Here is a 103,874-nt window from a genome sequence, read left to right on the forward strand (position 1 = left end):
AATGCTCCTTCCTTTCCTCTCAACCCTTCCTTCACTCTTACCCATTTCTGTGGCTGAGGAAGGAGGGAATGGATCTCTCTTTACATTCTGCATTATTTCACTGCATGTTCTAGCAAAATATGCTAATGCCTTTCACAGTTGTCAACCCACAACAGTAATTTACTGCTTTGTATTTGCATCTGTAACATAAAAATGTACAACGCTGCATTAAGCTCTGTCATATTAGTCTCATTCTTTACATATATATTAGAAATGTAGTATTAAAATTCATGAGAATAATTAAATTATTTCAAATACCATGCATTGGTCGTTTTTGGTTTTATTATTTATAAAAAAGCTGGGAAAGTATATGATGTTTGCAAATGATCACAAGTTGGCATCCTGAAGCACACCAGTATATCTGGATTCCCCTTTGTTATAATTGATTTCATAGAGGACAAAGAATTAGCCCTCCTGTCACATAAAAGAGGTCCAGTACAATTAATACTACCACACTGGACTCATTAAAGCCCATAAAGCACTTTATTGTAGAACATTAAGATATGGGAAGTTCTTCTGTTTCACAGTAATGTGCGTTAATGAAATCTGAACTTAGCAGTACATGTGACCGACTTAATTCAAGACAAGCGATGCAGAGGGAACACATTTCTGCAGGTTGTGATTGGCTAATTGTTTTCCAGTGCAATTTTATGATACTTTCACTTAATGTTTTTTGTCTTTTACATGTACTTATTTTATAATTATTATGATTATTATTACTCTTATTATTATTGTTGTGGTTGTTGTTCTTATTATTGCTAAGTATTGCTCTTAAGTCAGAAACAAATCAAATTCAAAAGTAAATCATGCAAATCACTCCAATGCAGGGGTTGTTTATTCTAGCCATCTTCCCAGAAATATTTCATTAAGTCATTATTCGTTTCTTCAGAGCCGTGGTAACTAATTTCTCATTGCTATTACTGTCTATTCAGGAAGGATGTTTAATTAACCGAGTTTCTTAATTGGACGTGAAACAATGAGCTTGCAAAAAGCCTGGATTTATGTCACTGATCGCTGATTTGTGTTTGCAAGGAAAGCCAAAATATGCCATTGGTAGTTATAGCTGGGTCTGAACAGACAATGGTCTGATTTTTTTTAATATGGAGAGAAAAAAATAAGAGTGAGAAATAGAGCAAAAACCATGTATTCAAAATAAACTGAACACACTTAACATTATATATTTGTTTCGATATATATACATGTGAAGTATGGATTGTTCCTTGAGGTGCATTAAAGACTGCTCCCAATACACATTCTGTTTCTGAAGCAAGTATTTTTAAAATAATGTTTATAGAAATCTATGGCTTATTAAAGATGACCTATCGTTTGAATGTTACAGTGTCTCAATGCCATATCTATAGATGTTATTGAATCAGACGAATGAGTCAGTTCCTGAAATGCTATAAGCTAGGATGGAAAGACAGATGGACAGACAGACAGACTGACACTGGTTCTGTAGCGGTATATACATACCCCCCTTCTCGACACTAGCTGACTTCTACAGGTTAGGTTAATAATGTTCCGCACTATTTACAGTCCCCCTGGCAACTTTTTTATTTTTATTTCTCTTTTAAGACGAGAGCAGGAAATTAATTAGCTTCCTTGTCGAGCAGTAATGGAAGAGGAATTTATGTGACACCTGAAAGTGCAAGGTGTACAGGATAGTTTAAGTATCCAAGCCGCCAGAGCAGTCATTTCAACTGCCTTACATTAAATTAGCTGACAGTCCATCGACTGGCTGCAGTCAAATAAGCTATCAAGTATACCATAAAATGAAAAATTTCACTGGAGTGAGACCAGGAAGTGAAGTGAACGGTTACGCTGAAAGAGAAGACAATCTCTGTTCCACCATCGATTTGAATGTGAATGCCAATATTAGCTCCACAGTGAGTGAGCATCTCTGCAGCACAGCTTCAAAAACACACCTGCAGTTGTGAGTACCGTTTTATAGCATGCTACAGTATAATAGTTTCTTTTTTTAATGATATCAATACGCTGACAAAGGAAATTATTAAAGTGTTTAAATATACTATTTTTTGTTATTCTCTTCTGATGTATTTTAACTTGCAGTCTTCAATAATCACCTTGCAGGACTTGTATTTATCTTAGTGGACTGAGTATTCTTCGAGGCAGAAGGGGGGGAGGAGAAGAAGTAATAATCCTGTTTCTCCACAGCAGAATTAAAAGGGTTTGTTTGTTAGAGGCATGATGTAGTGGTTCAGTACTAGTTATAAATTGCATGTAGCTTCTGTCAGCCGGTGTATCCAGCCTGTTCTAGTAACAATGAATGTAGCTATATTAAATTGCATCGAGCTGGGAGTCCCATTGGAGAACATGGGTTTAAAATAACTGCTCCTCCAGAAAACACAGTTCTGCAAAAAACAAAAAACAAAAGAAACAACAGCAACCATGCGGCCATCATGTCAGTCCACCAGACCTGGCCTGGCCTGTGTTGGAGAGCTCTCTCTCATATCCACAGGAGAGGAGTGTATGTGTTTCCTCTCTGGACAAGACAAGGTCTAAAGGGAGGCGGGCTGACAGAGAAACCTGTTAAATGAGGAGGGCTTCAAAGACCAGCAAAGAAAGTGAAATCCCCAAAGCTTTGCCATTTTAAATCTCAGCCCAAGCAACAAAGAGAAGCTCTTCAATCACCACACACACGCACACACACACACACACACGTCCCCAGGGGGCGGGATCTCGTGATTTGGATGGTGATCTGTAAAACAACACCCACACCTCCCGTCAAGGTGGGAGCGGGTGCAGTGGCCCTCCTCAGCTCCACCCTGCTCTCACTCAAGAGAGGCTCTGGGCCCGCGCCGCCATATGCCGCATTATCGTCAACACCTGATCTGCACAAGGGCAAAATGGGAGACTGAAGTGTCTCGTTGGAAGATAATCTCATTATCCCCCCCCCACCCGCCTTTGATCTTGTTGATAAATCATGCAAAATCTGAAGCGCTTGCGTCTGACAGCCTGGGCATGAAAAGCATCTTGAAGGGCCTGAATGGCGCTGGAGGATGGCGGAGGGCTGTGATGGGGACCCCTCCGTACTTGTGGCTGTCAAAGGTGCTGTCTTGAAAGAAGCGGTCAAACAGGAGCTTCCTGAAGTGGGCTTTTCATCAGCAGCACGGCTAATTGGGCGTTTTCAAATTAGGCTTTCCTTGCGCTGCAGATCCTCCTCCACAACATTATCCGACGTTGGTCCTTTTTTTCTTCGGTTCAAAGAGAAATATTTATTAACGATTCCTCTGAAGCAGTTTTACAAATGCAAAATAAAGCAGTGTCACATGACACCTTTCTCTGACTTTTCTTTTCTCCAAGAAAACCAGAACTACGTTACAATCAATTTTTCATATATAGTGTGACCCAAAAAAGAAAAGGAACAGGAAAAATAACAAACACATCTGTCAGAGAGCCATGAGCTGTGATGTAAAGACTGCATAACATCCTATTCATATGAATTCACCTCATCATCTATATGAACTGACTGCTATAGTTAATTAATATCCAATATTAAACTGATAAATAGCAGGAGATTTATTTTAAACACTATCTATCTATATACATATCTTGGGCCTTCAGTAGAAAGTACTAATTTAAGCAATAATAGTAAACAATATATGTTTGTGATAATACACATAAACTTCATTTTTTAATTTGTGTTCATTATTAAGTTATATATAAATGCATAAAGTGTACAAGTGGCAGAAGATGGGTTTATAATTCATTTTGAGTATTTGTAGGTGAAAGAGTAGAAAAATGCTATGAATGTGTGCAGAAGACAAATAAAAAATATAGTTTCTCCCACTTCTACTCAGTTTTGGAACAACTTCTGGCTTTCCTTGGAGAGAATATTGGGGGAATATTGCAGCAGAGAAAGGAAAGCAGGTTTGAAAGTCATCCTGCTGGTTTTTTGGGCTGGGGAGAGCTTGCAGCCAGATTCATTACATTTCAGGAGCCTTGCAGCGGCTTATCTTTCAGTCATTAAGGTTTATGCTCTTATTATAGCGTGGTGAACAGTTCTGGATCAATAGTCGCCCTAGGTTAACCATATTCACAAGCCATCAAATGCTGCTGATAAATACGCCAAATAATCACAAACCTTCCTAAAAAACAGCCTGAAACCATACGAGGACACACCTAAATCCCCCAAGAAAAAGAATTATAAATTGAGTACAGTTGCATTTTAATACAAATTATATTCAGACTCCTTTTCCTTCTGGTTCCTTGTGTTCAATGGCAGGCTGGCGGTCGGTGCAACAGAATGGTTGGCCTTAGTTTTCCAAATCCTTAGCATACTCTGTGAAGAGCAGACCCTCTAATTTTCATCTTGGCAAAGGCACTTAGCATTTCAGTAAATGTGCTTTGAACACTAACTTGTCAACCCAGTGCTACTGCTTAATGCTGCAGACTTTTTCTCTTGTTGTTTGTCTGATCTTTCTTTGTAAATAGGTGCTTCACTGCGGCTAATCTCCGTTTGATAAAAGGCACTACTCTGACTGTCCGTGCGCTCTCCGTGTGAAAAGCACGGTCCCATGCAAATCAGTCAGAATGGGAACAAAACACATTGACAGGTTTCAAATAAAGCCCTGGGTTAAGTTCTTAAAGTGCTGTACTGTATTGACCTTGTAGAATCGCATCTCTATTTCTTTTCTATGGAAAGACCTGTGAATGCCACTGTTCTCTCTGAACTTTTTTGAAAATTTGAATAAGTTTTCAATAAAGCGATTCAAATCATTGTGGGAGATGCATAATGGCTGAACTAAGGAAATTTCTAATTACAGGTACTGATGTCTTATTCAACCTGAACTTTATATTCTGTGAGCAATGTGTGTTCCATACAAGACCTTTGCAAATAGTTATCTGCCCCTTCATAAAACATACCCTTTATAACACATTAAAATACCCTTTTATGCATCTATTGATCTGTGGTGCAATGCCATTTTCTTGACTTTATTTGCTTTATTGATACTTTATTACGGAAAAAATGGTTATGGACCACAATTCAATAGAGTTTACCCCCAAAATAATAACTTTCCTTAATATTTCTTTTCGGTGGTGTTTTCGTGAATATGCAGCACGCTCCTGTGGTTGACTTTTTGCCAGGTTGCGTGTCTGTATCACCTTGAACATCCCAAGTCACTGGCAGTGAGGATGAAGTTATTCAGGTCTGAAGAGAGCCGCTGGCCTGTCAGACAGCCCTGGATTCGGGGTCTCGGGGGAGTTCAGAGTGACAGGGCTGCTCGAGGAGACATCAGCCAGTGTGCTTTGTCAATAAATCTTCTTACTGGTCACTCACTCTTAGCCCAAGTTGTAAAGCAATTCCTTTCCCAAAGCCTACAGTCCTGTCTTCATAGTTGTCTTCCTGTGCTATTGATTTTTATTTTTATTTTTTTATTTTTCTGTATCAGAGCACGTGTCCACCTTTTTTTTTTTCCTCCCAGCAAGGTCAAACCCTCAGCTGTATATAATAATTCTGAACTCCACAAATGTAGATGTAATTTAATCGGACAGGGTAATATAATCTATGAAGAGTGTACTTGATCTCGTTAGAAGGTATATTCTGGAAGAGGTCCAGCCCTGATGGAAAAACGACGTGGATGTTAAGCCCAAGACGGCAGACTCACTCTTCCTGCCTGAAACACCAGTAAACAAGTTTATTTTTCATTCTCCCCTCAATCCCCCCTCCAATAAAGAATTGGTTATTTTAGCATCAGAAGATCTAATAGCGGCTTCCATGTGTTTCTACCCAAACTGAGAGACATTTCAGTTCACCTGAGAGGCGCCCCTCTCCCCCGCCCTCCGTCACAGCGCTGCCCAGGTGAGCGTTGGGGTCCTGGTCTGATTTGCACAATCTGGCAAGCATTAACACAAAGGATCTAGCTACTGTCCCAGACACAAGGTTTTTTCTTTTTTAGACAACAGATTCAACAGTGACAGGAGAGAATAAACTCATCTGGAGACCTGAATAACAGCACCAACTAAAGACGCCCTTTACCCTTGTAATGTAACATGTTTGGATATGGTAAAGTGTAAAAAGAAAAAACGTGCTGTCAAGTGATGAAGAGCTGAATAAGGATGTCGAGAGACGGGCCGTTATTTCACAGAAGAACAGGTCCACTTAAAGACACCCGATTCAAAAGCCCCTTCAAGCTCATTGATACTATCATTGATCAGCACATTTGTTATATGAAATCCTACTAAGTATATCACATAAAACTAAGGTTTAATTTACATGCATATTTATGTTTTTAAATTTTTTCAGAAATGTTGGCACTACTGGGGACTTTACTGGATGAAGACTCCAGACAAAGGGATCAGCTGTAATGAGCGACATGTCCCCATCTAAAGTGCTCTCAAGTGTCGAGCACGGGGACGCCAAGTACTACAGCTTGCTTCTCTGCGCTTGTAGGAATTAAAATGAGTTATTTTTTTTTAATGAATGAATTACTAACCAAAAAAAAATTAAATCTGTGCAAACGTTTTGCTGGTGCTGGCTGTCAAGCCCAGAGAAAGGAGGCGTCTCTCTCTCTTGACTGTCTGTTTTCACAATGCACTCGTCTCCTGACGGTTCCCGCCGTGTTGCTGGTCATTTAGAGATCTTCTGTGTTATTGTAATGAATTTCCTCCGACTTCAAGGTTAGGTCAGCCGTGTTTGTTAAAATCTGTCAAGAGGATTTGTCCCCAGGTTCAATGAGAATGTGAAAGTCTCTCTCTCAACAAACTGGGAGGTGATGAGAACTAATAATAATAATAATAATAATAACAATAATAATAATAATAATAATAATAATAATAATAATAATAATAATAATACTGTAATAATAGTAGTAAGTGAAAAAGAGAATTGGCAAATGCGGTTATTGCATCGGCTCCACGAATTAACAAAGAATCTCTGTTGGATGTTTCCCTGCTGTACAGTATTTGCAGTGCCCACGTGCCAAACATTACCGAGCATTGTGGGATTGTGGAGGACACTCGCCAAACTTAGATTGGTATTATGCAATCCACACTTCCTAATAACAGCACTGCCCGATACGATCTAATTTAGGACCAGACCGTAGCTTACTCTGTGAGGTCGTCTCGAGTCCAGTTTTGAAGTGTGGAATTAAATTCCATGTGGTGTAGATGCAACCATATTTACCACATTTAGGTCAATTACAAGCCAGCTAATATGGTTTAAATGCATAGTGTACACAGGGCCTTAGGTCACAGGAGCAGCAGGTGTGTTTTCATTCCCACCTTCAATGTGAAAAAAATAGCACTCCCAACGGGTATATACTCACTTGTGCTCCAGAAACATAGTGCACACACCACCTAATAATAATAATAATATATATACATATGACACGGCTTGTTTTGGCACTCCTCTTCACAAATGGGCAAAATTGAATACAAGATGTAATATTGATTCATAATCCAAAATAACGAAGTATGCATTACGGCCGGAGCTTTGGTGTACAATCATGATATATTCCTTCATCAAAACAGCTCCCATTTTTCTTCATTTCCCCCCAGAAACGGGACAGTTTCTCTCAACTGCAGGAAATCTGAGCAATCGATCCCGGCCCCCCGCCCCCCACCACCACAATGGAAAGGGGGACACTATGTTTCTCTTAATCAGCCTTCCTGCTGCTGATCAGAACCTGTTATTAATGTGCCCCCAGCTTAATCTGTTAGCATTCGGGTTTGTAGACTCTAAATGAATTACCTCTGTTCTTGTTCAGCTATCAGGGCTGACCTTCAGTACGGCGGCGCGTATGGATCCTCACACTATAACACAAAACACACCGGCCTCTGAAGGGTGCAATCAAGGGTCCAGGGTGCCAAATCTATCACGAAAACAAACTGCCATTTCCAGCGAAACAGACACCTGTATACATCACAGCCCCCGCCTTCTGGAATTTGAAATTTACAACCCTTTTTGGGAGCCGGCATATTTTTTTTCCTCCCCCTACCTTTCTTTCCTTTTTCTCTTCCCTATTTTTTTTTCCCTTTCAGAAAGGACACGTAGTCTCTTGTACGTAATACTTTTGATAAACTTGCCCCGACAACAAGGATGATTAATGATAGTTAAAAGAATTGAATCAAGGTTAAGAAAGACAGGGCCAAAAAAAAGGCAGGCGGCCGGGGTTGCTCGGTAAATAACATCTTTACAGAAATATATGATGGGCCCTCCTTTTTGCCGTGCCAAGTAATTACTCGCACAGGCCTCCTGTAATAATTCCTATTACAACCAAAACGGAAAAGTCAGTAACTCACAGCATTGGGACAAGGTGAAGGCAAGGCCAGGGAAGCATGGATCAATATTTCATTTACTTGCTGAGGTTTAGCTTCCATCCCTGTATCAAATTCTTCACAGCAAGCCGCGAAAGAAATAAGGTTTGTTGAAAAACACTACACAAGGCCCCCTAATTTCCTTAGGGTGCTCATAAGGGTATGGAGAGCACGGGAGCTTTTCAGAAACAATATGCACTCAAGGTCATTCATTACACTCTACTGTCAAAAAAACATAGTGCCATTAGTGTGAAATCGGCAAATGTACATCAATCAAGTGGCACACAACAAAATATGTTTTTCCGTGTTGCTAACATTAGTGTGAAGTATAAACGGAATGATTTCCACACACAAAACAACAAAAAAACATTCAGACTGCGCCCTCGAACGGGTGGATCCTTTCTCACTGGCACAAGGGTGGCGTAAAGATCCCACTCGCCAAATTGTTGTCTCTTAACGAAGGACAAGGCTGTTCCTGGCACTAATTGGAAGAATTAGATGAAACCAGTGCATCTTGTTTCATATCATTACTTGCAAGAACAGAGTCGCGTGTTTTTTTGGCTGCTCTTTCTCGAGCTGTGTCACAACACATTTCATTGAATTAATTTATATTATCAGAAGGAATAGGTCTGGCATTAGTAAATATCAACTGCCTACCATTTAAAAGGCTAAGCCCTGTTTTTGAATAAATATTAAATGAACCTAGAAGTCTTGTGTGGGCAGCATACTAATGTCACTGGGACCCAGGTATGCAAACGAGCTTCACTTTCGCATGACTGCAAAGGTTGTTTTCTTCGAGGAGTGATTTAATAATGAAACCACAAAACCACAGCCTTGATACAAAAATGTACTTACAATGTGTTTGACTCCATTTGTAATTTAGAGTTCTTACCACTGAAATATACTGGATAGGTTTGCTTTAAATGGTTACACTAAAATATTGAAAGTTGTGTCTTTTTGTGGTTTTAATATTAGTCTATTTGCCACACACAGCTTTTATATTGCTATTAGTGTGATTAATTTATCTGATGAGCATTGCTCTCAGTTAAGATGCTATTCTCTTAACAATATTGAAGTATACACTCACCTAAAGGATTATTAGGAACACCATACTAATACTGTGTTTGACCCCCTTTCGCCTTCAGAACTGCCTTAATTCTACGTGGCATTGATTCAACAAGGTGCTGAAAGCATTCTTTAGAAATGTTGGCCCATATTGATAGGATAGCATCTTGCAGTTGATGGAGATTTGTGGGATGCACATCCAGGGCACGAAGCTCCCGTTCCACCACATCCCAAAGATGCTCTATTGGGTTGAGATCTGGTGACTGTGGGGGCCAGTTTAGTACAGTGAACTCATTGTCATGTTCAAGAAACCAATTTGAAATGATTCGACCTTTGTGACATGGTGCATTATCCTGCTGGAAGTAGCCATCAGAGGATGGGTACATGGTGGTCATAAAGGGATGGACATGGTCAGAAACAATGCTCAGGTAGGCCGTGGCATTTAAACGATGCCCAATTGGCACTAAGGGGCCTAAAGTGTGCCAAGAAAACATCCCCCACACCATTACACCACCACCACCAGCCTGCACAGTGGTAACAAGGCATGATGGATCCATGTTCTCATTCTGTTTACGCCAAATTCTGACTCTACCATCTGAATGTCTGAACAGAAATCGAGACTCATCAGACCAGGCAACATTTTTCCAGTCTTCATCTGTCCAATTGTGGTGAGCTTGTGCAAATTGTAGCCTCTTTTTCCTATTTGTAGTGGAGATGAGTGGTACCCGGTGGGGTCTTCTGCTGTTGTAGCCCATCCGCCTCAAGGTTGTACGTGTTGTGGCTTCACAAATGCTTTGCTGCATACCTCGGTTGTAACGAGTGGTTATTTCAGTCAAAGTTGCTCTTCTATCAGCTTGAATCAGTCGGCCCATTCTCCTCTGACCTCTAGCATCAACAAGGCATTTTCGCCCACAGGACTGCCGCATACTGGATGTTTTTCCCTTTTCACACCATTCTTTGTAAACCCTAGAAATGGTTGTGCGTGAAAATCCCAGTAACTGAGCAGATTGTGAAATACTCAGACCGGCCCGTCTGGCACCAACAACCATGCCACGCTCAAAATTGCTTAAATCACCTTTCTTTCCCATTCAGACATTCAGTTTGGAGTTCAGGAGATTGTCTTGACCAGGACCACACCCCTAAATGCATTGAAGCAACTGCCATGTGATTGGTTGGTTAGATAATTGCATTAATGAGAAATTGAACAGGTGTTCCTAATAATCCTTTAGGTGAGTGTATATATATATATAAACTCAGCTTTTTTTTCTTGTTTCTTTAAAATGAATACATCACTTCATAAGCCAGTGCAGAACTTTATTACTGTGCTTTGAATCCACAAAAACTGAGGAAGGAGAAGAATGGCATGTATAGATTAATCCCAACATACATATTTTAGCCACTTGTGATTTATTTCTCCCAAATTGTTCTTCAATGAATGTAGAGTTCTGTTTTAGAAGAGCCCCAAATAACTTGTTAGTGTAAATAGTTTAGTTTTATCTGTGATTCAGGATGCCAGGTGAAACATCACGGTTTTATTTCAGTGTAGAGTGTCTTTTGAATACATCTGTGATTGCGCTTCTTCCAGAGAATATCCGAGCGAGGCTGAGTGTACAGGGGGTCTTGTGTGTCATGCAGCAGATTTTCTTTGATTTATGCATTTGTGATTGTGTGTCTGATTCACTTTTGAATTGGAGATGTAAAAGGTGACAACAAGGATCTCTAAAGACAAGCACTCATTAATCTTGGTATGTGGCAACGACATTCTCTTTAAACAGAGCAATTTGGAAACATATTCAACCCACACTAACGCTTCAGAACACAAACCACTGGAAGCACTGAAAAATAGGGATTACCAAAAACAAATCATGTGGTGGATCTGTGTTTCAGTGTTTGTTTTTACATTTTGAAACAATGCAATTACAGTGACTTTTCTAGATGATTATTCTGGAACAAATGTGACTGATGAACTCTAGTTTTCCACAGAGAAAGGCTGTGGCAGTACAGAAGGGGCCAGCGTGACTCAGTGTACATAATGATTAACAGGAAATGTTTTCCCCACTTCCCCATTAATGAATCAGGTACGACACCGGAAATAAAAGCAGTAATCATAATTATATGTTGTATGTCTGGTCAGATCTACATTTAAGCCTAAACCACATCAAAACTTTTCATAGCAGATGACAAACATGAACCCCATTGTATTTTAATTAAGTAGTCAAAAGTAGTTTCTGACAATAAATTAAAAGGCTTTATTACCCGACAGTAGCAATCCACAAGACATCTGTATTTTACCCATAAAGTTGCCACCTGAGCTGTACACAACACGATGGAGGTATTCTGCTGCTGAATATCATTGCAAATACACCCCTTTTCACGCGGACTTTGTGAAAAATGAATTGCACATTTCACCAAACACTGAAGTGTTAAAGAAGTGTTGAAAGAAGGGTTTACATTACAGAACAACATCAATCTCTGACAGAAGGCAGGTTAAATAATTGAGGATGCTAACGTTCAAGCACAGGGCATTTTCGTTCATGAATGTGCTGCTTGCAAACAACCTTGCATTATTATTAATTAATTATTATTATTATAGTATCTTTGTAATATATATGTTACCTTGATGTTAAGAATTCAGTGTTTTGTATTAATTGTTCTGTAAATCTGCACTTTTTTTAACTCTTTAGTTGACAGTTACAGGTTCCTACTAATAAATTAAAACATCTTAATTTACATTTACACATTATAACAAGTAATTTTGAATAAATTGTATTAGTAATAAAGGGATAGAAATAGAAAGCCTAATTGAAACAATTTAAGGAAACTTGAGATTATTAATCAATAAGTGGTTTAATTAAGCAGACTACAGGGCCACCTTGTGCCAGGAGGAATTAAGTGCAGCCTGAGAAAGCAGGTCATGTAAAAAGCAGGGCCCTAATGATACAATTGTCTTAGCCAATGATAATAATAATGAACTGTAGTGTCATTTCAGAATGAAACCTTACCTTTTAACAAATTGCCTTATTTGTAATTTGTTTAGCAGCAGAAGTGTATATTTATAGTTCAGGGTTATAAAAGTGAATAGTAACATGACATTTGCACTTTTTTTAAAATAATGATATTTTGACAAATCATATTTTAAAAGGTTCAGATTGTGTTATTTGAAATGATAGGTGATTAGCAGTTTAGTCCATGGCAATTTTAATTTATAAGCATTTAATGTCTTTGATTGCCTAGAGATAACGTAAGAAAAGTGGCCTGTACTCGTACACTAGCATCCTGGCCTGTGACCCAGCCAGGCAGCCCCTGTCCCCAGGCATATTAATAACACAGTTAACTGCTTTCAGTCATTAACTATTCATTTACTGAAGATGAGTGTTTTATTATGCAGTGTAGCCATGTCCTTCTAAAACAAAGGTAGGAAGAGAGCAAGCCTAGAGATAACCGATTGTTTTTACGGAAAATGTAGAACAAAATCTGGAAAGACAAAATGCAACTCTAGGCTACATTCAAATTAGTTTCCTGTTAAACTGCTGCCTCCTGGCTAATTTAATCTATCCTGGAATAAAGCATTACTGGAATTATCAATCACTGACTTTGATTTATTTTATAGGAATTAACATGTCATTATGCACCCAGTTTGGCACTATTAAAACGGGAATCAGGTTCCTATAGCTTAAATTATAAACACAGTAAAATGGTGTGTGGTGCACTGTGGAATAAACAAAGTAAAGTGTAGCGATGTACTGTGGTAGCTACACAGTAACGCGTGGTGTTGTCTACTTCAAATTCACAACATCAGATTTAACCATGATCAGTGTTGACATCACACTGCAACGATACAAAATGAATGATCGCAAATGTGTTTATTTTAAAGTATAGTAGCAATTCTGAAGTCTTGCTAAGGGGCCTAGACCATTTAGGAGTTTGGGGTTTGAGTCCGGAAACCCCAGGATGTAACAATGTAATTATATAACAGTGATATGATATACATGATTGGGATATAGAGGAAGGGAGACATGAAAAGGATAGGATAATGACCTATGTCTTTGCCGATGTGTGTCTTAAATAAAATGCTCTTGAAAAGCCATGATTCTTTGATTGTAGTATTTAATTATACAAATTAATAAATCCAACAAAATTTAATCTTACTTCAGTACATTTTCATAACATTAGGCTTCAACCAAGAGGTATTTTATAATCCATTAAATGTCTACAGATGCATTCTTGAGTGGAAGAAATGGGACATGTTTCCTTGTGTTTGAAGCAAGAGGCACTTCTGCACTTGGTATGTTGTTTTAACATTTGGTCTCCAATGGTTTTTGTAACAAATCAATATGGAACTTTTTTGCATGCACAGAGCCAACTTTAACAATTGGTTTTGGTGCCTGGCAGTGTACTAAGGTCAGATTAGTTGGAAACGTTCTGAGAGAAATCAAATCCCAGGCACCTGTACTGGCCGAGACTGGGGATGAATTTAATACATAACAAATTTCTTCCCGCTCCACAGGGAATTTGTTTTGTGTTTAATTGCACGTTATTGATTTTGTAGTAGTGTTGTGTGTGAGTGGCGCTTTTTATTTCTAACATAGTGTTGTGCTGGTGTTAGCATTGACATGAACCCTATTTTCTACAAGAAGCACAATTTGTGTGAATTACTGTTAAAGGGAAAAGTTCTGTTCTCAGTTGCGTGACCTTTTCTACTTTTTTGAGTCTGTTCTTGTTTTCTTTTCTTGTTCTTAGTGAATGGGGTTATTCCATTTGGAAAGGGGTTTAAGAAAGAACACATGAACTAAATGCATTGAAAGTACAATATAACATTTTCATTCAAAGTTAAGATTCTCTTAATTGCACAAATGTAATATAATATGTGACTGCACTGTATGCTAAAAAAGGGCTGATTTTGCTTTTCCTCTCGGAGATTTGGTTGTTAATGCCTTAATTTGTTTTTAAGTCATCGCCATTAAGAGTTTACACATTTAATAACATATTTCCTTTATGTAGTGCAATACTGTTATGCCTCAATTTAGGAAGAGAGAAAGAAAGAGAAAAAGCAAACAAAGAAACAAGAAAAGAAGAATTAATAGAAATTGTAGTTCTTATTATTGACATTTTACTTCCAACTCAAATGGTACTGCATGTCAATTCACCTTTAAATTGGACATGGGGAAAAATTATGTGTTTGTGTTGAAATTTCACGGCACCGTGTCTGTTAGGGAAATGGCACCGTGATTCTGTCACAATATGCCCTTTTTCACAACCCTTACTGTGTAATCTGTTGAGAAAATAATATCTTATGTTTAAGCCATACGTCTGTACTCCCACAGGTTCACAGAACAAAATACATGTATTTTGAGTTAAAAAGCAAACAATTGCAAGTGAAGTACTTGAGAAGAAAAGCCGTCTTGACATTTCCCATAATTAAGGATACAATGTGTTCCATTAGTATTTGAATGGTAATTATATACAATGATGGATGGTGCGCAAAGTGTCTCTCGTTGGCATGTTGGAGTGTGTTGTGGTTGCTAGTCTCAGGCAGTGAGACATTTGCATAGCAGTCCATGATAGGCACGTGGAAACTGCTTATGGAAACTCAATACTTGATGATCTCGCCAGCATTTGCATAAAATATTTCAGAAACGCTCTGCGAATCTGGGTTTCCAATATTTGCTGCATGGTTTGCAAAATATTGAGCTGTGTTTAAACTCTAATCTTGCATATTCTCTCAACCATTTGTATTTCTTTCTGCCATTTGAATAAAGCAGAGACCTTGTAACCTTCCTATTCATAAGTAGTTACTTTTACAGAATAAAAGAGGTGATTCATGTGAAGAATTCTGTAGATTCATGTTTTGTTTGTTCGTTTGTTTGTTATAATTGGAAGGACATTTTCCTATCATTCAGTTTGGATTGCCAACCCTGCATGAAAAACAGATTCATCAGTAGGAGACTGCAGGGAGAAACCCAGGAAGGGACTAATTCAGAAGAGTAATATGAATGCCCATTGGATATTGATCTAGATTTATCCTTATATTAGCTTAGCAGCCTCATACCATAGTGTATGAAGCATATCCTGTGCTTGTCCACTCTGGGAATTTTATTGGCATTAGACTAGGGTTAGGGTTCAGGTGGGACAAGCAAACTTTGTCTCCCTTTGGGATCAGGGCTTTATTCTGGGTTATCCAAGACAGATCAGTTTTGGATTGAGCATGGCTTTACATTTTATTGTTGGCAATCTAAACCTTTATCCCTGCTCAACCTCCTCACCACCTGCCAAATCCACCCCTTAAGACAAGTGTATTGCTGGGACTGGTTTAGGATTTGAACAAGATTAAAGAATGGTCCATCAGTTTCATTGTGCACTGCAGTAAAGTTTTGGTTCAGATAAGTCTGGGTGAAGGGTTACATTTCACAGTAAATTTTGACTTCCACTAGAGTGAGGATTGTTTTTTAGTTTTTTTTACTGACATAGCTAAGATGGGTTTTGTTGCATATTTGGCGTAGAATCCTGTTTTGGTGTCAGCCATGTTCAAGGTTCTAGATACTGTTAGGACTAATGTACAGGTAATAGCAATCCCGATATGCCGAAAAGGAAGTTTGGCATGTTGAACAAACATGGGTGTCTCCACAGAATCCAGACTGTCTTCCTGTCATTGAAGCATCATGCCCAGTACGGCAAAATCACAGAATCCAAAAACTAAAAAACTAAAAAATCAATGCTAAACCAAATTACCCTGCTTGTTTATTGATTGTGAAAAAAGAGTGAATCTGAGGCATGCAGCTGCAACCCTCCGTAATTATTGGAAGATACTGATTCTGTTTCAGAGAATTTAGTGCTGCAATCAGGAGTCCCTCATGTTAGCAAAAAGAGATTCTGGCTAGCTTTTTAAAACCCGCTACACCAGCAAACACACAGACATTCCTCCACACGCTAATCAGTCATGGGCGTGCGGGACATTTGCATACTAACTGCCTAAAGAAGAAGCAATCTAATTTCATCTTGAATGTAATTTCATCATGAATTTTCCACCATTTGGACTTTTTTGTTCTCATCAAGAAAGTAATGGCAGACACAAGCCCGTTTCATTTTGAATGCCTTCCACCATGAAAGTGAATGAATCTTCTTTGCCTTCTTCTTCACTGCCTATTCTCCGTCTCCTCCTAATAGATCATCCCTGTCGTCCAAGGCGAGTTCTGAACACGGCTCACTCCGCACACTCTTCTTGTGGGAAACATACAGGGCAGGATGTGGGAAGTGTATGTGTAGCACTCGGTTTAGGATGTGCGATTCAAGAATTAGCCCGAGACACCCGATCGTCCAGGTTTTATAGTGTGAGCAAACCAGTCATTGTGGCGTATTAGTAATTGAGAGATCAGCTGGAAAGGAAACCAAGAGACCCCCCAGGACTAGAGTTGAAAAAATGTGTTTTTAAGACAATGGGAGAATGAAGAAACTTGGTTTTGTAAGGTTTTTCCCTGTGGTTTTTCAAACATATCCCAAATTCCATGGACACAGGTGTTTTAATGTGTGTCAGTTAAGTTTGAGTTGGTGTCCCTTTGACTAATGGAGACTGATTTGTCTTAGCCTTAACTCACTGAGGTATTTTTGAATGACGGCACTAAGATTTCCTTGGACACTCTGTTAATTATTGAGTGGGTCAAAGGTGACGAACACTTATTTTTTAGAAGGTTAAAGGTTAAAACCATGGGGTCAGAAAGGTTAAGAAAGTGGCATAGCCAAAACACTTGTGACATATTTTATTATTAACTAAGTAGCAGTGATTAGTGGAGAAAGTATTTAAAATCACTGCCCTTACCTATAGTAGGAGAAACCAACTGACCTGTATGAAATTTGCAATTTTATGGCACTAATAATAAATGACATATGAGTAAGTTTATTATCTTTTTGTTTATGTTGTTGGTTTTATTTTTCCATAGTTTACTTCTGTTTTGCTTGTGAGCAGATTGTGTCCCAGAAATAACTACCACATGAGACATTTTTAGTCCTTAAGATTTAGTTAATTCACATGGAATGTTTAATGTGGAACCTGTTGATTTCAGAGCAGTATGGATTATTTCCAACCTCCAGATGATAAGGTCTCTTTGAAATTCACAACACAGATCACTGGCAGCAGATAAATCATAATTGCCTAAAGCGTCCAAAATGGGCAATTTCCTTTCATTTTTTTTAAACTTCCTGTTTAAACTCACGATTATGTTCACAGGAATCAATGCTTGTTCTTAATCTTTTCTGTAGTTTCTTTTTTAAATATCTCTGTAATCTTTGAGAAATTGTCCATACAAAATCCGGTTGTAGCAGCAAACAATAACGTATTATTACAAGTAAGAGAAAAATCTCACACAAGATATGTATCAGAAAGACATTTTAAAGGTGGATCATAGAAATGTTTTTATTATTGTACTGTTACTGCTGTCAGTGTTAAAAGCCTGTAATATTCGCCTTCATAGGACATTATAATTTTGAATAAGATTTGTCTTTGTCACAAACAAATTAATAAAGACAGTACATTGTGTTCAATCTGTACATGCATAATGCTGTTGGCCTCTCCCTCTGAGACTTTGTGTATTACACAGATGTTTTATATAACTAGGGCACAGTCCTCTTAAGATAAAGTTAGCTGTTATCAGACTAATTTCAGAGATGACCTCAGCAAATACACCGTCCCCAGGATGATGGAGGCGAGTACAATGAGACTGTGTCAGCCGGCCCCTAAGTACCATGTCTTTTCAAACTGCAGATTTCAGCTCAATGCGGAGGATCAGTACACAGGGGGGAATCTCCCTTAACTAATTGCCTCGGCTCCTAATTTTAGTCAATGCTGCTCCAGTAGGAGGGCTCCAGGCAGGCTGCTGAAGTTGGCATTTCCCTACAGGGGTTAGTAAAGCACATTGGTGACTACTGTGAAAATGAGCAGACTCACATTTTTAAAATGAGTGTTTATTGATTTATCTCCCCTGGCTTATGGATTTATTCATTTCATTATTATTTCTTAGGTCAGCCGAAGGTCACAGAGTCCAGACAGTCCAGGCTACTGCAGTAGATGTTGTATGAAACTGGAAAAAAAGATACAGACAAAATAAATATGAATTTCATTATTTATTATTTTATTTAAAAAAATATCAGATTACTGACTGAGACTCCTTTAGACATGTGGTCTTTGTTTGGTTTGGGGGGTAACGTTCATCACAATTATCCATTATGGAAAAAAGCTTTCTTCCGAATTTGTTATAATTCGGGGACCTGGAAAATCCTTCATTAATGAAAAAAAATGGAGACGAGGAAACTGTTGTTTGAAATGTTGTTTGGCAAAGCATTAGAAGACTGATTCACTTACAGCGAGAACGTAAAACCGCATAAATGTATATTTTTTTAAAACAAGCTTATGTGGCTGAAAACTGCAGTCAAGGAACAATGTCCAGAAAATGGCCCCACTGTATCCTGGAACTTGTCTGATTTCTTCAGAGGCAACACGAAATACGTCCAGTAAGAAAAGCACCCCAGTGGTAATGTCAGTTTAGGACAAACACATTGTGGTGTAGTCACCTTGTGCTGCATAGTAGAAGAGATGATCTAGACAAAAGGTCTATTTCAATTAGACATCACCGTTCAATCTTATTAACACAGCTATATGACTTCCCAAGGAGGCAAAAACACGAGCATGCAGGGGACACTTACACACTGTAAAAACAGCCCATCCTTGAAAGCTGCAAAGTGTGTGTCACTTTCCTGGGTTTGGTTACCATGGCAGACAAGCCACAAGCCTCTCATTAATGGCACGAGTGTCTGTTCCTAAGAAACACCTTCCCTGAGCTCGAGATGAGGAGGAAGATTTCACACGCGGAGACGCCTTGCCAGCAGTGTTGGATCTGGTGCTGGCCCGATGGGCAGGATAAACCCCCAATCAGATGGGCTCGGGGAATGCAGGTGGTTGCGTCTCGGCTCGGCTCAGCATGTGTTTTGCGGGTGACTAATTTATAGTCCGTATCAGCATGGCTGCTTCTCACTGGTCTTCCGCTAACAACGTGTGTTTCACAGTAACGTCAGTCTTCTGACAGCTGTAGATCTTGAGTCGAGTCCAAGAGAAGCATCGAATGATGGGCTGTGGACGACTACGAGCCTTTGTCTCACCACTGACTTCAGGCCTGACAGCCCTCTCGGGGTGGAGAAGTGCAGTATTGGGAGGCAGAGTGGTTTTGTCTGTGATTAAAGCCTTTAGCCGAAATGAGGGTGTGTAGCAAAATATGCTCTTTATCACTGCAAAAGGAGAACTAAGTGGGGCCCACTGCATCTCTTCTCTGATATTTAATGAGATCATGAATTGTGTAAGAAGAAAAAAAGCCAATGGTTTATGTATCATCTTCTCACAATTTGGACTTACAGACACAGCTTACATTCAAACAGATTGAGTAAAAAAATGTATATATAAATATATAGATATAGATATGCATATATATATATATATATATAGAGAGAGAGAGAGAGAGAGAGAGAGTATATGTCTTCTATATAATAGTATATATTGTATCGTGTGCTGCAGGCTGAGAAGAAAGAGCAATGACACAACACTGCCTGCTTCAGCCCTTGATATCGTGTCTCACTGAACTCTGCCACAAGCCGTCCTTGTTTTCTACGAGCCAGAAGCCCCTGATCATCTGCATTCAGTGCCCGAGTCGCGGCCCTGGAACTGATAATTGCCTCTGACAGGATTTAATTACCTTCTGCAGGACCTTTTCTCTGTTTGATTGGAGACCACCCCCTCCCTCTGATCAAACCAGACACTAATAACAGGCTGAGGAGCAGCAGCCAATCAGCAGTCAGGCCTGATCAGTGACCTTGCTGAGTAGAAGCTGATTGGTGGTGTCAGAACTGTCAATTGTGTCAGTGAACCCTCTGACAAGGGAGAGAGAGAGTGGGCCTGCAAACAGAGAAAGTGGGGAAGAGAAAAAGGAGGGTGTATCGAGAGAGGAAGCCCGGTCTGACCTGCACTGAAGACAAACAGGAGTAACCTCTAAAATGACTGCAGCCTCTGTCAGGAGAAACAACGTATGCACTTGCATGTTGATTGGACTGATGTTTTAGTTAATTTCTAAATGCGTATTACAACAAGAAATGCACTGCATTATTCTGAAATAATGTATTTATCCACAAAATAGAGGCTCATATTGTTCTTCAGTTTTCCACTGGAGCAAATGCATCTCTGAGAACCAGGCTCACCATCCCATAGAACTGGGACGTGATTGTTATACATCTGTTGTGTCTACTTCCTTTGCCCTTCATATCCGTTCAAATTCCACTAATTTATCCCCGCTTTCTAATTCAATCACTGTTGTAGTCTGAGGTCCACTGCTGTTTGCTTGAGGAGAGACCCAGACAACTTGGAAGGTTGAAGCCCCTTGGCTATTCTGTAAAAAGCCAAGACTCTTTCTGTTGTATCTGTGTCGCCCTGCCACCCTGGAAGCAGGATGGAGGCCTGTCAGTTTAGCATGCCATCTAGCCTCTCGGCCAGCCCTGTCCGAGCATCCTGCTGCTGTTGTGATTTGGTGTGAGCACAGCTGCGTTCCTCAAGCAGGCCATGCTTTGTTGAGCAGCGCATCGACTGCTCTTTCAGCAAATTTAACTTGAAAAAGATATGAGACATGACTTCTTGGCACTATTGCAGGTCTCATCTGAAAACTCTGCCGGTTTGAAAAAAGAGGATGAACCTGGAGAGATAGCAGAAGATGATTTTAACTTAATGTAATCCTTTTGAAGGGGTTGAGGGTTTGGTTGGCCTTCATTTAAAGGAGAAACATTCAACATAAACACTGCAATACAAATGGTTCAGATTTCTCAGGTCATTATTGAATTCTACATTTGCTTATTTACATATACAGCACTAGATATGTACAATACACACACATTGCTTACTATTCTTCTCATGTGTGACAGCCATGACTGCTATTTTGGAGAATATTTTTTCTAATACAAGACAAAACAGCGTAGTGTGAGAGGATGATTCTGGGAACCAGTTGGGCTTGTGAGAAAATGTCAGCAATTAGAGTCACGTTGTCAGAGACCGATCAACGCTGTTTTCTTTCAATTAAAGTTCCTTCTCAGAATTAAACTGAAGACATCTGACTCATAGCACCAATGATCTATGAATTTTAAATTGAAGGAACAGAGAGAGAAAAACAAAGTTAATTCAAAACTGGAATTAGCCATTTATTAATTTTGGTTATTTTAGAAAATGCACTTTTGTCATCGAGTGTATGTCTTGAATTGCCTACAGTATGGGACTTATGACTTATCCAGACTGATATTTCCAATATTAAGCTATTGGTCCATGTGTACATTAAGCTAATGTACACTTGTATTAAGTGGAATTGAATTGATTTGCTTTATTTCTTCTATATTTGATCATTCTTATTTTGCACTACAGTAAATTTCAGTTTCACAGGCACAGCCGGGCGTTCAGGATGTGATGTCTGGGAGAGTGATTTTATCATCAAAGAAAGTGGAAAAAAAAGAGTTACTTGTTCCACCTCAGAGACAACTTTAACTCACAGGAGTTGAATTTGAACGCCCTCTCAGATAAATTCGCAATTGCTTCCAGCGTGATGTAATCATGTCAAATAACGTTAATTCCACATTGGTTCAGGTTGCCTGGCCATGTGTTTGCATCCTGATATGATTGCTTTAATCCCGTAATAGTCAAAAGGCAGTCACACCTCAATGACATTGTTTTAATTACCTGTTCAAACTCAACAACTAACAGAATCAGTCCCTTAGATTTGTTTGCACAATTTCACGTGAATTTTCAGAATTTATTCAGAGCTGAGTCTTTTGATATTTTTTTTTATATGTGTGTCTAAACATGAATGCCACTTAATGGTCGAGCATCATAGTGTCTTTACGCTTAAAGACTAATGTCAGACAGCAATCTTCAGTTCAAGAGGCTCAGGAAAGGTAAATACCCAGGACACTCAGATGCAATTCTTGTTTACTGGTTGATGCACTCAAATATTAAGATCCATGAGTATGAATTGCATTATTACATATGCTCTCCTTCCTTAGCACTGACAGATTTAAGGGCAATAGTTAGTTTCTCTGTGTGTGATTGATTAGGAACAGCCAGCCATGCCAGGTCAATTTAACTCCGTAGCCAAGCGCACCTCTGTATTCAGTGAGAGTCACACGATTGTGAGGTCATCTGATTGAGTCCAGGCAGGGTGACACTTAACATACTACTGATATTGAACAGGGTAGTATAATCACTGCTCGTGATGTAGTCATAGGCCAGGAAGGAAAAATGTCCTCGGTCAAGTGATCACATTGTATTTCAACTTCTTGACCTGGGGGTCTGGTGAGGTCAGACGGTGCACAGATGAGTTTTCCTTAAAGGAGGAAAAGCTCAGAGAAAAGCATGTAGAAAGCTTGCATAAAATACAGCACTGTTGCTACTGCAATGGCCCCAATGCACCTTTCACACAGTAATGAAATTGTCCATGACAGAAGACGTTACAATTGTGAGACATGCTGACACCTTTTACAGTATCAAAGTACTGTATCAAAATATTAATCAACAGCAAACACTTGGAATTAAATTGGGGTGTATTTAACTGTATTTTTAGGAGGCACACTTTTGGAGCTGTGGATTTCACAGGAGGTAAGTCACACTTGTACCTGCCGACCTGAGCCCAGAGCAGACACAGAAATATGTGTTGAGGGTCTCCTTCTCACATCCCAAAGCTGTAGACATGAGGAAGGTGAACGAGACATTTAAACTTCCCGTGAAAGCTTTTGCTATAAAAACCGCGAGGCTTAAAGCACAAGTGGGAATAAATTACAGGACACGGGGAGTGTAAAAGCAGGTAATTTTCCTTCGTGATTTTAACAGGATTTGCTCCTGAATGGGAAAAATATCCAAAGGTACATCCTCCTGACCTGCTTTGTACAACACTGCACTCAAATCAAAGAAACTTCAAACTCTTTTCTTTTTTTCTTTTTTCTTTGAAGGGACAAATTGCAAGGAAGCCGTGTTTTGCGTTTGAGTTTGGTTACTACGCCAGCGCTTCCAGAAACTGTACATTTTCATTTTTGTGTGTGTCTTCCCTTTGGGCTGCACCTTGCCCTTGAAACTTTCCCAGGGGAACCGAGGGAAGCCTGGGAGATGTTTCTAAGACGCACATCTGTCACTTCATAATTTAGCAAATTCCACCAGCATGCTTCTGTACTTGTCAATAAGCTGACTGCAAAGACTGAAGTCTCATTGTGCGTGGCAATTCACAAAGGAAACATTTTCACTTCATTAAAAACAAAATCTAGATATAGTATCAAATAAACGTGTTCATTGTTTAAGCGTTAATATGTTGTATATGCCAAGCACATAATAATAATACTACAACTAATAATAGTTAAACAGGATAAGCTCTAGTTATCAATGCCAGTGAGAAAGAATGTCTTGCTGCTGTGCATTTAACATTATTTTATTTGCTTCAGACAGCCCTTTCACAGTGCAGGTCAATAGTATTATATGGGCAAGAAAAGTCAGGCATTTGAAGCGCAGGGAGATGTGTTCTGGAAGCCAAGCGAACTCTCAGAAATATTAAATCCTTTGTGCTGTGTTGTGAACTCGGAGACATTTGCCTTGGCATTTAACACGCTATTATCTGGCAGCCCCCTGTCCGTATGATGAAGCCTAAGGGATGACAGATCTTTTCCATCTCTCAGGGTAAAATATGCCAATTTTCTTAGATGGATAAAAATATCTTAGCAACCAGGATGTGCCAGGTGTGGGGTTAATCCTCTGAGTGCACTGGAATAGGGCGCAGTCTGAGCCACACAACACAAGCGAAGAGCTCAGATGTTGTTTCCAAACACAGAGAATCGTATCGCTTCTCTTTTGTCCAAAAAGTTTGTTTTTGTAACATTTTACACTACCACAAACCTACAGAGTGCAGAGAGGTGTATCATTTAACTATTATGATTGAATTATTTGGTAACGTCACAGTATTAAGGCTTAGCGTGGGTGTTTTGTTTTTTTCTTGTCCTGCTTGTGTTTGTGTCTTTATGTTTAGTTTTTTTTTCCTTTAATGGTAGAGAGCTGTAACTGAAAGAAAGCAAACAAGAGGAAAAAATAGAGTGTCTGAATTAGGGGGGTCTGATTATGAGAGGACGAGTCACAGATGCATTTAATGAAAATGATCAATGCATTATATATGATGTTAGATGATGCACTGATGTGTATAAACTGTTAGGATGGCACCATCTTTTATTTATGCGGGAAGATGACAGGGGATGTTTCTGACCCTTGGTGACATCATACACTTTCTCTCTGCCTCATTCACAGATGACCTTGTGGTGGTTTTATGGTGGGGGTGGGGTATGGCGGGGGCAACTTTATTCTGTGTTGGTCATCGCATTGTGTGTCGGTGAAGTAGAGTCCTGCTTCTGTCATCCTACTGCTTTACACCCACCAGCTTTTGCTTCCGTTGCTATTCATCTGAGAGTTCATCTGTATTATTTAAAGGAAATGTAGAGTGTGGGTTTGGGGGCTCACGCTGTAAAAGATTTGGCGCTTTATGTTTGAATTGTATTTCTCCACTTGCATTGCTGTTATGTCTTATATACCATCAGTGGAGGGACATTGCCTGGCTTGGCAGCTCTGTTGCACTGAACACCAGGCTACTTTATATCCAATGTTTTTTGTGTGCTGTAGGTTCTCTGTGTCTCTCCCTTTTGTCCCTTTAAGGCTACACATGGTCAATTCATGTTTACCTGCTGCGTTCTTGCTGTATCTGTATCTTGGTTTAAAGACAGCCAGGCCTGTCTGTGAAAGAAAATGTAACATATATCATCTGAGTGTACAGAATCCCATACCAGTCAAGAGCTTTAAAATGTATAAACACCACACAGTGCCATAAAGTTAAACAGTTGCCTAATATTCCTCCGCAGGTTGGGCCGTGCTCTTCTGATTTTATATTACCAGTAATTTTCATGACCTTTCTTTTTGTGCTCATTAAAAAACATGACTTTCCCATTGAATTAAATAATCAAATAAGTACATTATTACTTTTTTAAATAACCCTGTACCCTCCATAGTCCATTCTGTCTCATTATCATACTTATGACCTCTAAATTAATCTGTCCTTTTTATTTGTATTTTTTTCTAAAGCTCATGGGCTGTCAATCAAATAAGTAGACACAGTCCCTCGCTGTCTAGCTGCAGGAGTGCTTATGGTCGCGTTGTGAGGCCACTCCTGAAACTCTTCAATAGTGGGCGGCAGGACATAAAAACAAAGCCTCTCATTTCAGTGACAATGTGATGCAAAGGGAAGACCAACATGAGAAACATTTCTGTGGAAAAAGCCAATAGGAATGACAAAGACAGCTGTCGTTCTTTTGAAAAACATCTGGAGGCCTTAGGAACATAAGAACATAAGAAAGTGTCAAGTCGAGAGGAGGCCATTCGCCCCATCGTGCTCGTTTGGTGTCCATTAATAACTGAGTGATCCAAGGTGCCTATCCAGTCTGATTTTAAATGTTCCCAAATTTTCAGCTTCACAGCTCGCTGGGGAGTTTGTTCAGATTGTGACAACTCTCTGTAGAGAGATATAGAGGCAATACAATTGTAGTTAAAGAGAGAGGTTGGTCTCTGTGGTCTCTCCTGATGTGCCATTCTAGTTAATCTCAGAGTTGTTCTATAGGAATGAAGTGGCCGTAAGATACTCCTAGAAGTTAAATTAAGGGTAAATCAGAGAATTTGCTAGATGGCTTGAAATAAATATTTTTGTCCTGTAACGTATGCATATCTGTTAATAACACAGTAACAATAACACTTTACAATAGCTGGGCACCAATTCTTAGTGGAAATGTTTGAATCCCACAGGAATAACAAAGTCTTCATGTACTTTCACAAAGTTCTTACCCAAACCTCGACCCTAACCCACCCTGACCCTAACCTTGTTATACATGTGATTTCCAGCAGAACTCAGATGAAGTGCATAAGGTGTTCATGTTTTATTCCTTTGGTATTCATACATCAATTCATTAAGAATTGGTGGCCATTACTGAAAAATGTGACCAACAAACTTCCACCAGATGGGAAACAAATGATCAAAGAAATCGCAGCCCAAATGATGTGGCGTCTCCTGGCAGAATTTGCTCTTGAACGCAAGGCTTGTAGCGAGCTTTTAACACTGGAGAATTAGTAAGCTTTAGTGTTTGCAAATGCTTTTATTCTTGAGGCACATGAATATTTTCTAATTGAGTAGTCAAACTTATGCTGCTGTAATCAGATGTATTGGCTTGATTGTTAAAAGTATGGGAACTACATTCCAGGAGCACTGTGGGAAACAGGCCAGAGCAAATCATCATAGACAGACACAATCAAATATATAAATATAGAATACATTGACTTGAAACTTGACAATAAAGACTAAAAATGGACCAAATGGAACTAATTGATCAAATTGATACTAATTGATAAAAAACTAACTACAGCTTTTAATTTGGTCTTTTCATTTTTTGATTTTATAAATATGTGATTTGTGATGATATTACAAATTCAAATTATGATTAACAAAACATACAAGATTGCATATCTGAAAGGAGCTAAATCCACAGAATTTGAGTGTTTTTGGAAGGTATACAACACAGCCTAAGTACTTAAAACTATATTCTACAAAGTGGTCTTCTGAAAAGGTGCTTTTCACTGGGGAAAGGTGCCTAATTTAGTCACATCCCGCCTGTTTTCAGTTGACTGGAATCAGTAGAATAATACCAGCACTGCCCTGCCATCTCAGGCTATAGATCTATTGACTGCAGACAGCGATTGAAATGATGAAAGAAGGAGGACCATACCATGTGTCATCCTCTCCAGCCAGGAGCTAACTGAGTGACGTTTAAGAGTGACAAGGTAAGAGGAGACATCCCACCAATGACACAGTCCAACCACAACTCAGGTATTGTTACTGTTTGAAAAACGAGCAATCATCCTTGGGACATCCATCAGCTTGACTTTCAGACTCTGAGTGCTGAAGACACACATGCTCGCTTGACAGGTCACTGGATCCTCAAACCTTGCATGAAAGCAAGCATGTGATTGACTTTGGCATGTATTACAAAGGTACTCAGCTCCACAGCACGTATTAATATATGACCACGGCTGCAAACAAATTGGTAGTGTTAGTCAGAGGAAATAATGGCTCCATTTTTCTCAGCGTACATTCTTTACAACCCATAAATAGGGCCTAACCTAAAGCTACAGCTCGGGAGAAAATATAGCTGACTAAAAGGTTAAAAAACAAACAAAAAAAAAAACTTCTGGTTAAACCTATTTTGTTTGTGTTAATAATTTTAGTGGCGTGCCTGGGAAAATGCATGTAAACAACATCTAATGTAATGATGTTAGATTATTATAAAATATTATAAAATATGAAATATGAATCTGTGATATACATAAATAGCTGAGCTTGTACAGCACAATAAATCCCAATGTAAAATTAGCCAACCGTGCTCAGGTAATGTGGGGACGCATTACTCCAGTTCATCAGCTGTTCTGTATTTTTGTTTAAAGGTGAAAATGACTCTTGGTGCCCTTGTTACTTAAAGTCAAGTCCTGGTTAATGCTTCTATGTAGATGTTTATAAATGGCAGCTGTAGTATCCCATTAAAACCAGAGCCCCTGTGAGATCATGTGTTTATGAATACCAGACACTGCGACAACATTGTCAGAATATAACCGTTCAAGTAAACTGGTCTTCATGTCTCTTGTTCTGTACGGAGAGAGGCAACCTCTTTTTGTATGCCTTTAATATATTTTTTAATGGACACGATTTTTTAATTCAAGATGATGTGTAGGGGATGTTCAAATGTCTTTACTGTATTGCTTTGTCGAAAACTAATTTTGTGCATATTAATATTACATATTAATTTATGTATTTATATTTTCTACGCAGTTCTAGATACATCAACATTGGAAGACATTTCAAACTGCCAGTCAGGGTGGATGTGTGACATTGTTTAGAAACTCCCTGTAATAAAGAAAGGAAAACAGAAGTTTTTTTTTCTCTTTGTTGATATTGTCCATGTTTCCCTCTGCCCATGGAGCAATAAAATCCCTTTGTTGTGCACCACAGTATAAATCATTTACAGGCTTTGCATAAATTTGTGTTATCTGCTTCTGGGGCCTGGAGTGCCAATCTGATTAGTCAAAATCCAGGGAAGCGTTGGCCTAAAAAACAACGCGAGATCCAAAATTAGAGAGATACTGTCTGGCTGGGCCATACATCTTTAATTTCTGTTTTGACTCGTTTGCTAAAAGACTGTAAATCATTGATATTATGCTCTGCCGTATGAAAGCCCAGTGACAGGAAATAAAACACTGACTGGGTTTTGCTGTATTGTTTTAAGGTTTAGCATAATGAAAAGTCCATTTATTTGCAGCCTATGGGAAAACAAATGTGTTTTCAGTATCATTTGAAGGAAAGTGACTACATTTAAATATGGGAGACATGATGTTACACTGAACTGTTTAGTTACAATGAGGCCTTGCAAATGTTTGTTTGTATTTTCTTATTTTTTACCACACTGAGCTGTTAGATTAAAATTTTATACTGAACCTCTGCATTGGTAATTTATGTGGTTCTTTCATTATTATTATTTATAGTTAAAAAGGTGCAAACTGGTCATGAAATATGCTTTAGCTCTTCTGACATAAATTCAAAATTTGAGTGTGTGAATTTCCTCTTATTATATATTATTTGTAACATGCAAATGTATTTAATCAATGACTGCAGCATTGTTCAGGTTGTTTATACCAATTTTATTTCTGTGAATTCACATATATTTATGTTATAAAAGCTAGATGTTTATGAATGACAAAAACATAAAAACTGAATCACTGAATTATACATTTCTACTGTGCTTTTTTCCTCTATTTGTAAAGAAAAGATCGTTTCCTATCTTAGAAAGCACAAAATATGGATTGTGACAAATAGAATAGAGAATATAAAGAAATACATTGATATATGAAAGAACAAACCAAATGCATGGATTCATCTTACCTGGTTTAGCACATTATTTTAGGCAATCATTGCATTTAAAAATCATTCCCAGTTAACCCAAGTTAAATTAGTCCCGATTTAAAGACCTGCGCGCTGCAGTGTTGACACCAGCGCCCCACGGCAGACCCGGCGCACAGGGCAGCTCAGGGGGGAACGGGCTTTACTTGACAAGTAATCATGGCAGGGCCACAGGGGTGGACAAGGCCTGCCAGATTTTGTCAACCTGCATGGACGACTTCCAGGAAGGTGCTGCAAATTAAAACATCCATTTGGGGACCAAGCCAGGGCAGCTCTTCCCACATCAGACAGGTTGTAACTCGTAAGACAGCGGTTGGCCTCCCCTGCCTCTTACAGTGAAGCACTTTCAAACATCTCAGCAGGACAATGAAAAATGAAGTTCACCCCGGCAATATTCCAGAAATGTTCGAGCCCTGGCCATCTCTGGCTTGCTCTCAGTCGATCCTCGGTCTAGCCATAATTGTATCTTCCTTTTATATTCCACTGTTTTCTTTCTTGCTCTCTGAATTCCCTGCTCTCTGACCCCCCTGACCCGCTAACTCACTGTGCTGATGCATTTATATGATTATTTCATATTCCTTCAGTACTCTACTTCCTGACCCTGCTAACACTTCTACTCACAGTGCATTTATTCATTTTTCTGATGAAGTCTGCATTCCCACAACTCCGATTCAGACATTTGAAAGCTGCTTTTTTTCTCTCCTCCCATCAATTTGTGATTTACTGAGATACAAATAAATAACATTAAAACTAAATGCATTATAATGAATGCCGCTTCTTGCACTTATCGAAACACAAAGACAATATTCCTGAACTGTTTCTGAAGAATCGCAGATCGGCAAAATATAAAAACTTTGCTGTCTCAATCAAGCAATGATAGTTTAGAAAAATCTAAACTGTGAATCTTTGACTGTGATACTACTAGACCATCACATATAAGACTGTGATTTTCCAATCTGCAGTGGAACTCACCAAAAATTACTAATCAGATTCCATCTGGATCATAAATATTTTAATTTCAAGATACAGGGTCATTTCCTATGAGCTGTAAGCGGTAGAAACTAAAAATAATTTTAAATCCAGAAAGAGAGAAAGAAAAAAGATTAAAAGGAGACCGAGTTTTAACGGCTATAGGAGTGTTTGAAAGTCTGAAACTAGATTGCCTCTCTGCGTGAGGTGGAATATCATGAAACATCAAGAAGCATTTGAGTGAGACTCGCTTTGTACTAGGTTACCACTTCTCCGTGTTAATAATGCTTTTACTATTGCTGAATTACCCAGTTTAAAGAGAGCATCCCTTTACCAAGGCCAGGGAGGTGGGGGAATCAATGGTTTTCCAGCAGCCGGAAGCAATAACATGGCACTGGCTGAGGTGTTCGGGGATTCTCTATTATCTAATGGAGCAAGGCCATGCTGTACTGCCAGTTTCTACATATACCACTTCTTTGCCATTAATATAAAATTCCGGTTTTCCCAGAACACACGTACCCTGGAGCATTCCCAGAAGACCTGCTTTAAAGTATCTTATTGTGAACTGCACTTTGTACATAGCAGAGAGTTAAACAGTCCCATATGGTGGGGATTCGACTTCATATAATAGCTCCAATGTACTATTTGACATTGGATAAACTGAAACTCAAGATTATAAATTGTTTATTAAAAACCGTGGTGCATAATTTCACAGGAACCTCTTTTTTTTGGTTTTGTTTTAAGAACATGAAAGGTATGTGAAGAATGGTCTAGATTGTGGGGCTCACTTTTTAATTGGCCACCATTCACACCGCTCTCTTTGGTCCGAGTGTGTTCAACAGCTGTACATTTTTTGGTTAAATAGAAAATAAAAGGCCATCTAAATATAAATAATATGATTTACAATCTTTCAGGCAGAACCACCCAACACTGCCCAGCTCTGATCCTCTTTCATTATCCATTCTAACAATGGCCTTATTATTTTAAATCATTGGGTTAAGAAGCTTATCTAATAAGACTGCAGTAAGATGTAACTGGGATATAGTTTGTTTCCTTCCCCAGCTGCCCATATCTTCACCATAATGATGTTTAGATCTAATCGCTAAATGAGTCTACAGACTTACTGTGGTTGACAAGCTGAAGAAAGACTTATCATCTGACCATCCTAAACGGTGAGAACAAATGCGAAGTCATATTTGATCGTGTATATATTATTTTATATTATTAATAACACCACCCTTTAAAACAAAACATATTTATCTGTTTTGTTGTGCATTCCTTGCATTAATAAAACCTAAATAAACTGCCCCACAGTAACTGGGATTAAATACAATTATGATTCAGGAATTTCACTGCTGTTCCTTGTTTATTTTGCACTTGAAGCATCTCTATAGTTAAGCAACATTTTAGAAAAACCTGACAAAATATTTTATGTGAACACAATGCTTGGAAACCCATCCAGGTATTGGTTTTCTAGTTGTACTGTGTGTAAGAAGTGCATACTTTGCACTGTGGGAGACTGTAGTTTGTAGTTTGCTATATATCACATTTAATTTATTGTACTGTGACATCTCTGTTGTTTTCAAATCCTACTCTTCTGTTCTCTTGATGTATATTTTACATGGATTATTACAGCAATATGAATGAGGCTTCACATTCATTGTAGAGTCAATCACATATTGGCAAAACACTAGCATTTACTTATATATTTCTATGACCTTCTGCTTTATTTATTTCTTTCATATTTTTTAAGTAGGTGTTTACCTTTCTTTTTTCTCATAGTAAGGAAAACAGAAATATAGTATATTTTCGCACTGAGTAACATTTACATTTTCTCTCTATTGTATCAGTGTGATCAAGAATGAAAGTGGGAAAAAAATGATAGCAAAACCTTTTCCCGTTCGACATCTGTAACCTTTATGTGTAATATCTTTTTTTTTTTTTTTTTTAAGCCAGAAGAACAAATGCTGGTCAAATGTTTAAATGTAGCATCTCTGAATGAAATTTCAACTCAGCCCACATTAACGCCCAGCGGCTAGATGATGAAATTGTATTTTAAAGATAAGGGAGAGTCAAATGGAAATCACTCCACACTGTTATAGTAGGGAAATGCAATGATGGGCCACAAAATTGAAGCATGTCAGTAAAATTTGAGAATTCACCCAGACTGCAAAGGCAATGGATGCAAATGTATTAGTTTCCATTAAATGGGATGTGCCCCGTTAGAGCTACACACAAAACACCAGCTGAATCAAAAATTGGAAAGTGTTGCTAATAAAAATTATACCTTGCCATTTTGAAATTCTGAAGGAAAAAAAGATATATATATGGTAAATACGAGAACCCACAGTTTTAATTCTGCAATGACGCTGGGTTGATAATATGATGTTTGGAATGTCAGTTCTCTCTTTTAATCTCCCGTCTTCTTAGGAGAAAACGTGACTCTTCCCATTCTTGGCATGGCGTGTTACTGTAACCCCCTCCCCCCCGACCCAGCGCACTGTTTTCATAATTTAAAATGAACTATATTTGACTGTATCAGATCTCATTCAAATAACGAGACCCTGAGTCAAATAATTAAAACCGAATAGAACGAAGCGCTCCATTATTGCTGAGGCCCGTGGTTCTGAGGACTTGTGACAAGCAGTGCTACAGCCGTGTAAGATGTGACCCAAACGATGGCGACTCTGACAATGTGCTGCTCATGGAGTTCTGGCCGACCGTGCCCTCATATCTTGGTGTGCATGTGCAGAATACTGGGCCAGCTGTAATCCAATTCCACAGTCAGTGTGAATTCAGTGAGAGATTTTCTTTTCATTACTACTTCCCAGTTTCCGCTTGCATCCTCTCTCTACAGACACAGACGGAGTTGGGACTTCGGTCCTCTGTATTAAGACAGTCCACGCTCTCCTTCTCTGCTGCTCCCTGACCCCTGTGGCAGGTGCACTCACGCACTGTTACATTTCTATATTTTGAATGCTGCACAGTGTCTCAGTTTCAGTGCTGTTCAGCCCGAGAGGCAGAGTGCCCCCCTCCTCACACAGATGTATTTCTATGATCTTAAACACTCTGTATCCATTACTCCTCCTCCTCCGAGATCCCCCGGCCCACTGGCAGATCCACTCAAGGGCCATTATATCGCAGCATTTTTAATTCTTTATATCCTTGGTGTGTTTTGCTCCCTGACCCCAGCCCAACTGAAATCCGTGGTTTCTCCCTTTGCATGATTTCCCCCCCTTACAGTCCACACTGTATATATGCATTGCTGCTCTGACCTCTGATAGACTCTGACGCTTTTTTCATGCAGTTTTTCTGCCTTTATAAAAATGCTTTTCTTCTTCTTCCAAAACTGTATCTATCTATCTATCTATCTATCTATCTATCTATCTATCTATCTATCTATCTATCTATCTATCTATCTATCTATCTATCTATCTATCTATCTATCTATCAATCACTATATATGGCTATGGTTGGTTTTGGAGTCATATATATATATATATAATTAATTTGTTTACAATTAAATTAATAAGTGTTACTCAGTTACAATTAAGGTCCTGATGTTTACATCAAGATAACTTAATCCAAGTTGCACATCTTTTCAGACAGTACTTGTAATTTAGCCATTTACTCTCCTATAAGATAGCACTTTACAATGTTTTATCATACTACTTGCCTTGCATTACTAGCACTCATATTGCTATTTTGATGTCCCCTATGCTCCCTTTCCCTTGGCCCTTGACTGTGACCTCACATATTGTCTGCACTCATCAGCTTTTACATCCAGGATGTAAGACCCCATATATTGTATACACTTGTGTAAACTGGAATTTGTGAAATGTATTATGCTTTGAATTGCACTGTATTATATGAATTGGAATTTGTAATGTTTTATGCCTTGAACTGCTCTGTATTTTTGCACTTTGTATTGCACTTATATTTTGTAAGTCACCCTGGATAAGGACGTCTGCCAAGAAATAAATAAATAAATAATAATAATAATTGCCAATAGTCAATAGATTAATAGTTATTAGTTAATAGTTATTTAAATATGTAAACACGTTTTTAAATTTGTGCTTAGGAAAACATTATCGAATATTAATATAGTAGAATTTAAACATCCACGTGGAAGCACATATTATGCCTTGCTTGCTGTGTGTGTGTGTGTGTTCAGTGTGTTCTCAGTGTGCGTGTGTTCAGTGTGTGTGTGTGTTCAGTGTGTGTGTGTGTGTGTGTGTTCAGTGTGTTCAGTGTGTGTGTGTTCAGTGTGTTCAGTGTGTGTGTGTTCAGTGTGCGTGTGTGTGTGTGTGTGTGTTCAGTGTGTGTGCGTGTGTTCAGTGTGTGTGTGTGTTCAGTGTGTGTGTGTGTGTGTGTGTTCAGTGTGTTCAGTGTGTGTGTGTTCAGTGTGTTCAGTGTGTGTGTGTTCAGTGTGCGTGTGTGTGTGTGCGTGTGTTCAGTGTGCGTGTGTGTGTGTGTGTATGTGCGGGTGTGTGTGTGTGTATGTGTGTGTGTGTGTGTGTTCAGTGTGTTCAGTGTGTGTGTGTTCAGTGTGTTCAGTGTGTGTGTGTTCAGTGTGCGTGTGTGTGTGTGTGTGTGTGTGTTCAGTGTGTGTGTGTGTGTGTGCGTGTGTTCAGTGTGCGTGTGTGTGTGTGTGTATGTGCGGGTGTGTGTGTGTGTATGTGTGTGTGTGTGTGTGTGTGTGTGTGCTCTGCTCCCTGACCCCAGTGGCAGTCCCCTCTCACTGCACTGCTCTCTCAGGCTCTCCTCCTCTCCCAGATCGAGGCTCTCTCTCTCTCCCTCTCTCGCTCGCGCTGCTCTGTCTGTCTCAGTGCGCGAGAGCCGGCCGGGGTCCCGCAGGTCGAAGGTTCTGCCCCGCACCGCCGCCCCGCACCGCCCCGCACCGCCCCGCACCGCTCTCCATGGGCCGGCGCCTCTAACAGCGCAGAGGGCGACCCCGGGACACCGCACAGCCACAGGAAAGGTATGCACCCCGATTAGCGAGAAAATCGCAGGGAGAGAAAGAGCAGGAGCACAAAGCCGCGGGTTAGAGGTGCCTCGTCATTTACACGCAGAGATCAGCGGCTGCAGCGCGTCCCGCCGCCGGGCGCCGTTTCAGACGCGACGCATAGTTGTGTGTCAGGGTCGTCGTTTTGAGCATCGAGATACAGTTCATGGAATGAATGATCTTTGGGAAGAATGCGTGCTCCCTTGTTCCTTGCGATGTCAAGGGTTTGATTTTCTCTCTTTTCTTCCCTTCCTGGGTTCAAAGATGTCTATATTTTTTCTGTTTACTTAAAACTTACTATTTTGGGTTCATCCAATTGCTCAAGCAAGGATCATACAGGCCAGCGTGCATTATATAACAGCACAACGTAAGATCTGAAGCTAAACTGCACTTCACATGCAACTGCAAGGCTTTAATTGCAGGATGTGTTGGGAGTACAGTAGTAGATCTGTCTGCTGCACAGGGTTTAGTCTCGGTTTATTTTTTTAATGAAGTGCTGCCAAAGTGAAGTGAAACAAAGTAACGATCGCCAGTTGTATTGTATCACGATTGTTCTCAATTGAAGTATGTGAGCAATTCGTTACATTTTGGAAGGCTGTGACATTGTTATCTTTGAGGCCTAAGTTGTTTTAAATACAGAGGGAGGGATTTGGATGAAACTGACAAAGCTGGAGTAAAATGTAATTGGCAGAGAGCTAGATCGCTTGTAATCGAGCTTAATTTTAATATTTTTTCATGTGGAAATATACACAGTCAACCTCGTGTTGCAGACCTCTGTCAATTGCAATGTACAGACTATAGAGACACTGAAATGTGTGTGTGTGTGTATATATATATCCTCAGCTGAACCCGTGCAGTGCCAGGCATGCTTTTGATTTTATATTAACGATCGTGCTGGAGTAGTATGGGTTGGAAATGAATGACGTTGGACAGGGGATCTTGTACAAAAGCCAGCAGAGTGCGATGTCAAACCCATTGGCTACTGACTATAATCAATCAGTGGGGATAGGCAGGAGGGGAAGGACGCCAGAGGCGGGCAGAGCTCAGAAGCAGCCCGGCTGAGGGAGCTTGTCGGACGGCATGAGAGAGCTGGCGTCCCCGGCAGCTGCAGAGGTGGACTAGGGTCAGTTCCTGAAGTGTGAGCGCGGTCGCCTTTGCAGGAAATTTAAACGCCAATTATGCTCTTGGCTTTCAGATTTTATTTTGCTCGAAAGCGGTTACATACACCTGTTTATTTACAAAATATTGAGCAATGCATTCAATTGGAAATAAATTACAAAGTGAGACTGTACGCGTAGGGAAACTAGTGTTCATTTAAGCTGTTTTTATGCAATGCAGGAAGTCAACTATACTACTGCATTAGCATAACTGAAAACTACATTATAGTAAAAAAAGAATGGTTGAGCTGCAGATTGGATTTTTAAATTGTTTCATTTTGGCATAATGACAAACGTAATTGCAATTGTTTCGCGATTTTATTTTAACAGCAGAACACGGTGTTTTTTCCTCTAATACCGCATTGATTAGCGTGTGTTTCTCGTGTTTGTTTTTAATATGAAGCTGCCCGGGACAGGCATGGCAGCTTGAGGGGAACTTTCATTTGTATGGATTTTGGTTTGTGATTGGGGGTAAGATAATACAGAAATAGTTATTATTTATGTACAGTTTATATACAGTACCATATACAGTATTTGGCCATCTGGCAGTTCCCTCAGTCTAATGTTCTGCAGTGTTTTTACTGTCTGTTTGCCTCTTACTAATATGATTGGCATAAATGTTAACTTATTAAAAATACTGTGCCTACTGTTATATATATTATTTGACTCGACGTTTTAAATTGGACTTTAACAGTTCTTTGATAATTTAGTTAGTTGCCTGCCCTTCAAAGGCACTGTGAAATTATTATTCTTAACTGATGTTTGATACCGGCTATGGATAGTGTCTGTCATAATTTTAAAATGTAAAACCGATATTACAGTCATTGCATGTCTATTTTATAGAACACTAAGGATTAACCAGAAATATTGTGAATTAAGTCTAATTTGACCTCAAACCTTGAATATCAATGCTAATTGCCATTTGAACTATGACAGATAAGCAAAAATAGCCTACTTTCTTACATTTAAAACATTGTTTTACTGTTCTATATAGTAACATTATTTATTTTATTCTTTTCTTTTCTTCTTTTTTTTTGGTCAGATAAATGAATAAACTGTAGGAGGTTTGCCTGTTTTGTCCCAGTTCAAGCTTTAAATGTTGAAAGTTTATTTTTTCTCCTTTTTTTTCTGGACCAAACCTAGCAGAAATTGATAAAAGCATTCTTGCCATCCAGTAGACAGTAGATCAGTAGTTCACAGCCGTGGTCCTGGGGACCCACTGTCCTGCTGGGTTTTGTTCCAACTGCACTCTCAATTAATTAATTGAAATCTGAATTTAACTTTAAAAAATAAAAGTTGAAGAATATGGGGGCCTTATATACTATCTCCAATAGCTTAAAATTATTAATAAGCTCTGATTAGGCCAATTATTAAGTTAACTTAAGGAATTTGTGAACCACTGATATAGATGCTACTATATACTAGTGTTCTGTGAATCTGAAGCTAATTAATCTATAGGGTTACACTGTTGAGTGAAACAGTAGTGGAAATGTTTTTGTGTGATTAAAATGAGCTATACTTGTATTCAATTAATTCATAATGTCCTACTTTCATAACATTTACCTTTTTGCTAAATTAGGAAATGTGCACAGATCTTTTTGTCATAGTTCAAGTTTTATTTGCTGCTTTCCAAGAACTTCACACAGATTTTAGAGTCATCTGAAATATTTACACAAACCAGTTGATCTTTTGAAAAATGTTTTGTTTTGTTTGTTTATGGATGCAATTGTTTTTTCATGCTTTGTATTATTATCATGTTAATGAATACCTGCTTTGGTTCTCCGGCAGGTCACGCCCCCAGCGGAAGCGGGATTTTTGGTTCTGAATCAGGCTGGTGAACGATGCCTGCTGCAGTGGTTTGTCCTGGATCCTGGTGACTTGTGTGTGTGCAAAGGACGGAAGGATGGCTCATGGAATCCCATCCCAGGGCAAGGTTACCATCTCTGTGGATGAGTACAGCTCTAACCCGACCCAGGCGTTCACACACTACAACATCAACCAGAGCCGATTCCAGCCTCCACACGTGCATATGTAAGTAACAGTTACACTTCCAAGAACCGGTCATATTGATGTTTTACAAAGTGAATGTGTTTTGTGTAGAGTTCGATTTATCATAATTGTGTCTATCGACAAACTTGGGAACAGTGTGTATCTCGACAAATAGTCGTACCTGTGATTTCAGTTTTTTGCTTCTATAAGAGGAATGTGGAACTCTATTTTTCTTGTTACATACGTTGTTAATCAATACATGATTAATACAACCACTTCGATGTTTGTCTGCTTGCAGCAAACCAAGATGAAAAATTCAGACCACCTGCATTCACTAGTCCAGTTTGCCCTTTCGCATATAGCGTCCCGTGGAGTCCTGGTGTGACAACCCTTTTTCAGGTGTTTGTGTTGTTGCTGTTGTTACTGTCTGTCAGTCCCCCGATTACTGTGTATTGCTGTAATAGGTTAAATGAGTTACTGTAATTGAATTTGTTGTTCCTGCACTTTTTTTTTTTTTTTTTTTGCAAATAATTGGCATGTCTGAAAAAGCCACTCGTGCCCATTGTTCCTCCAGCTGAGGTTTTACACTTTTAAGTATAATTAACAGCCGTTTCAGTGTTCTAGTTGCTGTTCATTGGTTTACTGTGTAATCAAACTGCCTGACCCTGCTTTGAATTAAGAGGGGTGGTTAAATAAATTGTGGAAATTGAAACTGGAAAAGCCTGAAGATATAAATTCAGGATTTTGATTACCCTGGGAAAGGAGCTATTCATTTATATTGAATAATAATAATCAGAAGAAGAAGAATATATTATTATTCATTACCTCATCAAACCTTAGTAATGATTTCCTTTTTCCTTTACCATTCTTTTGCCATTCTTCATTTGATGTTTCTAAAATGTTCTTTGTTTGTTGCCAACACTATATTCCAACCTAGTGGATGATATTGTGAGAAACAGTTTTTATTAAAAGTACTGTTGACCCAGGCAAGAGAGAGGAAGGGAGGTGCACTGTTGTATAATAAATGTTGTATAATTTCTAAAAAAGACGCCGCCAACATGTCATTTTCTTGTTACTATAGAACTGCTAGAAACCTGAAACAACCAGCAGGCATTTGTTAGTGCATGACAACAAGTCACTTAAGTAAATCTTATCTCTGTGATCTGAGCAGCACCACTGAATACTTCAATTTAACAAATGTTCCACAAAACCAGTTAGACTTGCATGTATGTTGTCAAATTGCGCTTGTTACAAAATAAAGGTGACCGGAGCGCCACAGCAACACATGCATGTGATGTGATCCTAGCAACACGCACTTCATTCGTTCTGAGGCATGTGACGGGTCACTGCAGTAGCTAAGGAAGACGTCCAGAGAGCATGGCAGATGTACTGACTATAGGGGGATATACAGCTGCTGTCTGTGCTTACTTTTTAACACCAGCTTTTGCGATCTGTCTTTATCTAACTTCAGCTGGGCTCTTCAATATTATCTAGTTTATTAGTAATTTCATTTTTTTCCCCCTCATTTTAATTTGCATGACCCCCTCAAAAAGGCAGTTGAACTTCTATATAAATAACACAGCTCATTTAGCCCGTGAAGACCCCTGTATAGTCTTACCTTTAAAACATTACTACCTGCTTGGGAATGTGAAGGTTGTTTAAACTTGTGAGATAACATCAGGCCCATCTGACGTTGATTCTCCACTTACTGTAGTTCGATGTGGGCTTCTACCTTGAAATAGGGTCAGTCTTTATTTGAAAGGGCCCTTTTGAAACTTCATACTTAATTTGTTTCTCCTTAGCCCTGTTCAGCTTTCATGTAGTCTGCTCTGAGGGGGAGTATTATGACTAATGTGGTTGGGGGAACATAATCAAGTCTTTTGTCATTATTGTGAGGACATAACTTCAATAGTAATGGAGGACCAGTGCGATGTGTCCACCCAGGCTGCAGAAGATTCTTTTGACAGAGAATTAGGAAGAATGTTTATAAATTTAGCTAATTATTGACTTTCAACAGTTTCTGTTAGTTCATGAGTTAAAGCAGCTTAAGAAAATATAAATGAACACATTTGATAACCAGTTTGCATTCCAGTTTAGAAATTTGCCAATTGAGCATTTTGTACAGCTTTGCTTTCAGTATGTGTTACGTAATGTTTTGTATCTATAAGCTGGAATCACATGGTCATGTAATGGTTACAACTTAAAAGACGGGATTCATTACAGTAAATCTAAAGCAATTTACCACACTAGTGTTTTAGAACACATTGATTAAGTTAATGGCAAACTGTGGAGTTTAGGAACCCTTTTAAAAAATGTAGTTTTTTTGTTTTGATACTTACATGGCATAAATAACTGAAAATATGGTTCAGCTTCAAGTACAAAATGTCATCACCGTGTATTTAACTGTAAAGGAATATGCATAAATATGTAAATGATCTCTCAAGCCACTGCGTTACAGCCATGCATTAGGCCGCTCTCGAGCCGAGCTCCTCCTGACCGCAGCCCTGCTGGCTGACTGTCTAACATGATTTAGAGTAAATAACCATGGGACTGTCTCCAGTCCTGCTCCCTCAAATCGTAGCCCAGAAGTTCCAAGCCTCATGGTGAAACGAGCTCCTTTATCAAACATGCCTTTTTGTTCTGACCAATAAAAGGCAGTAATCTTGAGTACTTGACACATTTTGAGTGCTGTGTTATATTTAATTAGTGTCAAACAATTGTACTGTAATGTGGTATTGATAAAGTATCATTCACATTAACATTATAGCCTCTGATTTAGTGTAATTCACTGTGAGGAATTAATTTGACCGTTGAAGTGACTGGGGGTTGACCGTGGCTTCTGCCATATCTAGTGTATGTACCTATACATGCATCCCTTTAACTCTCAGCTCTACCCTGAAAATAGTCAGTGTGTCCAGACTACAGGAGCAGAGCATATCCTGAATGGGATTTAATAGGACAGAGAAGCAACCTGTGACATGAGTCTGAGTGGCAGAAAACAGATATAGTTTCTAAAAGCACTCTCCTGCCAACTCTGAGGAAATACATTAATTGTAAGAAAATTAACCACATATTGTCAAAGCGAGCATCTTATTATGTGGAGACTGTTCTGGGCACATATTAAATTATATTATACAGATGATTACTCCAAATGCCAATATAGGAACTTCTAGTTGAATCCCCTGAGCTTCAAATGATGATTAAAATCCTAATTTCATTCAAGTTTAGCAAAATATTTTGTAAATGCACTCTAACCTGAAACTCATTTTAAGCTAAATATTCATGAAAACCATTCATATATATATCATGAAATGCAATGCATCATTCTGAAGTGCCCACAATTACCAGTTTTAATAATACTTCCAAATTACTGAACACTTAAATTACATGCAGGGCTCCAGGCAATTTTTTGTTTAGCTGTTTTGGAGAACAAATTCACAACCATTTTTTGATTAAACTCTGAAATGTGTACTAAAGTTCATTTTACAGTTCTAATTTTATAAAAAATGTATTATTCATATAGCAATAAAGGATACATATTGCAAAACATATTTAATCTTTGACAACATGTCCGTGTACAAGAAGTGTATTGTTCTGTTTATTTAGTATTCAAGGAAAGGAGCAAATTCCTTATATATTTTCTTTTTCTGTAATTTTTTTCCGTTTCACCTTGAAATTGAAGATACTTTAATTATTTCCTTTCCTTGATCGAATTTTGAATTCTGACTGGCTGCATGTTTTAGAAACAGGGTGAAAAACACTTAAATTGTTTTTGTATTTTCCCATTTTGCTTTTTTTTTTAATGTATTGTTTTTTGTAAGTTTTATTGCTGCTGTTTTTTGTCAGGATTAGATTGTGAATGGGACTTGGCACACTACATTTCAGCAACTCGTGTTTAAATAGTTTTATTATCAGAACTTTACCGAAAAGTATAATTGCTGCTTATGATACTAATTTGTTCAAAACGTAGGAGAAATATATAGTGAAGCTCTTAATCAGAGTTGCCCCAGTGGTATTCATATGCATAATGCATCTCTTATGTTTTATTTATATATGAATATGTAATTTAATTAAACATGATATGGTATAAATTGGATAGGAATTATACTGAACTTTTTAAGAACAACCTGCTTTGTTAAAAGGGGTTTTGCATGTTATTTACATAATTTAAACATATCATGCCATGAACCATAGCTTGTCATCAATACTACAGAGCGTATTGATGACGCAGAGAGACAATCTGACAATTCGGTGAGTGTTTGGCTTTCGTTTTGCGTTGGTGCTCTTATCTGAGAAAAGATGTGCAGGGTCTGCTTAATTAGTCATCAGGTTGTAAATTAGATTTCAGTTAAATGAAGGGGGTAAAGCGGCCGCAAAAAAAATCCTCTTTACTCCACAGTATTTCAAGAGGCCTTGACTTGAACCACGAAACATTGTGAAGTATTTTATTTAAATCTTCTTTTAGAGGACAGACAGTTTGCTTGATGAAGCTAAGCGTCCGTCCCCACCGAGGACATGGAGCAGCGCTGGACTGAGACACAGGAGGACATCAGACACATTGTGTTGGAGATATAATCTCAAGTGCCTGTGCGATCACAGAGAAATTACAAGTTTATACGCAGCGTGGAGTGAAATCCACGTACAGGAACAATGGCTGCTTACAGTTAATATCAGTGCATTAAACACTGATTTCACAGACCGGTGCAGCGCTGACTAGTTACAATAAACTGAAGGATAATAATGTATTAATATTGTATGACAGCTGGCCGGGGTTCAGGCTGTGTGTGTGAATGTGCGCAGGACAATCCAGACACAGTCAGTGTGAAGGGACACGATTCAGTTAACGTGTCCATTTGCAAGATAAATTAATGAATAAATAAATACAGCAGATCTGGGTTTCCCTCTAAAACATTAAGACTGGTTTAATAAATGCGTCCAAAAACGCCATGACTGAGACGCGCACTTTGGTTCAATTATAACTGCTATATTGTATCTGGATGATTAATGTGAAACTTGCCTGGTTAAGGATCTGATAAGTACATTATAAATAATACGGCAAAAAGTGTCGTTTGCAGTTACAAATCTGTAGTAAGAGTAATAAGTGAAGGGAGTCAAGATGTGGGTTTAAAATACATATATACCATCACAAATGATGACGATAATAATATCAGTACATATTTGCTATTTATTTTATTGTTGCACATGGAACCGTATTCTTATGGGAACATGCTTGTCTGAATATAATGTTGTCTCTACACGTTCAGCTCTTCCTAACATCTCTGAACAGAAACGTGTATTTATTACGCTGTTTACAATCATGTAAAGCACATATAATAAAACACACACAAAGTTCTGTCCACTCAGGCTGTGTCGCTCGTAGTGTCTCTGTCTCTGTTTTAACACGAACACAATCCAAACCCACAGTGATGCTGCTCATCAGAGACGGATCTCAGCGGCTGGTTTTGCAGTAAAAGCTCCGGGACTCCGGCGCGATGCGGCGCTTAAACCAGAGGAACCAAGGCATTAAACGTGTGAAAGGCAGAACCCTTGGTTAATTTCCACATCCCCTGTATTAGGCTGGGGTTAAGAAAGCATTGATATGCCCCACATCTAACTTGTTTTATTTGTTGCTGCCTAAAAGGAGAGGAGAGGAGACTACACAAAGACCAAACTATTGCCTCGATGCACCATGTGCTATTGCTCGTCTTGCTATCCATGGTAGTGGCAAAGCGTTCCTCCAATTATCCATGCATACCTCCTCCTTGGCATGATCCTACAATAAGGCAGTGTTGTTTGTAAAGGTTTCGGACTAAAGGCTTGCTGTCTGGATAAGCACTATGTACTATGTGTCTCTGTGCGCACTGACGTAGCCAGTCACTACACACGACGACAGCGTTTGACTTTCGCTTTACAGTGCGTTATGATGTGCTGTGTCCCCCTTCCCTCACAGAAATGCACATTGAATAGGCTCAGTATTCAGACAGGAAGGAAGATCAGAAATAGCGACACAATGATGGATTTTAAATCTTCACACCAATGCTTGACTGGTGTAAGTAATTATTTCCCCAAAATTATTATTTTCTTTTTTTTTTAGCAATACAGTATGTTTTTAACGTTCTGCCACCTCAAACAATGAAAGCATGGATCTTCATCTGTGTCGTTAAATTTTGTGCAATGAAGTATGTTTTTCCCTTTGCAGACAGTAGTTTTTGTTTACTGACACAAACCAAGTTCCCATCAATATGATTTCTTGGATTGGATTCTTAAATCCCACACCTGCCTTTGTGTGAATCGGTTTCAGTACTGGTGTCGGGACATTTGAAAAGCATAGTTGCTGTCCTCATTGCTTTAGGTACAGTGAGTTTTCAGATCTCTTGGTCACAATACTTAACCTGCCTGTTCAATCTAGGTATCAGTTACTATGTAACTGCAAAATGTTCCTTTTCAAATGGAAAGCACCTTCTATGCCCGTTCACACTGGTCTTACCAAAGTGTAGTAAGGTCTGACGGAGTAAATGTTTAGATGTAAACCATTTTTTGTAGGCAGTAATTGTAATATCTATGAAGTAATACATAATGAGGGGGCACTGACGTTAATAAAATCTACTGGAGGGATTTTCTATCATTCTCTGCAATTGTATTTTCTAAGGATCTTCAACTTCTTTATCCTCATCCTGTTGAACAGAGACACAGTGCTATACTTCAAGGATATCATGTCATTCTAGACCGTGACTCATTCCTTGGAATATGAGCAGAAAGCAGCCACCAGCGTAACTGTGTTTAATTTGTAATTATAGACCTACACGTGAGTGTTCAGAACTTTTCTCCGCTTAGTTTGTGTTGATATTGTTTATTGAATTAACAGTGACGACTGAAAACTAGAAGTTAAGATGGATGTGTCCTCATTTCCTTAGGAAATTCTATCACTTCATGCAGAAGAGGGAAAAAAAGCTAATTTAGTTTGATTTTTTCCCTCTGAGCCAAAAAAATTAAGAAAATGTAAATATTTGTTACCTGCGATCGTTATCATTTTAATTTTCCTCTAACTTGGAGCAGAGAGCTCGGAGCTGGCTGGCTCACAAATGTGGCTTTGAGCAGAGTTGATAAGGAGAAAAGTCAATTTCCAGCAGCAGATTTCTACAATGAAGATGCTATCCCCATCAAAGTGTTTGCTCAGGGGCTTGGTTATAAAGTTTTTCATTTCCTAAAACACATTTCTTTAAAATATTAATAGTCTTAGTGGTTTAAATTGCTAGATTTCTTGTTAAATGGAATCTCAGCTGGTTATGGTTCCAGGGTAGACTACAAATATGAAATGTGTGTGGGGATGAAAAAAGGAAAAGATTAATCTTCAAATTACCTAAAGTATTGGTACAAGTTAAATTAAATGTAAGCTCTTTCCAGTTATTTTTCAGGGTGTTGACAACTGTATTTGTAGCAGGAACTCTTTCCACCCTATTCTGGTATTGCAGGAGTGGTGTTGTGTCTTTCATACTGTAGAGCGGTTTCTAGTGCAGAGAGAAATGTTGTTCTCCTGTTCCAATGTATCCTTCTATATATGTGTGTGTGTATATATATATATAAAGGAAAAGCTAATGCCTTGTTTTGAAACGCTCTGCCCATTTTTAAATTGCTTTCAGTAAATTGTAAGTATGTATAATTTAATATAAACTTGCCATTCCACAGGGAATCCACAAACCCTTCTAATCAAGTGTGGTTCAGAATTGCACATAAACATTCAGCAAAAAAAAAAAAAAAAACAACAACATGCAAGTCATGATCAGTGTACTTAGGAGGAAAGAAATCCGTTGTTGTGAAAATGGTCAGCGACGGGCCCATGCACACTGCTGTGTATTATGCAGTGCTGCAGACTCCGATGGCTCTGGCCCATTGTCTGTTGGCTTGTGCCTTTTTTGTTTCACAGGTCTGTGGGCTCCACACACCATAACCCCTTTGTAAGCCTTGCTTTTCTAGTAGTACAATCTGTTCTTTTCTCTAAAGCCTGAATTCCCAGAAACAAAAGGCCCTGTTTTTCTTATTCTTCTTGGTCAATGTAGTCGTTGTGTTGAGGGATGCTGATACCAATATACTTGAGAACATCCTCATTAAGTTCCTTCTGCTTTCCAAAATGTTTTTTTCATTCTGTTTTGTTTCATTTTGTTTTTACCTCTTTCTGTCCCATTCAGTGTAGAGAACGTATCATGCTGTTCCCATCAGCTTGATGTGAGTCTCATCGCCTTTTACAATGAAGTGTATTTCCTGTTAGAGGCTTTTTTGTAAATGTACTTTCATTACATTTACATTTTGGTATTTTAATCTACCAGGTGACCCTAACATTGTGCCTCAGAATACCTTAACTAAATTGCTATAAACCACCATTTAAAAATGACTGGTATACATTCATGTGGGATAACCAATCAGATGTTCATAAACTTTGAATAAGACTGGGTGGCTCAGTAGATTAGCAATTCTACAACCACCCTTTAACCCCTGGGTCATTAGTTCAATTGTAACCTGCATTGCTATTGACTTAAAATCTTTAAGATGTCATGACTTTGCTGGGGTGGATGGGGAGGGAGGGTAAGCCTAATTATTTCTGCTGGTTGTCAGTGGTTAGGTGCTCATTTAACAAAGAAAAAGCCCTGATTGACACTTCGGCTGTGTCACTCACACAAGCCAGCAATTCAGGGGAGAATAGAGATACCATCTTAGACAATAACCCCAACAGAGCTCAGAGGCAGTATTTCATCGTCAGTTCTGACTAAATGTGTAATTCTGCCTGTATGCAAAGACGTGAAACCAAGCAAACAGAAAAAAGGGAAGATAATAATAATAATAATAATAATAATAATAATAATAATAATAATAATAACAAAAAAAAAATCATAACGTGTGTAATTTAGAATGAACCCAGGGCTGGGAGTGTTTGAATTCCTGCAATATCAGGATGCTTACATTAAGGATGAGCAGAGGATGCATATGAATTAATGTCTTGGGTTTAAATAGGTTGCTTGGCATTGTAGGTATTCTGAATGCTTTTAAACCTTTCTTACTTACCACAGCCACTCACATTGATTGTGCATTTATTCAATTTAAATCAAGAAAACAACGAGCAACATGAAGGACAGACTTCAGCCTTTGGTTAAACCACAAGACCTCGGCTAATCTGCAGTTCATAGTAGTCTCTGCCTATTTTTTTTTTGTTTTTTTTTTTTGACCGCATTGTATTGCAATGGTGGGCTTTTATTTTAATGAATCACAAGTGATTGACCATGCCATAAAGAAAGCTAGTTCTTGATCTTCAAAGAGCAGTTATTGGCTTTGCAAAGCTGCATAAATAAAGCATTGGTTTAGAGGTCTTATCCATCTCATTCAGTAAAATAGATTCCCTGCGAGGAAAATTCAAATGGTATTTTTGTTTGTCAGTCAGAAGAAGCTAATGTTTCATTCACGATGCGGAGGGGGGAAAATCACTCTTGTGTTATTGCCTCTTTCATTATTGTGTTCCTTATTTATCGATTTCAAAGTCTATGTACACCACATGAATATATGGCCCTGAAGAAACAAACTCATGAAAGAGCATTTGTTGTACTTTTTTAGTGTCTGTCTGTATATATATATAATCTCTCTCTATTTATATACATATATAATATATAGTGTGTGTATCAATGTTTTCTTATTTTTTTCAATGCACATAACAAATTAAGTTTAACTCTCATATCCATTTTGTATCTGCACTGTTCTTTTCTATTTAAAGTACTGTCCACCTAATTACAATCTGCTCATGATAACAATATAACTGCCTCACTTTCTCACTTTGTATGTTTTCTGTAAAGTGTTTTCAGTTTCAAATCCTTACTGGTTATTTTACACTCCTTTCTACCAGAATATTAATGGACCTGGCCGGAGCATCCTCTGATGACGTCAAACTATTTTCCCTTGCAGTGCCCTTCATTGAATGCATGAAATAAAATAACAAAATGCTTATGAACACAGAGAAAGTAATAATATATTCATAACAATTCTGATGCAGTTCATGCAAAGGTACTCCAAACAAAACTATGGTAAAATGTAAGAACCACCCAGGATGCTTATTGGCATTTATACAGGTTCAAATACTGAGCATGCATTCCTAAATGATTCGGAAATGCTCCCAATGAGTGGAACTGTGGCCGAGAAGCTCGAAGGCCTGCTGAGGTGCAGAAAACCTCTTGATTCAATTGGCTCCAGCCATAATAATGAGGAGCAGAGATGCACATCCGGTTGCTGGTACTAATTTTGTGTTATGAAGCTGTGGAATGGCAGGTTATAATTGACATCAGTTACTATATTTTTCTTACAGTTAAATAATAGGATTACCCTCCCTCCGCCCCACACACACCCTTTCTACGTTACAAGCATGCTGACAGATGTCTTATCTACAAGAGAACCTCAAATCTGTCCTGTCTGCTTAGAAGGGGGCAACATATTTCATAATGTGTGTATGAGATGTGTGCCCAGCAAGTCCCATGCAAACTCTGCAATTATAACTCCTCAACAAAAGCCTTTTAAATATCGTCTAAAGGCCAACGCCCTGACTGACAGTTCTTGAGTTGCAGAGGACAAAATCTGCTCTGTATTTATTTACGAACTGTAATCCTTACGGATTCAGCCTCTGTATATTGGCAATTTATTTATTACACCAAGTCGATAATAAATATTTTCTGACATATGTTTTCCTTTTTTTTTCTCCCCCTAGCCTTCTGCATTTAAAGATAAATATTTTTCCAGAACTGTAATTTACTGTGCAGGTGGAGATCCCAGATACACTGCCAGTTTCAGTTTCTTGATTTAAACAAGTTTTACATTATTTCCAAGTCTATATTTAATGGGGCACACTACACATCACTGCTAAAGAGATAGAAATCAATCTGTATATTAAAATTATATATATATAGATGTGTGTGTGTGTGAGAGAGAGAGAGAAATTGTAATTGCTTGCATCCAGAGGCGATTAGTTTTTTCATCTCATGATTGAAGTAGTTGAGATATTTCAAGTATAGAAATTGTTTCAGTAATTGTTTGATTATCAATTTCGGTGATAATGTAAACATGATTATTTGTCTCAGATGAAATGCAAAACCTGCAATGTCAGATGTAGAAGTTTCAGTACGGTGCATATTGTTGACTTAATTTAAACTTTTTTTTGTAATTCTTTTAGAAGGTTCTTTGTAGGTAACCTTTACAAACACAAGTAAAAGGACACCCTGCACTTTCACTTCATGTGACTGTTCCACTCAAATGGATCGAAATAAAAGCTTGTGTTTTAAAATACACTCTTGCAAAATGTCACAAAAGAAAAAATAGATACTCAATATATAATATTTTTTAAAATGTATTGTTTTTTATTATTTTGTTCCTTTTCCACTGTTAACCAATTCTTTTAGGTCTTAATGCATGGCACAGTACTGCTGGCATTAAAATGTAAGATTATTTGTGAGACATTCAGTTGCAGAACTGCTGTTTGCAGGTCTGTCCCCACCATGAAATCCAGGGTACAGTGCTCTGTGTGTTGTGAATGTCTCACATGTCATTCATCTGTTTCGGGCCTTTCAACAATTCTTTGTGTTGATGTAGTAAAACTGAAAATGTTTGTGTGTGTATGCAAATTAAATGATGAATGTCCTGTTTCACACATCAGCTGGCGGGTTCATTCAGTCTCTTCAAATAAGAGACGTGTTTTGTTTCCCTTTTGGACTTAAATAAGCAATGTGTAACACCAGAGGAGAACAAAGAGGTTTCCTTAGAAGAAAAACACTTACTGTGCTGCTCAAGCTGTATATTTTGGTATAACTATAATGCAAAATCGTTCTAAGAAAATTATATCTTCACAATAGAATTGAAAATAAATTGCACTTTATATGGGGAATGGGCATTTTGAGGAGCTCAATTGGACTTTTTCAAGTTCATCTGATTTATTATTTTTACAGCAATGATGAAATCACTTGTTATGCACACATTCAAAAGTATTTTTTTTTTAAAGATTGGTTCTCATTCAATATAAGGTTTTGGAGTTGTACTTCCTTTGTATTTCATTAACATTTAGCCACTGTCAACAGCGACAGAAGGATCATTAAGATTGAGAGATTTGAAGATGATCTGCAGTACAATAACTTTAATTCTCCGGGGACCCAGGGGATGAAAGTCAATATGTGTGTTTACCAAGTATTACGTTTGGGATTAAAACACCTCATTTGTGTTCATGTTCATTACCTTCTCCTGAAAACACACTGCCTAATCCATGACAGATTAAATCCAGGTCTCGCAGTTTAAAACACTGCTTACCTTTCACCTCAGAGCGCACGGCACACGCAGGAACTGCTCTGAAATTGCTCTGTTGGCTCACACATGTCGCTGTGTCTCAGTAGACGCAGCCCTGCAGTGAGCTGTGCGGTAACCCCAACTGTTGTGTTTTCCATTTTGTGTACAACAGGGTGGACCCGATCCCATATGACACTCCGAAACCTGCCGGCCACACGCGCTTCGTCTGCGTCTCGGACACACACTCCCGAACAGATGGTATCCAGATGCCTTATGGGGACGTCCTCGTTCACACAGGCGATTTCACTGAGCTGGGACTGCCCTCCGAGGTTAAGAAGTTTAACGACTGGTTAGGTAAAGAGTCTATTTTTTTTTTCTCTCGTGCTTTTCTCTGACCCCAATTAACCACTGTTACTATCTGAAAGCCATTCAGTGCTTCCTAATTAAATTAAGGGCCTTAGTTACTGTTGCCCTCTGATAAAGAAGGCTGTGACAGTTTTTTCTTTTCCTTTTTTTTCTTCAATTAATTTAAAGAAGAGCGAGGAAACGGTAGCTTTTGGGTTTTAAAAAGTGGAAGACTTTTAAAAATATTTATTGTAATTCATTATTAATGAGTGTTTCTTCCAGCTGGACTTTTCTCTTTTGTGGTCTTTCTCTCCGCTGTATTCCCTGCTGTATTTACAACAGAGGAATACCTGTCTACAGTTAATCTGGTGTAAGATTAAATGCACTTAATAAAGGTAAAATTTTAATGATCAATTAATGTCTAATTTAGGCCAAGACCCAATGAAAATTTAATCCTGCCTGCTAATCGCAATATAAAACCACAGTGATTGATGATGGGCATGTAAGAGCTAGAAAAACAAAAAGCCACCATCAAGCAATTGGCAAAAAAAATATGTATTTGCTTGAGCCCTTAGTTCTTTTCTACAGAACGCTATGCATTAGCTTTATAAACCACATAGGAATTATTTATCAAGTTTGCTTTTTGGAGATTCTAGTATGAATACTTATAAATTGTTTGTTTTTATTTGTGCCTCACTTAAAAAGTAAAAGATACGTTTAGAACAAACAGGCGAATGAAGTCAAATACAAAAATGTTCAGTTCTCTATTCGGATTTCCAGGGTCATACTCAATTTCCTGCACGGACATAAAGACACGAATTGGCCAGATGGATTTAACTACATGCAGTTTTGTTGGAGGCAAATAAAGTTTATGAACGGCTCTGTTTTGCTGTGCTTCATGCGTTTGTTTTTATATTTCTTATCTAAACTTCCTACTATACTAAGTCTAGAATAATCCTATTCTGTGGGATATGTCAAAGTGGTCATCCTTTTAGTCGCTACTGTAAATGAATTTAAACAGTGAAGCTAATTATATTGTGTACTTCCATGTTTCCTGTAATCTGAGTTTCTACAAATGGAAGAGATGACCAATAGATGTATTTCAGTGTATATTCTTAAAATGTATTACTTATTATCCACGTATAACATCACAATAAAAAATAAGAAAATATACTATTCAATATTCTGCAAAAAACATTGATGCTGAAAGGCGACACATCTTAGTGACAGGCAGTGTGAAATGTATGTTTCCACGCTCATTAGCTGTGTGTGTTCTTATGTTTCAAACCCAAATGATAAGAATGGACCGGTTTTTCAGTGTTTCGCTCAGGAAATACCAGTCTTTTCCCCGGTCACATAAACGGACCTTTTTCCCCTCCCTTAAATCTGTTTACGTTTAAGTGAAGCTGATGTCTCAAATGATTCCGCAGTCTTGATCGACATCAGTGGATCCTGAACGCCTGACATTAAAATCTAGCGGAGGGGCCTTGATTTACATTAATCCTGGGCACGCACCCCATGGCAAGAATAACTACTTGTGGGCAGTCTTTGTGCTTCTCATTTGGGAGTGTAACAGGCATTTACAAGGCAGTTGTCACGAAGATGGACAGTCTTGGTTATAATGGGTTTTGTGAAGATTACAGTGTCATTCCAGGCAACATCTCACTAATTTAGCCCTTTAGAATAAATTGATTAGTGAGCAGCAGCAGCAGTCATTAATATCCAAAACTATACTGTGTTTTTTGTGTAAGTTTAAGATGTAGGGAAGCAGTATTTTTACACTTCCCCCACCCAAAAGAAGAGGAATTATGTAAAGAAAAAGGAATTAGCAGCCACATATGAGTTTGTGCTTATTATACACTCACCTAAAGGATTATTAGGAACACCTGTTCAATTTCTCATTAATGTTATTATCTAACCAACCAATCACATGGCAGTTGCTTCAATGCATTTAGGGGTGTGGTCCTGGTCAAGACAATCTCCTGAACTCCAAACTGAATGTCTGAATGGGAAAGAAAGGTAATTTAAGCAATTTTGAGCGTGGCATGGTTGTTGGTGCCAGACGGGCCGGTCTGAGTATTTCACAATCTGCTCAGTTACTGGGATTTTCACGCACAACCATTTCTAGGGTTTACAAAGAATGGTGTGAAAAGGGAAAAACATCCAGTATGCGGCAGTCCTGTGGGAGAAAATGCCTTGTTGATGCTAGAGGTCAGAGGAGAATGGGCCGACTGATTCAAGCTGATAGAAGAGCAACTTTGACTGAAATAACCACTCGTTACAACCGAGGTATGCAGCAAAGCATTTGTGAAGCCACAACACGTACAACCTTGAGGCGGATGGGCTACAACAGCAGAAGACCCCACCGGGTACCACTCATCTCCACTACAAATAGGAAAAAGAGGCTACAATTTGCACAAGCTCACCAAAATTGGACAGTTGAAGACTGGAAAAATGTTGCCTAGTCTGATGAGTCTCGATTTCTGTTGAGACATTCAGATGGTAGAGTCAGAATTTGGCGTAAATCATGCCTTGTTACCACTGTGCAGGCTGGTGGTGGTGGTGTAATGGTGTGGGGGATGTTTTCTTGGCACACTTTAGGCCCCTTAGTGCCAATTGGGCATCGTTTAAATGCCACGGCCTACCTGAGCATTGTTTCTGACCATGTCCATCCCTTTTTGACCGCCATGTACCCATCCTCTGATGGCTACTTCCAGCAGGATAATGCACCATGTCAGAAAGGTCGAATCATTTCAAATTGGTTTCTTGAACATGACAATGAGTTCACTGTACTAAACTGGCCCCCACAGTCACCAGATCTCAACCCCATAGAGCATCTTTGGGATGTGGTGGAACGGAAGCTTCGTGCCCTGGATGTGCATCCCACAAATCTCCATCAACTGCAAGATGCTATCCTATCAATATGGGCCAACATTTCTAAAGAATGCTTTCAGCACCTTGTTGAATCAATGCCACGTAGAATGAAGGCAGTTCTGAAGGCGAAAGGGGGTCAAACACAGTATTAGTATGGTGTTCCTAATAATCCTTTAGGTGAGTGTAATTGTCTCTGTATGTGCCTGCATATATTTCCTTTACAAATAGTCTACATGAGGTTCTATTAATGTGAGGAGGATCTGAGGCACCGACAACACAAGAAAACATGACAACGGCAGTCAGGAGTCGGAGCCTGTGGCCTTAGGGCACATTGAGTAGGGATTAGTGTGGTGGTACCTGGCAGGACAACAGAGGAATACATTGGCACTAAGGCTTGCATTATTCCTGACCTTCAGAACACTTTGTTTTCCTCCGGCCGATCTGTCAGCCACTGAACATCTGTACTGTCACGTGAAAACAATATAAACGTATATAGGAAGGACAGTGATCACGTATGAGGCACGGATCTCAAGCTGGACAACAACAACTGTCAATTTAGAGGCTGAAACGGCATTTCTCCGAGGCCAGTGTGACACCTTGAATCTCTTGCAAGAGCTCCGGCTGTTTAGGATTACTGTTCTGTGCGTGAGGTAAATTACATGAAAGTGACTCTCTGCCGTGTTCTCGAATGGAGCTACACGGGAACCCATGCAATCCCAGGCTCTCTAGAGTGTTATGTTAGTCCCTGGGAGTTTGAAGGGGGAGTGTATTGTCTGGTGAATCCCCATATGATTGAAACCTCAGTGGCTGCTTAGTACACATCTGCGTCGGGCAACACAGAAAGGACAAATATTTTAAAATGAAATGCCGTTTGCCTTCCACGCTCACGATGGCAGTGGATAGTCTGAGCTGCACTTCAACTCTGGGGGTTGTCGATTTTAGTGCAACTTTGGCGACTTCTGTGGAAAACCAAATTTAAATTAATAATTGTTTGTGAATAATCATTCGGGATGCTGGAATGTCAGACCTCCCCACTTGTCAAGCCGCCTGACGGCACAGGAGGACGACTAAAGTGTTTAGGTTTTGCTTTTCATTTTTAATAACTGATAGACATCAGAGTGACAGAAGACTATCGCATTCAGGTTGTGCTGTTTTAAAATATGACATGCTCCCATGCCAGTTTTCCCTGCTTTTCTAATAAAATTAAAATTAAAAGGTTACATTTCAAGGGTATACTTTCACTGCTTTGGACCCCCTCAGAGTATAGCGATCACAACTGAGAGCGTGGTCTGTCGGCGTGCGTCTCGCGCAGGTCCTGAGACCACAGTGAAAGGCAGCAGAGCGCACAGTCTGACCGTGAAGGAGAGATTAACAGTATGATGACACCACTGGCCAGATTCACTTTAAATCTGTGAGTGTATTGTTTTTATCATCACAGGGGGCTTCAAGTTCTCTGAATACAGAATAGATCAGTAAGAAGTGGAGCTCCATTTGCCTAGTTTGTTTGTTTGTCTGATGGTTGTTTTTTTGTTTTTTCCCTCGTTTTGTTTCCCAAAACCCACACCTTTTGTGACCAGTGTTTTATTAAAGAATACAATAATTTAATACAGGCAGTCCTCGCACTTACAGCATTTTACATGCCATTAAGATCAGCATTCAAAACGAAGAGTAAAATCAGATTTTTCCCATAGAAACAATGTTGTAACAGGAGGTTACATTCCTACCTCACATTTTATAGAAATAAACTACATATTTAATAAGTATGTACCTTCTTGTATGATACAGCTATAAAGAGAAAGCATATGTAAACCCATACATGATTTTCCTGAAGGATGTCTTCACTTTGTCCACTATACTCACTTGCTGTAATTATCCCCCCGACCCGGTGTGGTTGGCTGCTTATGGTATACAGGGGCCTGATAATTGCTTTGTAGTGTTTTATTCATAGAATGGTATTCAATTCACATTTTCGTACTTTATTTATATAATTTATTTTTTACTTTGAATCTTCCTTTATGTGGCTGGCGGCAGAAAACAGATACAATTATTAATTAAAGAAACGATTACCGAAGACATAGTATAAATGTCACCCACAACTTGCTGAAAAATGCAGCACTTTAAACAAACTCAAGAAATCCCTGTCTATTTTTTTTGTATTTATTACAACACACCTGGGCTCAAGATCAGGCTCGGGGCCTTGAATCCAGGATTGGATCCTTTCACTAAACGTTTTGCTCAGAGACAGGTTCTTACAGCGCATCTCTGCTGTCAATGGCGGAGTGCGGTCAGTACATCGAGATGAGTCGAGGACTGCCTGTCATTGTAGATTTTGCTTTGTTCTTTATACCTCGTTTTGAAAGCTTAATTGAATTAAAATGAGCATCTTAAATTCAATTATTTGTTTTGGCCTGTTGTGTATAATTTATTTGAAACCTTTATCAAAGGGACCATATAAGGGTAAAAATAAGACCGTGATGCATGATGTATGTTACAGGATATGTCTTAATTATGTTGTGTTAAGATGGTATGCAGCTCTGTTTTTCTTAACATACAGAATAAATGTGCTTCCTTATTCACATGGATGTTTCGTGGGTTCATGTTGTTACTGAACATTTTGCATCAATCCATTACAGCTAAGCACTCTCATCACTTTGTCCAAAGTCCAGCACTTTGTCTTAAAATGACAGGGTGGTGAAGTTGCATTTTACAGACGGCAAATTATTTTTGTTGCTGTCATTTATTTTAAAGTAACATTAAATCATTCATATCAGAATGTGAACAGGGATTTATTAACTTAATTATTGTACAATATGTCCATTATAAATGCCTTTCAAGTACATGTAGACATTTGTTAGTCCTTATTATAACATGAGTTTCAGCATGTAATTCATATGAAACCAATTCAATTTAGTGGAAGGTGTTTTTATGTAACACTGACTGCAAATTTACCAGTTCACGTTTTTGGGTTTGTTTTGATCTTTGAAGTAATAAAAGTCACTCAAGCCATAGGTTGTCGACCTAGTAGTTTAAAAAGTAACCACACAGCATGTATTAATATTGCCTTTATAATATTAATATACTTGGCCCTTTGAACAGTAAGTGTTCTCCCACTGGGAAATCCTCATTGTATAACTTTGTTGCAAACTTCAAGAGAGCTGTTTTACTAAACGCTACTCGGCTTTGCTTCTCATTCAGTGTGTGGATGCTGCAATGGTTTCATAACCTCGTGCGTCGTGTTAAGCGCGTGCGGTTTCAGTTGTAGATCAGTAAAACCGCAAATTCTGAACCATCAACGTATATATTATTTACAACGTGTTTCTAATAACATTGTTTAAATGTACACACCGCACTTTCCACACACCTCAATAAGTCTTTAAGGAAGGTTGTGTGTGTTTGAATTGAACTCTTGTGAACCCTACGGAAAGTGACTGACGTTTTAACTACATCCTTTTTTCTTTTTGTTAAAGTAATTGCTTCAAGACAACGAAAGCACGAGATACAGCTTCTCGTTTTAAATTCTGCTATACTGCACCAACAGTCAATGACACTGATAAAATATAGATTTGTTTTTTTCCCCATGTGATTTATTTTTTATTTTTTATAAAAAATCCAATGTTTATTGAAAGGGTAAAAAAACGGGTATTCATATTGACGTCTTTTAAAAAATAAAGTTTATGGCAATATAACGCTGTCTGAAAATTCCCTCCTGAGCTGGAGAAATAGACTACATTCCCAATAATTGCATTCCGTGGCATTTACTCCTGCAGTCTCCAATATGGCCTAAGCCAATTGTAGCCAGTGATTTGGTTTTGCACGTTGGAAAAGTACCATGTAAATGGATCTGTGATGTAGTTAGGAGAGACCTCATGATTTTAAAATGAGAAATGGCTTTCCCTTATTGGATTAGGAATGGGTTATGCTACACTACTATATGTCTCTAAAATGAGGTAGGCGAAGAAAACTTTTGTCCTGCTCTTTAATTTCCATCATCTATGTGAGTATCAGGACAGATTGGAAGAGCCACACAGCTGCTATGAGGTCTTGACAGATTTGTTTTATTCTTCCATTTGTGCTGAAATACATACCATAATTACTTCCCCTTCATTGTCTGCTCACATTTGTACCATGTCAAGTTTCTATCTCTTTAATATCGTTATGTATTCATATGTTCCTGCTAATCGGGGCCAGGTGACGTCTAGTTACAGGTACACTTACGGGAGTGCGTCTTGTTCATTCTGGGAATTTAATTTAAGAGATCATGACTGATCTGTCTGAAGGGGACATCTTTCATTAAGGAGAAAAAAACAGTTTTGGTATCGGAAATCCCAAAGGGCATATTTTAACTAGTTCTCATTACCCCAGCAGTTGGATGCTGGAGGGTGTCATAGTTCAAATATTGATAACAACGATGTTATCACAGGCCTACATTATTTAATCGGAACTATGGTAGCAACTGGCATTTACTCTTTTTTTTTTGCTTTTATTAAGAAGTCATTAACCAGAGATTTCACCTGTTTTCTCACCTTGATAAGATTGTATATCAAATTAAAATTGCTTGTGTCCCTTCACAAAGCAAGAATACACACAGAGCAGAATAGACCTTTGTTTAATTGATGGTCTCCTAAATGTCTAAAGACTCGATTCTTAGATTTCCTTTTATGTTAATAGGTGCAATCAATCACAGTTAATCGCCCCTCTGGGTTTCAAAATAAAGTTGTATTTTGTTGACATTTGCTAATATTCACTTCTGCCAGTTGTGAGCAGATCTTGTATCACTCTGTTTTAGTCTTTTTTTTTTGTCGTTGCCTCCAAGAATTCAGAAGTGAAGGATATTGCATCGTAAGCGTTATTTACTATAGAATTCCAATAAATGTCACAAGCTGTTCAAAGAACTCGCAAGCATTAAATACTCGTCTCCTGAGCCCCGTAACTTTAAAAATATATTAATAAATTTTGTCGTTATCTGTAAAGTTAGTTTCAAGTACAAATGTTAGTACTACGTCATCTGCACTGTACAGAGAATAGCTTTGCTTTATGATATAGTAGTCTTAAAATACAAAAGTCCCTTTCTTTTCTGTAAGGGGGGGTGGAGGTCAAACACAAAATTGAAAAATGTTCAATTCTGACTTTAATAGATGTTCTTTAGTATTTAGGTTGGCTTCAGAGTTTATTGCGTTTGGGAAGGCCGGTTTAAGATGGTCTCTTGAGGTCAAGCAAGGTTGCAACCTATGCTTTTAATCCCTTTTATTGTAGGGGACTTGTGATTTGTTTTCTTCTGGGTACATTGAAAAGGAAAAAGCTCTCTAGATGATTGCTATTTGTAATTTTTAAGAAATATTTTGAGGGGGAGTGCAGGAGACTCATGACCCCGAACTCCACATTTTTACACAACAGGTCCGGTACGTGTTGTCTGAGGAAGACCAGGTCTAATCTCCCCCCCAATTATAATCCGAAACTCTGTGTTCTGTGTGTGCGCATGTCTTCCATAATTTCTCCGTTTCATACGATTTTCTCTTCGGATTCTCTTGATTCCGCACCACATGAGTTGATTGTGGTTGAGCCACAACGCAGCCCCTCAGTTTATCGGCACTGGCCACGGCAGGGAGCCCTTCCCCGCACAGCCAAGGCCGCGGACGTCCACAAGCCGGCCCTCCAGAGACCCCCAACCGAGGGGACAGTTCTATCACCAAGCCCGACTCTCCCTGGCCTCAGAGCACCACCTGCAAAGGTCCCTCGTTGTGCCGGCCTGAGTAACGGTCTTCTAATGTGAATGTCTCTCCCCCGGGAGATGGAGTTGAACGGTGGAAAGGCTAGTGAATTATCCCACCACACCACATAAACCCACCCCCACCTTTTGCCCCATTAAAACCTTGACACTTTTGTGATCCCGCATAGGAAATACAACCATTCTTCAGTTTTATACCAGGGTAAAATTTACAGACATCATCATCATCATCATCTTTAGATCTATTCTGATAATGGAAAGATAATTAATTTTACTCATAAATGATGGAGGAACATCATGTCATTATTTTTAAAAAACGTTTATTATTCAAATTGTCATTGCAATTACTTCTAAACAAATATAGCTTTTTGTTTTCCTTTTCCCATTATATTCATTTTATATTATATTACCAATACAAGACTTCTCTGACTGTCCGTATGGGTAAGAAATGTATAATAAATCATGCATGCCTGTAGGCTATACATCTCTTAATTATGAATAAGAAGAAACCTTGAAATTATGTATTGAAATTAATTTCATTTTCTGCAAGGAAAGTTATCTTCTGAATCGAGAGCATTACTCAAAGGGGGATGGTTCGTTGTTTCTTTACTATGGTCAGACTCACCTGGGCTTTAGATGGTCTTAATTATCTGAAACAACGCACTGTATAGCATCGATGCATCTCATTTGTGTGTGTTTCTTTCACAAGATCTCTGAGAAACTGTAGTTGTTTCCCCCCCATGGCCTGGGGTGATATTGCCGAAGATGAGAGTGGCAGTGAGTTGAGATGTTGTGATCTCATCATATGGCGTGATGCTAAATGACTTTTCTCTCCTCTCCTTTCCAGGGAGTTTACCTTATGAATTTAAAATAGTCATCGCAGGAAACCATGAACTGACATTCGATAAGGACTTCATGGCCGACCTGGTTAAGCAAGATTACTACCGCTTTCCATCGGTCTCCAAGTTGAAACCAGAGGACTTTGACAATGTTCAGTCACTCCTTACAAACTGTTTATATCTGCAAGACTCGGAAGTGACAGTCAAGGGATTTCGAATATACGGGACGCCTTGGTAAGCAATGCTTTTTATTGTCTACTTCATCAGAGAGATGCTTGGTTTTGTCTTTATTTTTTCTAATCTGTGTATCGCTGAGATATGATGCAGCAGAATACAATCTGCACTAAACAACTCAGCTAGAGACAAAGCAGAGAAATTCATGACTGCAGCTCAGGATCTTATTTTTAAACAAAGACAATTATTTTTTGTTTGAGTTTGATTTGAGAATTACGCTTTTGTTATTATTATATGTAGATACTAGTTACTATATATATGTACTGGCATATAGTGCGCATTGATGTGGCAATGTCATGTGTTCATATAAACTTATTTGATGATTTGTTTTTGTTAGTTTGGGTTATTCAAATGCACGTATAAATCCATGACTATAAAACTCGTTTAATTGCTGAAATCTTGAATATCAGAGTCCTGTAAAGTTTGTCCTCCTGACTTTGTCATTTACAACTTCATAGCCTTTTCACAATGAAAGTCCAGCATTCGGTCCTCTCCTGTCCTCTCCTCTCCCATTGCCTGAGATACATAGTGTTTAGTTTGAAATACAGCTCTATCTATGGCTGTTGGTTGCATTCAGAATTCAGCAAATGCAATCTAACAATGGCCTCTGTAAATGAATATTATCCCTTACCAAAAACAATCTGAAGAACCCTCATTGAGCACTTCTGTACTACATTGTGCGGGTGCTCTGTATTTAATCCCCTAGTAACTATAATAGGAAATTCCATAGGAAACAGATGCATTATTGCATATTTCCTATGTCACTTCCCTTTGTAATCACCACAGGACTCGTATATTATCTTGGTGGCATTTAAATGGTTCCATTTGCATTGATCTAAAAATATTGTTTTATTTTGTTTGTTTTCGGAGGGGGGCAGGGGGTGTTTTTTCTTTCTGTTTTTCTTAAGATGCAGACTATGAAAGTCAGAGCCCCAACAGCACAGAAACATGCAAGCAAGGGAAATCCGCGGTCCATTACTTCAGAACCCGTTATTGTCTGAGGTGTCACTTCGACCTCTGGGCAACAGGAGCACTTGATTCCTTGGACACCCTGCGGGAGGGTTTCATGTGCCTGCCCTACTCTGTGTGGGCATGTGTGCACCTCGACAGTGTGCTGGTACACCACTGAAGTTGTCTCTTCTCTTGAGAGCCTTTCTAATGGATTTAATGCACAGAAGGAAACCTGGTTCCTATGTATTGTGTGTCTCTGCTTTCAGTCTATTTTTAACACATAAAACATCTTGGAGAGGGGGAAAGAAATGGAGCTGGTGGCTGAAGGTCATTTATCACTGTAAAATGCTCTTATAAAGGGTCATATTTTTTGTGGTATTTTGCCAAATAGAAAATTGAACTACTTCTAAAGTGGTCTCCTGAACTGAGGACAAATGTTACTCTCTTACTGCATGTGGACTGTTCCTGCATGTCCGCGCTTCACCGGTTTACAGTCTGTCAATGTTTGGGTTGGGCTTTCAGGCTAACGAGGGAGGTTTTCACAGGGAACGAAGCTGAGAGACAAGGTATTCGGTTTCCTGTCTGAGTCAGTGATATTTTCTTCCTCCTGGATACCCTTTGTCGTTAGTGCTGATTTGTGTTGTGATTTTATAATTTGGTTGTGATTGTCAGGCAGCATTTCCATTATGATGGCACGACTGATGCTCATTAGTCTTTTTCTGATTGTTAATTATTCTTATAATAGGCTGATAGCCATATATTAAAACTACCAGGCAACCAGGCAGGTTGTCAAACAGACATTAGCATGTGTTGCATTTATAGCATATGGTCTGACAGTTGGTTAAGGACCAGGAAACAAGCTGGTTAGGAGAAAAGCAGTAAAGCACATGTCTAAAAGCAAAAAAAAACATTTTCCGCTATGATGCAAATGGCAATCACAGCAGTATTTGTGTCATACCCTATGAACTTCATCTCTCTAAACTCTCCGGCTTCCCTTATTCTGTTTGATGTAGCAGGGGTGGGAGGGGGGGTAGTAACTGCATTGGGACTGAAACCTGCAAATAAGTGATTTGTGTAGCTTTTATAGTTTATGATGCTTAAGTTCACATACGCTTTAGTTCAAATATGTATATACTTCTGCCAGTTGCATTTGTTTATAATATCTTGAGCAAAAGGGCATAGCGTAGCACAGAAATAAACTAGACACTTGTCAGAACTCGTTTTTGTTGCCTTGTGGTATTTTTGTTGTTGTTGTTTTCTTGTATTTGTTTTTCACATTCCTGTTTGACTGAACTCTAAATGACTCGCTGGGCAGGAGTTAATGTTGTGATGTCATGCCATGCACAGCTCCTGAGTATCCCGGGCGGGCAGGGAAATACTCCCAAGCCCAGTGCTGGTTGGAGCTGCTCGTTCTGTGCCGGCTTCGTGCAGAGAAGTTTATAATAGCCCTGCTGAACTGTAAACAGCTGCCTGCTCGCGGGAACGCCAGCTCTCTTTCAGGCCTGCAGGATGTTATTACTCGGGTTAGTCGCCAAGTGCCGAGACGCACTTACTCCTGGGCAGAGTTCATGCAATTATGCAATCAAATCCCCTGTTACTCTGCTCCACAAAGCCTGTCAGTTCAGCAGGCAACGTGGGCAAACCAGTCTGACCGAAGACTAGTTAACCTTTCACCTACTTTACACATTAACTACTCGGACCGTGGCTGCACTTATGGATACCAGTCCTCGGATCTGATCTGAAGTTTTATCTGAAATAAATAAGTAAGGGGCTGCAATTAATCTGTACACCAAATTACAAACAGTCTGTTTTTGAGAACTGTTCTATTTTTGTTGTTGTAGGTTTTTAGTAATAAGTAAAATGTGAAGAATTTGGAAAGTTGTCCACCAACAATATTAACCCATTCTTAGCATCCGTGTGTCTTAATTCTTCTAGATTTTAACAGAATCTGTAATATGCTGATGCATATAAGCTCTATGTCATTTGGAAACCCTTGGAGATGACATTTTATTTACCTGGGTTTCTTCCTGGTATAGGATTTAAGTAGAGAAGAAACCAAAGATCTTTGATCAATGAAGTATTTCCTCAGTGATGGTAAACGTACATTTTATTTTATTTTTTTCTGCTCTGCTGTTCTGATGATGAAATGTATAGCATTCACATAATTTTTCCCTTCCTAATGACCTCTGCTTTTGTAGCAACCAGAGTGTCATTGTGCCTGCGCTGATCATATGTGGCTGAGGAAATGTACGACTCAAGTTCAAGGAAAGCCGAGCAGACTTCTCCTCTCCTCTGGGAATGACAGCATTGTTTATTTTCATTCTGCCAGGGCAAAACGACAATGGAATTCCCAGAGTGCATCTGGCTGCCACTGTGAAGTATTTTGTTTCTGAAAATCTTGGAAGCTTTCTTCCACAAAGCTAATTATAGCCTCCATAACCCTGTTAATAGATTTTTTTTTCTATATGGACTGAATGAAAGGTATTTATTTTATTTATTTATCACTTGTCCTGCAGATATTTCAGGGAGTAGATATCCCTCAGGAGACTCGCGGAATTATTATTTCTAGCGAATGTCGCTGTATCACATCAACAAACAAGCTTTTTTTTTTCCCCCAAGCAAAAATCATCAAAATTATTTAAAAATACATTTCAAGCTCCTCTTCAGCTACAGCATATACCACTCTCGCCAGGGAATTGCGAATCAGTGAAGTTAGATTATTAATAGTAAGTCATATAGCGAAGATACCGTTGTATATTTTAAAATTGGCCTTAGCTGTGAAAATATTCAAGTGATATTTTATATAAACCTATAAATACAGTGCTTGTTGTAAATAACACCCATTAGGAGGCGTGTTTAAACCCTTTGGAGAACGGGAAAGGAATTCTGTGCTATTAATGCTTTTAAAAATGTGCATTAAGGGCACTTTTGAAAACTCCCTCTTTTAGGGAGACATCATACACAGGTTTCTGCTGAGCTGTCTGGCCTGGTGTTCAGATGGAGCCATTGCATCATGGTTGTTTTTTTTTCTTTTCTGCTATAGTGTGTTTTTTATTCTTTATTTTTTAAAAGCTATTTTGGATACACATAAGCAATGTTGCCTGGAAAGATCAAATTTATTTAACATTATAGATTAGAGACTCGTTTCTGTAAAGAGTCCTTTGTCACGACCACTGAAAATCCACATCCAGTCAAACAGGAAGCGGTCATTGTTCAGAAATATCCTGCCCCTTTTGTTAGGGAGAAAAAAAGAGAGACACAAACAAGAGGTGACCTTTCTGTCCCCTTGAAAAGCAGAGTTGCGGCTGGACTCTGTTCGGCTCACAACCTTTATCTGAGAGACGGCCCCGAGGTCAGCGCACTTCCATGTTCCCTCGTTCTGAATCGCAGAGACGGTGCCTTAATCGACTGTTTTTGTTTGCAAGAGACAAGGAGTATAAAGACTCTTCTAAATTTAATTAATTCATGGTAGGAAACAGTTCACACTTTACAGAAAGTACTATTCTATGATTTCATTCATTTTTTAATTCCTATTTGAATTAATCTTCATACAGATTATAAAACTGCTAACAAAAGTATTACACAGAGTTTTGCTGGTTTGTTTTTATCGTAAGGTGGGAATTGACTTGACTTGCTCATTAGCTAAAGACCCTGACAGCGTGTTATATCCAGATACTTCAGATAATCTTGCTTTATTTTATTCTATTTCCCCCTCCCTCCCATCACCTCACAAGCAGGCCACTGCTGGACCAGGGGGAATGGGGACAGTCCTGTGCCCTGATCTTTTATTTTAAAGTACATGCTTCCTGTCTTCCCCACGGGTTGGGACTGCAGTCATGTGATTGCAGTTTAATTTGTGTTGAAGTGAGGTAATGGCACGCTGGGCAGGCCCATAGATTACCGCTTTTATATAAAGGGTTTTGTTCCTGTTCCCATAGAGAAGTAGTGTGGCATTGCCACTGCCCCAGCTCTGAAATTACAAACGAGTTTACAGCTCCGAGGCTTTTATTGAGTTTAACATTATTGTGTTCCTAACAATTCGTGAACAACTGAGGTCTTTGTTGCGCAGCCTGCAATGTAAAGCACTTTGAGAACCCTTTATTCTTAAAATGTTCGTACTAGGAATGTGAAGGGGCAAAAAAATTCTTGTTTAATAAAAAAGGATTATCTTACAGGCTTTACCATAACATCTTTTATAGTTTTTTCTGTGCATCTCTCTTGTTCAGGCAGTTTTCTAGGTTGTGTGTTTGGTATGTGACACCTGATTGGCCGTGGACAGGGCATGCAGCACTCGAAGAATGTAAGCCTGTATGACAGTATTAAATAAATATGCATGTCTTTATAACGTGCTTTAATTTGCAGGCGCCAGGTTCCTATTTCGTTTGTCTTGGCTTCGGGCCTCCCACTCGGTAATGTGCAAATCCCAGGGACTGTCTACATGACAACTAGCTCCTCGCCATTCTGTCTAATCCTCGCCGGCTGCATCCTCACACTGGGCGGCTGGGATGCACGGCTGCCGCTCAGTAAATCTGCACATTGATCAGCAGAAAAAATGTAAAGACTGCCTGTGCAGGATTTGTGGCTCTCGAGGTGCTCATTAGATTATAAACAAGCCGTGGCATTAGCAGGTAAAGAGTTGCATCTCACCCGCTCCGCTCCGGCTTCTCCGTCGCCTTTCAGAAAGCATGCTGAAATTACTACAGTGTGGCCTTCCCCTAAATGGAGGTCTGTTACATCTACAGATGGATTTATCAAGCCTGAGTTGATACAGACTTTATGGAGCCTGTAGACACGAGAAGAAGCCTGATCTGGAATGGGTTTCACTGCCTGAGTCAGGGGTGTAAATGATGGATTTGCCACTGTGTTCTGTATAGTGTGACAGAACGCAGCACCCACGCCCCGTCCTGTGAGCATTCCCAGGCATTGTGCACCAGATCCTACCTGGCTTGTGTAAGAGGAATATTCTATTTCACGGACAACCAGCGTGATTAATTGAAGTTGAGAGTCAATAGAGATGCGTCTCGATTAACCCCTCCCCCACCTTGCATGCAGGAGGGGGTAGAAAATCTAAAAGAACTGCATTCACATATCCCTGTTCTTTTTCTATTTGAAATACGATGTCTATGTCGTGCTTAGAAACATCCGTCGACCTTTGCATTTTAAACTAAATGACTTAAACAAAGAAGGGGGGAAACAAAACTGGCAACAGTAGGACTGAATCCTGAATTTAGAGCCATTTTCTCAGATGGATGTGGAACTAATTCTAATTCTGTAGTTTTTGCTCATACAGATTTAAGTATGGCATTAATTATAAACTTGTTTTTAATTAATTGTTATTAGGCAAATCTCAAGAATATGGTGACCTCTACAGCCACTGCAGCACTGCGAAAAATTTGTCTGGGTGGGGAGAAGAAGAAGAAGAAAAAAAAAAAGCATTCATAAAACTACTTTGCAGCTGACAGGATTTTGACAAATGAGAACATTGGCCGATTTGTATGTTTAAAGATCATTCATGCGTAAGCAGAAGCTTTGATTACCAGCTGATTTATAGGTTGAGACTTCAGAAAAAGGAGAAACGCATTTACATGGCAGACCCGTGGATTTAAGGTGGTATGGCGGGTTTAATTATGAATGATCCCAGCACCAATGCTTTGGGTCTCCTTTGGCTGACAGGATGTTCAAGTATGGAGAACGCAGTTTAGAATTACTGTGAAATGAAACATCAAACTGACTCATTACCTTAAAATCACCGTTGAGAGGCGCATCCTTGCCTCACCTCGTGTTGACATGACCCTGTATCTATAGGAACGGTGTACTTTATGGAAATGTTTTTGATCAGACGGATTCTGTTTTAAGGACTTAAGAGACTCCGTGCTCGGTCTGCAAGAGCTCAGCCGTCCCTACAGGGATTGATGCTGTCACCGTGTCAGAGGTGTAGATGAGGTTATCTTTTTGATCGTAATGGTAAATGATGGATATGCCATCATGAAAGAGCCCCTATGGAGATTTCTTTTTTTTTTTTTTCTTACACTCAAAAACAAGGAATGATAAATTGCTGTTAGATGCAGTTTTTTTCTGTCTTTCAGCAGAGACAGTGCCAGGGTTTATGGATTTTGTTCCTGGATTGTTTTCCCCTTTGAATTTGGTTGTTTTCTCTGGTTAAATGACCATGTATTTGCATATTCACATTTGAAAGAATCCCACAAAAGAGCAGACTATATGCCTGCAGCTAGAAACACAATATCTTACTTCCACAAGTGCCCCGTGTCAAGGTACAATGTTTGTATCTCTAAGGCATGGCCAAGAGAGAAGACAAGTCCTCTGTTATGTAGAGGGCGTTAAAACAATTGAAGAAGCAGTTGGCTCTTAAAGGAAAGGGTAGCCTAAGCAATATTCACAGACCTAGCATGTAAAGTGTATCGCAAGTCTACTTTGCTGAAGGTCAAAATGCTGTCCACACTATATCAAAAATAAAATGTCATGGGACCAATTGAATGTTTTGAGTTATGGTTTGGGGGGGGAGCTAAATTCTGTGAATTCTTAAATTTAGCCTTTACATTTTTCTATTATTGCATAGGCCACATAAACACAGATTTCAGGAGTTCAAGTTTACCCTTGCAATTTAAATAGTTTGTACATTAAGGCTTTATTAGAAGGCTTTCATTGGTCAATTATCTTTTAGTTAGATGCTGTTTTTTATGCAGGTACACTCTGTGCTCTATTAATCGAGCGTCTTGACTTGTTTCTCCTCCTTAACCGGAGAAAACATGCATCGCTGTCTATGTGAAAGCGCAGTCGAACGTTGTGACTTTGTTTCTTGAGCCGTAGGGGGGTTTATAACCCTTTTCCAGACGCTACCTGCTTATGTCAGTGATTGCAGCCTGACCTTTGACCCGAAGGAGCAGTGGCATGTCGGCATTAATTAGCCTGCCTTGTCTCCTAAACTCTCCAGATCCCAATCTAGCACAGCACCCTTAATCGGTATGTGCCGCCTGTAGTCAAAATACACCATTTTGCAGACGATTGAACTGTAGCAGTGCTGAGAGAGGGCCTCCCTTTACACACAGTACGCAGATTCCATAGAAAACAGGCAAAGCTTTATTTGAATTGCACTCGCTTTAATAGTGGGATGTTGTCAGGTCTGCTTTGTCATTTGTTATTGTGTAGACTTTTCCAACCATCTGTGTTACGAATCATTTCTAAAGAAGATGGTGGGTAACAGGAGGAGCTTATCCACGTGAATTGGAGTATTTTTTTGCTTTAGGATGTATCCATTTATTTATCTGGACTTTAAACATTTATTATTTTATATATGACAATTTAATTGACTGTAAATGTATAATGCTTAGCAATTAAAAGAACAATAGCATAGATAAGCTTTTACTTAATGATTTTACTTCTCTCTATACCCATATTATGAAATAACCTCTTCATTTATTTTGGCTGACATTGTTTTGCAGGCGGATAGTTCATAAACACTTGAAACTGTGCTGTAAGCTTCAGTAAAGTCTTGGGTCGGCTGCAGGAGAGTTTCTCTGGTATATTACAGCCAAGATCATTTAGCTTATTATAGAAAACCTAAACTGATTTAATGAGCATTATGCTGCTACATAAATTTAATGACCTGTGAAACAAACAGTGTTGTGCCCATTACGAATTAATGTTAAGTGGTTTGTTATACAAGTCAGGGTTATATGGAGTAATTTAAATATAAATTCTTTGTTGAGTTTTTAGAGCACTTAGAGATTTACATACAATGAAAATACAAATGTTCTTAGTGGTCTCTATTAATAATAATAATAATAATATTATTATTATTATTATTATTATTATTATTATTATTATTATTAAGTACTACTACTTCTACTACTAATAATGATAGCAATTAACTGTAAATGTGACAGATAAGGGGTTACCCTGCAGATCAGATCAAATAAGTGTGATCCCTTTTCTGAACTGGCACGAGTTTAATGAAATACCTAACAAAATCTGCACAGCAGGATGCAAAGGCTAGACATGAGGTGCCCACAGCCAGCCAGCTGTCCAAAACCACAAAAAAACAAAAGCCAATATAAAAACTAATTTGAAAAGTACACACACACAATCTGTAGGTAGTCATTTTGGTAGCAGCTTGTGTGCAGCCTGGGTAAAACACCTGTTTTATTTAATTTTGTATTTATATATTAAATTATTATATATATTTAATTATGTTCCTTTATAATTGTATCAGTTATTCTTTTATTCTAAATCAATTGTATCTGTAGCTCAGGCACAGTGTATTTATGCCCTTCCTTCTTAGTCTGCATTAGGTTACTGGCAGGTAAATATTGAAATATTCAAATAACCTTTTGTTGAAAAAAAAAAAAAAGCCATAAAAACGGATGGGACCTGTGCATTAGCAAAGCAGACTGTTTTATAAATAACTTCCACAAGTATACCATTTCAGTGAGAGAAAGGGCAATTGAAAACGCAGATAATCGTCCCCAACTCCATTATTCTCCATCGAGTTCAGTTGAAAGGTTAGGAATTTAAGTGCTTCTGCAGCTTAAAAAACGCCGGGCAGGGAGACTTCCAGGTGCTGGGCTAAGTGCTGCAGGTTTACTGTGCCGTTTCCGAAGGGAGTCTTGGACACGTGGGAGGTGAAGGGCATAAAATATAGATAAACTACACTAAGACTCATCCGCAGAATGCCGCACAATATGTGCCGTGTGTTGAAGAGACTTGCACAGTTCATGTCTGAGATTGAGGACCTCGGACGCTTTGACACCGTGTATAACACGCCAAAGTGGAGGAAATAAACACGAAAAAAGTTCTGTCTGGTCTGTACCAGAAAGTATGAACAGCACTCGAATTAGACACATTCTTTGTCTTCATCCCTTTGGTTTGAGTCTACTGTGTTTATCGGTGTTGCTCTTTTGTTGTTGTTGTTTTTTAAATATCTTAGTAAATTAGTGTAAAGTCTAAACACAGGGTCTGCTATTCCTGCTCCCAGGAACAACCCGAATGTTATATGTATTTAGAAGGTCAGGTGTGTCGCTCCCTGGAAAGCTTTTCTTGAGGAGATGGGACATGAGCAAGTGCACCCGTTAGCTCTGTCCACTGACTGCACACATGCTCTTTCCTATCTGTTTCAATAGGGATGCCTTGTAGTTTTAATATAAGAAGGCTATTTATGTCTTTGATAGGCTATTGCTAGCATTTATAACCCTTCATGTTTTTCAAGGAACCCTATTTGTAAAGGCAGTGGTCACTGTCAATAGAACAGATGTCATTAAGTCCTGGATTTTTCAATTATAGGAGAACGTTTTTTTGAAGGTAGTAATTCACTGTTAATACCTTGTAGTTTAAACCTGGATCGACAAGTAAATGAGAACCAAAATTAATCTCTTTTTAAAAGCATACACCTTGTTTTGCAATATTACAGAACACAACATCTTGCCTCTAAACAAAAGACCGTCAAAATGTAACATTACCTTTCGCATGGGTTGTTATTACAAAGACTGCAAAGCATTTATTAAACTGTTCAGCTTAGTCCACTTCATGAATCTCCCCAAATCATTTTTTAGTTGATTCATCTGACCTTTTATTTCTAGCCTCTCCGGTATTACTTTTTTTATTATTATTATTATTATTATTATTATTATTATTATTATTATTATTATTACGTGTATGCATTTATTTTTGCAGATGATCAGCCAAAGGTGTGACCTCTGACCTTTACAGCTCAAGGTTCTAATGACAGCCAAATGAAATCGGGATGTCTAAAGAGACAGATAATAAAGTGAAGACAGCTACAGACAAAAGCTGCGCTCGCGGTTTATTGAAAAAGGTGCACAACAGTCAAGGCAAATGCTGGTGCTGGTGAAAGATTATACCCATTCATATATCTGGGGCCGTGTTGAAAAGTGGGCACTCTGTTGTATATTTATTCAGTTATCAATCACAATCAGACAGCCCCCAGTGGCTGGCTGTTTGTCTGTGAAAGCATTGTAATCTTATTTTTATCAGTTCCTTCCTGTCCTCCAGACAGTTAAAATAGCACAGCACAGAAGGGTTCAAAATATCTTAATGGATTAGCTGTTTGGAGATACAAGTTACCAAAGGAAGGATTTTTTCGCCCCTGAAATCCCTTCCGATGATGATAATGGAGATAAAACACTGCTGGTTTTAATGGTCAAAGTGGGTAGTTGACTGGGGTCTCCAGCATAGGTTACTAGTTTAGTTTAGTTTTACCATTTTTGAACAAAATATGATTTAAAAATGTTAGACTGTGACAAACAAACAAAATGGGCAAAGAAACAAAATTAGCCTGTTATGTGTCGGATTAATTGGTCAGCAATTTGATACGTTAAATAAATAGTCAACTTTACTAAACACCCACAGTAGAATGGATTTGAATGGCTGGCATTTAATTAAGCTTGGTGTAGATTTTCCAAAAGGCATGTTTTTTTAAGGTCTCAATAACATGTTTTTAAACATTAATGTCAAGATCAAGTTATTTGCAAAACGAATAAATAAATACATCTTTCATTCCTGCTGCCTAAAATGTTTTTCCTTTTTTTTTTTTTTTTTTTAACCATGACATCTTTTCTTTCTTTGTGTGCAACTTCTACCAATGCCTCATTTTGCCTTCACTCTGAGCCAGCCATTGAGCAGCACTGGACGTATGAAGAGATGTTTAATTGTACAGGCCCTAGAGAAAGATTCGCACTATTCAGAAACTATTATAGAGCTCGTTCTTTTCATTTGTGCCCCTTTACGACTAAACCTTGAACTAACATTCATGTGAATACCAAGAACCTGGCATTTGACCCAGCATTCAATTATTGAGTCTTGCCAGGAGAAATATTTGTTGCATATACTTTTCAGGGTATCCAAAGTGTTGGGTTTGTATCTCTTGTGAAGACAGCAGGTTGTTCAATTTCTGAATATTGTTTCGTTATTCCACAAAAGCCTAGAACTTCCTTTTGTGAGTAATGGTGCTTACGTTGTATTTTCAGTTTCTGTGTTTATAATATGTAAATGTATATAATTGATCATTTGATCCTTAGCCTTTCTTCTGTCCTTTCAGTTCAACTTCAGAGAACTCTTACCAAGAAATGAGCAAGAACTGATGCTTTTTGTGTGTCTAAACCTATACAAATGAGAGGCCACTTAAAACTTTTGCTTTCTTTGACTTTGACCTCCATGCGCTCTGCAGAGCTTATAGATTTTATTAACCTGAATTTCAGACATTGGGGAAATTGTTGAGGATGGGTATTTCAATATTAATTGGGTTCTATATTCTGAAATTTTAGTGGCTTTTTGGTCAAATTGTATTAATGTTTTTAATTTCTGGCACAGAACATAGTTCCTCTCATGCGCTATCCAGTGATAAACGACAACAAAGACTCTTTTTCACAAAGCCGGGAGAGACAACTATAAAATCTGCATTCCTCCTCCCGCTTTATGTCTGCTTCCCAAGGTCTGTTTTCCTTATTCCACAGTGAATAGTGCTTTTATAATTTAGAAAACTGTGATACATCTGTGTGGTACTCTACTCTGAAAGCTCAGAGAACCTTAAGAGATGATGTTGTGGCCGAGTAAGGCTTTTAAATTGTACCACACCTACAGGCACGCTGTTCAAGGGTGCCTAAACCTCCACCAGCAATCCCCCTCCATCTGTAAACAATATTGAGTGGATAGATGGTCCAGTCCAGGTCATGAAGAGACTCATACAAAAAAAAATGTATTTCATTTTCACTGGCTCCATGTCAAAGGACAGAATCACAATTCAAATCTAGAATGGCAACAACAACTAAAGAGTCTGATTACACAATTTTGTGGGTCCACTTCCTGTCTCCTGTAAAAGATGTACAGGTTTGCCCAGGTCACGGGAGAACGGAGAAAAACCCGACCTTTTTTGTTTTGTTTTGTTTTTTGGCTTGTTTTTTCTTTGCCTTAAATGAATGAGTTGCTTTGTTGGCGATTGTTAGACAGAAGGAATCCTAGTTTTTCTTGTCACTAGAATGTAATGTGTTCAGTTGTTGTCTGAGGAGGACCTCATGTAAACTTGCACACTTGCCCCTGCTAGACTCTGGCTGTGGTCGAATATCACCTGTGTGAGGAGTTTCTAGCAGCTAGAGTCTCCTCACACAGGTGATATTTGACCACAGCAATGTAGAGAAACCTGGCTTTTGGCATCTCGCAAATCACCGTTAACAGTTCTGCTTGTGGTTCGTGAGAGTCTGTTTTAAATACTGCTGGTTTATATAAGAAGTGTAACATAAGTGTAAGAAGTCCGATATCTGAGATTTATGTAATTTTTTTCTCTTTGGCCGTTTCCTTTGTTACCTCCTTTAATGTTTTTCCACTGTGTGTGAGTTTCATCTTTCTTCCAAGTAAGATATCACATTTACAGGCTACATGGGCATTATGATTCTTATTTCCATTATTAAATTAGTTTCAGTTATGTAATTAATAGTGTGGTGGAGCAGACAACTTGATGTCATCATTTAAAAAATGTGCTTGGCAAATGCTTGAATTGTAACTGTAACTATATACTTGACTTAAGCTTTTTATAATATAAAGTTATGTATTAGTTCTTCTTATCCTTTTCTGAGGGTTGCATCTAATTCTTTCATATTATATTATCAAAAGAGAAGTGATTCTGATTATTAGTCTGTGACTTGTATGCAACCTTTTTAAATGAAAAGTAAAATATGCACCAGTAATTAAGTTAATTCTTTAGTGGCTTTTTCAAAATCGTGAAGAAAACTGATTTTACTAAAACGTATTCATGTTTTTTTTTCTTTTCACTGTGCTGAAAGATAGAAACATGTCTGTGACAAAGCAACAATTGTGTTTGAGAGTTTCTCCTCATGCCTGTAAGATCTAAGCTCATGACATAAGTAGGGAAAATTATACCATCTAATTAAATGTATAATTTTAAAGGGGAGGCACAGGATAGGGAGAATAGGGGGGGATAGAATTTTCCATTTGTCATTGTGTCACTTCAGTGAATTAAATTATTTGCAGGGGAATTAACTTGTCAGACCCCCTTTTTTTTGTGTGTCATTGTTCTCGTGGATCAAGTTCACCACTGGCTAACGGTTATTTTGGTTCGTCTGGTAACTCAATACCGATATTCCAGGTCAAATAGGCACCAGAGCGCCGGCTTCAGAATGGGGCAAGCAGTGTTTATTCAAGAGCCATTCCTTTCATTTCTGCGACGGGGGACAGAAGGTAGGGCCGCCTTTATGCCCAGGCCAACCTTTTTATCTGAGAGAGTCAGGTTTCAGCTGGCCTTCCTGCAAGGCCCATATTTCAAAGTCCTCTGAAACTATTTACAAATTGCTAGTCTTCATTCCCATAGTCTCCCTGCCGAGGTGGCTCCCCCATTCCCACATGAGAGAGGGCTGTTGGACATGCTTGCCCATTGTCTGGCTCCCCTTCCTGCCATTCAGGAGCCGGCATTGTTGTAAAGGCCTCTTTGTTTATTCACGTTGCCTTCTCATACGTGATTTCAAGAGCTGCTGAAGGATGTGGCGAAGTGAAGTGAATGTGTCGGGATGGTACTGACTGTTCGTGGTATTGTTTTCTTCTTATTTATTTTTTTATAAACAGAATGTTAAAATGCAGATGCATATTGTGTAATATTAGTAACTTAAAACAAGATATTTCTATAAGTATAGGGTATGTGTACTGATTAGCATTTGGTACTTTATCCCATATGCTCAATGCTGCTAAATATTAAAAGCGTATACAATTTCATTATTTTGTAAAGTATAGACTGTAGAGTTAAATTCAACATCCATCAAAATAACGATATTACTACCGATAGGTTCTCATTAAGCCATGTTTGGTCTTTTGTTTGATCTTCCAGATACTTTTTGCAGAGCGTGAGACAGTGGATCTCATTCATTCATAATAGATAGTTGTCAATTTATCACCCAGATGCAAGAACTTATTGCTTAAGCTGCAGGATTTTAATGTTCTCATTCAAAAAGGATTTTTCTTATTCTTCACTCAGAAGCTTTTCTAAGGATGTTACACTTCAGGGAAAAATCGTTAAGGAGTCGCTGCTTCTCAAGGTGCATTTAAAATTCCCAGCTCTGCAGAAGAAGATAATGAATTTTGAAAGCCTGTGAAAGCCAGTCAGCTTGCTAAACAAAATCCCAAAATGTATTGCAGTAGTTTCCCAGCAAACGTGATTTGTAGAAATGTTTATGTCCTTCAAAAAATATAAATAAATACGTGTAAACATCTGGTCGTTGAGGTGGTTTAGGTTATTTAGCCCAGTTGAAGATCTGAACTGTCATTTCGTTCTTCATAGTTCCAGTTCGATTTAATTTGGCCATAGTTGTTAGTATTCAGTCAACCCAATATTGCATCACCCCCAAAGTTTATAATGTCTCAGATGTCTCACAGTCATCAGCACTTTATCAAAGAGAAGCCACTTGGCTCCTATTACCACAGATTTCAGAGCTGTTAATAAACGGAGCAGGCTTGGTCATATATACTGTTTTCTGTCAGGTTGCCTCTCCCAGGGGTGAAATAAAAGTCCTATTAACATGCTCCTCCTCATTGGTCCTGACAGCTTGATCAATTAGGCTCCTCTTTAGATGACCTCTGTGCTACAGTGACAAGAAGGTGAGTCGAGAATGAATAGTTCGGTCGTGTAATGGGTTGCACTTGGCCTCAGATTTTTTTACACCCTGGAAAGACAAACTCTTTCACCACTGTTGAGGAGAACAGGTCTACAGAGAGATAGAAGTCGGGTTTGCGTTTCTGGTTCAACGAAACAGATTCGTGACACCCTTTTGAGATGCGATTTACTTTGTGTTTGCCCATCTGAGTTGTGTAATTGGAGAACATCCTGCATTATATATTTTGGATGCTGGTAGGATGCATATGATGGCACTTCTGTAATGACTGCCATGGTGCTACATCCATCATTGCAGACTAAAGGTTATAAATGGACACAACAAAGAAGGGAACGAATTTTTATTTTTTAAATATTGCTTTTGCTGAACTGAAAACCCTAGGGCCAGCTACAGAGGGGAAATAATTCAATATACACTGCAGGAGCAATAAAACTTAAACCAATTCTAAATGATTGTAAACATCATAAAAAAGGGAAGGAGAGAGGAAAGCACAATGATATATGTAATATTTCATTATATATATATATATATATATATGAGAGAGAGAGAGAGGAGAAATTTTATGATTAGAAGTAAGCGTAACATTTTTTACTTCCACTTGTGTTAATCAGCTACAACGTTTAAGCAATCAAAGAAAAGAAAGAAAAAAAAAATTGAAACACAAACACACTTAATGTCTCTGAATATTCACCAAAGGCGTCTCACGTCAGCATAAGTATTTTTATAGCGTTACTGCTGTGCTTTCCTCTCAGAAATTATTCAAATTGCACCCTGAAGTGAAGAGCTTTGATAAATAGAGCTCTTTGTGGTCGTCGCTGAGAAACCTAGCCCCGGACTATAAATGAACACCGTGAATGAAAGCTGACATTATGAGCAGATATAAAATGAATAGCTCCCGATCCTATCAGGGAAATGCATTATGCTGCGAATACTTGACTTCAAAATCTTTATTCTGCGGTTCATTAGGGTCAGTGGCAAGCATGCTACGTGTGCCACTGTTAACGACGATCTTTATTTGGTCCGTGTCTGGAGTCGTGGTGGAAGAGTTCTTCAGCTACAGGTCATTTTGTTCACAAAAGAAAATCCTAATGAAAATTGTAGGCGGATCAAAGAGATCAGAAGAGCAGATCAGATGATCCATTTCTCACTTCATTTCCTTGACTTCCTCCGCCTGAAGAGGTGGGTTTCGCCACGCAAACGCTTCAGATGTTAAGCCGAGGTGGTTTGTAGGAAAATCCTGTAAAGACGGAACATGCTGCTCACATCAGGCAAGGAGCTTTGGCCCACGCTCCCTCCCTGGCTTTCTCCAGGCGAGAGGCAGCATCGACCTGCATGGTTCCTGCAGTGTAATCTGGTGCTGTCTGGCAGCTAGACTAATTACAGCCTTACAGGTAGCAACGTTCCAGCTGGAGAAAGCCCCTGGTACTCGAGAAGCACAACACAGTTTCTCATTTGGCACGGAAAGAGCCGTAGCAGCATTATGGGGGTGGCGGCAGGGGGGGGGATTGTGCATCTATTAAATTTTCACCGATTGGTCTTTTTACAAGGATTCCAGTCCTCGTTGGAAGGAGACGAAGGATGCTGGCACCGTGCGTAAAGAGCAGCCTTTTTGATTCCAAGACTGGGCTGTAAAACTTGACACCAGCTTAACTTTCTCACACTGCAGTTTGCTGGTTTACAAGCTGTAAGCCGCCACACTGTGGGTAGAAGTGGGGCAGTGCGCCCACTGTGTTTCCGTTGTACAGGTTGGTTTGAATAACCCTAGGCAGCTCTGGCAGAGTCTGTGCCCTCAAAGACAGTGTCTGCTCTCCGGTCGTGGGCTCGAGCCCCTTCTACTCGCCTGTCTGTTTTCTCTTTAACTAATTTTCACTGTGGGAGGAAAAAAAAAACTGCTATAAACAATGCACACTACCTTAATGATTGCAGTGGGCTTAATTGAATATTGACATTCTGTATATGAGGCTAAATGGATTCTGTCTAACATGTAACTCCAAGGCAGCCGTAGCTTTAACCTGTTTGAGGTGACTGTGAAAGGAGTCATTAGGAGCCAGTCGTTTGGGATGCGAGGTCAGTGCGGTGCGGTTACGTGGAATGCCATTTTCCTTCCAATCAGCCCAGAAGATGCGCCCTTTTAATGTGTCGGCTAATAGGGTCCCTTTGCAAGAATCTAATGCTGTTGCTGGCCTCGTGGGTGCGTTGACCAGATGGTGGAGGCTTCTCGGAGTCTCGTTTAGAGAATTTGAACCTCACCAGAGCACTGTGTACTCGGACCACATTGTAGACGGCGGACGAAACAATATTGCCTTTGTGAGGTTTGACGGTCATTTATCTTTTCGAGTTAAAAAAATAAAATAAAATACTTACCGAACAGAGAAGGTATATTTCATAGTGGAGAGCTCCGACAATGGAGCCATTGTTATTCCTGGATCCATAATGACTGTTAATTCATTTTCCTGAAAGGATTCGAATGTCATTTGGTTAATTTTCTTCCGTTTCCCCTTTTTTTTCTGGGCCTTTAATTTGGAATATTTTTCAGTTTAGTGTTTCCAGACTGGTTGATTGATTGATTGATTCCGTGATTAATGGATGTCTAGGGTAGGGTAGGGTAGCTGTATGCTCCCTTTTTCCCTGATTTCCCGAGTTCACAGAAGGCCATCTCCCCACAACACAGCTGCTGCAGGAGTATAGACAAACAACACTACAAATAAAACACGATGGCAATTCTGTTCAGTACCAGGGCAACATAAATACAATGCAAGACGACAGAAGCTTGTTCTGCAATGCTAAAAATTAAGTTGCAAACTGCATTTCGTTTAAACTTGATGGTCCATCTTTGACAAACGTGAGATTAGCTATACAGCAACAAAACTGTCTAATACACTTTAAATGTCCTTGTTTTAAACTACTGTTTTTTAAAAGCTTGGGGATTATTTTACATACACTGTAAGTGATAGATTGTTTTTGTTGAAACATGGAAAACAAAAATGTATTTTTCACATAACTGTAAAAGTTGTTTGTTTTTGAAAAAAGGGCATTGAAATTTGTAGGAACTGTTTAAGTCCTCATATATTCAGCGTTTGGTAACTGTCCAGATTCAAGAACTAGAAACTGATCTAGTAACCCAATTAATCTTTTCTTTATCCTGCAGTGGTGTTATTTGTAGGCGTTTGTGAATTGCGTATATGTTTTGATTTGGATGCTGTTAGAATGTTCAATGTGAACACATCAGAAACAAAAATTAAAATTATAATAAATTATCATCATCATCATCATCATCATCATCAGGCTGTGTGTATCCACTGCTGAAAGAAGGCCTCCCCAAGAGTTTCAATTTACAATTTTCCAGGATATTCAAGCAACTTCACATCTGCTGTGTGTTCTTCCTGGTATTTTTTCACCTCTTAGGATCCATTCTGTAGCTTCGTTTGTCCGTGATATATTACTTTTTCTGGAACACCGCAAAGTAGTTTTGTACACAAGATATTTTTCTAGAAGGATCCTTTTAATTTGTGTCACAACACACCTCCATGTAGCTCGATATCCATTCAGCACAGCCCATACAGTGATTCTTCACCGTAACAATCTCTATTGATGTTTCTTGACTTGATTTCCCCCTGGTGAAATACAATACAACACTCAGACTAAATGACTCAAAATACCACCGCTCCTTTCAGCGACATCCTGTTTTACTAAATGCGGCAAAAAACATAATGCTGAGTTTGTTATACCCGAACCAGAACTACTAATACAGACTGCTCTCTACATGTCTGTTCCTATTTATTTCTTTATACGGAAATAGCATGTGACAATACAGACAAGTTTTTTAAGTTTTTATTGCTCTTGCATATATGTTGCCTTTTGCAATTCTTTGTGTAGCTGATGATTATATTTGAGACAAAGGCAAGGAAGTATACAATTTATAATTTCAAAATTGTTATTTAAATTTCTACATTTTTATGATTTGGTCTTCAACTGCTATCCCTTTCTTTTTCAGATTAAATATTTGATTGCAGTACAGTACACTGTCAAACTAATTGATAAAGAACTTACCGTGAGACTGATGCAAGCACTACACACGATCAGAAAACCTCACAAGTGTCTTAGGGTGTAACAGTAATATGTCGTTCTGTGGATCATAGGAGCTTCTTGTCGATACAGAAACCTGCGTCCTTCTCCAGGTTTCTCTGCTGAAGCCCTTGTAGATATAGAATCTCATACTGTCTTTCAGGGGTGATGTTTAACTTCTGTTCTGCCACATTATGAAGTAGAGTGGGATTCAAATTAGTGCTTTACCGTTTATATTGCATGTGTGATATAATTTGAGTCTTCACAAAATTATTATTTTTAATGCACCAACCTGCCAATCACAAATTCCAAACTCGGTGCTTGATGGCAGCAGCCCCTTGGGAATTCACGGGAAGCCCCAGGCAGATCGAGAGCTGCCATCCAGAATTGGGTACAGAATTTGCAATTGGCAGGTTTGGTCGACATTTTGATTTAATTGGGACCTTTTTTTGTTCCTATCAGTGTGTATCTTAAATATATGATTCTTCTTTTCCTGTAGGACGCCTTGGTTTAATGGATGGGGGTTTAACCTGCCTCGGGGCCAGTCTTTATTGGACAAATGGAACCTCGTCCCAGAGGGCATTGATATTCTCATGACCCACGGGCCTCCGCTCGGTAAGCTTAATTAGCTTAATTACGAAAACTCATTACCATGCTAAATTGATTTTTTTTTTTTCTTTTAATTATCTTTCCATTGTTTTTTTTTATCATTCCTTTCTTGTGAATATTGTAATTGTAGAGAGGCTGCTTATTTGTATTTCCAACTTGGTTTGACTATTGTCAGATAAACTGCTGTGAAAAATATCCACTGTTGCATTAATATGACATGGCGGCCGCGCTGACAGCTGACCGAGTTTTGTGTTCCGAGTCTGTAATTCCAGCAACCTTTCCAGCAAGTATTAATGGGAGGTAAAAATGTATGGGTGAGCTGTCCTCTCTTTAGCCATTGTGATGACAAACAGTTTCAGTCCATCTGTCTTCTTCCAGTATTCGTTTCCCCTCCTCAAGCGCTCTATTCTAATGCGATTTTTGCTTTAATTTTGGCCAAAAAAATAATTTTGCTGCATAGAAACTTGATTTGCAGTAGTGACAATTGAAACCCCAGTGAGTTATTGTTGCTCTGTTGACTGGATGAAACCTTATCCAAACAGAGAAAATTACAGTATTGATTGGATTTCGCCTCAGGTTTCAGAGACTGGGTTCCGAAGGAGCTGCAGAGAGTGGGCTGCGTGGAGCTGCTGAACACGGTGCAGAGGAGGGTCCGACCAAAACTGCATGTGTTTGGGGGAATCCACGAAGGTCAGTGATTACTGTGGAATGCATTTGAATTGTCTTTTACGTTTATGATGGGGAAGGAGGATGTATTTGATGTGTCCATGCAGGCTTGTTTTCCCAGGTGTAGGAACTATACATATTCCCGTATTATGCATAAGATTTTGCTTTTTCATGTTTTTTCGTACATTACCAGGACTTCTGAAGTCATGTGACTGTGTGTTGGAACAGGATTGCACAAAAAAGCTCTTGAGAAAACACGAATTCTATCTTGAATCCACTTTGTCTCCGTTAGAAACAAATACCGCAATAAAAAAAAAAATACTTATTACAAGAAATAACACCCATCCAACACCTCTCATAGAATCTGTACTTCCAGTTACCCGCATGATCAATTTAGTCCAAATTCTCAAGTTGCCCACTAAGGGAAGGGTGTTGGCAAGGAGCACTGTCTTTGTCTTCGTTTTCCACAAAAAAAAACGCCTGAGTCTCCGAGCTGTAAGACTCAGCGCAGCGCCGTGCTGTTCTCCCTGAACCCGCTGTCATTACCAGGATTAAACAGGAAGACAAAATCACAAAATTAATATCATATTGAGGTCTGGCATAATCTGTGCTTTAGAGGCCTAATCTGCGTCTGTGACGGAGCCTCGTGCAGCAGACTGTGTTTGTGAAATGTCCCCTCCCTGGTGCCTTCTGTGTTTTTTAATTAAAGATAGAATTAACATCATTAGAAAAAAAACATTGAAGAAAATCTTTGCCCAGAGGGGAAATGAACAAAGCACATGAAGAAATGACTGCTTGGTAGCATTGCATTTAAGTTTATTTATTTATTTATTTTGGTTTGGTTTTGGTTTTGATTTTATGTAAAATGCTTTTTTAAATATCACGTGTGTGTTTGATTGCTATTATTAATGACTCATGCCATCATATTAGACAATAGACAATCATAGTTTTGGGGGGTTTGTTTAATTTGAAAATAAATCAAATCTTCACACTGAAAAAAGGAAATTCTTCTTCCTAGTTTTTAAAAAAGCAGGACAAATCTCAACATAGCAGAGAGCGCAGAGCGGGTGTGAACTCTTGACCGTGCAGCTGATTTTGTCCTGTGTTTCCCTGCAGGTTACGGCATCATGACAGACGGTTACACAACGTACATTAATGCCTCCACCTGTACAGTAAGCTTTCAGCCAACCAACCCTCCGATCATCTTTGACCTCCCGAACCCACAAGGATCCTGAAATGCCACCAGGGAGGCCCATAAACTACAATTTTTCTAACAATAAGTCAGAAGAATCTTACTAAATGTTTCTTTCCAAAATATTGGTCTTTTGTAAACTGCAGGTACAAAAATAAAAAGAATGAAGATTTAAACAAAAAAAAAGAAAAAGAAAAAAAAAAGGTCATGCTGTTGAAATCGGATCTCTAAGATTATGAAGCTTTGTGAATTTGTATAACTACCATTTATATTTTGTTTGCATTTGCTGGATACATTGTTAAATGCCATTGTAATTTGTTATGTTCGCTTTACAGGACAATTAAGCTTTCTTTTGGCAGAATTGTACACTGCCTTAAACTAGCTTTACATTGTGATACTCTGAGAAAGAAGATCCTTTTTGGTTGAGCTGGGAAGTCCATTATTTATTTTCCGTGATGAATCGGAACCGTAATTGTGCATTTACAGAAATGTGAAGTACAGGGGCTCGATCCAGAGTGTTATGGCTGAATCTAAAGTATTTCATATTCGGCTACCAGTAAATCTTACTCCTACGATCTCCTGTAACTTCTGCACAATTTTTTTTTTTTTTTTTGCATTTTTATTGCAACTGGTTATAATATCACAAATGCTGTTTTTGTATTTTTTTTATGTAAATTTACAACTAAGTTGTAAAGCTAGAACCTTTTTTCTTCATTCCACTCCTCTGATGAACAGGAAGTTCAGAACAGAATGCGCCGTCAATGACTATAAACATCCTCAGAGTCTCCTGTACACAATCGTTACCAACTGAACCAGAGACAACTTGTTTATCTGAAATCTTTTTTTACACGCCTGCCTAAACAAGGTTTAGTTGTCCTTTAAATTTTAAATATTATTGTATTTGTGTTTTTAATTTCTTTTTTTTTCTAATTTTGCACTGTGTGTAAATGCAATCTTGCTAGCACAAAAAATGTTGCCAATAGTTGTTTCAACTTTGCCACTGTAAATGCTACTGGGCTTTTTTTCTGACTTAGTTACTGTTCATTGAAATTTAGAAATGCATTTTTTTCTTTAAATTTATTGTGATATATATTTAGCTGCCTTTATATGCAAATAAAATTGCAAGATTTTTACTTATTAAATACCTCTTTTTGTTTTTAAGAAGCACTCCTTTATTAATAAAGTTAACACTATCTTTACACTCTGACACAATATTCACTTCATTTATACATTTGAGATTAAGCTCAACCCTCTACACAGCACTCGACTATAATTGGATTCTCTAGAAATGTAAATATACAGACCCAGCGCTGAGTGTTGATCTGAGTAAACAGTCTTCCACTATTACAGCTTTACTCACTTTGAATGGTAGATTTTCACAGGAGCTTTTTCTCAAGTCTGATCATGATCACGTATAGTCTCGTGATACGAGCACAAAATGAAGGCTTTTGTTCATAAACTTGTGGCGCTAAGCATCGTGCCCTGGACAACATCCAATAGGTCTCCTGCTCCGTTTCTTAATGTGCTGTTTAGTGCTAGTGTCTGTGGAAGCTGTGGTCCGGTTGGCAATGGGAACTGAATGTGTGCACATACCAGGTGTGGCTTGTGCTGCAGTGTAGAAACCTTCCCATAATGCTCTTCAACTTAGCCTTCAGTCTCAACGTTTTTTGTGTTTAACATTTAATTTTTCACTACTGATTAGTTCATGAAACTTCCTTTTTATCGCGTGAACCTATCGTACGTGGCAGATTATGAGAACCGTGCCGGATGCCCATAGTTCTTTGCGGTCGGTTGGACAAGACTCCTGGTGACCTCTGTGTGGAGTTGAGGAGGATCATTTATACTGTCACATGGCTTGCACTCCAGCATGCATCGGCAAGTCTTTTAAGCGAGTTATTTGTTATTGCTTTTTATCAATCCTTTTAAGTATGGAAATATGATTCGTTAGCAAGTGCTTCTCTGGGCTGCGTCACAAAATGGCTGGTAAAAATACATTTGGTGCGTAAAGCTCGTCAAGCCTTTGTTGTGCCCGGGATGGGCATTTTCCATGTGTATGTGTTGTCCACATTCCTGGGCTGCAGTACAAACATTCAGAGGTCAATGCCATGACTAAATATAGATTGTTTTAAGGTGTATTTTTCATTGGAAAAACCACTGAAGACATTTTTTGTTATTGGACTGTAATGCTACACATACCGTCATGTAGATGTACAGTAGCACACGTATGCTCTGGGCTCGGGTGGTGAAGCAACGTCCCCTGCTTTCAGCTATTGGTTACACTTTAATTCCACTATGTTTGGAAACATCAAAATCTTAGACTGCTGTATGATACCTAAACATAAATGAATGTGGCATGAATGGTGGTACAACAGCTTTGTCAAAAGGGCTATAACTGTTTTATGTATCCCATGTCTGACCCGTATTAAGATTACAGATTTTCCTTTCGATTTCTTCCTCTGAGAGCAAGAATATTCATAAAGTAGGAGTGTTTGCTTAAACCATGGTGCACGATATGTTTTCACCAGTACGTTTGTGCTCCAATTCGTGAAGCAGTCCGTGTGCCTATGGAAAAGAAGAAAGAAAGAAAAAAAAAAAGAAACTGGTCCAGAAAAGCATTTGGCCTTGAAGACAAAATTCTGGGTTTCTCCCACTGAAACCAACTGTGAATCCCTCCAAGGCCAAAAATAACTGTCAGAATTCAATTCACCCATCCCCCACCCAGCCCAGATCAAAGGAGCCAAACCAATTAACTTTCCCCAACTAGAGCACAAAATATAGCCTGAGACCTGTTAAAGCCTGAGCCTTCATTAGCATAATCCACCCTAATCATATTAGCATAACCCTTGAAATCAATGTGAAAACCCATATTTGTACAAATGCATACATTCTGTGTGTGCATATGTGAATGTGTGTGTGTGTGTGTGTGTTTTTGCATTTATGTTTTTCCAGTGTGTACTGTGTGATGCATTTGTAATTGAAAATATACATACACACGTACATGTATATTAATGACATTGTTTGTGTGTGAGAATCATGTAAAGCACTATTGCGAGGCGGAGGTGGGGGGTGGGAGAGCAATAATTGTCCCTGCCGATCTTTATGTTTGAAGATCACCCGATCAGATATCCATGTCTGTCTAGTAATGCCACTAAGCCACAACAGCTGTCATTGGCTGACCAGCTTGGAGCTTGGTCTCTGTCTTCATCGCACTGGGAACTGCTCTCTTCAAGAAAGCCTTAACTTTCTTCCACTGGCACTCAATCAAAGACACCCAAACATCCTAGCCCTGCGCCTGTGAGGGTCTGAGCTGTGAATACGTGACATAGTGCCGGGATTAGCTTCCACCCCTGGAGGCCTAACAGCACTCACTACCACCAAGAGACTCATGCTTGTAGAGGGCAGTTGTGCTTGTGGAAAGCCTCCCAAATGTCCTTTTACCCTCAGTGGCCTTTTCATGTTTCTTTCCTGTTCGAGGTAATCCGCATTTGAAAACTACAATCTTTATATATATTCAGATTTCTAAGGTAACCTTGGTACCCTTAGTATTGGTCTTGTGTTTTTAGTTATGATTCGTTGCACCCCCGATGTTCTCACAGACCTGACATAACCGTGCCAAAGGTGGACTTATTACCAACAGGTCTCCTCTTATTTCAGTCTACCCTGGTCCTGCATTTCCTCGGTAAACCGCATCCGCCTGTCTGTGGCTTTGTCGGAATGCTGTTCTATTAGGGTGATGGGAACCAAAGTAGGCAATTTCTTCCCCCCACCCTTCAATTCAAGGTCAAGGTCAAGCAACCCTGCCCAGTCAAACAAGAACTGTAGGCTTTGCTCCCTCGGGTCACTCTGCTCAGTGTGAGCCAGATACGGGCTTTTTCCTGAGGTGAGCCAATCTAGAGCCTAGCAGTTCTTTTGGCTCGCACTAAACGTAATCCTGTTTAAGGATGAATGGTTAATGTGTGTGTGTGGGATGTACGAGCAGAGACTGGCAGAAGCCATGGCGCTATTGACTTCAGCTGGATGCTAAATGCCTTTTATCACCCTTTCATTCACCTGCTGTCTGCAGCAGACCTTGTGGTGTCGATTGCCGTTGGTTTTATCCACACACCTCAAGCCGTCAATGAAGTAAAATAACAAGGTGTTGTGATACTGTTTAAAAGTAGACGTGAATTAGTTATGTATTTAGTTGTTTGTTGATGACATTATTCACAAATTAATCTTAACATACTCATCGTTATTTTTTCACATTGCAAGCACAATGTACATGCTGTGTAGGTGAATGCAAATGCAGTATTTTTTGTTTTGTTTTAACATATCAGACTCCTGTGCTCATCTCTTGGTTTATATTTTATAAAGAACACCTAGTGCTGCATTAGAAGTGCTTACGGGTGATAAAAAAGGAAGTACAAAGACATTTAATCCCATTTCTAGGGTTTCTCAGCAGCAGTGCGTGTCGGTGTAGATCCCAAGCTGTTTAGCTTCTCTTGCTTTTTATTGTATTTGTAATTGTTGTTAGGAAGTGCCATCAGGAAAGACCCTGGGTTCTATTGGAAGTCTTTTGTGTTTCATCCTCGGTTTCTCATGCTCTGCACGATCAAGGAGGGGGCAAATCTGTCCCTTATAAGGCTTCAGACGTTTATTGCACAGCCAGATTGCAAAGTCTATTAATTATCCCTGCACTGACATAGCCAGGAATTAATAGGTGCACTTGACAACGATGGCTATTACCCTATGTTGTCCTGACAGCTGCTATTGATATTGGAAATTTGTCAGCTTAGCCTTGATAGATGTCATCTGCGTTGTGGTGAAGGCTGAGGGCAGACTGACACTCATACCTGGATGTCTTTGCTATTTGCTGGCAGTGGAGAGCTACATAAATTATTGTGTTGTCTATTTCAGGTGCTCCTAAACAGCCATTGCATCAAGGATAACGGTCTTACAGCAGACACCAGCTGCGTTACAGTTAGGAATGTTTTGTCTTCATGTTCATAGAAAGTACACATTGATATAAAACAAATGTAAATTAAAAGCATTTTGCTGTAATATTGGTAGAAGCGTGTTTATTTTTCTGTGAACACGAACATGAATTGAATCTTATTATTGTAATCTGGAATTCATTTGGCCCAAGTTACATCACCCAAAAATAATAAATTAATTCTGTCAGAAGAGAAGAAAAAATTAATCAGTTTTCCATTTTCTCATAATATCCATGTGTCACATGAAATAATCATTGTTATTCTGAAGGATCTTTCCGCTTGTGCGTTATGTAACTAAGAAGTCATTTTTTTCTGTGAACTGTTCAAATGTGTCCAAATCACACCTTATATTGTTCCATTTACACATAAGAAAGCTTGCTGGACTCAAAATAAATGGTGCTTCTAGAATAAGCAAATTAATTAATAAATATAAATTATCCAGATTTAGCTGAAATTGTACAGCATTTAATTAGAAATAATGTAATTAAATGGCTCCCGTGGTCTGTGGCAGAATTTGAGACCGGTCTGGATTGATAAGTTACCTTGATGTGGAAAAACATCAGGTATTATTTACTAAATTGTTAACTGATAACAAATATGAATACAGGCTGATAATATAGTGTATCAATAAGTGTCTTATTTATTTTGTGTTGTTTGACATTTTTCACACGTTAAAGTCACTTTATATCTCCATTAAATTAATAATAATTAATTAATAAAACCACACATGAATTGCTAATAAACTAGTCCCGTCCTAATCAAGTTTATCCGTTGTTCGCTCGGCAGTAGCAACACTGAACGTTATGACCTCTTTGTGGCACACAGTAATTAAGCACTGAAGTTAATCTAGGCATGCTCTCATTTGCATGTGCCTTCCTTTCAGTCCGTGCGCTACTTTCAGATACTGTGCCTCAAAGTGTCCCAGTGACAAAGCTCACCCTTATTAGAAATGACAGCATAACTGTCCTGGATATCAACGAGAAAACAAATACTCCACTTTGTGATGTCACCCACGGGCTGAGCTGAGAAAGAGGTAAAACAGTCAGAAACACAGGGAGGGAGCTGTCTCTCTCAGTGTAGTAGTTTGTACTACTGACATAATGCACAGTGACAAAGACCCATAAGACTGCAACCCTTTCAGACACACTGGGCAGGGGTGAGCACGTTGGGAAGTGTCTCACTTGTTGTGTTGCACTTTCCAAAGGCAGGTGTAAATTTTGATTGCATTTTTTCTTCACACTGTCCAATTTGTATTCTGCTTTCCGGGCGTGCATGTTTGGGAGGTGCAGTGTTGCTTCTGTGGTGGCAGAAGGAGCGGAGAGTTGCACAGGGGGCAGCCAGGGCTGAGAGGCGATCTAACACATGACAAAACACATCAGCATGGGGAGGGGGGGACGCGGAGAGCGGAGGCAGCCCACTTATGGCAGCCAGTGCTTTGAGACGGTCATGTGGCTCTTCCTACAGGGCTGGTTTGTTGTGCCTTCAAACAACAAAATAACTGTGTCTTTAAATGTTTAATGAACGGGTGAAGTTGGTTCATCTTGATTCATGTGGCCACAGCCTTTAGTTCCACCGTGGGAATGGACCACTTTAGCCCGGAAATCTGGACTGATAATTTGCCCTTTATTTTAGACATTAATGCTGATTTAATGTAATTTGTCGCTAGAAATGCTATTACCGCCCCTGGGTTGTTTAAGTTAAGGCTATTTTTCATCAGTGGTCATAAGCTATCTCTGCCCAGGGCACACTTGCTATATAAACTGCAGGGTAACACAAACTGGCAGGAAAGTCCCTGCTGAGACTGGATTCAAAACGTTGAGTCTGTAAGAAATATATACAAATAAATAAAAACACTTTCTAATGCCCTCTTATCTTATTTTATTTTATTTTAATTGTATATATTATACATATAGATGACATGAAATGATGAACTGAAATAATTTTTAAATCACTGGGTTTAACTTCAATTTATAATGTGCCAAAACACAAGTGTATAGCTGAGTCATTTATATGCCTGGAGAAAAGCCATACATCTATATAAAAGTGCAGTGATATATTTCTGTTGCTAGCTTAATGTGCTGCTCTGTGCCCTCTGTGTTTTGATTCATCTGAGAGCAGCAATCATGTCGACAGGAGCCGTTCTTCAGTTCCCATCAGCAACAACTAAGGGCCAATTCAAGGTTGCGGCAGGGTCATGAATCTAACACAAGTGCTGATAGAAGAATTTCCCTTCCTCATGACACTGGCAGCACAGTGGAATAGTGTTTCAGCGTTCGACTACTTACTCCCGAGCTAAGTCTGAGTCTGTCTTTCTGGGGTTGTTGTTTTTTTTATTTTTTCATTCCTTACATGTTAAGGGGTTATTCTTTCCTGATGGAAACAGAAAAAAAACATTATCCTTGTTGTCCGGTCATTCTGTTTAATATTATAAGTAATGCATGTCTATGTAAAGGAGTAGGGGGATGGGAAAAAGTGAAAAACCCAAGAGAGAAACTACCAGGTATCCGGTTCCTGGAGGAAATGTACTGTGTGACCCGGGCGAACTGGGGAAAATGAAAGCCGTTGCCCTGTTGCAGCTATAAGATCCGGCACATTCACCCACAGACAAACTAGGTGGCGGCAGACAGAGCAAAAGTGCCTTCTGTGGAAACTCACTTGTCAGAGAAGCATGGAGTGGGATGGTGGGGGAGTGGGCTGGAAAATACAACTCAACATGAAATAAACGAAGCACAATACAGCAGAGTATCTGGGTAACTACCGCTCTGGTTATTGCTTTCTTCGAAGGAACATAAAAAAACTACAATAAAGATATGCTGGGATCGTTATGCTAGCTGGGCCAGTTGTATCGTCAATGTGTTCAGTCCTCTTTCCTTTCCAGAGTCCCCCCCCCAGCAATACTGGGCAGAGAGATCCATTAATACCATATGGCTACAGGCTGGCAGGACAGACTCACACATGGCTGGGATCCTGTGCTCTGCTGGGAGAGGATGTGCGCTGTCACTGACTCTGTTAAGCAGCATTCACAGTTCAAGTTGCATCACCCACCTCCCTCTTCCCTTTCTGCTGTTTTATTTACTCTGCATGGTCCGGTGCAGCGTGCATTACTGCTTTATGCTTCAGTCCAACCGGCTGTAAATGAGATGTGGCATCTGGGTTAGATTCTTCTCAGTGAACAAGCTTTCAAAGACGGAAAGAAGAATCTTCACCAAGAACTCCGATATATATATATATATTGAAAATAAAAAAACAGAATGAATTGCACACGCTCCCCGGAGTACTTCACACTTTTACTTAGTTTGTGAAATTCCTGCCATTTTCAGAATATGTTGCAATTACATGTGACAATTGTAATACAATTAAATAGATACATGACAGGATGAGGTGTACATTTATGAGGTAAAGTACGAGCTGTATGTCACTTAAAGTTGTCACCCACACCTAAAGCAAATAAAGTGTTTGATTTGACTGAAGGACTGTATGAAACCTAGTTCCTCAATTATGTTAATGACATTTGCTTTGTTCAATGAACAAATTTCAGGGGAGATTTTTTTTTTTTGCCAGAGATTATATCCAATTTTCCTTAATTGACCTAATGGGTAATCCAATCATTTTGCCATCTATTCAATCCTTTTTAAAATGCTTCAGGTTCAAATATAATGAGCGGTGTAGCATTTAAATGCATAATGCTGCACTGTGAGGGTTTTCTCAGTGGTGTGTGTAGATTAATACACAGAAACTAATTACTATGTTGGCTTGAATCATTCTCTTTTTTTATCACTGATGAATATTACTTCTTAATTTCCTTTTTTTAGTGCAACTTACTCTTCTGTTGCACACACTTAATTGCAAATTAACGTTTAATAAAATCTCAGCATGCTAGGAAGCTATGTCAGATAAAAACCAATCTGTCTATATATCTATAAGATAAATATTTTAAATTGAAAAGAAACAAACATGAATTTCACAAGAACAGAAAGAACAAAAATCAATTAGGAGAGAAGAATCATTGAGAAAGAAAAGATGGACAAGCTCCCAAATCTGTCCCACAGAAAAATACAGCCGTGTTCAGGGTACACCCGGTTATTGTTCTGAGCAGTTTATGAAAAAGGTTTCAGTGGACATGATTAATTCACAACTGTGACCCATCAACCACAAATCCCAAACCCTATACTTGATGGCATTTTTCCACTGGGAAAGAGTACAACAAAAAAGGCAATGGCAAACAAAGAGTCACCATCAAGAATTGGGTTTGGGATTTGTGGCTACAGTTTTGATTTCATCTCAGACTGGGTTTTTCCTGAATGAGAAACTAATTATTCAATTAAGTGGATGACTGGAATGCGTCTGCTAGTGGGGGATGGTTGCCAATGAAGAAACTGTCTGTGAGAAGTGAGGTGAAGTATCCTGGACTTCACATTGGAGGTGAAAATTCACACAGACTCTTTGAAAATACATAGTGACTGAAGGTCATATTCAAGCTGCTTGTTCTGCCCAGCCTAATTGTGTTCCCACTGTTTCTCAATTAATTTGAACATATTCTGAACCCTGGAATAGAGTCTAAAGGATGGTTTCAGAGTTAAAGATACAAGCACCAGTTTATATAGTCTATAGTTCCCTCAAAACCACAGGTAAGATCTCACTCTTCTTTTCTTTGCAGTTCGCTGCAGTAGTTTCTATAATAAGTCATGTAAGGTGGGTTGGGTGCTGCTGGAGTCCTGCTTTTGTAAAGTTTGTGTCTGTGAAGAGTTCTGTTAAATAAATCTCACATGTTAACACCTAAAACGTGTGAGAGAAAGGAATTTGTTTTCACACAGGCCGTTCCCAAAGAGCCTTGAAGCTGTCTTTTATCTTTAAAAGAAAACAGTCTGTTTCCATGTATGCTAATAAAGGGTTAGAGACCAGAATTGGGGAGGACACTTTCAGCTTGATGTTGACTGAAGTGCATATTATACATTTTAATTTTTTCTTCAGTTAAATGGACACTATTTTCCTTCTGTGTTACCTTTTTAATATTTTTTTCTCTGTGGAAAAATGGTTGAGTTAGAGAGTGTAATGGAGGCATTTTTCATACACCTAGAGATGAAGGGCTGTATTGAGTGTCCGTGTCTGTTATGAATGTGTGCAGCATGTTGCATAATTCCTTCGTAAAGTTGTCTACACTTAAACATTGCTCTGCTCCTTCAGTCGATTAAGATTAAGACCCTGAGTATTTCAAATTGGCACTGTCAGTTTCCCTCAACGATATTGACACGTCAAACAAACTGTTCAAGAAAGTGGCCGCAAAACAAAATTATCTTACACATGGGATACACATGTCAAGTTGTTTCTTCTGCAGTTCGGTTGTGCTAGCTGATCTGCACACCCTTGCCTTAATCCAATCAATGTTTTATTCCCTGCACCGAATGTCTGCTGTGCAGTGGCTGCTCCTCTCATTGAGTCAAACCCCCCACATTCTCAACAGTTTAGTTTTTTGCTTCTGTTCAAATTTGCTGCTCATGCAACCATTTTGTCTGGGTGACATTTCTGTATTCATTTCTCACCACTTTATTCACTCTCGCTGCCCAGGCACCTCCAGTCATTGTGTCCATGACACTCAGCACTCACAGCCTCCAACTACTTCGTGACATTACCGTGGCAGACAGGCACAGATTGTTTGAGAGGGATCTTTTGCCCGGTAGGGGAGAAAAATAAAATTATTTCTTCACAATGTGGCATAGAACCTTTAACGCTAAACTCTAAATTTGCCAGTTTATAAACTGGGCAGCATTTGTCTGCAATAAATCATCTTAAATTCCACCCCATCGCCAGCATTCCTGGGTCTCGCTTTTATCAGGGCAAGCCCCTAGTGAGAGTGTTTTTATTAGCTCATGCTGAATCTGTGAATTTTGGCCTGTCTTTATTGAGAGGCGCCAGAACACTGCAGAGCCACTTTTTCCCCTCAGCTGAGAGCACAGGGCTGCTATTAAAATAAAATGGAGGAGAAACACATTAAAGGTTGTCTTCAAATCTGTCAACAGACAAGATGCATTCATGCAACTGAGCCCAGTGGGCGTCTGTCTTCATCATTGTTTTTTTGGTTACATTTACATTGATATAATGTTTGCAGGAATGCTTTAAAACAAGGGGGTGTGATTCCTCATGAATTATGAATACCACAGGATTAAAACAGCAATACTTCATGCAGATCATCTGAGTTTTGATGTTGAACTCAAGAAACCTAACCCTAACACAGTTATACATGTGATTAACCTCAGAACTGAATGAAGTGCATGATATATTCATGTATTAATCCTGTGCTATTTATATATTAATTCATGAGGGATCACACCTCCTTATTTTAAAGTGTTGGCTTCACTTCTTTTTCTTTTTGGAATAAGGAAGTAATTGTCACCGGAAACATTTTGCGCTAGTTACAAGATAATGTTAAACGGCCCATTAACCAATGGTAATTGTCTGCAAATTGGTTGTTAGCTATCATGCTGTATCTAATTTTGTGCAGAGTGGAGAGATTTCTCTTTTTTGTTTGTTTATTTTTAAAATGCATCCGATTCTTCCAACATTTGAAGAGTCTTCTCTCAAAATCTAAGGGACAGAAAAACTGTTCAGAACTAATTTCATGTTCTTATTGCGTGGGATTCATTGACATTTTGCAGGTTTTCTTTATTTATTTATAAGCTGCTGCAATATCCTCTCAGACTAATTCTGCTTTTATTGTATTGTATTATATGAGGGGTCCACACAATGCAGGAATTGGGTTCTTGTGTGAAATATAAATGGTTAGACCCCTGTCTTTAATATTGTTAAGGTAAAGAAAAGGAGAACAAACTAATTTCAAAGCATCTCTCTTGGCTGAATATCATAGTTTGTGCTCTTGCTCAATTTCAAGAGAATTCATTTTGAATGAAATCCACATAATTCTTAAAGCTCTTTTGCTTCTGCTTTGTTTTTTGTTTGTTTTTTTACTAAACTCTGGAATAAACAGAAAGAAATATACTGCGTGTTTTCAGCCTGCATCCCTGTCACGCTTTGCTGAAAATCATGAATTTGTGACCTTTTTATTTTCCTTTCTTTGCTTTTCTCTATGAATACCTGGGGGTGGTTAAACTGGGGACAGTAATCATTTCTTCGTGGTTACAATACATCTCATCATTGCCCTTTAAAACTCTTATTACAATATTGGTTCAAAAATGGTAGTTCTACATTTGACTATGGGCCACATGCTTGAGAATATCAATCCCAATTAGACACCCGAGTGTTGGACCCAGAGCAGAGCCGACACGCTGACCTCCGGCTCCCAGTGTGGGCCTGGTTTCTTTTGGGGGGAGAAGGACATTCAGCATTCCTGTTTTCTTTTTTCTCAGTGCAATGAAGGAAGGGTCTGTAGCAGTTAATATCAAATAAATGCTAATATTTTATATAACGTGGCTGCTGATCCAGGCACATTATCTTGAGCACTCTTTAGCTGACAACTGCCTGCCAGCTCTGTTGGGCCGATCTTTTAAGCAGGTGATTTGGTCTTTACTAGCAGTTGAGGTGCTCATAAGATGACAATGTCAGAGCAAATGAAACCATGTACAAATAACTCTTTCAATCCTCTAACGGTGATGGGGTGGAGGGGGATATCTTTTTTTTAAGGATTAAGAAGGTTTAGTGATTGTTACTTTATGTATTCAAGTACAAATTGCAGTGTTTGGCCCAGAGATTATTACAGATGCCTGGTCAAAACCATTATCTTGCAACAATTAAGGTGATCACAGTAGAAACTCAAAAGGTTAGAATACAAGCCATGAAGGATTTTTGAGGCTATGCACTGCCCTCTGGCTGCATTAACTAGTTTAATCTCACACCCATCTATGAAACATTTTGTACCTTTTAAAATGTAGTGTGGGGAGGGGGGGTTATGTTAATGTTATAAAAGATAAATATTTATCTCCAACATTGTAGTAATTATAAAGGAATGAACCTGAAACGCCAATTACTTTTTTTGTGGGGTTCATCTATTGTCCAATACATCTGGTTGGCTAATAGCTTTGTGAGATGATTTTGGTAAGAGATCACAGTTTTGCAACAGCTCCTCCAGCCCCACTTCATTGAAATCTGAGTGAAGGTGGGACTAGCACTCGTTTGTGGACCAGTTAAGAACACAAGAAAGTTTACAAACGAGGAGCCCATTCGACCCATCGTGCTCGTTTGGTGTCCATTAATAACTGAGTGATCAAGGATCCTATCCAGTCTGTTTTTGAATGTTCCCAAATTGTCTCTTCAGCCACATCGCTGGGGAGTTTGTTCAGATTGTGACGCCTCTCTGTGTGAAGAAGTGTCTCCTGTTTTCTGTCTTGAATGCCTTGAAGCCCAATTTCCATTTGTGTCCCCGGGTGCGTGTGTCCCTGCTGGTCTGGAAAAGCTCCTCTGGTTTGATGTGGTCGATGCCTTTCATGATTTTGAAGACTTGAATCAAGTCCCCATGTAGTCTTCTCTCTTTAACAAGACCGAAGCCAAGTTGACCATGTCCCTATGCTCATTCCTGGTGAAAGGTGTGATGAGTAAGTTGGAGCATTATCACATACAAGGTGAAAATAAGTCTACTGTTCTCAACTATTGTTGTTTCATAGTCTTAGGAAGAGTATTGGAACAACACTCAAAATACTAAAGGCAGTTATTGCAATATATTTCAGAGGCCGTATGCCCACCCTTGCTCTCGATCTCTTGACTGAGGTCTTGGCTATTAGAGTTAATGAGTACAAAATATGCCATTGTAACAACGATCCCATCTTCAACTGTTGCCCGAATCAAACCAATACAATCACTGCCTCTGGCATCCCTGATCAAATTCAAAAGCAATCGTAATATTCTGAGACTTGGCTTTAAATTATATACAATGCATAGATTCAGGCATGTAAAGGGTTTAATTGAAGCACAGCCAAGTTCCTTCCTACACACGGTTGCTTCTCTTCTCTGCAGATTAGTTGATGGGTTCATTTGTTTAATTATCCATAATTTATTTCCTACATCATGCCGAACAGGTATGAAGCTTTCTTTAATTAAATGACCTTCTATATAATTAAAGTCTTTGTAAATGTGCAAATAAAGCGCCATGACATTTTTTTGAGAAGAGAAAGGTTACTGATTTTTTTATTTTTTTGTGTGCTGCTGCGGGAGTGTCTTCAACCTTGTTAATTTATTCATTGGCCTCAGAAGGCTTTTACCTGATGACACATCGGCATCTGATGCTGAAACCCAAAACATTTTGAGGAAATCTTTGTGTGTGTGTGTGTGTGTGTATACATATAGATATGGTTGTTGCAAATGGACATCAGATTTTCTTTCATGTTTAAACTAATTAAGACACAGCTCACCCTTGCCTACATGACCGCGCAGTAAACGAAGGGGAAAACAATGTACCTGTTCCCCAGAAGCAGTAATATCTGACTGTCCTCCAGAAATTGCTTTGTATTCCTCTCTTGGCATTACATTTAAACGTTTACAATTATTCCATGTGTTTAATTAAAGGAATAAAGGATGTTTTTTAATTCCAATTCTCATTTTCAAAAACATTCAGCACAGCCCCAGTCAGAGCGAATGCAGAGATAAAATTGTGCCGGCTTATTAAGTAGTGAATATGAACTGCAGTGGTTCTCATCCATTGAGCTGGCGTATACGCTGATGAGAGCCAGAGGAATACCATTGAAGGCCGTGTGTTAATAAAAATGCACAGAGATAATTTTCACCTTAAGCGCATTCTGACTAGGGATAATGGTTCTTTATTTAATTAGAGTAATGAGGGCAGGAGCCCTACATTGTCTGCTTGCTGCTGTGCAAATGTAAATCTCTTATCCAGACAGGCCAAGTTCATCTTTCCCTGACACTGGGGCCTTTTAAGCAAATCCCTTTGTGCTGGTGCGCGCAGGGCCACACCACGACGCCACTTTGCGAGTTTTCAAGAGCAAACGTGGTTTTGAGAAAACATTTGCATTCGTGCAGGGGACGTGTCCTCACCGCTGCTGTCCGCGGGACTCTTCTGGACCTCCTGGGGAAAACACCTTTTTCAAAGTCGAGATGTAAAAGGTAGCAACTGTGGTCAGGGTTTCTCACAAGAGAAACATGTCAGATATCACAGCCTTGAGGAGGCGCCATCTGCAATCAACAGCATTAAAAACTGAACAGTGATATATAAAGCAGTATTTGTCACAAACCTGATATTTGCTCCTTGACCAAATAGTAGGACATTCAGTGGATTAGGCCTGTCATTATCCAACTCCTTTTAGTTTTTCCTCTGATATCTCTGTATTTTCTGACCAGCCTCCATAATCACACTTTATTATCAGACTAACAGCACCTGCTTATTGTATTGTATGTGCTTGAAAAAGAGTAGACGTTCAACATTCATTAGAATTATATGAGCAGCACCCATAAATCCATGGGCAGATCTCTTGTGCATTATGCCCGATGGAAGCTGTTCATTTTGCTCATACTGTACACAAGTTATCTATAGATCCTTGCTGTGGAGCTCTGTAGTTCAAACAAACCAATGGTTAAATCTGAAGGCGGAGTGTCCTCTCCAGCACAAAGAGCAATTCATTGACTGGGGGGGAAATTAAGTAACAGTCAGGTAATATTTAATGGTAATAAGTGTTTGTTTATACTACTCTATAGCTTGCGTTGCTTTTTGTTTGATTTGGCTGCCTCTGTGTCCACGCAGGCCTGCATGATAACAGAGGCTGGTGTCGAACACACACAGCGACCAAGACATCTTGTGAAAGTGATGCCGTGAACAATTGCCTCATTTTCCACGAATCGGCTGGATATTCTCTTTGAATACCACAGTCTTCAGGGACACCGTAAAACTGGAAGTGTGAGTGTAGGAACCGTGCCGTAAAGAGCCACGACCATCCCAGGCTGCAACTCTTAAATGCTTATTTCCACTTCCTTACCTCAAGACGGGGTCATTGTTGATGAAAGCGATAAAAAGCTTTTATAGTATTTTATAACTCTTCTCTATCACTCCTGCTTCGCCCAGTGATAGACACTGAGTAATGGGCAGACCCTATAGCCATGGGCAGCTGTTATTGAAGGAGGCCAAACTTGAAAGCTTGGTGCAGAGGGGCCCAAAGGCGAAAGGGGAAATGGTTTCTGAAACGCTCAGAAGAGAGCAGAGGTTTCGTTCTTAAAAAGCGACTGAAGCCAGCGCTGAACCTGTTCTATGCAGAATTTAACATCACTAAAAAGATCTCTTGTGCATTTCATCTGCAGAGTTCCCATATTGTTTCTAAAAGCAGACAGTGGAGAGTTTAAATGTAGCCTGTTTATCGATTCTCTCTCTTCAAACTGGACATGGCTTTTTATTAAAGAAAGCAGATGTTCAATAGTGTTAACTAGTAATGGGAATTGACTTTCCACTAATTACACACACTCTGGCATTAATATACTTTAATGGAAAGTGAGCTCTCAGCACCAATAAAACGTAAACTCAATCAATACTTAAGTTTTTCCAGCCAGGGGTGCTCAGAAAAGTAACAAGATCAGATTTTTCATCTACACATCTGAAATCTTAATTATTTCTTAAGACTCAAGGTATTTTTTCACCAAATATATAAATCTAAGAAAACATTTTTAGTTATGCACAACTCTTACTACAATTGCTGAAATTATGATATATAATTTGAATGTGGTGCTTTACCGGAATTTAATTGAAATCTGTTTACAGTACATTTTTCATTTAAATGATTTTTGTATTATATATTACTTTAATATGGCATATTGACCACATTGTTCTAATGAAATTACCTGTTTAATGTTTCTCATGCTATGTTTGTTTGTTTTTCCTTTTTTAGCACAATATTGTAAATACAGCATAGGTTTGACATGACCAGTTAAGCATTGCTCACAGTTGTTTTGTCTGTTTTTTGTGCAGAAAAAAATGGAACAGTCAAAATAATGTTTTTTAAATCATTAATCCAAAATGATCAATTGCAGCTTTCTTGATTTAATCTTCCTAGTCTAAGCTTTGGGCCATGTGGGTTCTCACTGATTAGAAATTACATTTCAGATTGCTGGGGAATGCATTGCTGGAAACTCTTAACTCTGCTTTAGTCACTTATGTGAAGAAGAGGCCACTAAAACTCATTCTGTTTGTAAAGTGGGAATGACGGCTACAGTGTTAACGAAACATGTTTGTTTGTTTGGTCTATAATTGTAAGCCTTTAAACAGCTTAACTTTAATTTATTCAATGCACACTGATCTTGCTTATCCCAACCATGTCCTTAGACCGTGAGGCCAGTGGAAGATTTGAATGAAATTAAACTGCAGGAAAGAGCCTCCCCCATTGTTTGGCTTCAAACCATCAAGAATTTGTACCCGGCTGAGGCCCAGTCCAGCTCTCCTGCTCCTGACTGGGTGAGTGGCCCATCATGCAGGGAAGCAGCTGTCTTTTCTCTGACATACCATTTGAGCGAATATGCTTTTTCATAAGCTAGAGAATCTGCACTGAAAGATGTTAATAGAAAGAAAACCTGAAGGAATCTTTAAACCAATAAAAAATTAGAGATTTTTCAAGATCCTTGCTCCCTTATTACAGCCTCCACGTCTGCTCTGCCTCATGGAAGTGTTGATTCACTGCTACTCACTGGACCACCAGGAGACCGTGTGTAAAGTCCTTGCTTATCTCCTTTAAAATGCAAATGTTACAGCAGGCACCCCATGGCTGACACACCACTTCTGTGTACCCACACGGCATGCCGATCACGGTGCTAAAACAAACCAGCTGTTATAAATCCTGCCTCATTTAGGAATAAAAGCAAAAGCAACGCGCAATTTGTCTCCTTGCATTAATGCAATGTACGGCACGTTGTAAAGCTGTTTTTCCGGCCCTAATATAATATGCTCTCCTGTCCCGTACTGTAAGATGAAAGATGGAGCAAGGAGATAACTGCTTCTGATCATAACCTTGCATCTGCACTTGTACCAATTATCCTTTAATTGCATTACCCCGTCTGAAATAGAATTGTAATTGAAAACAAAAAAGTGACATTCTCTGATGCGCGACCAGACATGTACTGTTTGCTTTTTTATTCAAATGTAAATTTTCCCTATTATGCTATCAAAGAGGGGGGAGAAATCAAGCAAAATTGAAATGTCAATAGCAATTTCTGGCATGCGGGCTGCATTGGAAAGTGGCGAGTGTCTTGTAGACGGGGCTTTCACTTCAGTGGAGAATCAAACTGAGGAATTAGCATAGCTGGGAAGAGAGGTGGCAAAGACTGGGGCTGAGTTCCTTAGGGATACGTGTCCATCTTGTGATTGTAGTGCCGAAATACCAAAGGAACCACTAGCTGTAATTGTTTGATGAATGAGGTTTTCAGCCTCCATCAGAGAACAGATTGATGGCTAAAACTTAAGACTGACAATACTCACTGCGGCGCGATGTCTGACGCTTGTATAGCAGAAAGCAAATACAGATGTTTGGAGATTTATTCTCCTTTGAAACCAAACGCAATGCAGTGAGCTTGTGTTTGAACTGCAGGAGAGCATTGTGAACATGGATTTAATATACACAGATTTTGTTTTCTTTCTACATAGGTAGGTCAGTGTTGTTCTTTTTATATTAAAGAAAAAAGGTAAATACAATACATTTCCTAATGAAGATGACCAAATAAATCGATAAACATAGATACCCTAAAAACAAGGTAGTAACAACAAAAGTCAGATCACTCTTTTTGCTGAGGTGATTCGTGCAGACAAGATATACTCGCCTCCAGTTGCAATGCAAACCGATACATTCATGAACCCTTTACATCCTCACTCTCTTGGCACCAGTATTTCCATATCTTTTAAGATTAAGATGTAAAATTCCTGTCATATTCATTAGGATTCCACTATTTCATCTTTAAATGAACAGCTTCTATCTGTGTGGAAAAGAGGCCTTTTTTTTTTTTTTTTCTTGTTATTTTTAAACCATTTATTAAATTATTTTTAAATTCTTTATGAAAGCAGCACCCAAGCCCGAGATTTTGGCCACGACGCACACTGACACACTTACTGTAGCCTCTTGCACCCCGCATTCAGATGTTACTCGCTCCTAGCGAATCGGAAAGTAAATCTGGGGGCTTAAAATCCCAGGCCCAGGCCGTTACTCTGATGTGTAATTCACGGCAGAGTGTCTGCTCGGCAGGACCCGAGCGTTTCGGATCAGGGCTGGTCAGTTCGTCTCGTAGTAAAGCTGGCTTTGGTCAAGGGTATTATCCTTCACCTTTCATCAGCTGCTTCCCAAAGCAGCTCTCCAAAGACCAGCTTCCTGGGAGGATGATAAAAAAGAAGGGGTGATACACGGTGAAATCTTATCAAATGGGATACGATGTGAAAAGAGATTGTGTTGTGTAAGACAGCAGACTGACAAAAAGATTAATCCCCGCTTCAATCACCCTGGGCAGCCCTTATAGGCAATGTGGTTTATTTTATTTTTTATTTGGAATGATCTTATGGGCTCTGGAAGTGGTCCCGGACAGAGGGTTACCTGATTATAAACCTCATGGATCATTTTGTGCACTTGGGTTTGGAGGCTATTATCCCACTTCAATGTGACTTCTTTTGCTGCGGGGGGCTAATATCAGAAAGTTATAATCGCATAAAGTTAAAAAAAAAACTTTCCAATCCATACGGTGATGGAAAATGAGTGCGCTCTGTTGGACACCACTGGACTCATCAATGGCTGTATTTTTAAATGTAATGTTTATATGCCCAGTCAGTGAGAAATATTTGGTAAAACTTCCAATTTTTCCAGCCATTTTTAATGATTTCCTCAATTCATTTAGCAAAATCTGGGAATAATGTGATGCAACAATTTTATTAGGTCACAATGGGTCGAATGGCTTCCTCTTGTCTGTAAACTTCTTATGTTCTTTCTTATAAATGTATTTCTTTCTTGAAAGATTTCTCTTTTTAAACCCTCATTAGCTATTTTACAGTTGAACCTTTACACCGATTAACAGGAAATTCCAGTCCAACAGCTCCCCTATGAAATCTGGTCAGTGTTGCATAAGCAGTCTCTTGAATCCTGTTGGAGAATGAAATACTGCTGTTATGAGTGGAATTCACTTCAAATCTCCCCATCCGTACTGCATTCACCACCAAGGTCCTTCTTATCCTAAATATGGGATCCTAGTTTCACTTAATTTCTGCGTCAAATTATTATTGCTGATCAGTTGTGATTTGTCTTTTTCGGAGTAAATCAAAACACCAACCCTGAGTGTGAAAGAGGCAGATTAAAAAACCCTCATCCGTGGCTCCCTTGGACGCTCTTTAGTATTCTGTGCAGCTGCTGCCTAATTAATCCAGATAATCAATAGGTGCCTATAGCATTTGAGAAACCGCAGAGTAAGGCACCGCAGTGGGCCAGATCTCCAGTCAAGTCTCGGCTCATTATAGGATCGCTCACACACAGGTGCGGGCTGCGCTTCCACGGGCGCTCTCTGGTATTTACGGTTTAGAGTTGGGTGTTTGGGGGTTATAAATTGGACGGCTTCTACGTCCGTTTCCATTTTCCATTTGGCTGACACACGTGAGCCCCGGTGCTCTGCTCTCGTGTGCCCGTCCTGTGCTGTGGGACATGGATACAGCCGGAGAACTAGAGGCAGTAGCTGCTGCCCAACAAGCAATAAATCAATCTGGGGAGCTTAATCTTCTTACACAAGCCTTGCCAAAGGAGAATTTTAATAACTACTAGCACAACTGTTTCTTGGATGATATTCTCTCTATATATAATTATTTGAAATACAGCTTTTGATCTAATGTATTCCAATCTAAGATAATCTTTCTTCGCCTTTTCAAAAATGTCTGTGCTTTCTTGAGCCAGTAGCAAAGTTGTATGGATAGCGT

General features: G+C 39.0%; 1 protein-coding gene across 3 annotated transcripts; it reads left to right on the plus strand.

The window, feature by feature from the left end:
• Window positions 1-35,236: 35,236 nt before the first annotated feature.
• LOC136747580 (metallophosphoesterase MPPED2) lies at window positions 35,237-84,172 on the plus strand. 3 transcript variants are annotated; one of them, XM_066700519.1, is made up of 7 exons: window positions 35,237-35,415; window positions 38,385-38,627; window positions 51,058-51,239; window positions 60,677-60,902; window positions 81,063-81,178; window positions 81,749-81,862; window positions 82,955-84,172. In XM_066700519.1, exons 2-7 carry the CDS (start codon window positions 38,500-38,502, stop codon window positions 83,071-83,073), a joined length of 885 nt encoding a protein of 294 aa, XP_066556616.1. In that variant the 5' UTR covers window positions 35,237-35,415; window positions 38,385-38,499; the 3' UTR covers window positions 83,074-84,172. The 3 variants fall into 3 exon arrangements, with proteins under 3 accessions (XP_066556616.1, XP_066556617.1, XP_066556618.1); XM_066700520.1 differs by lacking the exon at window positions 35,237-35,415 and adding an exon at window positions 36,458-36,562; XM_066700521.1 differs by lacking the exon at window positions 35,237-35,415 and adding an exon at window positions 37,048-37,067.
• Window positions 84,173-103,874: the final 19,702 nt, after the last annotated feature.

Source organism: Amia ocellicauda, chromosome 4 (assembly GCF_036373705.1).
Source record: "Amia ocellicauda isolate fAmiCal2 chromosome 4, fAmiCal2.hap1, whole genome shotgun sequence".
NCBI lineage: Eukaryota > Metazoa > Chordata > Actinopteri > Amiiformes > Amiidae > Amia > Amia ocellicauda.

Bases quoted from the DNA above. Each gene is read 5' to 3' on its own strand.
- LOC136747580 (XM_066700519.1), top strand. From the start codon at position 38,500: ATGGCTCATGGAATCCCATCCCAGGGCAAGGTTACCATCTCTGTGGAT. The intron at 51,240-60,676 runs GTAAAGAGTCTA...TCTCCTTTCCAG, and splicing joins GAAGTTTAACGACTGGTTAG to GGAGTTTACCTTATGAATTT. The intron at 81,863-82,954 runs GTCAGTGATTAC...GTTTCCCTGCAG, and splicing joins GTTTGGGGGAATCCACGAAG to GTTACGGCATCATGACAGAC.